Genomic DNA, 144179 nt, shown 5'->3' on the forward strand with positions numbered 1-144179 from the left:
GATCAGCACTTGTGTTGTTAGTTGTGGTTTCTCTCCACCTGATTTATGAGATTTTAGAAATTCCTGCTCTACCAGGGAAACACCAAAAAATGCAAAACCACATACAAATACAATGATGAAATACTATAATAACTTCTCCATGATTCTCCATGACTACCCGGGCTTCGTTGCTGTTCTTTTTTTATTACGTCACCTTATCGGGCTCACTTCCAGTAATTCATGGAAATGAACGATTCTCGCCAGCCTTTCCAGAAATTTGTTTAATATTTGCAAAACCTTTGGATGACAAGATATCTATTCTCTCACTCGCTATCCTTCACTTTCTGTCTCTCTGTGTCTGTCTGTCTTTCTCTCGCTACACCTTATAATGTCTTCTAATTGAGCTAAATCTCATTATTCCTTGCCGGGCTAATGGCACTGTCACTATATGCTAGACTGCACATCTTAAAACAGATCAAGCAGGACTTTATGTCTGAGATTAACACCGTCTAGATGATGAGATCTGTTTGATTTCACATGCTCTCTCTCTCTCTCTCTCTCTCGCTCTCTGTCTCTCTCTCTCTCTCTCACCACAACATATTTTCTAATTGGGATAAATCTTATTATTCCTGGACATCTTTATACAGATCAACCAAGACTTTGTAAGTGGAGTTAACATCATCGACGTATAAGAGTAGATGGATTGGTTTATCCCTGCTCTCTCTTTCTCTCTGTCTTCCACAGAGACATCTCGCTTTTCTTCTCAATGGCTTCTTTCCCTTCCACATTCCATTGAGAGTACGCCTCTTAACACGCGCTAGGCATGCTCTTAATACACGACTGTTTTACTCGGTAAACCGAGACACCCCTTGATGCACAATTTGCATGGATCCGCGGCAAGATTTGGTTAGCCGTTGACAGCGCTGCGGAGAGAGACTTTTTTTTTTCTTTTTTAAAGTTGCTAGCACAGATTTTGCCAGTGGAAGAATTGGTGGAGCGAGTGAGCTTGGTGCCAAAGAGTTTAAGATATTTCTTCTATGGAAAAAAAAATGTTTTGTGTGTGTGTGTATATGTATAAAAAGAAGGATTTATGAATGAAATAAACCACACATATACACGCTCGTGTATATATATATATATATATATATATATATATATATATATATATATATATATATATATATATATATATATATATATATATATATATATATATATATATATATATATATATAGACACGCTCATATATATATATATATATATATAGACACACAGACACACACTTATATATATAATTTCTGCTTGGTGGGGGTAGAATAATGGAAGCCATGCTTCTCCACTAAAGAGAAAAACTAAAGAACGAAACCCTGGCCCTTTGTACCTCCCTGTGTCTGTAGTTTGTACACATGCTGTGTGTGTGTATGTGTGTGTGTGTGTGTGCGTAAAGGAATGGGGGCGGGGGGGATCACGGAGGCCCCGCAAAGAGACATGAGAGGCTCTGCAGGCTTGGCCTGGGGCACGACTGTCAACAATATATGCCTCCATCACTCAGACAAAAGCAGAACTGCAGGAAGACTCAAGGAAAGAACACACTGAGTCTGTATTTATCACCACGTGTTCCACTCGGTTATGGAAAACACAACTGGCGTAGCTGGGAAATTTGGATTCGGGGGGGTGAAAATAACCGGAGCAACGTCTGTCTGTCTGTCTGTCTGTCTGTCTGAGGCTTTCTTCAGGTCCGGCTGGTGTCTAATTTATCCGGGGGTCTTCCGGAAATGAATGATTTGGCCTGAGGAGAAGAGTAGAATATTTGTAGTGTATACAAATAGAACGACTATATATGTTAATCATTATATTAAAACATTACCTTTAGTGTCTTCGTCACTCTCTGGAATGAATATTGAAAGAAAATACCCACTTTTTTCAATAATCTCACACTCACACACACATATCTTCCCTCCCTCTCTCTCTAACCCTTATAACCCCCCCTTCTCATCATCATCATCATCATCATCATCCTCATGTTAGATTCTCCTTCATGTTTTTTCTCGTTCCAGACTCCGGCTCCATGTTTTCTCCGCCGCTCCTTCGCCCTGACTCATTGTGGTCACATTTGCAAAGATGCACGGCGCTCGCCAGCCGCGTTACACACTCGATGACCTCACTGAATCTTCTAATGCAGCCGAGCCTGTGGAACTGATTACTGTGGACTGGAGTTGCTCATTTATACCCAATACGTAACCTCGGGAGAATTTAAATGTCTCTTTTTATGGGTCTGGTCTGGCAAGACACATTTTTATCGGTGGCACTGTTCCAAATCGGCTTGTTGCAGGCAAATGGTGTTTTTTAAGGCACCCCTTTAAAATGTGCAGAGAAAGACAAGACCGTGTACAGACGGATGGAACAAACCGAATTGAATTCGTTACGTTAGCATCCGTACTATATTCTATCTCCTCGACCCAAAATTAAATGCATATTTAGGAAGCTCACAAGTTAAGTGACAGGTTCGAACAGACGTAACGCGTCTGAGGTGCAGGTCAGTGCAATTGACCCCAACCCCCTTAAGCCCATGATGTTGGTGCAGGAACAATTAAAGCTGTACCACGTTAATAAATCCAGGGGATGACAGCCACCAGCTTAAGGCACGTTTAATCTCTAATTAATGAGGCCCCTCCCCCAGAAACCCTATTAGCTATGCTAATTAACCCGCTGCTAACGAGGAAGCTGCCAAAGCAGACTTCCTGTGGAGTAACGTGGCGTCTGCAGACTGAAGAAGTGTTATTCGTTCACAATAGCGAGTAATGCTTTTGGTTAATATATAGGTTTAGATTTTTTAGTCAAGGTGCAGAATGTTATGTTTGTAGCCCATAGAAATTATAGACAAAAATTTCTGTTCCCTCTTGTGCCTGAAGTAGATGGAACCTTATCAGTGGTTTTGTCACCTAGATAATTCTTACCTACAGACATTCAGACGGTTTGTAGTTATGATGTGTGTAAGGTTGGGGGGGGTTTCCTCTGTTTGTGTGCTGGAAAAATCCCGGAATTTCTCATTAGGCCGTGGAGTGAAGATACGGCGTGCTCGCATTTCATTTGCATGTCGTTAACTTGCTTCGCCGCCGTCAAGACAGCCCAGCAAGCCTCGAAAAAAAAAGCTGTTTTCTCCACTTCTTTTTTCGCAGACATGCCTGTGCCTCTCCTCGAGCTCGAAAAAAAAAAAAAAAACAGCCTGCTTTTCATCCCAGATGTGTGGAAAGGGTCATAAACTCTTCCTGGGCTTTAGCTAGCCCCCCTCCACTCCCCATCTGTAATTGGATGCAACAGCGCTCTAGCTCTAGAAAAAAAAAAAGGAAAAAAAAAGGGTGTCTTTTTCCGTCCTAGGTGCCTGGGACCACATTCAATTAAAAAGAACCAGAGGAAAAAAAAAATGGTGGCTGTGTGGCACAGTCGGAATCTGGAGGTGCTGGTGTCTGAAATACAGCGATGTCTGATTATTAAAATAAACTAAAAAGGAAAAATACCAGATGATGCATACCGTTAGCGATTAGCTAGGCTTATTTGTGTCATGTTTAGGTGCAATCATACCTGGAAAAGGTCTGATTATTCAGCATTCAGATGGAGATCCATCTGGAACGTCGAGGCTTGTTTGCGATGCTAATTTGCAGGTGCTTCTGCAATGGCGAAGGTAAAATTGTGAAGTTTGTTACGCTTTTTCTTACACTAATCGATAGGAATACAACGGGATAAGAGCGGGTCGTTTGGGATGTAGAGAGGGGGAAAAATAGAGTAAAAAAAAGAAAGAAAAGGAGAATAGAGATTAAGGGAAGAGAGAGTGTAGCATGTTTGTGTGTGTGTGTGTGTGTGTGCTTCTTGAGCCAGCACAGCAGGTTATTTCTGTATGCATGGTGCATCTACTCATTCCGTGAGGAACATCTATCATTTTAGCCGGTGATTAATGGCCATCCCGAGCGTGGCTGGTGCAAAAGCGAAAAAAAAACGAGAAAGAGAAATGCCACTGCAACTGCGGCAAGTCGAGCCCTCACACAAACTCACAGCGTAGTCCGATTCCTGAAGAACCGATACAAAGCATTTCTCTGTTATTTACAGCAGCGGGCTTGACTGTGGAAGAAGGTCCTGGTTATCGGGGTAAAAGGTTAACCCAGCATCACCCAGCACCTCAGAGTCGACTGTATATCTGGAAACGTCACGCCACCATCGTAGAGTATTATATATTTTTAAAAAATTGGATAACCTTGATGGTGTCCTGACCCCTTTCCCCCCTCCCTGAGTATCCCCAGCTCTGCATTAATGAAATAATTACCGCTCTTTCTGAATGAGTGAGCCAGCTATGGCTAGCGGTGGTATAAATCAAGCGAAAGGGCATCTCCTGATATGCAAATGAAAATAAAAAAAAAACAGGCGAATGGAGAGAGCGAAGGATTAAAATAAAGGGTTGTGACGCACAGATACCGGTGTGGTAGTGAGGAGAAATGCAAATGCGTTGGTCACATTTTTCCTTCTCTCTGCTTTGATACTTGGGCATTATGGTTGCTTCAGAAGACAAGGTTGGGAAAGCCAATCAACTGCAATGAAGTGAAGATTAGGAGTGAAAAATATATACAAATGAATTACAGCCCTGACATGCTTTTCTGCGCACCGTGGATGCAAAGAGTGGTTGATTCACCCTGTCACCTAGAACCTGTCTATCATTTCTCCTCATCTTATGACGAACGAGGTGTTTTTTGTTTTCTGCACCACTCTGAGTCAAGTCGGAACTTGAAGAATCATGACCCGAGCAGGTGTTTCTATTAAAGAGCTCAGTCCTTAAAATAGCCTCCCACCATTGCAAATTCATGAGAAATTCCCAAATCCTTATGCTTAACGCCTTGGGGAATGGAGTTATAGCTCGTAGTCGTAGCTTTGCTTCCGATTTCCTTCCTGCTAAATTCGTTGGGAGATCAGGTTGACTGACTCCAGTATCTCTCTCGCAGTCCTCTCTGCATTTCCATTCTCTTCTCCTTCCCCACACACACACACACACACACACACACACACAGCTCTACGCTCTATTCAACCCCCACCCCCCACTGCTCCAACACCCACAACACGCAGCCCAGAGCAAAGAGGATTTCTTCCTGGCACTAATAATGAGATTTTTTTTTTCCTCGAAGCCTGCCTCCACCGATATAATTCAACAGGGGAACCAGAAATACACGTACATTATACATGTACGGTCCTGCGTTAAAGAGGAGCGACTTCAATATGTCTTTCCTAACATCCATGTTTTCGTTTATTTGTTTATTTATTTATTTATTTTTAATGTGGATTTTGTTTCTGAACGGAAGAAAGGAAGAGAGGAGAGATATGGATGGTGTGATAAGAAGGCAGGGAGATAAAGTTTGGGGGTCTAGAGCTAGATCTACTTCAGTGCCTCTGAGCTTGACGTGATAAAAAGAAAGAAAGAAAGAAAGACAGAGAGAGAGAAAGACAGAGAGAGAGGTATTCTCCATGTGAATTTGCCATGGTTGAAAAGAGTGAATTTTTGAGGTTTGGTGCATGTTTGTACCATGATGCAATTCACCACAACTTGTATGCAGTGCGCCGTCTTTTTTGTGTGTGTGTGTGTGTTTGTTTTTGCTCTCTCTGCCCCCCTAACACACAGCTGCACGTTGCATCCAGGACTCCATGGTGTGAAACAACACTAAATGCTATTAACACCAAATCATCATCATCATCATCATCATCAAGCATGGTATATGATTGGAGTGAGCATCCAGTACGATTGGGAGGGAGAAAAATATGCAACAACCTATCGTGCCTGGGGGCTGATTTAGATTTCCTTCAAATATAAACCACTCAACAAGTCATATATATATATATATATATATATATATATATATATATATATATATATATATATTTTAGAGGTGCAGTGGAGAAGATTTCTTGGTTGTGCAGCAGTGGTTGGAAAGGAAAAAAGCAAGTATTTACTATTCTCGGAGTGTCTCCTCAAGTCTTTCTCCATCCCTCACTATCTTCCTCATCCTCTCTTCCTCCATCTCTCTCTCTCTCTCATCAGGAGATAGCTCCGGATTATAAGCGTCGATGTAGGCTTCTTTTCTGTAGGAAAAAACAAACAAACAAACAAACAATATATATATATATATATATATATATATATATATATATATATATAAAGATATATATATATATATATATATATATATATATATATATATATATATATATATATATATATATATATAATGCATGAAATATATAAAAAAACATATTAATAATTTCTCCTTCTTACCTTGGTACTTCTACCTTGTAGACCTGATATACACTGGAATTTTTATTTATATTTTTTTTAATTGCAGAATCGTATTGAAGTGCAAAAGTGGACATCTGGGTTTTTTTTTTGCATGTTTTATTAAATATTATACAGTATCACTCTATGTAAAGACCGACTGTAAATGTCTTGGGCTGTATTTTTGTCAAGGAATCACTATTATAGCTAGCACATGCTAGGGTCATACATGGAATAAGTAAGGAATAAAACACTTAAGAAAAATAATGGATGACCGCATGGTGTCATGTGACCCGACTGAAACAGGAGGTCAGTAGCAGCTTTAAACGGTTGTCTGATCACTAACAAATGTCTGAACTGTTACACTAACACTGGAGACTCCTTCCCTAAACAATAAAAGTCTCCTGACAGATAAGCGCCACCGTACCGATGTTCATACATTTTCTTTGTTACATAGCAGCACAAGCATTCAAGCGTGGTTACCATAGAAACGACAACGTATTTTCCCAGTGTGGAACAGCTGTTAAAGCTGCTGTTATGGACCATTAGTGTGGTATTATATGATAATATGAAATATCTAACATGTAGAATGATGATACTTTCAGCATTTTATCAGTATTCTATCAGTCAGTGACGTTTGAGTAAATCACTAACAGACGACCATGGGGTTTTGTTATGTGAAACGTTAGCACCTTATCTTCTGTTCGAATATCTTGGTCAAATTTTTCTGTAAAATGAACAGAAGCATATGAAGAGGGACCAACTGACCAACTGAGTTCATCTGTCCTTACTGAAGAGGAGGGTGCTTTCATACCTTGGTGCAGTTTTGTATGTAAAAAAAAAATAAATAAATAAAATGAAGGAATTGTGCAGGCGTGTTTCAATAAGTTTATATTTGTCATGCCAGGGAACCGTAAAGAACAGTGGAAATGGGTCTAAAATTGGTAATAGCTCCATCAGGAGGTATAATGTCAGAAAAATCACTTTATTAACCTTGTAGTGTTGGCATATTATCAGCGAGTACACTGTTAAACACACTGACACGAGCGAAAACACTGCAGCTTTGGTAATAATTCACTTGAGTAAAGGTAAATGTACCTGGTGAAAACCTACATGGGCAATTTACATCTTTTAACAGTGATTTGAACCTTCTAGCTAATTTCTTACAAATCCATGTTTCCACAAGTTGAGCTTTGAAGCATTAAAAGTGAAGACACCTGATCATTTAGGCCAAAGATTCCCTTTTAGTCTACACTGTCTCAGACTGACTACCTCATCATTCGGCGATAAGCTTTATTTTGATTGGCTCTTGGAATGAATGTGTATCATGTGTCCGTGTCCTACACAGGACCTTCAATAACCCAAAAAGAAATGTAAAGAACATCTGATACATCATATACAATGATTTCAGATTTAAAGGACCGTCCACCTCGTTTTCAGGATTAAAGACTCACGATGTTCCTTCAGACCGATTCCGATAATATCTCACGAGACGTAAGGCGAGGCAGTTCCTGAGGCAGTTCCTGTAGCCGTGACTCAGAGTGAGCTTGGCCGGAAGGGAGGCCAGGAGAGACCGCAGGATGTTTTGGATAAACAGGAGCGAACCCAGCATGTGTGGTCAAGCTAATGAGCTACAGCAAGCAAAATGAACTTGTTCCATAGCGCCCCACAGGCATCCTTCTCTCACCAGTAGCTCAAACTGGTACTGTGCTGTACACCTGAACACAATGTACAAATCTACTATTGTTTTTTTTCTCCTTTAGCTTTGTCTTAATGAAGTTCATAGAAATGTTTTTAAATTACAAGGTGTAAATAGCTCAGCCTGACTAAGGATGAATCATAGAGTTCTTGAGTTCATTCTTAAATGTAGTGCCATGTGCAAGTCTCGATTTAGTAGGCATTGTACATCAGCTATTTTAAAGATCGAATTCTTTAATAATATATTTTTTTAGTTGTTTGTCAGACTCCGTTCGTAGACAACCACCTGATTTAACTCATCAGCTAATTACATGGACTTTCACCGTGAGCTAAATTTGGTGTGTGAGAAGAGGAAAAACACTAACGTGTCTAGGGCTGTGGTCCAACCACAACGTCCTACAGAGTGCACCGCCTGTACTTTTTCAAGATGTCTATAGTCTCAGGTGGTTATGTACCGCAAAACGACTCCCCTCCTATGAGCATGGGTGTCACTGCGGTGTTGTAGGGGGTTGGGTACAACACAGGGATGGCAAAGATTTTACGTAAATGAATACAGATTGCAGCATCTTTTCCAAAAGCCTCTATGTTTTAATGATAACTATTTTTGATTGTTCTCAAAAATAGTTCTCTAACGAATAGCGTCTCTAACGATCATTACTACGTTATCGTTTCCATAGCAACAGGCTTCATGGAAATGGTGGATGCTCAAAATGTTGACGTTTTGTGTAAGACGAACGTTAACGACATGAGTCTCCAGTGTCAGAGCATCCTCGGTCTTTGTCTTATTAGCTTCAAGAGACAAAAATATGGACTAGCTGCTATAGCTTGACTATAACTCACAGACATTAAAATTGACATTGTAAACTTTCCTTTGCTTTGGGCCAACCTCTATTACCTGGTCGTTGATTATTTTCCTGTAAGAAAACTCCCAAGTGGTTTATTTCTTACTGATCAGATCAACAGCACCTAGCAGAACTTTTATGCTAATTCCACTCCGATGCAAATAGTTCCAGTTTTTAAAAATGTCTGACTTTTATTTCCGAAATTTCTATGTAAAGGTATTTAGATCGGATTATGTTGGAAATACTACAGATTTGCCTCCAAGCCGGTAGCTTTAACTCACGTCGTCCTTGTGTGTACTGGCTGGTGTTTATTATTGAACTATTGACTATGCAAATAATCTACCCTCATTGTAATTCCGTGCATATGCTAACTTACAAGACGTGTATTCTGGTTGACTGAAATCTGATCCCACCAAACCTCCAAGAGAAGGATGACCTAAACCATTTCAGTCTTCAAACTCCTCCAAATCCTCACACACACAATCCGGTTCAGCAGCTAATGGTACCATCCTTCATGACGCTGGATCAGGTGGGAGCACTAGACCCATGTCAGGTCTGTATAAACTACAGCGCCGGACGTCTGATTTACGCCCAGCTCCTGAATCGGGTAGCGTCACCTAAAATGGTCCTCGTGTGGATTGGATTGTGTTGAACCATTGATACACAACAGCCTTTCACACCTATTACTCTGTCTGGAGTGAAAGTTCATACTTTGTTTGTTTGGTTTTTTTTTGCGTCGTTTGTTGTTTATTTCGGTCCCTTTGCTTCAAGAGCGTTTTCAAATGTAGACTTTTTACACTGCACATAAGTAAAAAGAAAAACAATAAAGCAAAAAAAAAAAAAGGCATGAGGAGTCAAATATGGCGACTGAACAAGGTAAACGAATCTTCGCCACACAGAACGCCGAGTCTCTGTGGGAAATGTGGCTAGGACAAACTTCTGTCCTAGCTCTGTGTCGTTTTTTTTGTTTGGAGAAACGTTCTTTCATTTCACTATGAACTGCGTCCGCTATATGTGGTTGAAATGACAATAAAAGCTTCTTGAATCTTGAAATAAATCGGTAGGAAATTACACAAGTATCTAGGCGTCCTTTTGCTCGGTCAGTGCCTACAAATGAATTTCCGAGTCGAATCACGGTAAGGGTAACTGAGACCACCTCGCTCTTCGGGTCCATTTGATGATTGCTGTTTGCCAAGAAAGAGAGAGAGAGAGAGAGAGAGAGAGAGAAGAAGGAAAAAAAACGAATCAGGATTTGATTTAAACCGACTAAATAACGCACACCCTTTAAAATCAATCAAACTGTCCTCTTTCGACCAACAAAGAGTTGAAAAAGTTGTGGCGTGTGTCAGGTAATTTCTGGTGTGTGTTCCCCTTTAAGAAGCCCCCCCCTTTCCCCACAGCAGGGGGAGGGCGAGTAAACTCCCGCAACAGCGATTGAAAAAAAAAAAAAAAAAAAAAAAAGCTCTCGCGGCGGACTGTTTCAAGTCCCCCCCCCCTGGTAGAAACTGTGCCTGATTTGTGGCCGATGTTGGAGATGTAAAAAAAAAAAAAAAAAAAAAAAAAAAAAAAAAAAACAGGAGGAGGAAGAAAACCACACACTACCCCGGGTAGCTATGGAGATGGAGCCTTTTCCTGGCCGCTTTCTTTGACAGGCGTCGAGTAGGGGCTTAAAAATCTTTCAAAAACGGAGTCCAACATGTACGCCAAAGGGAAAGGAGCCGTGGTGCCGTCCGATAGCCAAGCGCGAGAGAAGTAAGTTCGAAATTTGTGCGTTGTCACGGAAACCGAAACCCGCCGATAAACGTTAAAACGTCGCGAGCCTAACTTACCTGCACGCGCGCCGTGTCGCGGAACCACCGAACTAGTTCGCAAACTTGTTCACAAACTTCAGTGTTTTTACGTTCACTTTCTCCTCGACTTAACGCATTCCGCTTTGCTTTCTTTTCCTTCCCAAAACGGGTTTTTATTTTGTTTGTTTGTGTGTGTTGTTGTTGTTGTTGTTGTTGTTTACAGCCGCGAACTTCTCGCGCCGCGTCTCGCGCGCCCTTTTTTTTTAAGTCGACTTGAAAACATTTTTTTTTTATTGCATGAAAATAAAACAACAACAACCTGCACAAACCTGTTTGCTAGATCGCTGCATCCGCGCAAGCTTGTCTCCATGCATTGCATTGCATTGCGTTGCGTTGCATTGCACGGGGAAACGGAGCCTTGGTGCAACGTTTAATAATAACGTTTAAAAGGGCGCGTGCGTGCCGAAATAGCTGCACCTTGTCGTGTATATATTATATCATGTATATATTCGTGTTGCAACGTCAAATAGACATGCATTTTTCTTGCATGCATGCTTTTTCTTCTTTTTCCCCCTTTCATTTTGCTCTGTTATTCATTTATTTATTTATTTTCATTTTGCACGTGCCGAAGTTTGCAAAGTTCCTTTTTTGTTAACACTGGATCCGTGATGCGGTTGTAGAAGTTTGTGCACAAGTGCCTAAGTGCATAGAAACTAACAGTGAGGAGTTTTTTTTTTTTTTTTTTCCAGAGTGCACTTCACGGCTCTTTTCTGCAATGCCCTCGCGCACATCTTGGCTAACACGCACGAGCTCTACCTATAGGTTTATTTCTGATGGGGTTTGTGTGTGTCGGTGATCAGTGTTGTAGTGGTACAAGTTTATGTGCGGAGATCATCGCTGCTGCCTTGATGTAAAGCATGCCATAGGGGTCAAATCACAAGGGTGTGTGTGTGTGGTGGTTGTTTTTGTGTTACACACACACACACACACACACTAAAATGTCGAGATGTTCAAGTTGTGTGTGTGTTTGTTTCTGTTTGGCGTGACCACTTTTCAAGAAGTTCCTCGTTTTCCCCAGAAGAGCACAGCTCCTTGACACGGCGTTCGCTTTGCCCTGGTGTGTGTGTGTGTGTGTGTGAGTCTCAACTTAGCATGTTTACCCAATCTCTTGCTTTAACTGATAGAGTTACCACTGCCTCCACTCCCTAACTTGAACTGGTCAGTGACCGGGTGTGTTTTTATTTTTATTTTTTTTTATAAATCCCACCAGAACTGTCCCAGGAGGTGCCAATATTTACGGCGAATGCTTCTGAAAGGCGAAACCGTACAGGTTGCTCTCTTCAAATTAAAAATAATAATTATTATATTTTAAAAATTCACGAGTCGGGACCTTTTTACATAAATGCCACTTCCTTCAAGTCTGGTTTGAGTTGTAGCCCCACCCACAAAATGCCATAAAAGGCAAAGCTCACCAAGTATAAAATGGCGAGTAAACGGCGCAACTCCGCTGCTTTAACTCGTTCTGAAAAGGTGTATAGTTAGCGTTGTTGCTTTGCTGTGGTTTACATAAACGTTTTGGGTTTTATATCGTTCATACGGAATACTAGTTTTGATGGTACAGCGGCTGAAGGTTAACGTTGGGGAGTTGTATTGCTGTAGGAACCAAATAGAGCTACAACTATAGAGTTCTTGCCTTTGACCGAGGTGGAAAACTGGGAATACACACCATGGTGCATCAGATATTTGGAATGTTTCTTTAAGAAGTGGCTTTGGAGGTGGATTCCCATAGCATGGTGGATGAAGCTGATGATTAGGCGTTGGAGTTGTTGTGTATTAAAGAAATGTCAGTTCTCAAGGGTTTGTTTCATGTAAACCAGGCACGTCGACACGTGACATTAGGTCTGTAAAGAGTAGAGATCACATGACTTTGCAGGTCAGGGTTGATCTCGCATCTGTAATGCTTCAAGGACGCAGTCAGAAACGTATCCCTGTGGTAGAGGAAGCTGAAACTTTATCTAATGATCTTGAACTCTTTGCCGCATCCCAGTTTGGCAAACATCGTGGAAAGTGGTTCTTTACTTTGCAAGTTAGCCCGCTAACCGCGGTCAAGCACAATCGCCCGGTCAGTCGTGCGGCCGTGTCGTTTTAGCGGCGGATCGGTTTTAACCGTTATTTGCATCCAACAACAGCAACGCTATAATCTCCTGCTGTAACTAACGTTTGGCCGCTGAGAGGAAATCCGAATTCAGTCAAATGTCTGGAGCAGATACGAAGAGTCTTAGCTTTTACCGCCATGAGGTGAAGATTTTGTGGGTTATTTGGGAGCCAAGATGCCCTGTGAAAACGGATTTGAAGTGCTTGAGAAGTCTGTGTTTAAAGTCACTCAGATATCAGCTGATTAATTGGATCGGGTGCAGGAAATGACGTAAGGAGAGGACCCAGGGCGTGAGAACCGCTGATCAGGGATGCTCTTTTATCCAGGCGTCCTTGCTGAATTATTGACGGGACGGTTGGAAACACGATTTTCCTAACCGTCCCTTTGAAGGGCGCTTACATGCAGCCTGGCTTCATCCATGTTTTAAGACGGCCTTTTGTTCGCAGGCCTCGGGCGACGTGTCAGGTGTGCTCAGAGAGTGTAGGTTTTTTCTTTTTTTATAAAATAGTTGACGTTGAAGAACCAGCATGGGGTCCTGGTTGATTAGCATGGTTACGCCACAGGCGCTCTTTGTTTCTGTTATAATCTGAAAATCATAATCTGCTTCATACGTATTGCTGTGTATTATAAGTGTCACGCCGGTGATGGGAGGAGAACTGTGACTGCTGCACCTGGCATTACGTTGCAAGCCAAGCATCCTGACCTGTGTTTAATCTTCCTCTTGTGTACAAGACTCCCTACAGAGAAACAAGGTGTCCCGGTAAAAAAGCCGTTCTCCAACAGGGGGCTAATAGGGAATCTAGCGTCCTGTCACTCCTTCCTGTACCATCTTGTAGCACTTTCTCTCGCCTTAATAGGGAGTCTAATGTCCCGTCACTCCCTCCTGTACCATCTTTCTTCCGATGAACCCTTGAGCTCCAAGCCTGTTAGATCTGCAAGTCCCAATCAGCGCTCCTCTACATTCAGCATGGCATGGCTCTCTGGGGCAAAGGCACTAAGGCGGCGTGGGGGGGGTGGTTGTGTGGAGGGAGGGAGGGAGGGAAGGGAGGGATGGAGGTAGGGAAGAAGGAAGTTGTGATGGATTTGTCCCCCCTAGCATTCCCTCGAGCAAGCCTCTATTCAGGTTTTTCGAGAAGCAAGAAAGCCAAGTTTTTTTTTTTTTGTCAGCAAGAAATCCTCGTCATCGTCGTCTCGCTTCTTCTTCACCTCGGAGAATACACGAGCTCGTTCACATTTGCATACTTTACCATCGGGATGCGGCCATTTGAATCGGAGGCGGAGCTGAGCGTAGAGGGAGTGTTGTGGTGTTTTGTTTTTTTTTTCTCTTGGAATATATTTGAATAGGGTTTTTTTTTTGAATATGTGAATTTGAATAGAGGAGGAATTCTGCAATTCTTGTTAAGGAGAAATTTCAAGATGATTTTCTTTTTATGGTCTAAATGTTGTCCTGTTTAGCTGCTTGGTTTTTTAAAAAATCGGTTTTAAAATGAAAGAATGTTGGCAAACCAGTGGCCAGGTCTTCAGTCCAGCACCTATGGATGGTTATTCTGGATTTTGTTCTTTTTTTAAAAAAAAAAAAAAAAAAAAAAAAACCCTTTCCTTTCTTCTATCTCACAGCTTAACTACCACCCCCCTAAATCCTTCCCACGTCCTCACAAATGGACATCCCACCAATTTTGACCACTCCCCTTTCTCTCAAGAATTAGTCCATAGGCCTGGAAATCAGGCTTGAACCCGAAGTTGGTGAAGAAAATAAAAATTTTTTATTCTTTTTAATTTCTGACAATCTTGGAAGGTGCACCAAGATGTCTTTACATCGCAAGTCTCAGACTCTGTAGATGTCCCTTCTTCTGCCCAGTCACGTCTTTCGCCCTAATCCAGCACGAAATTATCAAATCAGCCCGATTTTGTGGCAGTAGAAATCATGCAGATACAGGTCAAGAGCTTCAATTAATATTCATCAGATTAGGGAGAAACGTGAGCTCAGTGACCTTGACCACAGCGTGGCGTAGTTGTTGGTGTCTGTAGGTTTTTCGGTGGAACGGTGCATACGGCAGATCTATGGGTGTTGCCAGATTGACAGGAATGCTATAACATAAATATCTACTGTGTTGAGTGGAGAGGCATCTCAGAATGCTTCATGTTCAACCCTGGAGAGTTAGAAGACCACGTTCATGTCAGTCAAGAACGTGCATCTGAGGCTACAGCGGGCATGGATTCACCAAAACCAGACAAGGCAATGCTTTTTCCAGGTGTTGTTGGTTTCATTGTTGCTTTTGGATGCATCTGTATACCGTATACCCATGTAGTCAGACTTCACACAATGAATGGTCTTTAAAATGCAGCTTCCCCCCACCAAGAGAAGTTATAAGATAGGGGTTTTTGTTTGAAACCCTCATCCTTGGGTTTTATGGCTGTCGTTGAGTTTCCCCCTTTTCCCCACATCTCTCAGCAGGAGGCGTTTGCCATTCTGCTCGCGCCTTCGCAAAAAGCTTGTGTGTATGCACAAGTCTCCTTCCTGTCCTGTCTCTAAGCTTATCACTTGATGAAGCTGATCCGAGTTATTTACGACCTGTAGTGGTGGCTAGGATAATTACCCAAAAAAAAAATCACTGTATTTTAAAGCAGTAACGCCGATTGCTTGGGGTCATAAACCATTTTTTTCATCCTTATGACCTTGGGCCGTCTGACACGCTTGCCCGCAAGCCCTCGGCGAAGACCTATTCAGACTTTTCTAAACGAAGTTTAGAAAGAGCGACGACCTCCCATGGAGTTCCTTTCTCGGCCGACGGCGAACAAGCAGATGAAAACCTACGCAAACATAAAGGCAAAAAAACAAACAAAAACAACACGCCAATTTGGCCCAGAGAGCCAGAGATGTTTTCTTTGTGGCTATAACGGAAGTGGAGAGGACGGAGGAAAGCTCTAGCCGCGGAACTCGGGTAGCCGGTTAATTGCTAGTATGAATGGACAAACGGAATCAATAGATGTCAGGAAGAAGAAGAAAACTCGGTGAAGGTTTGAATAGGAGCTGTTAGCGATTTGCGTCTTGTATTTGCGTGATAGCTGATCTTATTTTGTAACCGTATCTCAGAACTGCGATTTAGTTAGTGTGATTCTTGCTCAGCCAGTAACCCGGGATCAACAAGGGTCCGGGTTGTTTTGTAGTTGCCTGGCGGACAACTAGACCCGTGAAAGACGGGCGCTGATTTGCAAAACAAACCTTTACGTTTCCTATGGTGATAAGTCACCTCAGCACCTTGTCCGGAATCTGACCTCACACATGTCTTTTCTCTAGACTGATTATATATATAACACAAACAGATGACCAATCAAATGCGCCACTGCCTGACATATTCGTGCTTAGCGAATGACGAGAAGAGAAAATAAAAAACACTAGCCAGACTTCAGTAATAATGTCCGAATCGAGGAGTGAACACAACCTCTCGTAGCTTTGTTTACACATTTTAGCTCACTGAACTGTTAGTAACTATTCCAGGCAACCAAAAGCCCTGACTCTTGCTAGCGTCATCTATCAGGTCAGCTAGCTAATAAGTTCAAACTCAAGATTACCGTGAGCTTTTTTTTTTGAGTGACGACTTCTCTTTCAACCAGAAATTTTGAATAATTCATTTCAAGCTCTTTTCCTTCTTCTCTAATTATACCTAATGAACCTTCGTAGCTATAGAACGTAAAAGCATCGTTGATCGTTTTAATGCTTGCTGATACAACGATTATATGTGTGTGTATATACATAGACACTAATCTCTCTCTCTCTCTCTCTCTCTCTCTCTCTCTCTCAGGTTGGCTTTATACGTCTACGAATACTTGCTACATGTTGGTGCTCAGAAATCTGCACAGACCTTCTTGTCTGAGGTGAGTGTGTGTGTGAGTGTGTGTGTGTGTGTCAGTGAGCAAAAAGCATCGCAATGGCAGTTGAACCCTTGGGTCAAGAACACTTATGCAGTCCATCATGCTCCCGGATCGCTTGTTTTAAACGCTAAACAAACCCCTGTAGATAGAGCAGCGTGCGAAAATGCTAATTAATTAGGGGTGAAATTAATTAACTTGACTTTGCCCCAATTGGTGCTTCTTGCCTGTGGTGGGGCAAACGTTTGACAGGATGTCATAATGGCCTACATCCTAATATTTGGTTTAGGAACGATACGGGTTTATCTTTTTCCGTAGCTGGAATCTGATTGGTCAGTAGGTGTGGCTTCACACATGCCTATAGCAGCGATTTAGAGACATGTGCTCCATTGCTACATTTACTGAAGGAGTCTCCAGTGCAGAGGTCGTACAAGCGGTTAAGGCTCTGTGTTGTTTTTCAGGGTTCAAGCCTCAGCACCACCAAGCTGCACTGTTGGGCAATTAAGCAAGGCACTTAACCCTCTGTGCTGCAAGGGTGCTGTATCATAGCTGCCCCTGAGCTCTGACCCCAACTTCCTTAGCTGGGATACATAAAGAATGACTTCCTCTGTGCTGTAATGTATGTGTGGCAATAATAAAGGCTTTTTAAATATTAATTAGACTGAACACATTTCATAAGCAATAACGAGGACTAAATTGGGTAAAAGCTCGTCACAAAGTGTCTTTGATTAATTTCCTGTAAAAGCAGGGATTATTGTGGTTTATTTCATGAGGATGGAATATTTCTTGTTTTTTCTATACGATTAAAAGTCAGACTCTAGGGTTCAGGTCCCAAGGAAAAAAAAGTTATAAAGGGCAGAAACCTGAGCGCCGACATACAGACGTCTCGAGAAATCACACAGCTCTGTGTTTTTTTTTGTTGCTTGAGCTGAGAAAGCGGTGGAAGCACGCCAATCTTAGAGACTCCCTCAAAGTTGTAGAGAAATATTTACGGGCTTAATGGCCGGGGGACGTATTGGAAGCCGCCAGCGTTGTGTACAGATAGAGATCAGATGCTCGGTGGTCCATTAGGAGAGAGAATGAAACGATTCGTTGTTGTCTGCGCCGGTGCCAGAAATACGACTTTAAATATGGCGCAACAGGAAGCATGTTTGGAACACCTAACATTTATCTTTCTCTGTCTGTGTGTGTGTGTTTCAGATCCGGTGGGAGAAGAACATTACTCTAGGAGAGCCCCCAGGATTCCTGCATTCATGGTGGTGGTACGTCACGTTTCCTGTTTTGTTTTGTTTTTTTTCCTTCTTCTTCTTCCTTGTCTAATATCGATCACCGTCTGTATTGTTCATCAATCCCCAAGAGAATCATATTTCTCCCAGTTTGCGCTACCTGAACAAACGGGACAGAGATGGCCTACGTGTTCGGCAGCTCCGGCGTGACCCTCAGCCTTGCGCTCGCAGACTCCGCCCACCGCCAGAAAACAAAAGCCCCAGATGGTGTAGTGAAGGCAGGACACGCCCTCGCTCTTACCCCCACCACCAACCTTTGTCTCTGGCTGTGTCCTTTTGTCCCCCCAACACACAGCCCCGAGAGAGCGGATTAACTCTTTGCATACCACTCTCCTTTGTGCGCAGTGTCCAAATCCCCACCTCCCTGCTGTCATTTTTTTTTTCCTTCTTTCCCTCTCTCCTCTCGGTGGGGGTCAGGCCGGTCGACGGGCCACAGGGTCAACAGCCTGGAGGTTTCCTGAGTTCACCAAGAGCCAAGCAGGGATGCAGGTTTTGATTAAAAAACAACCCTCCACCACCTCCACCACTCCTCAGATCTCTTCTCCTAATCGCTCGTCCATCCACCCGTCTATTGACGCCTCCCTCTGATCAGCTCATTTAACCTTTATTTCTCTTTAGCTTAATTAAAGGATCGAGCCTATCGATCGCCTCCTGATAGACTTCAAATGAAGCTTCGTGAAAAGATTCTTTAAACGCTTTCGGAAGATTATATTACAGTGATATCGGGGTTAATTGTAGGACAGTATAGTGGGCTTTTTAAAAGGAAAAATACAATAATCAATAAAAATATTAGAAAATGTTTTAAAAATTGCTCTTAAATTTTCTGAACTATTTATTTATTTATTTAAATATATTATTTTTTATTATTACAGATGTAATTCCTATCATACATATCAGATATTTTAGAAATGACTATGCATCCTGGTTTTTAAACAATTTTTTTGTCACGTTATTTACTCCTTCGTATGATCAGATACTGAACTTTAAACGTCACGATCCATCCATTTTCATCCAAAACGTCCACTTTCACCCCCGGCAAAATGTAGAATCTCTCCGGAACTTACGGTATCAGTAACCAGGTGTTAATTTTATTTAACTCTCAGCCCTGTGGGAAATTCCACGTTAAGGATGTATACATGAGCGTTTAATTATACGAAGGACACAGAAGTGAATAAATCATACATGAGACAATGAAAAAAGTTTCAGGTTTGTGAGGACAAATTTAGTAATCCTTTATTTTTTTCATGGAGTAATGAACTTCCTTCAGCGGAAAACAATCTTTAATTTAACCTAGAAGCTAGTTTCTGTCACAGCTGTGAGGGTTATTTATTTAAAGTGGACGATTCTGGACCCTCAGCAACAGGTTTGTACAACAGATTTGTTGTGATGTCTGTATCTCGAGATCTCAGTTTTGAGTTGTGACCCTTGTCTAGAGTTCTCCTGCAGTCGTTATTCATGACTCTCTCCCACATACGCATGCGAAAGGTGACCGTAAACTCCATAGAAAAGAGAAACATATGGGATATTGGGTCTACTTTTGTTCCAGCTTCAAGCCCCCATGTCGTTTCCTGACTGTAGGAGATGGCCTTAATACCCTTAGGTGTAGCACAAGTCCTGAAAGAATAGTAATTGACATGAAAATGCAGCTCCTTCCAATTAGCATCCGAACTTAGCTCCGTTTGAGTTTTTGTTCGGTCCTTGAAGAAGCACCATGACGTCATTCAGGATGACGGCAGGGAGCGGTTTTCAGCTTTACCCTTCGTGAAGACGGGATTTGCCTCGAATTAAGTGCGATGGGTTAAAAATTTATCCGTTGGCTAGAGTCACAGTTTTTGTTGATCCGATCAGTTAGAATTTGTACCCGTGTTCCTGAACCTCCTCGCGTCATCCTTGCGAGATTTGTGACTCCGTTTTCTTATTCGTTGAAGCTTTACATGAGCACTCTATTAATAATACTCCTTAATAAAACTACTTTTAGATTCGGAAATGTACTATCCAGAATCAAGAAAACGCGAAAACGGCGGTGTGTCCATACAATCTGTTATGGTTTTGTTTCATTTTTATACGTTTCACCACCTTTCGGAGCGAGCTTTCTGTGAGCCAGTCTTCATAGACATCGGCTATGGAATCTTTCTCTCCTTTTTTCGTCTGTTTTTGGTTTCTGCTACCCATTAATGGCCCCCACCCCCATGCACAAAGAGTCCGGTTCTCCCGCTCTTATTTTCCTGCTGTTTTTTTTTTTTCGGAATGTTCCTTGTCCCAGTAAACATTTAACGTAGAGGGAAAAAGAACCCAGTGTCGATCGAATCCTGAGACACGGTCCTGCTAAAACCTAAAAAACCAAGGATTTCATGATCAGAAGTATCTAAACAATCTCGTCAACTGGTACGTCATGAATCCTGACTCTTTTCTCTCTCTCTCTCTCTCTCTTTCCCTTTCTTCACCCCCCCCCCTCCACCACTACCACCACCACCTCACCCCCTGTAGCTTTATTGGTTATCCATTAAATCGATGTCTAAAGACCAGGAGTGATCTAATTTGGATGTGTTAAACAGGTACTTAGTTACAGTGCAGTAATTAAAATGCCATTTGGAAGGAACCCTTGTGCTCCCCCTCGGCGGCCCTGGAGGACCTGAGTGGACTTAATTGAGGAAATCCCTGGCTTAATTGATCCGTAACCTGCTGCTCGTGCCAAGTGGACAGAGAGTTTCAAGAGAATCTGAGAGTCGTGCATCGTTTAGCGCTCCTTAGCTTAAAAACGGAAAGGTCCGTAGATTAAAAACAATTCCTGGACTGTGTTCAGAGAGAACATGGATTTAGCTTCGGAGAAACGATGGCTCGCGCACAGAAAACCCTTCTGAGACAGGGATCTAGAGCTTACCTGGAAGCCCCGCCCACTTTTCTTCATCACTCATCCCTTTTTTTTTTTTTTTTTTTTTTTTACTAGAAACATCTCTAGCTTTTTGTTTTGCTAAACAAACATTGTTCAGAGTTCCTTACAGTACTGTAACTCTTGTTTTTGATGTCATTGCAGCGTGTTCTGGGATCTGTACTGCGCCGCACCGGACAGACGTGAGACCTGCGAGCATTCCAGCGAGGCCAAGGCCTTCCATGACTACGTAAGTGCCAACGTTGCTTCTGCTTCAGTGGGCGGAGCTAGACCTCCGTCATGCGGGTAGTGAACGTGACGGACAGCTGACGTGTCCTTCTGGAAAGACTGTGATTTGTGGTTTAAAAAAGAAACAAAGCATGGCTGTCATGGAGATGGTCACACCAGACCGCCCTCACACACTGGGACCACTGATCACACTAACCCACAGTACTTTATTTATTTTTAGATTTGTTGCTTAAACTGTAGCGACACTTACATGACGGACCGGGTCCGATTGGTCAGAAACGGTTCTTCCGTGATTGCGACTTTTTTTTTTTTTTTTTCCTTTTTCCGTTCTCTAATCATCAGGGCCAGACAGTGGTAATGAGCTGACCGTTTATTTGGTGAATGCTGGTCAAATATGATTAATATAGGCTGTACTTTCATCACCAGAGGTTTTTTTTTTTTCCAAAAGCAGTACTCTAATCACAACAGAGAGGATGTGTGTATGTGTGTGTATGTGGTGTGTTGTGTTTTTTTTTCCCTCCTTCTCTTTAGTGAAAGTCTCTGAGGATTTTTCCTTTATCTCTTTAAAGCGTCTGTTTTCCCGTGTGTATTTGGAGAGCCACCGCCGCTCGGCGTGCACGTCTCAGCAAGGTCCACTAGCGTGTCCTTGAGTCGGGTGATTTATGATGTGTTTAGCTCACTGCCATTTTTTTTTCCTTTTTGCCGGCCAGTTGCTCTGCACAGGTGTGTGAGTGTGTGTGTGTGTGTGTGGGGTTCATCCTGGCCGTCACCATCTCCCACTCTGTCCTCCCAGCCTTCTGGGGAGATAATGGACTACAGTACTCTAATCTCCTAATCCCGGGAGCGGTTGAGGGGCTAAGCCTAAGGGATTTGGTGGGATTGGAGGCCTGGCCGAACGCCAGAGGTGCCTGGTTTCTCGGCGTCCTCGCCATAATGAGCATTGATCGGACAGTGCACCGTCCAGCACCATTTATCACAGCTGTCCTGGAGTAGCTGCTCGATCTATGAGGGGTCGCCTCTTCTCATCTCGCCGCTCTAGCCGAGCCCTCGGTTTTTTGGCTCGGCGTTCCCAAGACGCCTGCGCTCATAAATCCTTACGGGGCCTCTTAGAAGAACAAAAGATTCAGTAGCGAGTGTTTTGGTGGGGCGTTTTGTTCAGATTAAAGCTGCACGCCTTTCAAAAAAAAGGTGGGGGGGCGTTTTGGCTGGTTATGGGCTGGCGTAGCTCCACCACATGAGCGCGTGCTTTCATACCTTTTCCTTCCAGTTCCAGAGGTCTGTTGGTGGAGTCGCGTGGCCGTGTCTCCATCTGGCTCTCTTGTTTTCCTCTCCTCCATGTTCTGTACACATGCTTTCCATGACTTTCTCTACTTCCTTATAGTCGTGATGACGAGGTAACCCTGCAGTAACATTTTGGCTGTAATCGGTGTTATTATATTATAAGTGATGTGTAAGTCGTTGCTGTAGGAAAGGTGGCGTATTCCATACATCAGCATGCTAACATATACCTGGGGTTTTCATTTTCCGACCAATCGGAATGGAGATCACACCCATGGTGCTTTGCCCAGGTTTTAATTCCCTCTGCGGGCCGCTGCTTGCCTTTATACCACTGTAAATATTTTGGTTATGGTGTGGAATAGAAACGGTGCAGCAATGTTTATTCAGTCGTTGGAGTAATCAGCCAGCGTGACGTCAATAACACCATCGCCCAAACTGATGGCCACGATAAGGCGGGCCCCGTGTACGGACCAGGAGCTCGACTCTGCTGCTCTGGCTTTCTCACACATCCAACACCACACTCTCTCTCTCTCTCTCTCTCTCTCTCTCAGGAAGATTGATTGGGTAATCTCGCTCTTTCTCCATGATGCATGCTCACTCGCTCGCGTGCTCTGGGGAAACAGAGAAGTGCGGCCAGCATGATAATATCCTGGGAGAAGGAGGAGACGGGGAGATAGAGATGGTGGCCATCATCAATCAAGTTCCACTAATTCTACCGAATAAAAATAATAATAATAACAATAGCAATAATTATAAAAACTAGCATGTAGGTTTGCTGTATTTTTTACGAATGACCAGGAAAGGTTTGCGTATCGATGGAAGTTGCCGGCAGGGTTAAAATGCTGTTTGCTTCCTCTGAGGCGCTCTGAGCATGCTCACTGCAGGCGTACGGTTAATATTTGATCCTGTGTGTGTGTGTGTGTGTGCTGATACACTAAAGAGAAAGCAAGAACATTTCTATCCTTTCCATAGCTCCGGTATCTGGTTCGTACAGCAGGTTTCATTTGTTTTTAGACCTGCAGGGTTTTCAACGTGTACGCTGCTAGTCTAGAACCTGGACCTGAAGCAACTTTGAATGGAGGTCCGGTTATCACTGACGCTATAGCAGCTGTAAACACTAAAAGAGTCCTAATGATCTCTTTCCCCGTTTTCAGTTATCTTGACCTCACTACATCCCGATAGATTGAGTGTGCCTGGTATCTGTCCATCCCTGACCGTAGCTTAGTGAAGAGTGTTGGCTGTTATGATGCTGATTCTGTCTGTGGGAGGGGGAAGAAAGGGGGCGTGGTCAGAAACCTATAACGTGTTGTGTACACTTAGAAATAAAGGTGGAGGTGGAACATGCAAGGCTGCTGCATGTAATTTAAATGGATTTGCCTCGTGCCTCTGTGACTGGATGTCCAGTTCCTGCCTCTTCCTAAATTCTCTTTGTCCAGTCAAAGGCATTTCTCGTAGGTTGATTAGCATCATGATCGTGATTGTGATCGACTCCTGCCTTGTGCTCCGGGTCCCCGGGACAGCCTTCAGGTTCCCAGTGACCATGCTGAACTAAACCGGATTCTACCGGACACTTTAGTAGTCAGATATTACACAGGGAAGCAAAATGACAAAGGTTGAACAAGCAGGGGACAAGATCGTTCCACCTCTTGTCTGTCTTCTGTCTGTGGTGATTGCTTTGCTCTGTCTTTCCAAAAAACTCTCTCTCTCTCTCTCTCTCTCTCTCTCTCTCTCTATCACGCCCCCCTCTCATTCCCTCACTCCCCCTCTTTCTCTCTCCCTCACTCTCTCTCTCTCTCTCTCTCTCTCTCTCCCTCTTTCTTTCTCTCTCTCTCTCTCTCTCTTTCTTTCTCTCCTTCACTCCTCTCTCTCTTTCCTTCTCTCTCCCTCACTCTCTCTCGCTCTCTCTCCCTCTCTTTCTTTCTCTCACTCCTCTCTCTCTTTCCTTTTCCTTCTCTCTCTCTCTCTCTCTCTCTCTCTCTCTCTCTCTCTGTGTCTCTCTCCCTTCTCTTTCTCGCTCTCTCCCTCTCTCGCTCTTCATCTCCCTCACTCCTCTCTCTCTTTCCCTCTCTCTCCATCTCTCTCTCTCTCTCGCTCGCTCGTTGTGTTTTGGCAGGCAGCGTTGGCACTAGACCCTTGGCTCTGCCTGTGTCTGGTGCTGTTCTAGCATCTTGGCCAATACCAACTGACGGGGGTGGGGGGTTGATGAGGAGGAGGAGGAGGAGGAGGACGAGGAGGAGGAGGAGAGGGTGCAAGTACATCAGTCTCAAGTACCAGCTGCCCATCCAAAGTCCCCCCAAAAAAAGAGGCTCCCTTTGATAGATTGTGTGTTTGTGTTTGTGTGAGAGTGCACACGCTCTTGTTTGCTCGCTTGCGTGTCTACACACAAACACACGCACTCTCGCATATGCGTGTGTTTGGCCACACGGCCCGTGCCAGGCTGCTCGGCGGAGATGAGAGGCAAACACTCTACATCTGTTCGCGCCCTACTCAGACACACTCCACACACTCGTCACGTTCCCGCCCTGAACACCGACGTGCCCCTTGCTATGTAGACGCCGCCCGCCGCAAGCAGGTACGTCACGTTCTACCTGGACTCGTTTTCCCGAAAACGCCAAGGCGATCCTGCTGAACATCATGGAATTAAACCGTCCTCTGAGACTTAAAACGCGAGCTTAGCGCAAGTGCGCGGTTGGATTGTTGGTGTGGATTACGTTTTCATCACTTTTATTTCTGCTGACGTGTGAAGCGTCCTTATCTCACCAAAACCAAATGGTTTTATAGTCAAATATATGTTTTTAATATCGTTCAGAAAAGTAATTACGTCCTTAACGGCTTGTAAATGCGCAATAAAGCTCCAAAGTAGAATAATAACCGGAAAGCAAACCGTCGCGGCTGAAAATGATAACGATTATTTTTCTGCGTTTATTAGGGAGCTAATAATCAGCGTCGATCTGTTTGTGCGTGCTGAGATGCTTTTCTGCTCACCACAGTTATAAAGAGTGATTAGTTTGGGAGAAGGAGAAGCTAAAGGTATTGTAAAATATACATCTATATAGATATACAATATACATTGTCGATATACATACGGACAAACGCACACTCTCTCTCTCTCTCTCTCTCTCTCTCTCTCTCACACACACACACAGACACACTTATACTCAGTGATTACTATTTTTATACCTGTGACTCCTCACAGCTTCCCTACTGACCACGCTGCCACCTGGTGTGTGTGTGTGAGTGTGAGAGAGTGTGTATATGTGTGTGTGTGTGTGAGAGAGCAACAGAAAAGGAACACCTGGGCCTGTTTCAGTTGAAGCCACAAACTCCACCCTTTTGTCAGATCTTTGTAGTGAAGGAAAATAGGAGCTGAAGAAAAAGTCACCATGTGAAAGAGTCGGAGGTTCTAAATGAAGCACAAGGAGTGCAACAGACTTTCTCCAATCATATTATGTGTCTAGATTTTTTTTCTGCATGGGAGCATCATCAGAAGTCGATTTCTTTCCTGTGCTCCATATTCAGTCTAGCTCTGACTCAATTGCTTCTAGTGGTAAATATCCCGGTTTTCTGGACGCCGTTTGTTGAACGGATAGCGTGAGGTGTATGTTGATGATATTGGCCTTGACTCACTGCACACTTAACTCGACTCCACACCTGGATCGGAGAGGAGATTCCCAACACGGCTTGTCCACTCATAATAGATAAAGTCCGTCTGCTAGCACAGCGTCACTCGCCACGCTGCATGAGTCACTGAATACAGAGATAAAAAAGCTCTTCTCCTCAGACCGCCAGCAGACACCATGTCGTATTTTGTCGAAGCCCAGCCCCTTCTCGGTGCGAGCAGACGCTAAATCACAGACTGCAAATCCCACTGTCCTCCATTATAACTATGCACTTAGAAAGGGAGTTGTTTCCATCGATTCGTGATTCAGAAAAGGGAGTCGTTTCCATCGATTCGTGATTCAGAAAAGGGAGTCGTTTCCATCGATTCGTGATTCAGAAAAGGGAGTTGTTTCTGTCGATTTGTGATTCAGAAAAGGGAGTCTTTTCCATAGATTCATGATTCATAAAAAGTGAGTCATTTACATCGATTCATGATGCAAAAAAAGTGAGTCATTTACATCAATTTATGATTCGTAAAAATTTGTCGTTTCCATCAATTCATGATTTATAAAATCAAGTCGTTTCCATTGATTCGTAATTCTTAAAAGGAAGTTGTTTCCATTGATTCATGATTCTTAAAAGGGAGTCGTTTCTGTCGATTTGTGATTCAGAAAAAAGAGTTGTTTCTATAGATTCATGAATCATAAAAACGAGTCGTTTCCAACGATTCGTGATTCTTAAAAGGGAGTCGCTTCCATCGATTTGTGATTCATAAAGCAGAACAAATTCTGTAAAGAGTGGAGGGGGGACAAAAAAGCAAAGAATGTTTGTTTATATTTCAGATTATGGATTTGTTCACCTAGTTGGTGTGTTTTTTTTTTGTTTTTTTTTAAATTAAAATGGTTGTTTTTTGATTTTTATATTCATTTTTAATAATAATAAATTTTCTTGTTCTTTTTCTTCTTATGTCGCGTCCTTGCTTTACTGTGTAGATGTCCTTGTCCCTTACGTTTGAATGTCCTCTCGAAGTGTGTTTCTTGAATTTTTTCTTTTCTTAACCATAGACATACACACACATATATATATATACACACACACACACCTCAGGATCTGTCTGAGTGACTGCATTAAAGTCTCAGATATACCGGCTGGGTCGAAGAAGGATAGAGAAAGGGCAGTGTGTGTGTGTGTGTGTGTGTGTGTGTGTGTGTCAGTGCTGTCTGTTTGAACACAAGAGTTCTGTTTCATTAAACACGTTTTGGCCGTTTTTGCGTGGCGTATTGTTAACACAGACACCTCACCATATTGTGCAACCCCCATGTTTCGTTCTGGAGGAGGCTCAGCGGGTAGGATAAAAAAAAAAAAAAAAAAAAAAAATGTTTGGCAGAATTTTACTCCCCTGAGAGCAAACGAACAAGGAGAGCTGTCTTTAAAGAGAAACTCCACCCTGTAACACGGTAAATATGTTTACGCAGAAACGATCGCCATCCCGACGCTAATTGACTGCGCTGAGCCGCGTTTTCGTGAAGGCACGACGGCCAGGTTTCGCCTCTGGAAAACAAAAGGGCGAGAGCTTCTTTTCTGCCTCTAAACTGTGGTCTAAATTTTGGACTCCCAGAATGCAATGCTTTTTAGAGACTGTGCTAGCTGAAGGCTAAAGCGCTGCTGCATCGCTCCGTCTATGTAGAAGTCAGTAACTTGATGCTAACATTGCTAACCGCTCATGAAAGCACCCGAACGCGCTAACCGGTTCCTACGAACGCTCGTTCATTAGCAACATTAGCGTGTTCGAGGCTTGTCCTTTTTGTTTTCCGAGGTCTTTCACAGGTCTGCTCCGCCAGACGTCTTTGTGCGTTCTTTCTAGTCTTTAAAGAGGGAGAAAAAAAAAAAAGAGTCCGGGCTTGTGATCGATAATCTTTTAAGTAGCATTGATCAAAGCCATTTGCTTTTCTTAGATGACTATCGAGCTTGTAACGCTGATCAGTGGCGCTGAATGCGAGCCACCCAGCCATGCTATTGACCGCACGCGCAAAACATTTGTCTTCATTGTGCGTTTTAATTATGCATGGCCACGTGACCATGGTCAGCACACACACACATATACATACACCACAAGGTTTTAGCATTTTGTAGAGACAGCAGGGGGAAAAAAGACGTTATCTAGACGTTCCCATGATGGAAAAACTTCATTTCCTGTTTATAAGTCCCGCCACTTTTCATCACACCGGTCTTGTCTCAAGTGTCTCATGACAATTTTAAGTAAGCAAATAAATTAGTTGGATTTGAATCTATTCTGAGTCGTATTTATCGGTTTGATTCTTCTTTTCTTTTTTTTCTTTTTTTTTATTTTGAACACATGGTATCTTTGCCACACTACAGCTCTTAGTGTCCTGCGTGTTAGCTTAGCATTTTGCACAGTTAACAGCAACACATTAGCACTCAGTGAAACTGTTTTCAAGTTCAGTTCACTTCCTTTAGATGAGTCGATTCGGCGTTGAATCGCAATTGACACACACTGGAGTCTTCTAGTATAGACTTGGGAAGAGCCGGTGTTGCGTTAATGCAGTGATAATGGTGACTCCAGACAAGACTGTGTGTGTGTGTGTGTGTGTGTGTACCTGCACATTGCTCCATGGTGCCACAGGGTCAGTAGTGACCAGGAGCCATTTGCTCTTTAATGATGAGGTAAGTAGCGAGTCACATCATATAAACCCCAAGTACATTTGACCTAAGGGTACATTACTGACCAGGTGTGCGCACACACACACACACACACCTTATATAATCTCTATAACGTTGATGTTCAGCTCCAGTACTACGCAAAACAACACAGATTAGTGAGTTTAGTAAATTAACGAGAAACCAGGTGTTCTCGTAGAAAAGCGCGTAAACGTCGTATTCAGGACCGGACACTGCGTTAGACTGTTGTGTGAGCCAGGTGTGTTTGATTAGAGACTCGGCGCTGAATGAATGCCTCTCCCAGTGGTCGTTTTGGACGTCACATGGAAAAGCCTTGTCTGTCCGTCCGTCCGTCCGAGTGGAACTGTTGGCTCGGTCAGTGTGATTAGCTTATTTAAGGCTGAATGGACGAGTTTGTCCGGCTCCTCCCCTCCTCCTGCCACCTTTTTCACACACACTGGTTTCTAGAGGCGTGTGTGTGTGTGTGTTCCACCTGCCCTCCTGTTTCAATCTGGCTTTTTTTATTTTTTATCCCCCCTCTGTTTCAATCCGGCTTCTGTCTGGAGCACGAGCTTTGTCAACTCATCACCTGCATCAGTTGTGCGGGTCAGTGACCCTGACACAAGTGTAGCACACTCGCACTCGTTTTCTCTCCCCATACACACACACACACACACACACACACACACACAGAGCCGAGGACAAGAGGGTGAAAACCAAGCGGATTACAAAGCCAGTTTAATCTGGCCCAGACACAGAGGGAATTCTCTCTCTCTCTCTCTCTCTCTTGCTCCCTCCTTCCTGCGATGGTGCTGGGGAAGGTGACTGCAGAGCAGAGGTCCCGATTGGTCCGTACTCAACACACGCGCGCACACACTTGCATACGCTGCAGACACGCCTCCGAAGTCTTAAGATATATACCATTTTCTCCTAAATAACACCTCACGCTCTCCCCTTAAGGGCCGTTCTTTTCAGAATTGCAGTTTAAGTAATGAAAGTCTAAATGATGGTCTACAGTCAGCAGACAAAAGACATCTGTTATTGTTCCCCAGGCCAAACCTTCTCCTGTTCGCCTACCTTTCGCGAGGCACGCGAGAGCACGGTCGTGACGTCTCACGTTTCTCATTTTGACACATTGTTCCCTTAAGCGGGAGAAAAAGGAAAGCCCCTTTTTGACTGGTGCTGGATCTCGGCTCTGGCTAGCGACCGTTTGTTAAGACATGGGTGGAAGGAAGGACGGTACTGGATATAAGGCACACATACACACATTCACGAGGTGTCTGAACAAACTGTTCAATATGTTTGTCATTGGAGATGTTTGATACTATCCAGATCAGAGAGTTAGGGAAGAGGGAAAGAGAACGTATACTTGTGTTATTTTTTCTGTGTGTGTGGTTGATGTTTTGCTGTCTCATATCCTAGCCATCATTTGCTGCAGCCTCTCTCTCTCTCTCTCTCTCGTCTTGATCCGGGATGCCTGGGGGACAGAGTGCAGACAGGACCCGTCTCCATGGCAACAGCTTCTGCAGGCTGCTGACACCCATCCCTTATTGGCAAGGGAGGGGGAAGGAGTGAGAGAGAGAGGGAGAGAGAGAGGCCACACTATTCCTCCTCCCGGGACTCAGTGGCCTGTGCGTTTGCGTGCAGAATTAGCATACAGCGAGAAGGGGGGGAGGGCTTGGGTTTTGTAATACGCGTGTGTGTGAAGGAAAGGAGAGAGAGGTGAGGGACTAGGACTTCCCCAGGGTCCTAAACAATCTCCTTGTTCTAGGTCAGCGACTTGCCTGAAGTACTGCACCGTCATTGTCTTGTTGTCCCCGTCCCCCCCCTTCTTAACCATGATCTATAAGGTTGTGTTGAAGTAAGTGTGTGTGTGTGGTGAACGGAATTGAGCGGGGAATTTATTTTTTGGTGTTTAACCTGACAGCTTAGCTCTGTCTGATTTGTTGTTTGTCGAGGTGTGTTGTAACCATGTTACATAACAAGTGAACTGAATGCGCATGGCAGCATTCTGGGAGTGTGTGTGTGTGTAAACATCAGGAGTTCATGCAAACATGTCTACTACCCTAGACGGGCCCCACACCCCAAATCAATTCCAGAAGCTGGGCTGTAAGAGCAAAAAAAAAAAAAAAAGTGGGGGCAGGGCCGAAATGGTTTTTGGGAGTTGGAAAGTCTTGTAGGGGGAGAGGAAAAAGAGCCAAGCAAGCAGGGGGGTGAACACACCCGGTTAATACCCGCATCCATGAATCCTCTTTCTGCTGGAGAAAGAGAGAGGGAGAGACAAGAGGGGGTGGGGTGAAATTCCATGACATTGGGAGTGTGGCAAAAGGGGCCCAAGCACAGATATTTCACGGTGCCTCGTTTATTTATTCATGGAGACGCCGGTGCTGGAACGCATGCCGCCGCAGTCATCCACGCCGTACCTCGGCTGCTCCCGAGTAGCGAATTGCAGCCGACGGCAGTGAATTATAGTTCGACGCTCGTTATTTCCATGTCTGCCAACTGAATATTGGGTAATGTGATTCCTAATGAGATTCCCTACATGCTTCAGCATTTGTCAAATCACCAGAAGTTTCTGCCTCATCAGAAAAGACCTCGTCGAGGAGCACAGCTTCCAACAGAAGCATTTAGCTAATTGATTCAGATTTGAACACGGATTAGATGGAATGACAGAAAAGAGGAAAATCTTCGTCACACAGACCTAGCATTGTTTTTGCACGCCTTGCCTACGCGGCTTAGCGCTTAGCTGTGGGACTTGAAGGGGGCTCGTCACCTGGTGGCGAACGGATTAAGGAAGGTTGCGATCGTCATACAGCGTAGGTCTCGCGTGTACTGGCTGTTGATTTAAAGTAGAACCCGCGAAAGCAGCTTGGTTTGCTTGCAGTATACATGTCACACGCAGATCACCAGCTTGATAAACAGGAAGTAACGTCGCACAACATTTCGTTTGTTATATTTCATGCCCATGTTTCACTCCTGCCTTTTGTCTTTCGGATCTGAGCGGCTTCACAAAAAATTTGCCGCTACAAGAGGTCAAGTGCTGGCATATCGGTTTTTCCTTGAGCGTAAATGTCAGTGCATATCAAACCTATTCTCTCTCTCTCTTTCTCTCATGTATTTGCATACACACACACACCATTATCTGTAGTTTTGGAATCTTCTATATTTATCAAAGTCTGTGTAAATGGGCAAGTGTTGGGCAAGTTGTTCCAAGACTCCACTGTGCAAGACATTAAATATGTTTCTGTATCCATATTTGTCATGCGCGTAACAATTCTGGCATGATGTGACCATTGGTGATGCATTAGGAGGAGACTGAGCAGTGAGGTAAGAGAGCTGGACAGACGGAAGGACTAAAGTGCCGCTGCAGCGTCGACGATTAAATTTGAGACCACGAGTCGACGCAGGTTTCTTGCCTTTCTCACCTGCGTACACTCTCCTTCTGTCTTTCTGTTTGTTGCTTGCTCTCTCAACAGAAACCTAGAAAATTCCCTACCAAAGGTTTTGAATATGAATGGGGATCCTTTGAGGCATTGTATAGCTCGTTAGTAAAACAAAGAGGCAGGCAGTTGGAAAGGATTGACAAAAAGGTTTCCCCCCCTCAACCCCCACCCCGAAAGCTTGTATACAATTTGTTTATATTTGCACTCGTATAACCTTTGAGTCGGATTTACCCGAAATGCTATTCACTTTTAATTAGCCTCATGGAAGGTCTTATCCTGGCAGGAGATTTGATTAGCTAAATCTGTCGGCCAAAGTAGAGATATAGGGACTTAACCACATCGGACCGGCGCTTTTTGGCACAGAGAATCTTCAGTCCCCAGATCGGTCCTAGCATCCGCTAGCTGACTCACCTGAACGTACAGCTTATTACTGTGATTAAATCAGGCTTTTTCCTACACCGTATTAGGTTAGACACTTCCTGTTCGAAACAAGCCAGGTGAACGTTTAGTCCTTGCTTTGGGCCGAGAATCGTTATTGTATCTTTGCTCGTTGGTCCTGGTTTCGGTTCTGGTTTCAGCTATCGTAGAGGGAACTCTGCGAGGTTCTTGACAGATCCTGAGTGGTTTCATTACTTGTTTACTGCCTCGAATGTATCCTTGTTGGTTATTTGTTTAACGATTATTTATTTGCCTCTTAGTTGTTCATAGAACCCTGTTTGGGATGGTTCCTCTTCCATTCTAAGCCCCAAATTTGGTGGATGTCCTGCTGGGTACCTCTGGACTTAACAGATCTGGTGTGTAGTTGGATGAGGAAGTAAGATGGCTGTATTGCCCTGGCGACTCAACCATAAGGTTTTGTCCAATAATTATATTCAGGTCCAAACCTTCTATTAATTGTTGGTTTGATGGTATGATTTTTAAGAATTCAAGGCTGGTCACTGTCAGGTTTTCTCTTCATGCATATTCCACATTTCTCGCACTACTCTAGTGCCAAACCTGTCCCAGAAGAGGCTTCCAGGATTGAGGCCTTGAACATGGACAGGAATCGGACACTGTGGCTACACACCAAATCTGTCCGTGTCCTCCTCGGCCTCATCCCCATCTGTCTCCCCTTTCTCTTTAGCATACCCCCCTTCCCCTCCTGGTGCCTAATTAATGGCATTAATTATCTCCAATTAGCAGCGTGGTCTTGGCAGCCGTTCACGTCCCGCGTTCCTTTTGTTTCACGGAGCTCCGTGACACGCTACGCTCCCTGTGGGGCTGTCGCTGGCCTAATGAAAGGCAACCAGGCCGGGCTTTCGCCCTTTTCCTTCTCTCTCTCTTTTTTGCTCTCTCTTAGTATGAGTGAGTAAAGAACTCTGTGTGTGTGAGCCACTGCCACGTCTCAGGCCCGCTTCAGGTGACAGCAAGCGGACACCGGCTGCTCAGCGAGCACGGCCTGCCAGGCTTGTGTGTACAGACATCAGAACAGTGGCCTGTTTGGGTTGGAACGGCTTCAGGGCACTGACTAAGCAGATCTAACTAACTCTCTGGGTAATGCACACTCCCTGCTTTCACCCTAGGCCACTTATCAGATTAACACACAACGTGTTGTACTAGAGCAACACCAATGTACCGAGTTCGGTCTGGAGCCACTCCACAGACAAGCCGCTCCTTAAGAAAAGGTGTCGTATAACCAAAATTCAGAGGCGGTTGATGAATGCTAATACTGACCTTTGATGGCCGGAGATAAGGAGACTGAAAAGAATGAGGCTCGCTTGCATTCTCAAGGTGAAAAATGAGTCCTGAACGCTCCGGCTGTAAAAGAACGTGAACGCAGCATGCAATGTTTCAGAAGTCTTAGCATTGTATATATGGATCCATCCTGAATATAAACGCTAACCATGACCTCACATAGCATTAAAAAAAAATCAAAACAAGTGCAAATAAGTGTAGTGGGTTTTCTGAAGTGTAATTCTTGCACTTGCCTGGAGGTCGAAGGGGGTGAACTCGTCAGCCCCCCTTCAAAAAAAAAAAAAAACTAAACAAACAAACTTTACAAAACAACTTGCATGCTGGTTTTTTTTTTACATGCACAGAACACACAAAGTTCTTCTCAACCTTGTTTCTTGAACCTGCCATTTTTTGGAGCAGATCTCATGGAGCAGACTGGTTTGAGAATAGTCCAGTTTCCTCAGCTATGTAGTCTCCATGATCCAGACGTTGATGGAAGCCAATCGTAGCCAAACGCTGTGGCTCGACCATGGTTAAACGCTCCTCGGCTGCTGACCGAACAGACAGACGGGCCAGATTATGCATGCAGGTCTTTGCGGCTAATCTTTATAGACTCGAGAACCTGAGTGAAAGTGAGACAGGGAATAGGGATGAGGTAGAAATTTTGAAAGAAAAAAAAAATCAATCACCCGGTCGAGGCTGGCAGAATTTCCAATTTAGACGTCAGTGAGATGGGTTTCAGAAAGACCCAGGCTTGATTGAGTTCTAGTTTCCCAGAAGGTGTATATGGATGTATCTGGGGTGTTTATTACAGTGTAGATCTTGGAGGGGGACAATTTGGGCTTATGGGTGAAATCCTAAGAATGCAATAATATCCGGTCAATAGCCAACAGAACTCGGACAGTTAGTACCAACAAGGCTAAGGAATGTTTTACACCAAACTCCACCACCATGCTAGCTAAATATCAAGCCGTTAACCTTCATATAAGTAAAGAAGCGAAGGTTTGTGAGGTGATGTTTCCAGTAATCCCATTCAGGAGCACAATGGGAGGAAACCAGTTGGCAGAAGCAGAATTTAATAAACAGGTAGCAAGGATATAAAAAACGTAAGCGGTGGCAGAAAATGAAAACCAAGCAGACGTTCTATGTATCCGGTGACTCTGGTGTTTTGGTGTAGATTGCGGTTTTACAGTATGTTCAAAATTGTTGGTATTAGCTGCTGATTTGTGTCAAGAACCCCCTAAATGCTTAATTAATAAATAAGTAAATAAATAAATCAATTTATTTATTCTGTTTAAAAAGTTTACATTCTGGGATTTTTTAAAATAAATAAATAAAATGTATTTAAAATTAATTTTTATTTTTTATTATTATTTTTTTTTTTAAAAATTTTGAACATTTTCTGTCTGAATTTTTTTTAAATAAATAATGTATTTAAAATTTAATTAAAATTTTTTGGACAGATGATCCCCCCCCCCCCAAAAAAAAATAGAAACACTGTCACTTTAAACCTCTTTCTCATGGCATTGCTTGTGGTTGGATTCAACAGTAGTGCTATTGTTTGTCTTTACGATCCAGCCGTGTGTGTGTCTGTGTGTGTGTGTGTGTGTGTATAATAGAGAGAAGCTGCACACGTCGTCCTTTTCCCCTCTGCGTACATGCTAACCTTTGAGCCAGCTCGGTGCTGGAACTTCCTTTTCTGTCCCCGTTCTTTCAGGTTCTGCAGGTTCATCTTGATGATTTTTTTCCAAAAAGAAAGAACAGATAAATGTTAGTGTAGCTATTGCTAGGGATGAAGGATCGATCTGATGACAGAGCTGTCCTAAATCCTGTATTATGAAGTAAACAATCGATCCATCGCTATTCGACGTCGTTAGAAATTAAAGCTCCCTTCCTGCACCATTGTAATTTTGTACAATCTTTTTTGACCTCGATCGACGCGTACGCAAGCTGCCGTTGCCCTCTAATGGCCGCTTCTGTTATTTATTTGTTTATTTAGATTTGTTTGGAAGATCAGATCTATCCGTTCATTACGACTATGTAGCTCTTTTTTTTTTTTCTCCTTCCTTTCCCCCCTCCCCCTCATAAGAGCGTGTATATACGTAGAAGAGCGCGCTAATATTTGTTTACGTTAACACGAGTGAGCGGTGAATGTGTTGCCCGCGTGTTGTTTGCGTTTTGGCAGAGCGCGTGTTTATAATTGCACGCGCGGCGTGTATTAAACGTTATTGAGCAGGCTTTATAGGGGAGCCGGAGTGAATAGAGGTGCTGTTTAATGGCTTGATGAGATGATGGCAGTAATCAGTGTGGTATACGACGAGCTCTGAAAAGCCACGGCCCTCTCTCTCTCTCTCTCTCTCTCTCTCTCTCTCTCTCTCTCTTTCTCTTTCTGTCTCTGAACACACACATACACACACACACACACACAAGCACACACAGCGGATGATTGACGGCCTGAGGGTTTTAATGGCACTAGAGAGGGAGAGCTGAGGTCGGGGTTGTCATGGCAACAAGGCGACTGAGCCCCCCCCCTTTCTTTTTTTCCCTCTCTCTCTCTCTCTCTCTCTCTCTCTATCCATGTTTCTGCATCTGAGCAGAGTCTTGCTTCCAGGAGCAGGGTTATGTGTGCCCAAACACACACACACACACACACACACACACACATCTATATATTTTGTGTGGGACACAATGAACATGTAGCTCCTCTCCTCTACTTTTCAGTCTCCTCTTCTTTCTTCCTCTTCTTCTTCTTTTTCTTCTTCTCGTCTCTTTTCTACAATCTTTCCTCCTCTCTTCTCCTTTGTTCTCCTCGTCTTTTGTCCTTTCACCCCTTTCCTCGTCTTCTTTCTCTTATTTCCTTTCTTCTTCTCTCCTTATTTGTCCTCCTTCATTTTTTGACTAATTTATAGATAAACTGTTCTGCACATGTGTGCGTGTGTGTGTGTGTAATTGATGCCATTAATTAGTCAGTGGGCTCACATTCAGATCTGTTCATAACACCGATAACTTTTGGACTATATTATTATTAGTTTTCAGGAGCATCTCGCTTCTCAGTGTTGTGGATTTGTTCAGATTATTCTGAAAAGGCAGCAAGCGTGTCTCGGGGGTGGGGGGGGGCGACCATGAAAAATAACACTTGGCCATTTTAGGTGGCAATTAGAAACCAGTCTGGTTTCATGTGCCGCTACACACAGCCTGAACATCACCGTGTGTGTGGTTTTAGCAGGTTCTGTCTCCTGTGACTGGGGTTGCTCTTAATCACAGTCATCCAAAAACATTGCTCAGGATGGCAGCGGTGTTTCAAAACAAAAGGCTTGAAGTATGGATATACTAGAAGCTGAGAGAGAGAGAGAAAGCGTGAGTGAGTGAGTGAGTGAGTGAGTGAGTGAGTGAGTGAGTGAGTGAGTGAGTGAGTGAGTGAGTGAGTGAGTGAGTGAGTGAGTGAGTGAGAGAGTGAATGAGTGTGAGAGAGAGGGAGGGAGGGAGTGAGTGAGTGAGTGTGTGTGTGAGAAAGAGTGAATGAGTGTGAGAGGGAGGGAGGGAGTGAGTGAGTGTGTGTGAGAGAGAGAGAAAGAGAGGGGTGGCACGCGGAGCCCTTGATGTTTGGTGTAACTGTGGTCACCCATGTCACATCGCTCTGTGACTTTGAGCACCTGTGTGTGTGTGAGTGTGTGAACATGTTATAAACCAGAAGGATGCTGGTTGCTCCAGTCACAACCGAACGATCCACAGAACGAGGAAGTGGATCATAGAACAGAATGAGGGGTGGACAGTAACGGATAGGAATTCAGCCTCTCTGGTGTTTTGATTTCAATCCGTGTGTGTGTTAGTGTGTGAGAGAGTGTGTGTTTTGACCCGTCTTGTTTTCTGTCTTTCAGAGCGCAGCAGCGGCACCCAGCCCTGTAATGGGGAACATGCCCCCTAATGATGGCATGCCTGGTGGACCCATGCCCCCTGGCTTCTTTCAGGTAAGAAGAGCTGCAGCTATCTTTGTTTCTCCTTCTTTCTCGCTCTCTCTCTCTCTCTCTCTCTCTCTCTCTCTCTCTCTCTCTCTCTGACTGTCTTTCTGTTTTACACATCTGTCCTGTTCATGGCCTCCTGCCGCAGGTCTGCGTTCATTCATGCCTCCCACACATCTTCATGCTTCTCTCTCTCTCTCTCTCTCTCTCTCTCTCTCTCTCTCTCTCTCTCTGTCTGTCTGTCTATAACTATCTGTGCCTCTCTGTGGCTGGGTCTGGCTGCTGTCGCTGTGTGTGCTGCTCTGATAGGGATGCTCTCAGTGAACACAAGGCCACCTGCTAATCCTGCATCCCGGAAAATACGCTCAGTGTGCATGCATCCCCCTTTATTTATTTATTTATTTATTTATTTATTTAGGTTGGGATTCGGGGGGCACCTTTTTTTTCCTGGTCAGTACGTGGATAGTAGATAAGGTAAAAATGGACACATGGTTTCTCTGGAACCTTTGCTTCGCCATTAGTGTATGGAGATTAAACTCCTGAGTGTGTGTGTATGTGTGTGTGTGTGAGAGAGAGAGTCCTAATGGATGGTCTTCATTAAGTTCCCTCGAACAAGCAGCTTATGTTCTTTTCTACTACTTTGTGCTCTCTCTCTCTCTCTCTCTCTCTCTCTCTCTGTCTATCTCTCTGTCTAGCACGCATGATGTTTTGTGTCTTCACGGCTCTGCATTGTGCACCATCGCTGTTGTCACTTTTTTTCAGAGCGCGCGCTCGCTCTGCAATATGCCACACTGCCGTCCATTTGGTGAGACTTTAAACACACGGTGTTTGGAAGAGCGATGTCAGGGGGCCAAGCACCGGGAAGTTCCTTTGCATTTTAGTCATGTTCTGATCGTTTTAACTGTCGCTTCTTAGCTTTACTAGTGTTACACAATGACATGGAGACTAGCTTAGATGCTAGTCTTGTTGCTTGTGACTGATGGACACTGTGTCCATACAGACGTCGTTATTTACCTGCTGTGACAGGAACGTTTCTGGAGACTGCTGGATATGTCCTAGCTACATAGTTTGTGTGTGTGTGGGGGGGGGGAGTGTATGTGGGAAGGACAGAAGGGGTGTGTGTGTGTGTGTGTGTGTTAACATAAAGCACCACATGATGATGATGATGTAACTTCATTCCAAACCACTCCACCTGATGCAGTACTCTCTGTCTGAGGTCTCAGAAGCTGACCTATCAAGAGATGCCGGATCTGAATAATGTCTTTTACGTGAGATAGGATTGTAGCTGCAAACTAGCTTTTGTTACAAAACGTGCCTTTTCAGCTAGCTGATCTCACCTTATTACTCGAGCTATCACTGTTTATCGTTAATCATGTTGCCAGGCAACCAAGCATTGATGATCTGTCCAGGGTTTTGGTTCAAATCTACTGGTTCTGGGATGACAGCAGTTTTCGGAGCATCGCTGTGCTTTAATTTTCTTCTCCTGTTCGAACATCTAATTCTTCTCATCTTCTGTTCCAGCAGCACTTTTTTGCTGTCTCTGTCTCACACACACACACACTCAGAAACGAACACCAGGCATGCCCATACACATACTCGACCAATCCCGCGGCTTGTGCGCGGCAGCTACGCTTTTGCTTTTGTGCGTTTGTGTATGTTTTTCTGTCTTGGTGAGGACCAACATGTCCCCACAAGGATAGGAATGTCTGAGAGGGCTGATGTTGTCGGGACATTTGGTTCCTTTTGGTGAGGATTGGGCTTAAGTGTGGCGTAAGGTTGAATAAATGTAGTAATGGTAATAGAAATAATAATAATAATCAGTCATTTTCAATGGAAGAGCCTTATAAGGATAGCATGATGAATGTGTGTGAGTGGGAGCCTGTGTGTGTGTGTGAGAGAGAGAGAGAGAGAGAGAGCTTGTCACTCTGACTGCTTCCTCTGCCCAGTGACGGACAGACTTGGCATTTGGCTTTGTTTGTGATAAGGTAGAGGTGAGATGCGAGAGAGAGAGAGGAAATAGCAGAGGCCACACACACACCACACACACACACACACACACACACACACACACACACTTCCAACGCAACCAGCGGAATGTCAGGATTTGTACTTGGAGATTTGATTATGCTCATGAGTACAAAGCCAACACCGAGTACACAGTACAGAGAGAAAAAAGGGATGGAGGAAGGAACGGGTGAAGGATGATGGAGAGATGAGTAAGATTTTGATCAGAGAGAGAGTGAGAGAGTGGTGGTCTAGCAGAAAGAGAGAGAGAGAGAGAGATGGCAGTGTGTGTTTCTGTGATGAGGTGTAATGAACGGCCATGACCTCGTTGCTGCTGAGAGTTTAGAGGCCTTGAGTATCGGCACACTCCTCCAGGCCTTCCTCCGAGTACCACAGGGTGCCCACACACACACACACACACACTCTGGTGTAGTATCTGTGCTGTTTCTGGGACAGTCAGTAGAGCAGCTCTAGCATCAGACCCCTCAGGACCGCCTCTCTCTCTCTCTCTCTCTCTCTCTCTCTCTCTCTCAGTGAGGTCGTAGACAGGTCAGGGCTAAATCTGTACGCAGCTCCCCAAACATACCTTCTTAGCACACACACTCTTCTCCAAAATCAAACTGTAACACAACACACACACACACACACTCTTAGTGTTTATCCTTTAACACGTCTGCTACCGGTCCTCTATATTCACCTCTGTGCCTGGTCCTGATAAAACGCATTATACAGGTAAATGTTTACTGATGAATCGTCAGTAGCTTGATCAGAATAACAGACAGGTTCGTGTGTGCACCTTAAGAAGATCTTTAAAAATAGATAAAGAATTGCGTAAGCCTTTTGTGTCCACTCACTTTCACTTTCGGAAATGGCGAGTGCGCACGAGTCACGACGTGATCTCTTTAAGTGGTTAGACGAGGAAACACGGCTCGTGTTACATTTTTGAATCGGTTGGAAATAATGGCGAGGTAACGCTTCGAAGGCAGACGCAAAGCTGGAGTTGTTGAAATTTAACGGTTAATGTTTTATAGTTTAAAAAAAAAAACACTTTGTTTTTTCCTTTTTTTTTCTTCTTTTAAATATCAAACATCGACTGATACTCCAGGTTTCAGTTCTGGTAAACAAAGAAAATAACATAAGTACTTAGAACAAATTAAACAAAACGCAATTTAAAAAAAAAAAAAAAAATGTATGCAGTTTTAAAAAAAGAAAATGTGAAAAAAATTGACAATAATCACTTACATGCCTAATATAAATAAATAATATTATTTAAAAAATATTACTTTGACAACAATCACTTTTATTCCTAATATAAATAAATTAATTAATAATAAAAATAAATAAAATAACAAAAATAATTACTTTGACGATAATCACTTATATTACTAATATAAATAAATAAATTACTCATAAATAAATAAAATAATTTTTAAAAAATTACATTGACAGTGATGACTTGTATTCCTAACATAAATAAACTAAATAATTCTAAAAAAGTTTCTTTGACAATGATGACTTATATTCCTAATATAAATGTGAACGCATTCTAAATGTAAATAAATAAAATAATATAGAAAAATTTCTTTGACAATAATCACTTATATTTCTAATATAAATAAATACAATTTAAAAAAAAAATTACTTCGGAAATATTTGCTTACATTGCTAATATACACTACCAGTCAAAAGTTTGGAGACACCTTTTAATTCAATGTTTTTTTGTTTAGGGATTTATTTTCTACATTCTTGAACAAGACTGGAGATTTCAAAACTATGAAATAACACACATGGACTTAAGTAATCCATATGTAACGACAACAAAAAACAGTCAGTTGTTATTTTAAGACACGAAGGTCAGGTGTTCTGGAATAGTTCTTGCAAGAACAGTATTGTCAAGTGCATTTGCAAAACCCATCAAGCACCATGATGAAACTGGCTCACATGAAGACCATCCCAGTAAAGCAAGACCAAAACTGACCTCTGCTGCAGAGGAGAAGTTCATTTAGAGTTACCAGCCTCAGAAATCACCAATTAACAGCACCTCAGATTAGAGCCGTTATGAAGGCTTTACAGAGCATCAGTAGCAGACATATCTCAATATCAACTGTTCAAAGGACATTATTGTGGATTTCGGCCGCCTTCAGCATTGTTTTACAATGTAGAAAGAAATAAACATCAGGAAAGACCATGGAATTAGAAGGTGTGTCCAAACTTTTGACTGGTAGTGTAAATAAATACAACAAACCAATATAATTTAGTCTCCTTATATGTAAATGTTTCCATTTTCCCCCCAAAAATAAATGAAATACAAATTAAAGCATGTGATCTCTGCATTCCACCATTTTGAGATTCTGCCTACCAGATCATCATAAAACCTTATTTAATTTTTTTTTTCGTCTTATTCACAACTGTAATATTGATAAGATTAATAAGATGGGTTTGAGGCGTTATATATCAGATTTACCAAAAGATAATTCATGTGTTTCCTTCTAAATCTAAAGCGAAGTGCTAATCAACTTTCCTGCGCTCACAAATTTCTTGTCTTCGTTCTCTTCGTTGTTCAGTCGCCGGACTCGGAGGATGTTTTTTTTTGTTTGTTTTTTTCTGAGATGTAAAGCTTGTTAGCAAAACAAGCAGCATGGTTAAAATCGCTGGACATGGTACCTGGACTCGTTGTTGTGGTAACGCTAGCTCTAAAGCTTGCATAAAGAAAATTGCAAGAAATACGTCAACGTTGGATTGAGGCGATGTATCCATCAGCCCGTTTTTTTTTGTTTTTTTTTATTCGCAGCTTCGACTGTAATGAACGCTGAAGATTTACACGATTTTTGATGAAAATATTCTATAAATAGCGAGCTCTCGTGTCTTCTCCCTACGTTTCGGATGATCTCGTTAAACGAAGGCGTTTGATTTGCCGCTACGTTGCGTCATCCCGTGCATCTCTTTCCCTTAATCGTTTCTGTGGCTCGTTTTCTTTTTGCCTACTACCTGAAGGATGGCTGCACCAAAAAAAAAAAAAAAAAAAAAAAAAAAACCTCAGACATATCAGGGCTTTGTTTTCTTTCTTGACAACAGTGCCCCCAAGTGACACAGCCTAGCCATTACAGACTGTACTCCTGAGTGTATGGTGTCTATGCAGATTACGTTGGTTTACGAATTAAGCGTGAGCATGAGGACATAGAGTCGCTGACCATCCCCTCAGGTCTGTAGAAGAGGACGGTGTGAGAAGAGCGTACCGGAGCGGATTGGGAGGCCAGGCTGTTGGTGGTAGAGTTCCTGCCGGCTGTGGGGATTCCTGGAAGGCCATATGCTTCTCATTGAGATATATGGGAGGGTAGAAGGGGTAGGGGTGTGTAGGGGGTTTGGAGGGGGTGGGGGGAGCTTTGTAATGCTAGAGCTGAAACAGGATGTTCGGTGTTGAGTTCACAGGTTTCTTAAAGTTGCAGCTGTCAGTTTAAAAGAACAAACTTTTTTTTTACATTGTTCGTTGTACATCCTTACTAACTGCCTGTTTAGGGTCAATTTTTTTATGTGTGAAAAAGAACCCTTGCTGTTCACTTTTCCTGCCTGATTTTAGTTTAAATCCGAAGCGTCTTAGTTGACTAGGATCGTTCGTCAAAGTTGAAGACTTCATTACAACAGGTTCTACCTCGTTGTGTGTGTGTGTGTGTTTGCGTGTGTGTGTGTCGGCGGAGCAGCAGCAGGCCTCGGCAGCACGCCCCCGTTTCATGTCTCACCTGCCTCTTCTCTCTTAAAGGGCCCTCCCGGGTCGCAGCCGTCTCCCCACGCACAGCCTCCCCCACACAACCCCAGCAACCCCATGATGGGACCCCACGGCCAGGTAAGACACAACCACATGCGCACACACACACACACACACATTCTCTTTCTCACACACACACACAACTGTCCCTTTGAAGGAACACAAAATTAATTCAGTAATTGGAAATCCCACACCGGCCCTAAAATTCCCATCCATCTGAGCGTCTAATGATGGAATTGAGGAAGTTGCACCATTTTGTCTCCTTTTCGCCTCTTCGTCCCTCCGTCTTCGCGCTCCCTCCTCTCTTCGGTGGCCCACACCCAGCTTCTCCATGCCCAGAGTCAGCGCCCCTAGAGCGGGATGAATTATTCACGGTCCTCCCCGCTGCTGGAAAGGCTTCTTCGCTCCCACCCACCATCAATAGCACATTAATATTGCACAGCCTGATGCTGTAGAATGCCCACACACACACACACACACACACACACACACACACGCTCGGTCTCTAAAGGAATAGTCAGACGAGAAGTCAGATCTTTTTTTAGAATTGCGCTGGAGCTGGAGAGAAATGTCTGCCAGTTAGCATGATGTCACTCCAATGCCAAAATCTCATTTCCATAAAACTAGTTTACGTTGGAGAATTTCAGGATGTAGCAGAAGGGAACGGGGAGGGTTAAAAAAAAAAAAAAAAAAAAAATCAGAATTCAACATAGCAGCTTTATAATAAGAACGTTTTAGCAAATCATTTGTATAGATTAAAATGCCTGGAGTTGCCCGGCTTGATATTTTGCAGATGTATTGCCGTCCGGAGCGGGTTTTTTTCTTCTCTCTCTCTCCTCCTAATTGTCTTTTAGTATCATCGCTTGTGCTATGATTTTGCTGTGTCGGCATCATGCTAATTGGTGGGCGTTAGCTTTCACGGCTTGTCAAAACTTGTCTCGGATAATTGGCTGCACACGAGTGGAAAATATTGATTTGTTTTGTTTTGGTTGAACACTTTTCCTTTAAGAAGCGTAAGCTGCTTGTGCTTGTACACACACATGAGGACGGAGGAACATCTGTAGAAATCTCAGAATAGGCGCATACACACACGCACACACACACACACACACACACACACACACACGGTTATACATCCTCACTTTCCCCAGCCCAGGTCTTTTCACTGGTGTGCACACACACACACACACACACACACACACCAGCCTTTCTCTACACAGCCGGAGCTCTTAGAGCTCTCGAAATTCCGGACCACAGGAGCAGCTCCTGTTCCGTCGCTCGTCCAAACGGTCTCGTATATCGGAACGAGCCTGTTTGTGGTCTTGGGGTGTGTGAGTGTGTGTGCGCGTGAGTGTGTGGGGTCTGGTAATCCGTCCGTATATAAAATCTCTATACGGTGGTCAATATCCTGAAAAGTGTGCGTGTGTGTGTGGGTATGGACCGTGAGCAGCAGTCAGAATGCTGGATGTCTTATTTATATATGTTGCATTTGGTGCCATCCCCATTGTCACTCGGTGCATCTGCCTGCCTGCATTCCACCTGCTCCAGCTGGCCTCGCTGCTGCCATTCATTCAGCCGCACCTTTTTATTTTGCACTCTGTCACTGTGGACAGCCACGCGGTGCTAACGGCAAAGTGGGGGGAAACAAAAAAAGTAAAAAAAAAAATAAAGGTCTCTCTCTTTTGCTCTCCCATCCTTGTCTCTAGCCTTTCATGTCTCCGCGGTACCCGGGTGGACCTCGGCCGTCCCTCCGCATGCCAAACCAGGTAACCAGTTCTGTTTAAACCATATTTTACATGATGGTAGTGGACATGTGACCAGCAGTACATCTCTGCTTCTGATAAAATAAGCACAACCTGACATACCTTACATCAAACACCTTGATGAGACAGAAATGCTGGTATTCTAATATCTATAAGACTTAATGAACTGATATTGAGTCCGATCAAACGCTTTTTTTCTTTGGTCACGTCAGTTAAACCTCATCAGAGGCCTGGAAGGTTTTTTTTTTGTGTGTTTGACGTTTGACAGCTGTAATATAGAGGAATAATGACCAGAAGTATTAAACAGCCAGTCGAAAGCTTTACAGGATGTCAGTCTTGCTGAATGTCAGCTCAATATTTCAACCTGTCGTGGGTTAAAATTCCACCTGTGAATAATTGACAGGTAATCGGACAGCGCGGACGTTTTGGCGTTTACTAAACACTGAAATGAGAGCTGTGTGTGCATGTTGGTGTCAGATAGGCTTAAATCTGCAAAGCTCTGTAAAAGGTTGTGTGTTGTAGACTGTTAATGGAGACGTACTGAACGTTACTGGACAGCGGAATTGGTATTGTATCTGATTTGTCCCAAGAGATCGCTGATCTGTGAATCGTAATCTATAAGCCATACGCAGCTTTTTAGTTCTATGCTTTCACTTTACGATTTTAAATATGCGCATACATGTTAAACCTTAATGATTTCCTCACTTCGGAAAGGAGAAATAATAGATTCTGAGCTTAGTTTACAAATACGCTATAATGCCAAAAGTTTTGGGACACAACTCAAATCATTGAGTTCAGGGGGTTGGGCTCGGCCCCTTAGTTCCAGTGAAAGGAACTCTTAATGCTTCAGCTTCATACTAAGACATTTTGGACAATTTCATGCTCTTTGTGGGAAGAGTTCCAACGTGACTGCACACCAGTGCACAAAGAAAGCTCCATAAAGACATGGATGAGCGAGTTTGGTGTGGAGGAACTTTCCTCAACCCCATAGAACACCTTTGGGATGAATTAGAGCGGAGACTGCGAGCCAGACCTTCTCGTCCAACATCAGTGGCTGACCTCTTAAATGTGCTTCTAGAGGAATGGTCAAAAATTCCCATAAACACACTCCTAAACCTTGTGGAAAGCCTTCCCAGAAGAGTCGAAGCTGTTATAGCTGCAAAGTGCGGGAAACCCCATATTACATTCATGTGCATGTAAAGGCAGACGATACCAAAACTAATGGCAATATAGTGTACCTCGCCAGTTGATGCAACAGATGTCATAAAACGCACAAAACATTTAACAAACAGACAGTTTTTTTAAAACCTTGTATTGCAAGCCAGACCTCAAACACCGCTGATAGAGTTTGTCAATAAATGTTGCCAAGAAAGACCTACTTTCACAGAAAAGGCAATCTAACTGACGTGGCAGACTGCCAGAGAAAGCCGTTTTCTCCAGGTTAGCTTGTCTGCCTGAAGCAAAACTCTTGCAGGCCTTTGGTGTTCTGAAGCTTGTGGCCAGAAAAACGTACGACAAACACGAGTCCCTCTGTGGCCCGTAGGCTGAGACTACACGGATCGTAGCTTGAGTACGAAGGCGAAATTTGAGGCCTAACTAAAATATTTTACTTATTTACCGCTACACAATATTGTCACACTTGTTAAATGCTAAGTGGTGTTAGTTCAGCAGGCTTTTCATTATCCATCACTACCTGTGAGGAAAATTCAAATTGTAAGTATTACCACAGGTGATCTCAGTTTTCTTGTGAGTTTAAGCGAACAAGTCGAAGCAGATTTCATGTGGATTTCACTTGGTTTTCATTGTTCCTTATTTCCACCCCCTCCCCCTTCCTGCACACAGCCTCCTGTCGGGGTTCCTGGGTCACAGCCACTCTTGCCAAACAATCTGGACCCTACCAGACCACAAGGTATTAGTCTAGACAAGATGCACACATGGCCAGTGTTTTTAAGGATTTTAAGTGAGATTTTAAGGATACTTAAACATGTTCTTTTCTTCCAGGACACCCCAGCATGGGCGGCCCCATGAGAATGAATCCGCCTAGAGGGATGGGTAGCATGGGTCCACAGGTGTGTACTAAGTAACCTGCTCTCTCATTAGTTCCTTGGGCACTCCAAAATGGTGTACAGTATGAAAGCTAGTAACTGATTGATTGCTGCCAGTTTACGTATCTTAATCACGGATAAACTTTCACCTCTGTGTAGAACTACGGTGGAATGAGGCCACCTCCGAACTCTCTGGGTGGGCCAGGCATGCCTGGAATGAACATGTGAGTAGCAACCGCAAACCTCTATCATCGTCATCAGCGTCTTTGCTTTGGGCAAAACACATGTCAGACAAGCTAGTTTATGGTGTCGGTCGACTTAGCCTTTCCTCCTCCCACTCATCTGTTTATTTGTTCTCTCAGGGGTCCAGGAGGACGGGGTCCTTGGCCGAATCCCAATACTAACTCGGTAAGTCTGACCATCCTGCACAATGCATTTTGTATTTCTTTTTCTTTTTTTTTTTTTAATAAATCATCAGAGATGATTCACTTTGTCTACCGAACCGAAGTGACGAACATAATCAAGTCTAGTAAAACCCGACTGTAAAGTGATTCACTTCAAATGAACCAAAATGATTCACTTCATCAAGTGTAGTAAACCAAAGTTCAAAGTGATTCTTCATCTCGTATAGTAAAACAGACTTTAAAGTGATTCACCTCATCAAGTCAACTAAAGCGGTCCACTTCATGATATCTAATAAAAGAGTTCAAAGTGATTCATGAAGTCTATCAAAAAAAAAAAAGTGATTCACTTCAAGTGAACCAAATTGATTTTCATCATTCGTACCAGTGATTCACTTTATTAAAGTGCAGCAAAGTGATTCACTTTATTAAAGTGCAGCAAAGTGATTCACTTTATCAGGTCTAAGTTTAAAAGTGATTCACTTCCAAGTGCAACAAAGTGATTCACTTCATCAGGTCTAAGTTTTAATAGATTCACTTCAAGTGCAACAAAGTGATTCACTATCAGGTCTAAGTTTAAAGTGATTCACTTCAAGTGCAACAAAGTGATTCACTCTATCAGGTCTAAGTTTAAAGTGATTCACTTGATCAAGAGCAACAAAGTGATTCACTTGATCAAGAGCAACAAAGTGATTCACTTGATCAAGAGCAACAAAGTGATTCACTTGATCAAGTGAACAAGAAGCTGAACAAGAAGATTCATCTCATCAAGCGAATTTAAATAGTACATGTAGTCAAATCCGGAGTTGATTCATTTAATCAGGTGAACTAAGGTGGTCATATCATCAAGTGACCTTATTTTTTGAATAGAAACAAAATGATTCACTTCATCAAGGGAGCCTGAGTGATTCACATCATGAAGTGAAACCAAAGTGAATCACGTCACGTGAACCGAAGTGCTTCATGTCATAAAGTGAAGTAAAGCAATTCACTACATGAGTCACTCACTTAAGTGATTCACACTGTAATAATGAACAGCTTAAAGAGATTCATCAAGACTGGTTCTAGTTTTAGTCGATTCAGCTAAATCTGTGCTTTTTACTGTCTGTCTCCACTCACAGATAGCGTACTCCTCCTCATCTCCGGGCAACTATGTGGTAAGTAATGGACACACACACCAGTATGTGGGCATGTAGTGCCAACTCTGTCCCTTTTCCACTCGAACACAAGTTAATGCTTTCCTCTGGAAACAAAAAGTATGTCTAAGCACATATTTAACTCTCTAAACATATTGATTTTTTTTTTCTTGAGCAATTACTATATTCTTCTGTTTTGCTCCGGGCGTCGTATTTGGACAAGCAGAATATGTGGGCATTAATCATACTGCCATAATATCTCCCCTGTGTCTACTGCAACTTTGTTTAAAATTTCTCCTCCGGCCTTTCTGGAGCTGAGAATAGCGTTGTACGCCGTTCCTAAAAATGAAACCGTGCGTGTGCTTATCTTCCTCAGGGTCCTCCAGGGGGAGGTGGTCCTCCAGGAACTCCCATCATGCCAAGTCCAGGAGGTGCGTATATATAAAAAAAAAAAAAATCAACAGTTCTACATACATTCACACACATGAAGCTACTCTTGATAAACCTGATCATCTCCCAGTTGCACCGAATCATACTGGGAGCTTCCCACTCACCCTCGGTCTCGGTCTCAGCAGTCAATGTCAGTGCAAGGTTGCTGCATTGCCTTTGTGGCTGAGCACAGAGAAGGGGAAAACACACACACACACACACGGTACAACATTTCCTCCCATCCCCCATTCAGAGTGATGTAATCCTAACCCACTGCCTGAGACCGGACATTATGGCCATCTTCACCGGCTTGTGAATGTTTAAAGAAGCACAGCATGGCATCAAGCCGAGCTTCTGCAGAGCTTTGTATTGATCAGTTGTTATTATATAAGCCAAGCTATATTGGGTGGGATTGACCTGTGAGATGAGTTTGTACATGTTTTATGTGTGTGTTTGTTTGTTTTTGTGTCTTTTTTTTTTTTTTTTCCCCGCTTTCTTAAACTGACCTTTTGTCTTCCACAGATTCAACAAACTCGAGCGAAAACATATACACAATGATGAACCCTATCGGCCCTGGAGGCAACAGACCCAACGTGAGTGCTCTTGCTAAAATAAACAAAGAACGCTCCGGGACATTTTCGTAATGGAGCCTCGAGTTATACGGCGATTAGGATTTTCACCTCGCACCCATACACATCCTCGCCTCTCCTTATACGTTCCCTTAACAAGTTACTTCAAATTAATTAACACGCTTTTAGCTCAGAGGCTTTGATCAGCTGAGCTCGATTATTCCCTTTAATTGAATTGAATTTCCCTCACACTCTTAATGAAGCTGTCCACTCCTCCCGCGTCACACACGTTTCCAAAGAGTGGACATGTTTCCGGCGGTATCCCTCTAGCAGGTGGCGGGGGCTTAAAACGTTTATTACGTTTGTGTGTTCGCAGTTCCCTATGGGCCCGGGTCCTGACGGTCCGATGGGAGGGATGGGCTCCATGGAGCCTCATCATATGAACGGATCATTAGGTGAGTGAGCGAGCGTGCCGTCATCCGGCTCATCCCACACTGGGTCGTTGTATTAAAGCGCCCCCTGTTGGTTGTGCTGTCTTTTTTTTTTTTTTTTTTTTTTTTAACTCGTGTTTTGGTTTTATTTCTAGGGTCTGGTGACATGGATGGGTTGCCAAAGGTGAGTAACTATTTTTCTTTTTTCTTTTTTTAACATGAATAAAAGACACGAGTACTTCAGCAGCAATGTGCCAGTAAAGAAGGAAGAAATCATAAAAACTTTAAATTGCTAAAAGGAAAGGATGATGAAAGATGAAAGAAATAGTTGAAAAAACATAAATATAAATATATATATATATATATATATATATATATATATATATATATATATATTTGAGTTTGCAACTTCTGGGAGCTAAAGAAGAAGGAAAGGAAGAAATAGGATGAAAGGAAAAAAAAAAACTTTAAGTAAGCCATTGCTTAGAGGAAAGACAAAAGGGAGAGATCAGTGAAGGAAGAACTGATAAGTATTATTTTATTTTCCTAACAAGAGTGCATTCTGTAGGAGGAAAGATGGACAAAAGAAAGACGAAAGAACGAAAGAAATTCTTTTCTAAAGTATTAAATATGAGTATATTAGTAAGTCCAGTATAAACTGCACCTGAGTGATGCACCGTAACCCTGACCAGTATGACATGCTTGCTGAAGAACGGACCATTTTTAAAACATCGTCTTACCTTTTTTATGCCTCGTAGAACTCGCCCAGCAACATGGCAGGTATGAACAACCCGCCGGGCACACCGCGAGACGACGGCGAGATGGGCGGCAACTTCCTCAATCCGTTCCAAAGTGAAAGTGTAAGTAGCCTCCTCCTTTTAAAAATGGCTGGACAAGCAGTTCCTGAGACACATTTATTCTTTTATATTATTTTAACTGCGTCCCAGTTTACGTACTACACACTGTGCACTTACACTAATCAGCCATAACATTATGACCACCTGCCTTAATATTGTGTTGGTCCCCCTTTTGCTGCCCAAAACAGCCCTGACCCATCATGCACTGTGTATTCTGACACCTTTCTATCAGAACCAGCATTAACTTCTTCAGTAATCTGAGCAACAGTAGCTCGTCTGTTGGATCGGATCACACGGGTCAGCCTTCTCTCCCCACGTGCAGCCTTAGCCATGACCCTGTCGCCGGTTCACCACTGTTCCTTCCTTGGACCACTTTTGATAAATACTGACCACTGCAGACCGGCCCACAAGAGCTGCAGTTTTGGAGATGCTCTGATCCAGTGGTCTAGCCATCACAATTTGGTCCTTCGTCAAAACTCGCTCAAATCCTTACGCTTGTCCATTTTTCCTGCTTCTAACATCAACTTTGAGGACAAAATGTTGACTTGCTGCCTAATATATCCCACCCACTAACAGGTGCCATGATGAGGAGATCATCAGTCTTATTCACTTCACCGCCTCTCAGTGGTCATAATGTTATGGCTGATAGGTGTACACTACACACTATGTTCTCTAGCGTCTAGTGTACAAATGTTAGAAGGGTCTTATCTCATGGAGTTTATGTAGAGTTACCTCAGACTTGTAATGCGACACTGCTGCAGTGATAAAAAACTAAATGGCACAGCGCGGGTCAATTAAAGACATTTTGCAAGACATCTTGTCTATCTGAGTCTCATGGGCCATCTTAAAAAAAAAAAAAGTTTTGTTAGCCCCGCCCCTTTTCTGCTACATAAGCAAAGTGTTCAAAATTACACACTTGACTAAGTGCAGTGGCATAATATAGTGCATGTGTAGCGATTTGGGACACAACTTTTATTGAAGTTAATACCCTGAGCATCTTGTATCATCTTCTAACATATCATCTTCGATTCTTCTCGTTCCAGTATTCACCCAACATGACGATGAGCGTGTGATTTTTTTTTTTTTTTTTTTTTTTTTTTTTTTTTTTTTTTTTCCTCCTTCCCCCCATCTTTTTTTTTTTTTAAATTCTTAATTATTATTATTGTTATTATTATTTTATTTCTTTTTCTATTTGTTTTGTACCCCTGCATTCCTTTCGGAACACCGCACCACCCGCACCTCACGGAACTTTCGGGCCGGTCTGCGCCGGCCTCACGGGCAGGGATGCCGGGGCGAAGCGCAGGGACACTCACGCCAAAACGGCTGACCGGAAGCAGCCCCCGAGCCACAGGAAGAGCCTGCTTTGACTGTCTCTGCTCTGCCTTCCTCTCTGGCTCAGGACACTGAAAGAAGGGGCTTTGAGAATACACACACACACATACACACATGAAAGGACAGACTGATGGGCAGGACAGGACTGTGTGTCCCTTGACTCGGCTCTTTTTAACCCACTCCATCTCTTCTTCTTCTTTCTCATTCCTTATTACTGCGCTAGATTTCGCTCTGGGACGTGTGATCCCTTTATTTTATTATTATTATTATTATTATTATTATTATTATTTTTATTTTTCTTTGGATTCCCCCTCCATTTTAAACGTGTACATTTTTAAACACTCATGAAGATGTGACGGGCTATGAACGTTTCCATTATCTCTGTGTATGTATTGTATTATTAATAATTATTGTTCTTTTTTTTTTGTATTAATATTGTAATGATAATTGATAAGGGTATTTTTTTTTTCTGTCTCAGAAGGGCACATTGTATCTCAATAACCATGAAATCGTCAGAGTAAGCACATATTCACGATACCCAGTGGAAACTCTTATGATTTATTATTATTATTATTAATTTTTTTTTTTTCTGTGAATTAGTCGATGTGTTTTTATTTGAATGTTTTTGGGGGAAATGTCGAGCGTTTTTGTTTTCATTTTTTTAACCAACAACAACAAAAAAAAATTCTGATGGCTTTTGCGTGATGACTTTCGCGTGATGACTTTCTTTTGAAATTCCCCTTTTTCATAATGTAGCGATTTGACCGAAAGCTCCACCACCGGGCGTAGAGCGTTTCTAATAGTAAACTTTCACTCCATGACTTTTCTCTCTCTCTCTCTCTCTCTCTCTCTCTCTCTGCTGTCGCTGTGTTATTCCACCTCTCTGTCCACACAGTACAGTTTTCCAAAGCCCGCGTCGCTCTGTGGCTAACTTTCACTAATCCACAAAGAAGAATTCTCTATAGTCAAAAACCCCTTTTTATTTTTATTTTTTCAATTCTTTTTAAATTGTGTGGTACTTTTTGGCTTTGTTCACGTTTTTTTATTTATTCTCCCCCTCCTCCTCCTCCCTCCCTCCTCCATGTGTGTATGTCTTGCACCATGCAGCTTGCTTCAGGACATTGTAAACATGTAAATAATGCCAGTCTAAAGATACCTCCTGCTGAATCGACCCCTGTCCCGCCTCTGCATGTTCCTCGGGAAGGTGAAGGGGGGAAAACGGACGTCCGTTTGAGACGCGCCCACGTGTGCTTTCTCATTTATTTTTTAGTTTTCTGACGGGAAGATGGCGTGACGTTCTTCTCGGCTGACGTCCGCATTGAATCATGAGCGAACGCTGCTTTTTAAATTTTTTTCTTGGAAACGAATCAAGACTACCTAGTTCCCGTTAATCCTGACGGAGCTTCGCATCACGTGATCATCAGCATCTAGAGACGGCGTCTCCGCGGAGTCCTCCGAAACACGCAGAACTCCCGTAGTAGCAGAGTTACGGAGCAGGATTCCTCGATGTTTGTTTGTTTTGAGTTTTTATTTTAATTATTTGCTTTGTTCCTCAAGGGTTTCCGAGTGCTAACCTGCCTCCCGTCATCCGCCTTGTACGTGACGTCACTTGTTTCGTTTTCCCCTTCCCTCGGTCATTCTTGTAAATACTGTAAAATGCATTTTGATATCATTGACATGTTTTTTGATATTCCAGTCCTGAACACAGCACTGGAGAAAAGAAGGAGAGGAAAAAAAAAAAAAAGGTCAAAAGGAAACAGCTGAAGCTCTGTTCCCACTGGAGGGAAAGGAGAGGAAAAAAAAAAAAAAACTTCAGTGAGAAAGGAAAGAAAGTCGTCCTATTGCACTGATTAATCCACTTGATTAGGTGAATGATGAGAGGGGAAATCTGTAGCAGTCCAACACACTCCTGTTTCAGCCTTGACCTGAGTGCTCAGGATTCCCTTTATTTTTTTATTTTTTTTGTCCCACAGACAAGACAGACAGACGAGCAGGGCGGCCACGCTTGTGCACTTTTCCAGGAAAAAAACAAAACGGCTCAAATCAAAACCTTCAAGGGACCAGAGATACAACCAGGCTTTGTGATGAAGGATTTTTAACTATTTAAAATAAAAATAATAAAAAAAAGGAAAAAAAAAAAAAAAGTGTTTTAAACAAAAAGTCTGAGATTTTTTTTTTTTTTCTAGGGTCAAAATCCCAAATTGAACACTACTCGGAGTGTGAGGTACATTTTCTACCCTAGTGCACTTTCCTAAGGGAGTAGGGAGCAGTTTGGGATGGAGCTGGTGTCTTCGCCCTGTTTGCCGTGCAACGTCTGTCCCATCGGCCATATCCGTACTACTGTCGTGACGCTGTATATTAATGTAACATTAAGGAGAAACGGAAAGGGAGCTTTGTCGGTCCTCGGGTTTCTTTTTTTTTTTTTTTTTTTTTAAAGAAACGGAACAAGCAGTATTGAGTGAAGCAGCGCTGGTTGTTTCCCCCCCCCCTTTTTTCTTTCTTTCTTTTTTTTTTTTTTTTTTTTCCTCCTTCGATTTTGCTTTCGAATTTCACGTTAGACTAGACTGGCTCCTTGTCTTCTAGGGACTATTTTCTGTGTCTCGTGTAGTTAATGTTTCTTTCTATTGTAAAAATTTCTTTAGACTGAAAAAGGAAAAAAAAAATCGTTTACCTAAAAAAAAAAATGGAAAAAAAAATGCATCAATAATAAATGTAATTCTTTTCTTTTTTTTCCATGGAGTCGTCACTTATTTTTGCTCGTGTCCCTTCGTTGTAGATACAAATTTAAGACTAATAAAAAAATAACGTAATCCCTTTTACCAAGGCCTCCTCCTTGCTTTTTTTTTTTCTTTTCTTTTTTTTGCCTACTTTTTTGTTCATTAAACAAGTTGCATTCTTGCCTTTTTCTTGGTGTTCTGAACTTAAATCATTCTAACGCAAGCATTCTCAACCAAGCAACCCTTCCAAATCATGTCATTGTATCTGATGCTTATTGTGCTTAAAAGAAACATGGGAATCTCACACACATGTAGGTTTCTTTTTTTTTTTTTTTTTTTTTTTAATTTTGTTTTTAATTTTTTTTTTACATTTTTGCAATTGAAGTTAAATATTTTTTTAAAGATTTTTAAAAGGAACATGTGAATCAGTTATTCCACACACATGTAAATGTTTTTTTTTTGTTTGTTTTTCTTTTTTACATTTTTGCAATTGGAATTAAAATTTTTTTAAAGATTTTTAAAAGAATCATTCTTTCCTCACACGTAAAAAAAAAATAAAAATAAAAAAATCTACATTTTTGCAATTGGATTTTTTTTTTTAAAGAAACGCGAATCGGTTATTCCACTCACAAAATGTAGATTTTTTATTTATTTATTTATTTATTTATTTATTTATTTTTTCTTCCATATTTGCATTTGGAATTAAAAAGAAATTGTAGAATTCTACATTCTTTTTAGAATTTTTTAAATAAACGTGAATCAGTTATTACACACTTTTTTTATTTTATTTTTGCAATAGTGCAAAAAGTGTTATTTATATACACATATATAACGTGAATTATTTTCATACGTTTGAATTTTAGTCCGCAAATATTTGTTCTATGTATAATTTTTTTTGAATAGAGTTGATTTGAAGTGGATATTGACCTCATTATGTCTCTGAGGTTCGTTTGAATTATGATCGTAGTATAAACGATTAGCTTTGTAAAACAGAACAAAAAAAACACAAAACACTATGCACTTAGACTATGCACTATGTACTCCACCCTCTACTCTGTGAATGTTAGAAGGGTCCTTATGGTCTCAAATGGAATAGTTGATGTTTCCCAGTCGTAGGTAACGTGACACTTTAGCAAAACCAGGTAAATTTAAAAAAATAAATAAATAAATCGCACAATGTTGGCTAATTGAAATCCTTCTCTAAGACATTAGTCCACCAGAGTGGTGTTGGCCATTTCAGCATCAGCAGCTAGACACGCCCATCTTCTGGTACTACCCCCTCCCTCCTCAGTTAAAGTTAAAGTGTATTATTCTGGTTCTTGGAGTGCATTACTTTGTCTTCTTGTTGGTATTTTCATTGTGAACACACTAACCACGCTTTATACTACACAATGCCGTAGAATAGTGTACATGTGATTTGGGACTCATTTATAGAATCTAATTTACTCACCACAGAAGAACAGAGATGGTCTGGCAAAATTTACAGTGTGAAAGGAATATAGAAAGATGACCGTGTTGACATGAGAGTTTACTTACTGGAAATGCTGTTGTGTTTTTTATTTTTATTTAAATATGTGAGACCACTTCTTTTTTCCAGACCCGCCTGGTCCATATCCCTGGTTGGAGTCTCGTGGCTTGGCGGTGCTCACTGCTGCTGTGGATAGATCTGCATGGACAGCCTGTGACCCAGGGGGACTGCTGTGGACAGAACCACTTGGAGACTATCACGGCGTCTCTAAACTGCCATTGCATCACAGCAAGGAATAAGTGTCTGTAATGAACTCAAAAACTACAATGACCTAATAGTTCGTCAAGAGCCCTTGGTTGCTGTTGTAGGAAGGACATTATTTACTGTCCAGTGTCACCCACATGAGGATGAGGTTCCCTTCTGAGTCTGGTTCCTCTCAAGGTTTCTTCCTCATATCATCTCCTTTCCACCATTGCCCCAGCCTATGTATATATGTATATTATATATATATATATATATATATATATATATATATATATGTCTTCTATGTTTCTATTCTTCTGTAAAGCTGCTTTGAGACTATGTCCATTGTTAAAAGTGCTATACAAAATAATTGAATTGCAAGAAGGAATCCAGGTGAGTCTTAAAAAACGTGAACTAGAACCATGGTTAGCTTTGTAACCTTAAGATATCCACCATGATGGATTTGCCAGTCTTAAACACACAGCAGAAAATTATTTTCTGTAAACTTGAATGAAACTTGACTAAACACTGTAATGATTTGTATGGTGGCTCACCACAGGCTCTGGTTCGATCCTTAGCGTAGTCGGTGTGCATGTCCTGCATGGTTTCTTCTGGGTTCTCCACTGGGTTTCATCCCACTGTCCAAAAACACACACAGGTAGATAAATCACACTATACACTATATTGCCAAATGTTTTGGGGCTCGCAGTCTCCGCTCTAATTCATCCCAAAGGTGTCCTATCAGGCTGAGGTCAGGACTCCGTGAAGTTCCTCCACACCAAACTCCCTCATCCATGTCTTTATGGACCTTGCTTTGTGCACTGGTGTCCAGTCATGTTGGAACAGGAAGGGGTCATCCCCAAACTGTTCCCACAAAACGTGAAATTGTCCAAAAATGTCTCGGTATGAAGCTGAAGCATTAACAGTTCCTTTAACTGGAACTAAAGGGGCCGAGCCCAACCCCTGAAAAACAATTCAATGATTTGGAGGGGTGTCCCAAAACTTTTGGCAATATAGTGGATATGAAATTAACCTTTGGTCTGAATTTCCATGTATAGTTTTTTTTTTTTTTTTAAATCCTTAAACATAGTTAATACATAAATAAGACCTAATTCACAGTTCTAGCTTATTTTTGTTGCTTTAAAAGGAGTATTTTCAACTTAAAAACCGAATGCTAGAGAAGTTTCCAGAAGAAACCGCTTTAGGAATTCGTCCCCTTGATAAATATTTATCTATTTAAATAGATATTTAATTAAATAGATATTTAAATAATCAATTAAAAAGTAAATCATTTAATACAATGTGAAAAATGTGTGTATGTGTATATATACTTTATATTATTTTTATGATGTTATATTACATCGTAAATCTTTAGCATGACGGACTAGCTCACAACCGTCCTCGCGCCGCTGTTAGCCACAAGATGGCGGCATAACCTCAAATGGCGCCTTATTCCGAGCCGTTTCATTTCCGGCTCAAAGGCTAGAGCTTGCTTTTCTCTTGCCTTGTCGGAACGTGGGTTTTAACTCGAGAGGAAAGATCGCGTTTAAAGACCCAGGTGAGACGATATTATAATCTTAATTATCTAAAGTTTTTATGTTCACGTGCACCATTTGGCTCGTGTTCAGCTGCGAACTCGTCGGACAGCCGTGTTTGTTTATGTAGTATTTGTTGTCTAACTACTAACAGTGTGCTGTTGTGGTAAATAAATCAGCTGGATCCTATTTCGATGTTCTACATGAACAGAAAACGATATTGTGATGTGTAGTGTACTCTAAACTGGTTTAAATAAATGAAACCGGGCTGTTGTGTCATCAGACCTACCAGAGATCTGGATTAGACCTGGTACAGGTGTGAACAGGGACAATGATTCGGATCTTATCGCTGAAAAAATAAAATGCTTCTGAAAGTGCTCAGGGAAAAAGACGTATAAACGTAACTGTGTTCCTCAAAACGTCCCTCGTTTTAGTGGAACTCAAATAAAAACTGTTGCTTTTGTGTCCTCTGGGCAGCCGTGATGTCTTCGTACACTTGTATCAGCTGCCGCGTGCAGTTCTCCGACGCCGACGTGCAGCGTGCGCACTACAAGACCGACTGGCACCGCTACAACCTGAAGCGCAAGGTCGCCAACATGCCCCCGGTCACCGCCGAGAACTTCCAGGAGCGCGTCCTGGCCCAGCGAGCGGCCGCCGAACAGCAGCTGGCGGATGCTCACAGCCTCACCACCTGCAGCAGCTGCAACAAGAAGTTCTCCAGCGACAACGCCTACAACAACCACCTGCAGTCGCACAAGCACCAGCAAGCCGAGAGGAAAGCCGCCGCCGTGGCGCAGGAAGCGGTGCAGCGCATGAACGAGAAGAACCTGGAGAAAGGAACCGAGCTGGACAAGGATGCTCAGAATGAGGCGATTCAGAAAGCCGTGAGGGAGGGGCTGAGGCATAAACAGAGGCACACCCACTCAGAAGTCACGCCCACAGACAGGCAGAGTCGGAAGAGACCGGATAAAGCGCCGAGGCTGGAGTGGTTCGAGCGGCAAGCCAAGAAGATCGCGACTCCGGAAAGAGACGTCGACGACGACGATGATGATGAAGTAGAGGACGATGCAGTGGATGAGGGTGGGAGATTGTTGTTTTTAATTATTATTATTATTATTTTCATTCAGATGGTGAATATTTATGTTTGAGAAATACTCATTAATGACTTTTCCAGAAGAATGGGAAGACGTTGATGATGAGGATGATGATGATGATGAGATGGAAGCTGACGAAGAGGAGCAGATGGAGGAGGACAGCGCAGCCACGCCTGCTCCGGCTCCAGGCTCCATCCCTGTAACTGACTGTCTGTTCTGTTCGCACCATTCACACTCTCTGAGCAAAAATGTGGCCCACATGACCAAAGAGCACAGCTTCTTCATCCCCGACATCGAGTACCTGGTCGATCTGAGAGGACTGCTCGCGTACCTGGGTGAGTCAGGTGTCGATTAACGTTCTGTAACAGCACCACAGGTGGAAGGAGTCTCCGGTGTCGGTGCTTTGTAACACTCAGCTTTAGGCATAACTTCACTCCCTTACAGGTGAGAAGGTGGGGTTCGGGAAAGTGTGTTTATGGTGTAACGAGAAAGGCAAGTCGTTTTACTCGACCGAAGCGGTGCAGGCGCACATGACCGACAAGAGCCACTGCAAACTCTACACCGACGGAGACGTGGCACTCGAGTTCGCCGATTTCTACGACTTCAGGTACGTTCGGTTCACTCGAGGCAAAAATCCGAATTTACTTACTTAGCACTAACTTGCTGCTCAATTCTGATTGGTTGGCAGCTTGTACAACGATTCTGGTTTCTATAGTAACCTTAAGTCTAATAAACATAATAAAAAAACGTTTATTTGATGTTCGATGGAATGAGTTTCCAGTGTCAGATCTTTGTAAATGTAATGTGATTGTTTTTTAATTATCTTTAATAAGAGTGTTTGTGTGCGTGTTGATAATTAGGAGTAGCTACCCAGACGCTCGGGATGGCTTTGATGCAGAGATGAAGGACGGCGAGCTTCCCGATGAGAAGACGGTGGAGTTTGACGACGATACTCTTGAGCTCACGCTGCCGTCCGGTATGTATGACGTTGCTCTGTGAGAAACGAAGTACTGTTTATCTTAATGGTGTCTGATGCTTGTATTTTGTGGCACTGCAGGGGCGAAGATTGGTCACCGCTCGCTGATGCGTTACTACAAGCAGCGTTTTGGGACTCAGAGGGACCTGGTACCTGTAAATAACCAGCGTGCTGTGGGACGAGTGCTGAGGCAGTACCGTGCTCTGGGCTGGGCTGGAGATTCTGGTTAGGAGCTTATTATTATTATTATTATTATTAGGATGTGGTAGCTTAGTGGTTAAGGTGCTGGACTACTGATCAGAAGGTCTATCAAGCTGCCACTGCTGGATCCCTGAGCAAAGCCCTTAACCCTCAATTGCTCAGTAAATTCAAATCAATTGGGGTCCAAGCACCTCTTTTTCCTGTTTGTCTCTCAGTTGTAGACTTCAAGACGTAAAGCTTCCTCAGTAAACCTCCTACACAAGCAGACGGGCGGAGCCGATCGACCGCCGCTCTAGTGCGGCTTTTCGGTTTTTGTCCCATAAAGATCGAGACGTTCTTTATAACGTTCTGTGCTCATTTCTTAAGCTCCACCCACTTCAATTTGCATAATATGGAAAGATTTCTTTTGACCATTCGTACAGACTCCAGTCTTCACTTGATTAACTGTATTCTCTGAGGTTTACTGTTCTGTACTTGTTGTTGTTGTTGTTGTCATCATGTGCTGATGTGGCTTGCAGGTCTATAGTAAGTGTTGTACGTGTGTTTTTCAGGTAAAGGCTCATTGGTCCATCAGCAGAAGGACATGCAGTACGTCCAGAGGATGAAATCGAAGTGGATGTTGAGGACGGGAATGAGCAACAACGTCACCAAGCAGGCTCACTTCAGGGCCCAGGTCATGTTCTAAACCTGGCTGAAATGATTCTGTTATGAATTTCAGGACCCTAAGAGGAGACACCATGCTCTCGCTGACCCGGAGTGTGGTTCTGTTTAAGGACCTTTCTTAATAAATGATTACCATTGGAGGTCATTGATGATGTGGATACACCCTGATGGACAGGATGCCCTTAAGTGCTAAAAAAAAAAAAAAAAAAAATTATTATTTTTGTTTAACTCACCATTTAGGGCTAGCTGAATCCTAGAACATGTGAGAATCTGATCATTTATCAGCTAGCTCATTATTGTACTATACAACTCATTAATATTACCGACCGTGGAGAGAATTGTAAATCATCTCAGTACAACCAGGTTATAAAAAAAATAAACTATTTTTTTCCCTGTCCATGAGCTTCAAAAACATTTGTGAGAATATTATACAAGCAACTCTCAAAAGTATTGGCACCCCGAGTATATATATCTGGATTATCTGTACCGTGGCTGAATGTTTCAAATTCAAATTTTATTCGTAACTAGTGGAATTTATTTTTATTTATTTATTTATTTTTAAATTATTGGCACTTAGAAAGGACATTAAAACGAAGAGCATTAAAAAAAATGGCCTTGATATAAAGAAAATTAGTTCGTGGCGTCAACAATTTGCGCAATACAAAAAACTCAATAGTTAATAATAATGATTATTGAATACACAGTAAGTTTTAAATATTCAGTGATAGAATTTAAATTGTTTAAAGAGCAAATTTCAATCAACATTTACTGGTTTATTTTATGTTTTTTGTTATTTCTGCTTATAATAAAGAACTTTTTTTAATTGATTTTCATTCCTGCCGTTTCCTCCGGTCCAGCAGGTGGCGCTGCTCATTGGCGCGGCTCATGTACAACAACACAACTCTAGGTTCACGAAGAAAAAGAAAACACAAGAAGTGTGTGTTTTTAAATGGTTGTACAGATTCATCACCTATTTTAAAATGAATGGGTAATTACAGCTAAATCCTGCAGTAAGTGACTCTTTTAATTACACAACATTAGCGTTACTCTCTGCTGTGTGCTTCCTGACTCTCTTACAGCTTATAACGTTAATATTAACTGCTTATAACCGCTGTTCTTGTAATAACCTGCAGGATATATAATCAGCAGCGTGCTTTTCATTTCACTTTTCTACTTTCCCCGTTTAAAGCAGCACATTATTTTTTTTCTTCATTATATAAACGAAGAAGGGAAAGACGCTTATTAATCAAGTGTCACTACTCGATCCGTACCGGATTTGTACTGCGCATGTGCGGAAATGCGCCTACTTGTTGTGCAGTTTATTTATACGGCAGATATTTATAATACTGTTGTTATAACAACACTAATGATGGGATGTTATAATGTGTTGTATAATCGTCTTTCCGTTACGGATCGAGCAGTGACGCCTTGCGACGTTGGTCATTCCGCCATATTGGAGGGGGCACGTTCTGTCGTACACAACTCAACGTCTAAGGAATGGTACGGCTCGGTCCGCCATATTGGAAGGGGCGCGAGCTGCGGCGTTTCTATTCTTATGGCTTGTCCTATTTTATTAAACTGTCCCACAATTCCGCAAAAGTGTGGCGCGCTATTTTTTTGTCTTATTCGTTACTGCGACTTCATCGAAACATGCTCGAAAACCCTTGTGGAGTGTCAAAGTCGCGTAGCGATACAGTCACCATATTGGAGCGGGAGAGATTTCATTTTAAACCAGTGCACGTCGGCGGAGATGCGTCTCTGTGACCGCCATATTGGATGAGGCGAAGAAGGCGCGTGTCCAATGCTGTTTTCCAGATGATCATTTTTCTAGTCAATGAACAAAACCTGGAATAACATTATACGTACGAATTTATTATCAAATGCGTTATTAGCACATGTCTTTTTCCTCCTCCTTTAGCTATGGTGGTGTTTCAGAGATTTCAGCGGCTTCAGACGTTGTACTTTGCTTCCCTGCGGCTAAAACCACACACCTGCAATGTGACTGTCCATAAAACCATCACAGGTCAGTCATTAATGTTCACAAACATATACAATACTGGATTAAATATAACGGCTTTATACCAAGTGCATCTGGTTACAGCGTCATCCTCATCCTTATCTGTGGCTCTAAAAACAACCAATTTATGAATAGAAAAATAAAATAAAATCACAGAAATATTACTGATATTAGCTTAGGGGTAAGAATGTGGCAGAATAGCTTTAATTATCCTTCATTAAAGGATGTAATAAACAATATTTAAAATCTTTGATTGTATTTTAATCAAACAGCAGGGCGGGGACATCTGCGAGGTGCACACGAAGCCGCCCCGACTCGCCGCCCCTTCTCCCGGGTCACGCCTGACGACATCAACTTCTTCACCCGACTTCTCCCTGGAAGAACCGTCACAGACCCGGACGTGTTGGAGTCCTGCAACATGGACTGGCTCAAGTCGACAAAAGGTGAACGGAAAGCTCTTTAGGTTCAGGTGGGACCATGGTAACTGTGGTTTTAATTAAGGATAAAGAGAATTAGGCAAAAAAATGTCACCTTTGTTAAGCTTAGAAATGCACACCTTTTTTTTTTTTTTTCACGTGCAGGTAGTAGTGAGGTTCTGTTACGGCCCAAGACGACAGAGGAGGTTTCTCAGATCCTCAGGTAATAACTTCTTATAGTGTTCCCTCTGATCTGTGATATTAAACGTATTATTGTGTGCCAGTTTATTAGGTTCACTTTGAAGCCGAATATTCCACCCAAATGAGGACGAGGTTCCATTTTGAATCTAGTTCCTCTCAAGGTTTCTTCCTCTTACCATCTAAAGAAGTTTTTCCTTCCCACAGTCACCCCAGGCTACTCATGGGTATTAGGGATTAATAGAAATAATTATATTTCTTTGAGACAAATGTCCATTGTTAAAAGTGCCATAAAAATAGAATTGAATTGAATATTGTAAATTTACCCCGTCTACTCGAACCACACTTACCATAAATAGACATTCCGCCCATTTACAGGTACTGCAATGAGAGGAACCTTGCTGTGAGTCCTCAGGGTGGAAACACGGGGCTGGTGGGAGGCAGCGTTCCCGTGTTCGACGAGATCATCCTGTCCACCGCACTCATGAACCAAGTCCTCACCTTCGACAGCATCTCGGGTACGAGCTTTTCGTTCTTGTATCAAAAACAGACCTGTGGCCAAAACCCTTGTGTGTGTACTTTAAAAGAAATCTTTTAACAGGGATTCTGACGTGTCAGGCGGGCTGCGTGTTGGAGAACCTGTCTCAGTACGTGGAACAGCATGACTTCATCATGCCTCTAGATCTGGGAGCAAAGGGAAGCTGTCACATCGGGGGCAACGTGTCCACCAACGCGGGCGGACTTCGACTACTGCGCTACGGCTCCCTTAGAGGGACGGTTCTGGGCCTGGAAGTGGTAAGAGAGCGAGACTAGACTGCACATCATACAAATAAACGTGACGACATCAAAAAACTCTGTATCCTGTATCCAGGTGCTGGCAGACGGCAGGGTCGTGGACTGTCTGGCGAAACTCCGCAAGGACAACACGGGCTACGATGTGAAGCAGCTCTTCATCGGGTCGGAGGGAACGCTTGGTGTGATCACCGCAGTGTCGATCCTCTGTCCACGGAAACCCAAATCCGTAAACGTGGCCTTCTTAGGTGCTCCAAATGGCGTTTCTAAAGCGACAAATACTACTATGCTGCTATAACGTATTATCTAAAATCTGGGTTGTTTTTCCACCTATAGGTTGCTCCAGCTTTCAGAAGCTTCTGGAGACGTTTCAGATTTGCCGGGGGATGCTGGGTGAGATCCTCTCGGCTTTCGAGTTCCTAGACACCGCCTGCATGAGCCTGGTGGAGAACCATCTCAGGCTCTCCAACCCCATCGCTGGTACACGAGAAACCACACTCCTGATTGGCCAATAGAAGCCTTTTATACCATATAAGTTTTTTTTAAATAATAGGAACGTTTACATCTGAGTAACTTCTGATGAAGGGGGCGGAGCCTAGTGAGGCAGAACTAAAACTCTGTGTACTTACTCATGGTGTACTTACTTATGATACTCCTTACTGGTCTGACTAGCATCTCCATCCTTTCACCCTCCAGAGAGTCCTTTTTACATCGTGATCGAGACGGCAGGATCCAGCCCTTCACACGATGAGGAAAAACTGCACAAATTCCTAGAAAGGGTCATGGCGTCTTCGCTGGTCCAAGACGGTACCGTAGCAACAGAGGAGACTAAAATAAAGGTAGCTGACTTGCGGGATTAGTAGCTGAGTAGTTAATTTCACCAATTCAGAGCACATAACGGTGTAATGTGTGTCTGCAGGCTCTCTGGTCTGTTCGAGAGAGGATCACCGAGGCTTTAAGGCACGACGGATACACCTACAAATACGACATCTCTCTTCCCCTGGAGAAGATCTACGATCTGGTCACTGACATGAGAGCACATCTGGGAAGCCAAGCCAAAAACGTAGTGGGCTATGGACACGTAGGTACGATGGCGCCTATTCAAAACGTTATTTATCAGCTTCAAAGCGAAAAATCTCTAATCTCTGATCGCTTCAGGTGACGGCAATCTTCATTTGAACATCACGTCTCCCGCGGGAGACGCGGCGCTTCTGGAGGCCATCGAGCCGTACGTGTACGAATGGACGCGCAAGTGGCAGGGAAGCATCAGTGCCGAACACGGTCTCGGGCTCAAGAAGAGAAACTACATCTACTACAGCAAATCTCAGGAAGCCGTGCGCCTCATGGCGGACTTTAAGACCATGCTGGACCCTAAAGGGATACTCAACCCATATAAGACACTTCCTGATAACGTTCGCTGAATCATAGATGCTGCTGTCGTAGCTTTACAGTATCGAGTCCAACACTTTCACAAAATCACAGTATAAATAACACTAATAAGACTTAAACATAGCATTGAAAAAGAACAGTGATGTCAGGATAATTGAAGATGAGCTCAAGTGCAAAATGAAGGATATAAGAAAAGTTGTTTTTGAAGGGTGTTGAAACAAACAAACAAACCCAGAAAGCACTTAATCGGCTTTAAACCCAGCGAGATTTTATTGTAATGTCTGTAAATACACTGGATTGTGTGTTTTCTTATCCATGAATCCATTTGGGCAATAAAGAGAATTATTTTGGTTGTAGTGAAGGATTTTTTTTTTTTTTTTGCCGGTAAAATGTGCATATTGAATTCACATATCCTTTTATTAAAAAAAAAAAAAAAAAAAAGAACGAAAGGAAAAAGAAAAAAGGAATTATTATTTGCATTTGCATTGTTTGGGGGCGAACAGGAAAAATATATCCTGTAATCACTTTCCTTCTGAAAATTTCGGGGAAGAAAAATGGCAATTTTTTGTTTTGTTTTCCCTCTAGCCCTCAGTAGTGTGTGTGTGTAGTGAAGTGCACTATTTTTTTTTTCAAGCGAAGTGTACTATTTAGTGTTTGTAGTAAATTGGGGTCATTTGGGACACATGGATTGATGGGGTGATTTCTGATTATATACCAACCCCCCCCCCCACAAGCAGTGCTGCGTCAATGGACGAATCGAGACGTCCTTGGTGGGGGGGGGGGTGGGCAGCAAGAACCAAAGCCGTGTCACGTCCTACTTTTAGTATTCCTATCTTTACATTCGGTTACAGTCACAGTTTACGATGTGTAGTGGTAGTCCTACGCCCTGATTCTCGCCACGATACGATCTACGTCTTTCTGGCTGTTATAAAGCTAATCCGATAAACTCGATACTGCCGCATAAAGCTCCGGCGGGGGAGAAACATAAAGCGCCTAAAAACGACAGGTCAAGTGAAAAGGCTTAGATCATGCGCAGTGCTGTAGTGTGATAAAAAACGAATCATGGTATAAAACCTTAGTGCTTCACTTTAGAGCTTTAGGAGGCGTTATTCCTTAAAAGAAAAAAAAAAATAATAAATGCTTACGCGGCACTGTACAGGTGAGGAGCGTGTACGGGGTTTCCAACACAGCCTGCTTTTACTATTCGCAAATTCAAGCTGAACCTGGGACGCTGGAGCAGAGCCGAGAGGATGCGATTATGCTGAACGGAAGGAGAGAAAAAAAACTTTTACGCACCATAGCAGATTGCAGCATTGGGAGACGCAGTATTTGGAGGGAAGAAAAGGCTGCCTAATAGTGCAGGAACGACTGAGCAGTGTGCGATTGTCGATTGAGAGAAAGAGAAGACAAAGGCAGATGTAGAGAGAGAGAGAGAGAGAGAGAGAGAGAGAAAGAGGCTGCTGCTAGATGCGCAATGGCTTTTATCATGCAGGCACGCGGAAGAAAAGAAGCTGCTCCGAGAGGACGTGCGTCTGCCCTCGAAGGTCATGACTGACGAATCACGGCTTCACATCTCTCCAAAAATAAAAACAAACAGTTACTCAAGTAAGGAGAATTTATCCAGCGTTGCGTTTCACACTCATCTGTGGAAAAAAACAAAAAAAAAAAAACAAAAAACAAACACCACATATCTCAGATCTAGGATCAGCTCCCAGATAACCATGCGGCTGAGATGAGAGCGAACTCGGTCCTGGAAAACATCTCATATTTCCTTTTTGAATCGCTGACGGGAAATACAAACGGCTTCCTGGAAAGCTGGAGCCCGTGTGTCGAAGCGCTGGGGGTCCATCAATCAAATGGAAAACGTTTCGGTGCTTGAGGGAGCTGATCCCAGATCGGGTTCGGAGTTTTAAAACGAAACAAAACAAAAAAAACCAATCCAAATTGCTCCGAAGTCTGGGCTCAGCAGTCCGGTTTTCCCTTCTCTAACGAGCTGAGGATTTTATCCAGAGTCTTTTTAATGCGCAGCGCCGTCAGTCGGGCCGAAGGGTTTTGGTACCAGCACTCCTTCATCAGCTTCACCAGGGCTGAAAGGGTCTGGAGGGGGAAAAGTTAAGTTTTGATTCAACAAAAAAAAGTAAGCCTTGCTGCATTACAAATAAATAAATAAATCAATCCATCCATCCATCCATCCATCCCCGGGGCGGAGTCGGACCGCCTCCTGGTCAGTGGAGTGTGTTTCAGGTTGGATAAGTGAATTTAATGTATTGTGTGGGTTAGCGGTTAGGACTTATTAGAGGAGTTGGATTAAATCCAGCTGTCTCTGCAGCAAAGACTATCATAACAAAAGGTATCAGGAGAATAGAAAGATATGATGAATGCAAGTGTGCAGCAGAGCTGGGTCGTGTTTCTGTTGTGTGTGTGTGTGTGTGTGTCTAGTCATCTGCTTGCATGACTCATCTGCCAGTGAAGCCAGTACATACCGGATCAGAAAACCAGCGATTGGGGATGAAGGGTCTTTGCTGCTCCACACACACCACTTTGCGCATGTCCTCAAAGCTGGGGTCGTTAGGTACCAAGTCATAGAACGGCGGCTTGTATTCCTCCACGATCCCTGCAGCCAATCAACGACAAGCATGATGTCGTCTATTATCCAATATTATTCAGAAAGTTCTAGTGTTTTATCCCTAATGCATACAACACTATACAACATGATGATTTAAAAAAAAACAAAAAACAAACACCACACTGTAACCCACTCCCACCCCTTGGACTTTTGTTTTGACTTCCACCCAATTATAAAAGCTTCAAAACAGTATTAGTATACAATTAGAACTAATAACTAGATTTTTATAGTTTGTTGTGACAAACTTTGATGTTGGCTTGATGAAGCAAATAGCTGTAATTTCTGAAGTTTTTTGGAGGTGAGTGGACAGATAAGGTGCCAATACTTTTGGAGGCGGGTGGACAGATAAGGTGCCAATACTTTTGGAGGCGAGTGGACAGATAAGGTGCCAATACTTTTGGAGGCGGGTGGACAGATAAGGTGCCAATACTTTTGGAGGCGGGTGGACAGATAAGGTGCCAATACTTTTGGAGGCGGGTGGACGGATAGGGTGCCAATACTTTTGGAGGCGGGTGGACAGAGAGGATTCCAATACTTTTGGAGGCGGGTGGACAGATAGGGTGCCAATACTTTTGGAGGCGGGTGGACGGAGAGGATTCCAATACTTTTGGAGGCAAGTGGGCATAGGGTGCCAATACTTTTGCAGGCGAGTGTGTGGATAGGATTCCAATATTTTTGAAGGTGAATGGACAGAATCCAGTTCTCCTCATTGTGTTTTGACACGTCAAATGTGCATGTTGTGGTAATTTAGTGATTCCACTTATACTGGGGGTAATGTGCACATGATGTCACGTGACATCACCAGAATACACGTCACACAGTTTTCCTCATTGTGCTGAGCGTTTTGATCGGTCACATGGCCATGTTTTTTTTTTACCACTTATTTTGACGTGACGTAATCAGAATACACGTAACGCAGTTCTCCCGTGTTTCCACTTAATATTGAATGAATAGATATACAGATAGCTAGAAAGATAGAGGTAAAGGCCAACACTTATAGAGGTGAGTGGACAGCGAGCATTTGGATGCGTCACGTCTATATTGCAGTACTTTTGTGACTCCAGTTAATATTGAATGAATAGATATATAGATAGATGCCACTACTTTTAGAAATAACTGGACAGCTAATTTATAATAACAAGCTTATGACGCAAAACAGCAACCTTTTTCTTTTTTCTTTTTTACAGTAAATGACAGTTTTAGAAAGAATGTATAGTATTTTGTTATGGTGCTGACCGTTACTGTAGGTGCGTCGGGCAATCTCCCACAGCACCAAGCCAAACGCCCAGATGTCCACTCTTTTATAAGCATCGAAGCAGTCCATCTGAATCGTCTCATCCAGCACCTCGGGGGCCATGTAGCGCTTGGTGCCCACTTTGGGGTTGTTCCCTACGTCTAGCTGATTGTCTGCTTGTGTGTGAGTGACCGCCAGACCTGAAAAGAAAAAGGCAGCGGAAAAGAAATTGAACGTTCCGATTAAAAGATGAAGACGTCAAATTAGTCTTGCATCTTAATAATAATAATAATAATAATAATAATAATAATAATAATAATAATTATTATTATTATAATACCAAGGTCTGCGATGCAGCAGCGCATGTCCTTCTTCACTAGGATATTTTTGCTCTTGAGGTCGCGGTGGGCGATGGCCGGCTTGCCCTCTGTGCCCAGGATCTCGGCGTGCAGGTGCACCAGGCCGCTGGCCACCGAGGTGGCCATGTTCAGGGCGTCAGGCGCGGACACGGCGGCGCGCTGCAGGTAATCGTAGAGTGAGCCGTGCTCGTGATAGTGTGTGATCAACCACAGCTGAGTGCTGGAGTTGCGGGACGTCATATCTGACGCCATGAACCCTGAGGAGACACAGTCCACACCTCAAACTCACAACTCAACACATTTTACATAAAAATTAATTATTATTATTATTATTATTATTATTATCATACACTTTTCAACACTGCTAAAGATACATAGGAGAAAAAAAAGAGGAGTACGGCTCACCTAATATATTTTCGTGTCGTAACAGAACCGTGTTGTAGATTTCCGTTTCTCGGAACCACGACTTCTCGTCCCGGGAGGAGAAAATTTTCACGGCTACGTTCTCTCCCTGCCACTGTCCTCTCCACACCTCTCCGTATCGTCCTTTTCCTGGTGGAGGAACATATCTGTATGTTATCTACATATGATCTCATCATGGCACCTGTTAGTGGGTGGGATTTATTAGGCAGCAAGTGAACATTTTGTCCTCAAAGTTGATGTTAGAAGCAGGAAAAATGGACAAGTGTAAGGATTTGAGCGAGTTTGACGAAGGGACAAATTGTGATGGCTAGACCACTGGATCAGAGCCTCTCCAAAACTGCAGCTCTTGTGGGCTGTTCCCGGTCTGCAGTGGTCAGTATTCATCAAAAGTGGTCCAACTGGTTTGATTTAAATGCTACAACATCTGGAAAAAAACAAGCTGTTTTTGTGTTTGTGTTGTCTTACCAACGCACTCCACCAGACTGATCTGGCGTGCGACCGTCCTCTGCACCAGGAACGGCAGACCTGAGCCACTGCCCGACGTGCAGGAATGATCCAGCAGGTCCTGTGTGACAGTTAAAGCAACAACAGATAATGAATACGAATGCAATAAAAGACACTCATGAAATAGACATGGTTATGCACAGAACCCCTCTGGCTGCCTCTGCCAAGAGGTAACCACTTAACAAGGAGTGTTAAATAGGATTAAACATTGTTATTACAGCGCAGTGGGAGAGCGTACCGCCAGGGTGCTGTCGCCCACGTTGGAGGCGATGAGGCCGTCAATGGCGCCCTGCTCCGTGTCGAACTCGTGCAGTCGCTCCAGGCGGCGTGGGTGCAGACGCCGGCACACGGACACGGCCAGCATGGCGAGCAGCGCCAACACGGCGAAAGGGACCAGGACCAACAGTACCAGAGTCTCCACACTGTAACGCATGGGTTCTCCTTCTGGATCTAGAACAGAAAAAACTTGCCTTTATATTTACCAGGCCATGACACCAGAATTATTGCTCTCTGCCAAGAGAATCAGTGAAAATGATTTAAAAAATGGCTCCACTTACAATTATAAATAATTAGCAACCATTCAAATCTTGTACTGAAATTGCTAGAGAAAAAAAAAAAGTATTGACACCCTGTCTAATTTTGTGTGACTGGATGCTCCGCCTCCCATGTTGTGTGTATGTTTTTTTTTTTAATGTAAATGAATAAATAATACTAACAATGTATTAACATACTGCTCTATTAATTTGTTCCCCAACTTTACATGTGATATACACTATATTGCCAAAAGTTTTGGGACACTCCTCCAAATCATTGAGTTCAGGTGTTGTTTTTCAGGGGTTGGGCTTGGCCCCTTAGTTCCATTGAAAAGAACTCTTAATGCTTCATACCAAGACATTTTGGACAATTTCATGCTTTGGGGATGACCCCTTCCTGTTCCAACATGACTGCACACCAGTGACCAAAGCAAGGTCCATAAAGACATGGATGAGGGAGTTTGGTGTGGAGGAACTTCACAGAGTCCTGACCTCAACCATATAGAACACCTTTGGGATGAATTAGAGCGAAGACTGTGAGCCAGACCTTCTCGTCCAACATCAGTGCGCTTCAAGAAGAATGGTCAAAAATTCCCATAAACACACTCCTAAACCTTGTGGAAAGCCTTCCCAGAAGAGTTGAAGCTGTTATAGCTGCAAAGGGCGGGACAACTCCATATTACACTCATGTGCATGTAAAGGCAGACGTCCCAGTTTTGGCCTGTCTTGCAGTGTCTGCTCTAATTCATCCCAAAGGTGTTCTATGGGGTTGAGGTCAGGTCAGTCAAGTTCCTCCACACCAAACTCACTCATCCATGTTTGCTTTGTGCACTGGTGTGCAGTCATGTTGGAACAGGAAGGGGTCATCCCCTTTGTTGTCCAAAATGTCTTGATATTCCTTTCACTGGAACTACGGGGTCAAGCCCAACCCCTGAATTCAATGATTTAGAGGGGTGTCCCAAAACTTTTGGTAATATATTGTAGTTTCTTACACACCACTGTTTCCTAAGCACATGACATATATCCTCCTTACTCCTGAGCAGCAGCTGAATCATCGAGTCCACTGAGGTGTTGGCGTTGCACATGGGGCGAGAGCAGCATTCTATCACGTGACTGGCTGAGGGAGAAGCCAAGCAGGTCAAGCTCCTGCTGTCGGGGCCAATCAGGCAGCCACGGTGCAACGAGGGCACGCCGTCTCTGACGGTCACGGAGGAGTAGCACTGATCGCCTTTACACTGCTGGGCCATGCAGTCTCTGCCCATGCACACACACTCGATTGAGCCATCTGGACACACACACACAAGATTTTGTTTACTGCTTATAAATATGTTCCAACTACTCAATGTACATTTTATAAGAATATTAATATAAAATATTGCATAAAATAAATGCACTCAAGGAACTTCTATATATATATATATGTTCTGTCTGAAAAAGCACTTCAAAAAGAAACACGGTCTTTACAGCCATGTGGAAATGTTTGTACCTTCAGCTAAGGTCTGCAACGCCTGGAGCAGAGCAAGGAACAGGACTTGGGTGCAGCGATGACCCATCTGGTTCACTGCACTGCAAAAGAGAGAGTTGGACAAGGTCTGGATTAAGAGGAGCGAGAAAAAGGCAATTCCTTAGTGTTGTGTAAAGACTCCGACTGTGTCCGAGCTGGAGACTTCTTCATCTTCTTCTGCAAATCTGAAGACGTGTCTCGCGATAAAACGTTCCAGCAAAGTCATGAGAAAGTGTGTGGGGTTTTTTTTAGGACTTGATTCATTCTCCGCTTAACAACCCCAGTGAATACGGCGACGGCTTAAAAGATCAACAAAATGGCAACAAATAAAACCAATAGAGGCTGTTAAACTGATTATTATTATAGTAAAAGCACAGGCAAAAAGATTTGCATTTTTAAACTGATGTGTGAACAAGCCAGCGAGGGATTCGGATTCTGAATGAAGTTGGTCGTACACTGAGGCAAATCTGTAGTGTAGCAGATTCAATAACATCAGATTCATTTCCTATTGAATAAAAATGCTATCAAACGTGTGGAAATGTGAAACAGGTGCGAGTTTTACACCTAAATTCTGCCTAACAATAATAACGCTATTACTATTATCTGAAAATCTAATAATAACATTTTTACAAGATTTTTTTTTTAGTCAATTGACAATATTTTTGTCCAAACAACTCAAAAACGTTCATTTTTTGTTCTTGTTGCTGTAAAACTGTATAATGTTAGGGGTTGATCGTTTTACAATAACAGCAAGACTCCTTGGGTGGCATCTCCATGGCGACCAGCAAAAGACTGAAATGAATGAAGGAGAGCAGCAGGTCAAAAGAAAAGAAAGAAAAGAATGGACAGAACCGAAGGGACGAGAAAGAAGTGCCCAAAGAAAGACTGATCTTTAGATTTTTACTCATCGATCATGCCTCAATTTCCATATTCCCCATGTACAACAAGCTCCGCCCACAAAACCGCAACACTATGTAAACATGTCACTTCTCATAGTGATTAAGGACAAAGCGAAGGGGCGTGTCTATAAAATGATCGACAGACAAACACACAAACATTCCGGGCCGGAAGTTTCCGAACTTTTTTTTTTTTAACCCTATGTAACCCGTCTTTTGAGACAGCTGACTGTGATCTTTACCCTCTTTAGATTTTTATTTACTCGTTGAAACCTGTCTCCATTTCCATGTACAATAAGCTCCGCCCACAAAACGGCACCACTATAAACATGCCGCGTCTCCTCATAATGATTAAGGACGATGTGAAGGCGTGGTTAGGGGCGTGTCAATAAAATGATTGACAAACAGACAGACAAACATTCCGGCCCGGAAGTCGGCTTTCCAAACTGTTATTTAAACTTTTTTTTTTTTTTATGGACGATTTCTACACAATGGTCCAATTTATTTGTACTAGCTATACATATAAAATGTTGTCTAGTGCACCGTTAACGTATAGATGAGAGAGGAGATGAAGTAATAATTAAAAAATACTCACTTGTACAAACCCTGACGTGATTCTTAACACTGTCTTTAAATCCTTGCATAGCAAGTCATCTCTCTAGAGCAGACATCTTCCCTGAAAATAGAAAAATAAAAGTTTTCGTCTTTATTTTTGTTCACACCAAACGAGTCATTTAAGCCTGCTTGTGTTTACTTGGCTATGACTAACTAACTAGCTAGCCAGCTGTCTGTCTGTCTATGGTAACGAATGCTGAGGGAAAAACAAATAGATATAACAGAAATATTTCACCTAACAACTGACATACACAGGATAATCACTTAAAGCTTTGGGGTTTTAATAAAAAAAAAAAAAAAAAATATATATGCATTATTCGACTGTTTAGCTTAGGGTTAAAGTTGTGTTAGCTTAGCTGGCTAAAAACAAACCGTGTATATTCTAATAGTTAAGGCTTGCTAGTTGAAGTGGTTACTTAAACAAATATCATAATATGATATAAAACGTAAGCACTGTAACAACAACAACAAACCCTATCGTTGGCGATAAAAACAATCCATTGCTAGCAAAACCAGCCGATGTTTGAATTCCAAATCACTCCCTTGCGCACTATGTAGTGCACTAAACCGTCGCGTGCACGCCGTTATTTAATCTCCTATGTAGTTCACTTATACAACACGTAGGCAGACATTTGGGATCGAGCCAACGTTGCGCCCTATGTAGCTTAGCTGCACGTTTCCCAGGCGGTCTAACTAAAGAAGAAACGTGCGAGATTCACGTCACGTCAGCGGGCGAAATAAATAATAGATTCGTAGTTAAATAGCGAATTATGTTTTTTTCTTTTGAAAAAGTCTTACTTGGCTGTTGGCAAACACAGCAGATGGAGTGCCACCCACCCGGTGTGAAGCAGAGTGCAGGCTCCCCTACTGGTCACTCGAGGAACGACAAGTTCCCCGTTAGAGACGTGCAGCGTTTTGAACGATTCGACTCTTCTAGATGATTCTCTTCGGAGAATCGACTCATTCATAGTGTATGTGTTTTATTATGTTTTTTTGGACAGAGTCGGTTCACTGAGGCGAATATTTTACGTGAGCATTAAGAGTCGACTCGCAAGCGGTGTAAATTTCTAGGGAGTTATTATGTTGTTTGTTATATCTTCCTAAAAACAGCAGGACCCAACGTGTTTTATTCTACTTACACCACAGCCAATAATCACAATTTGTTAAGGAATTTATTATTCTTTTGTTTAGATTTTATTTTGTTTTAATATTCATCGCGTAATTCCAGCTGGATTTCTTAACGTTATTGAGATATAATGCTTTGATCGTTTGATGAAATGAACATGCAGCTAGTTTAGCCACATTAACATCACAAGTTATTAATAATAAATGCTAGACCTAACCTGTAGTGAAAAATTAAAGCGGTCACATCGCCTGCTGCTTTATGGTTCAGATATAAGTGGTTTTCGCCAACATAGTCAGTTGCAGTATATTCTAGCTAACTGAAAAGAACAAGGTGACCAGCATAATGGCAAAAAAACTGTACACATACTAAAAAAAAAAAAAAGGCTGTCAGGATTTCCAGAGTATTCAGAAATATGTGTTGTACTGTTGAAGGTATAATAATATATACCTTCCCCCCGTTTCCCAGTGGTCAGACCCCCAAAAAAAGCAATCTCCTTCGACTCGTGTCCCTTTTAATAACCCATTGATTATAGGGTAGGCAACACGGGAATTAGGAAGTAGATCTGGTATCAAGTGGCCTACATGCCTCTTCAAGCTGCCTTACTGCTGGGACAAAAGATTCTGCTGTGCCTCTGCTTTCTATCAGTGATCTCAATCAAACCTGGCTCGCTCTAGAGCCAGACTTTTAATCCCCAGAAGGCTTTAGTGACCATCCACAAAAAGCCATTGTGCCTAGCTTAATTATAACCCCTGATATGACCTGACCGGGGGAGGTGAAGTGTGCAAAAATGCTGCATGCCATCAGCTCTCAGAGGATTGAAAGAGAAACACTAGACCACTAAGTGGAAAATGACCACCCAATGTTAGCTAATGGAACAGCTCGCCTCTTGTCCAGCTTTCTGGGTGCTGGGAGAGAGTGGCAATGTGAGCCTTTAGAGCCTCTTTCTCTCTCTCTCTCTCTCTCAAAAAAAAAAAAATGATATGTTACTTCCCACAATACTTCTGCAAGCATTTGAGAGACTCTTCTGCTCAAAGGAAAGATGGAGCAAACAGCAGGACGCTTGCTTTTGGCTTTTCTCCTGGTTGCAGTGGTCAGTGGGGCCACCATCCAAAGCAGTGAGTATTCATTAAATCAGTGCAAACAACTGAGCAGTCTCTGATTGTATGATAAAAACATGGCACCAGAATATCTGTACTGGTAACTGGTAGTACTACATCGTTAACTATATAATTATTTAATCTCTTCCATAACATCTGTTATGTCATTTGGAACCTATAGGTATGTACAAGGTACTAAGACTTTATTGGATAAATATGAAGTAAAAGGAAGTTCGTAACTCAAATAGGCACACTTTACAACCGTGATAAGCAGAAAAGCATCTCAGAACAGACAAAACACTGAACCTGGTGGTAGATCAGGGTCCACGCTTGTCAGCCCGAGACATGAATCTGGGGCTACAGTGGGCACAGGCTTAGCAAAACTGCTACGGAAAAAAGACCAGGCAATGTTTTCTGATTAGCAATCAGAGGTTAGCGTGGTGTCTCATAAGAGCCACAGTTAGGCATGACATTATCTTTAAGGTGAATATTGAATAAATTTTTAACATTACAATATTTTTACTTACGTACTTTCTTATAGAAGCGGTTTGGTTATACTTACTACATTTATGTTACTTTAAAGCATTATTACTTGGAATTTTTTTTTTACATATTCTATACTAAAAAAAAGTATTCATCACTACCTATTAAATTCTAAGTAATCACTGCAATGTGGCTCCAAAACCTTTTACATTTCTTACACATATTACTAATATATACCAGAAATATTCCAGAATATCATATTTTTACTGTGTAAATTGCTGCAAAATGAACTGACTGTCATTTTCTTTTGCATGAATTAATGTAAAATTCTCTTTAAACACAGAAGCAGGTTGGCCGTACTTACTTCCATATAAAATATTTCACTTACGTATTCAACATAAAAAGTTTTCACCAAAAAATATTTACTTAGTTCTGTATCATTTTATATAACTTTCAGTAGTTATTGCACTGAGGTTCCAAACCCTGTTGATCAAAACCTCCCAGTTTTCAGAGAAATGATATCTAGAATGTAAATTACCAAATCCGATTTACACAGGAAGTATTATAGCTAAAGTGCCTAATGACTTAATATTGAAAGGTAAGGTGACTATAGTTACCTGTAAATTAATAAAGTTAACAGTATAATTGCTGTGCTGAATATAATCATCACATACTTTATTAAAGAAGCAAATTAGTAGTACTTCTATGTTGAAGAATATTCGAATGTTTTTTATATTACTCATTATTTTACTTAGATATTCTATAAGTACTAAAAGTTCTATATTATTGCCTATTAAATTCTCAGGATTTACTACATTGCATCTTCGAGTCCTGTTGTAAGATTTCATATAATGTATATTTACTAAATGCTTTAAAATCCAACATGGAAAAGTAGAAAATGACTACAATATTTTATAATATTTGAAATATAAGTTGAAAGAGCTGCAAATAAAAGAAACTATCATTATTTTCCATTGAGTTAATGTTAAGTACTTATATAACACTACAATTTACCCTTTAAATAATGTACATATAATGTACTTTTAATGTTTGGTTTAATAGAATTTACTACTTTTGAGGATAATAAGTTGAAATACACCTGCTATTTTCTATGTTGTTTATAGTATATTGCTGTAATATGAGTGTTTACTAAGTACTACATTAATAAATGTTAATTACAGTATTAAAGATAACTAAATCTAATACGCAATACACACCATGCACCAGAAAATACTTAAACAGAAAATACTATATTTTACAGTATGTTAAGCATAAAGGTTTTTTAAAAATTGCATGATGACTATAAATATTTTCTTTCCGGTAAATTTTGAATATTTATATAACATTATAATGACACCTTTTACCTTTACTTATGTATTTTCATATGGAAAGTAGTTAGCGGTTGTACATTTTGTGTTGTTTTTTTCCTCATATTTGTTCGTTTATCTATTTATTTTGTACATATTCCATTTGGAAATTATACCCCGACTCTTGTATACTAAATATTTAATTATTACATATTAACTTTGCAGTAATTACTGCACACCATCTTCAAGTACGCTTGTCCAAGACTGACAGTTTTGTATGTTTACTAAGTGCTTTAAAATCTAAAAACATAAAATTTCTGCTAGATTTTACAATTTGGTAAGTACAAAGTGCTGCAAAAAAATAAAGGGACACAAGTACAATTATTATTTTCTTTATTTCTTATTAGGATAATGAGTTGAACTATATCTGACATTTTCATGTTGCTTACTTCATCATTTCCTTGATTTCGCAGAACAATTTTTGAGTATCATTTACTAAGTACTACATGAAACCACCTTTTAAATTAAGTAAGTAGTGTATTGTGTGTTACAGAAATTGCAATGTACAACACGTACCAGAACTGACTTGCCTAGTTAATACTGTATTTTATAGTATGTTAAGTATAAAGCGCTACTTTACTGAGTAAGGCAAGGCAAACTTATTGTAATATCTCAAATTTCATAAAAGATGCTTTAGAAAAGAAAATTGAACAACTTTTTTAAGAAGAAAAGTGAAAAGAAAGAAAATAGAAATCTGAAATACATAGAGTAAAAAGTAATAAATCTATGAATGAATTGAAAAGCCGCGTTTTTAATCTCGATGTTTTGTATTCATTTAGTACAACTAATTGTAACTTACAAGTTTCATTTAATTTACTATGTGTTTTAAATTTCAACAAGTTTGTACCAGAAACTTTTTAAGTTATAAAAAAAAAAATTAAGCACCAAGAATAAAGACTTATATTTGTATTTGAATATGGCAAGTTTTTACATTTTTCCAACTTAGGCTTGTGAGTAGATTTCTTATCACGGTGATATAAAGATCCCCGGCTTCCTTGTGTACAGTCACGTGGTGCGCAGTTTCTGAGACAGAGGAGCAGAAGTGTCTGGATCTGGCCGGGAACATCACGTTACGGAACGTCCGTGGGAAACTGCAGTGCGTGCGAGGTCAGAGTGCGACCGACTGCATGCAGAGGATTAAGGTGAGAAAAGCTATTTTGTCGTTACAGCATGAGACTTACTGTTGATTTTCTGCACAGTATTTTACATCCCACAGAAAGCTACTTGTTAAAGATCGTGATACTTTTTTAGCTGATTTAAGACCATGCTGTTTTTTTTTTATCCATTTATTGTTGCTTTCAATATTGTGAAATGTCTACAAAATAAGTAATCAGTTGAATGAACGAAATTGAGAACCTATTTTTTTCTAGCTTTGTCACTAAAGTGAAACAAAATAATGAAAAGCTTCTGTTTTCTCTCCCTTTTTGTTTCTCTTTAAACAGAACGGCACGGCCGACGCTGCCTCCATGTATCCTGATGAGATCTACACGGCCGGTATTTGTTACGGGTTAGACGTCGCAGTAGGAGAATCGCACAACGGAATTGGTTAGCACTATCTCATATTTCCTACAACATACGGACATATAGAATATAGTCGGGTATAGAGTGGTTGGGTTCTTAAGATTATTGTTTACGATCAAATAATAAAATAAAATAGTGCTCAGGTATTAATAACTCAAAATGCAAAAGTTTGCACCCCCTAGGTGCTTTCTTCAAATAAAGGCTGGAGATTCAGAGGGTCAAAATATTCTATTTGGCTGATTTTACCTTATCTTATGGATTGCTATCTTGTGTATTTATTCATTTATTTATTTATTTTTTTATCTGTATCTATCTATCTATCTATCTATCTATCTATCTATCTATCTATCTATCTATCTATCTATCTATCTATCTATCTATCTATCTATATATATGTATTAATGGTATTACAAATGCGTAGATAACTGTGAAATAAAACACATCAAAACAAAACAAAAAAAGACGTGGGGAGTGTAAACTTTTGCACTCAACTGTATAACAATAATAATAATAATAATAATCATCATCATCATCATCATTATCATCATCATTTAAAAGACGTTGAAAATTGTAGTACTATTTATTATTTAATATCAGACTTAATATTAAGGTTATAAATAAAAATAATAAAAATCCCTCTACAAGAGTAAATGTATCTGAACATTATGTTCTTTATATCATGCATTTTATTAAAATATCACACAAGAAATACTTATAATTCTCTTAAATAAAGTCTACTAGATTTTCATCCCTGTTTCGAACCCTAATGTAAGTAGATATAAAGTCATTTTGATTTGAATCCCAGTTTAACATCAACAAACATCTGTCTGATTTTCTTTGTTGTCCCTCAGATGGCATTAATTACTACGTGGTGGCGTTGGCGCGCAGATCCTCGGGCGATCTGTCTCTTCTGGAGATGCACGAGCGAAGTTCCTGCCACCCGGGAATCCGCACCACCGTGGGCTGGACGGTGCCCATCGGCTTTCTGGTCAATACGTCGCAGATCAGCGTGGACGAGCAGTGCAACTTCCCTCATGGTGAATAGCAGAGCATTAAACACTGCAGATCAATTAAAATATAAACAAACAAAACTACACATATCACTGTTCATTTAGTTGTTGATTGCTAATATTCTTTTAAAAAGTTTAAAAACGTATATATATTTCAGCAAACAAGCTTTCATGTAATTACATATACATAAATTTGCATCATTAATATAAAATTGGTATAAATATTTATTGTTTAATCAAGAAAATGCCACACACTATTTTGGAACAGTTCTTTAAAAATATAATTTTGTGTACAAAAAAATCTAAACTAAATTCTAATTAAATATAGGATTTTTTTTTGGAACTTTTTTGGACTTTTTGCTTCGGCAAATGATTTAGAGGAAAATTAGTTATTAATAAATGTGATTTGCATGTGTTTCTTCTACATTTATCAAGGTTTTTAAGGTTTATAAAAGAAATCCTGCCGTTGTAAAGTAGGGAAGTGTTCAATGGTGGTAAATTTCAGATCGGCAAAAAAAAATAATAATAATAAATGAAATAAATATTCCTCTGTTGGGTTTCAATTTTTTTATTGCAACAGGAAATAAGGAAAATACATATGGTATGGATGCTAGTTGTCAAAATATTAAAAAAAATGGTTTAACAACAACAAAACACAACTTAAAGACTTTTTTGTATTTTTCCATGAAAAGTATGTAATGTACATTTCCTTATACAACATCAATTCGGTATGATCCCCAAAGTGAGCTACTGTTTCTTTCCCTTGTAGTCCCAAATCCCAGTTTCAAATGACCAGACATATGACGGTGTAGAAATTTGAATATCACCACTGTAGAACTTCTACATTTAACAAAATTTGAAAGAAAACAAAAGATTCCTGTTTGGTAAATGAGGTTAGGATTAGGATTAGGTGTAGGTGTAGCATTACTGAGATTCATTAACACACAAAGTCAAATTAAATACACTACAAAGATAGAGTTACAACTGTGTGTAAGTGTGAGAGTGTGTGCTAAAGCGACTTTAACAATCCTTCTCCCATAGCGGTGGGAGATTTCTTCGGCTATAGTTGTGTCCCAGGGGCAAAAGACCCAGAGCATGATCCCAAAGGCAACAATCCCAGAAACCTTTGTGAGGCCTGCATAGGTGATGAGAACGACCGGCACATTTGCGCCAACAACCCTCGGGAGCGGCACTACGGGGAGGCAGGAGCTCTCAGGTACAGTTTCTGTTTGTCTGCGAAAGGCAAGGACCAGCCTATGTCCTGACTATGTAGACAAGTCTTACTCAAATTAGTGATGAGGTGAGCAGTATTGTTAAAACCATTTTCCAAGTTGTAATGCTAAGTGGCCTGGCCTGGATCTATCAACTTTGCTTTGCTTAGTGTTCTGTATCATGCAGGTGTGTGGCAGAGAACCTTGGAGATGTGGCCTTTGTGAAACACACCACTGTCTTTGACAACCTCAATGGTATGCTGATTTGTTTAACTCTTCTTTTGATCCAAATGATAAAAACAAAACAATGTTCCTAGTGAGAGTGGTGGGTGGCTTGTTGGTTAGAACATTTGCCTCGTACCACCAGGTTTGGGGGTTTAATTCCCGTGTCCGTAGAGTTTGCATGCTTTCCACTTGTTTTTGGGGTTTCCTTCAGGTACTCCAATTTCCAGATTCTGAGTGACTGGATTCTCTAAATTATAAACAGTGTACGAGGGTGTGTGATGGGTTGGTACCTTGTCCACGATGTCCCTTGCCTTGTCCCCTGGGTACCCTGGGATAGACTCCAGGTTCCCTTTGAGCCTGTGTAGGATAAGTGCTACAGAAAATGGGTGGATGGAGGGATGGAGGGATGGATGGATAATCTTTAGGACAATCAGGGGTGACTGTGTTCAGGTAACATGGTTGAATGAATCTTGTGGGAATAATATGGACACAAAATGGCGTCCCATTCAGGGAATCACCTTTGTCTGTAGGGATTTCTTTTAGTATCCCTGTTCTTCTTTTTTACCATGCTAGCTGTTATTAATCTATACCTAGCAATCTAATGCAAATAAAATACAAGGGTGCATTTATGATGACATATTTTCGAGATTTTTTTCTTCTCAAGATGTATCCTGGATGCAAGACAGGACTATACCAGGAATATGACTTCCTGTCAAACAAAAACGGCAAAAATGTCTCTTCAATCTGATATAAACCAGCAGGGGGCAGTATTTCATAACATTGTAGTTCTAAGGGGAAAAAAAGTGTCCAGGTGTCTCGCTAATGAGCCTTGCTAAACCATGCCTGGCTATTTCAAGCGTCATCCATGCTGTGAATTCTGATCTGACTCATGCTTTGGAGCAGATCTGTGATCTTGGCTGCATGGCAATTCAGTATTTACAAGGTAGATTTGTCATGCAAATCTTAATCAACATCTTTCAGGCTGTAGAATGAACCTCTTCTTTGGAAATACAAGGAAATTAAAAATTTTGAAACCACACCACTGTTGAATTCTTCAAGCGGATTGGTTGAAGGTGTTGCAGCAATCTTACAATCGCTGATATCGTGAAGTTTCTCCAGTTTATATAATGGTGATGGAAGGAGTCTACCATGTCATAGTGCGTTGTGGTCAAACCCAGGTTGCTTTACAGGATACACAACAAACAGGGTACACGCAAATTCATTGCTATTTGATGATCCGAGGTTTGTCTCCATGTGTAAGGTAAAAACCAGGAATCGTGGGCTCTGGACATAGAGATGGAGGACCTGAAGCTACTCTGCCCAGATGGAGGTGAAGCTCCTCCCTCGGAGCACGCGCGATGCCACCTGGCCGTGGTGCCCGCCAACGCTGTGGTGGTGCGCCTGGAGGATAAATGCCGCGTTTACAAGTTCCTGGAACGTGTTCAGGTCAGCACTTTTGTGCCAGCTGGCACGTTCTTTTAGTCAGTGAGAGGAAAAGTACTGGTGTTCTTTCATGGAAAAAAAATTTCAGAGGAACAGAATTAAACACTTCTCAAAAAAAACATAATCCATTACACACCAAGGTGATGAAAGACACAATCATTCCCTGTTTAAAAGTGATAATAGATGGTTTCATCTTTCTAATGACATCAGTTTGACATTGATGGAAGAAATAAAAATGCAACCCAATGATGAAATGGATTCCTATTAGATGTTTATTTCAGTGCTTACCATCTTCTCATTCACGTTAATGCCATCATATTACTTTTTCTATTTTTCTTTACATAAGTTTAAATCAAAAATCACTATTTTCTTTTTAAGTCCATATTTTCTATCCCTGGTTTTTTTTTTATTTCCGTACACATTTCAAGATGTTCTAGACACTAATCTTGGACTGAAGAAATATCTGGCAACCTTGGAAGGCTAGGTATTTTGCTGCGTAACCTGACTCGTGAATATCTCGAACTTCCTTTCTATAAATATTGACCTTATCTTTTAACCTAACCAGCTAATTTGCTTTGCCCAGCATTTTTAGTCAGTCCCTGACTTGTGGCCTTTCTTCCAGAATGCGTTTGCCAATGCCACACAGGGCTTCTCACTCTTCAGCTCGGTGGGATACGGACAGCCTGACGTTATGTTCAGTGACTCGACTCTGAAGCTGATGAGGGTGATGGGAACTTACCAGTCCTGGCTGGGACACAGTTACACCACCATGCTTCAGGCATTCGAGTGTGAAGGTAAACCAAATAACCGAGTAAGACTCATCACGCTAGGGTTCTAAGAATATGGTTCATTACGTTTTGTGACGTCGAAATGTCCATGTTACATGTTTAGAGTTTAAAAACATGCTACCAGGTCTCATGGGTTGTCATATGAGAGTGTAGCACTAGTAGGAGCTTTGTGCTATAGGGTACGAATGATTCAAATAGCCTCGAAATAGCTACTTTAGTAATTTGAAAAGATATTTAAAAAGCTAGCACATTTGAGCCAATAAGATTTCATTCTTGTTATATACACTATCTGTTACCACAGCAATGATCTGAGTTCTGGAAGCTGATTGGTCCGAAGCAGCTCCAGGTTCCAGCTGCATGGTTGATATCAATGTACTCCTTTGAACACGTTATTGTTTCTATAGTAACTATTAAGTCCCAGTGGCTTGTATGAAGGACATACAAAATAATCTAAGCCACATAACCTAAAGACATGATATGTTATTTAATAACTAATCATTGATATGGTAAAGCATGGAGATGCTTGTTCAGCATTAATGGAAGGAGTCTCCAGTGTGAGAAATAAACTTAATTCTTGGAAGTTCCACAACATTAAACATATCTTTAAGTTAATTAACTTTGGGATGAATGTCTGCTTTGCTTTGTATCAGAAAGTCATTGATCATTTTCCTGTAACAGCATGCAAGTGTTTTATTGCTTAATTAATATGCATTTGTGATATACTTCTGTAGTTGATTTCAATTATCAACAAGTACTTTCTCCTTCTCAACTTCTTCACAGGCTTGTGCTGATGGGATTAGGACTCTCTCTCTCTCTCTTTTCTCTCTCTTTTCCACTTTCCCACCCTTTTCCTCCTCCCTCTCTCAGATATTCCTATCCCTACCCACCTTGCCAAGTTCTCATTCCCAAGCCACATGATTTCCTCTCCCCTTTCCTTCATCGGCGACTTGCCGTCCACATCCCACTATATACGCTATCTGATCTGCGATCTCACAGAGGACGAAGGCCGATGAGGTTGCTTCATGCTGTGAAGGGATTCATTCTATTGAGCCTATACTGTGTTAAATCCATGCAATCTGATACATATCCTGGGTTAACGGGAGTTTGCTTAGCGGAGTCGTTACCCTTGCCCTTGAGGTTAAGACAACTGATGAATTTTTTAATGTACAGAAAAAAAAAACAATTTGGGCTCCAATAATCTAGCAAGCCACCTTTAGCCCAGGTTTGAACTTGTATAACTATGTTTGATGGTCTGATAGCAACAGCTACCTGAGCTTAGTGTTTGTTTATCTAGAAAATCTTTTCCAAATCTCAACTTCTGGAAAATGTTCTCTCGGTTCACGCATACTCATCCCATTTTGGAAGGATCTCAACACAGGTGCTCACATAATGCGGTCTTCAGGACTTCAGAACAATATTTCATGTAAATAGTCTTTTGTTTCTTTAATTTCTAGAACAGATTTACATAAACGACTTATTACCAATAAAAAAATTATATGAAAAAGTCAAAAACAGCCCTGTTTACTCTTTTACACATCAGAATATACATTTTTGTTATGTGAGTTTTATGCAGCAATGCCGTGCTGCAATAATGAATCTCTGGCACGGACGAGCATAGCTTATTCATGAGACGCTTTGGCGTGACAACACAAATGTATTATAAATGATAATGACATCTAATATAGGGTCCTAATGGATTGGTTTCAGCACGGCAACACAGCTAATGAACATTAGCGATTTTGATTCCGGGTTAATTAAGCATTTGTTAGGCACATGCAGCCTAATGACCTTGATGTCGACAGCACACATATCTAATTATTATTCGACCATGTACTTTCTTGAGCGGCCGATTTTTCACAGTTTAGCATTAATTATATGCCGTTGTGCGACATTATGGGACGTTGTAATTAACCTTTTGCCCTCGAAGATGTCATAAGTGTATTGCTTTTGAAACAAAATGCCATGGAAAACACTACTGGATTCAGTTACGTGTTGTGAAAGCTGATCACAGGACTGCTTTTTTAAGCAAAATTGGATGTAAACAGATATCCTTAAGTCTTCATTAATCATAAACTCTTCTGACTGAAAGAATGTGTGAATTCATTTCATTTGTAATAAGACAAAGATACAGGACTAAGAGCTAGGGCACAAATTACATTAGAGAACAGACCAGTTGTAGGAAACAAAATCAACTGAAGAGCTTGTTGTTTTCTTAAGACCAAAAAGAGAGACCAGTGAAGGAATGACTAAAAGGACATTGTGGATCTTCTACATTAAGTGTAAAAGTTTTTGCATGGAATTATATGGAATAGGAAATAATGACTCAGTAATGCCAGGATAACTCTACAAACAGGAATGTATAAAACAAAACTAATGCTGCGTTCAACAATTCCCAACCTTCACATAATAATAGCTTTTGTCAGCATGGCTGCTCACACCATTAACAGCAAGTAAAAGATCATTTTATTACTTTATAAGAGCTAAAAAAAAACCTGACCATTCAGTTTCAAGAAAGTATTATGACGCTCGTGATCGCTAATGTTAGCTGGCCAGATTGATGATTTCGTTGAGGTGTCCATATGCTGTTTTCCCACTTTGTAGCTCAAAGTTTTTAAAAGTTTAGACTATTGCAGGAAAAGGCACCCACATTAGGAACCAGGCCAATGACAGGACAAGGGCAAAGACAGAAACAAGAACCAAAAGCTCTGATTTAGTCAATTCTGTATGTTATATAATCTTTCAATGAGACAAATAACTGATTTATTAGGTTACCTTACCCCTGCTAATAGAATGGATGGCTTTTTAGTATAATAAGTATAATAAGACCTACTCTCTCTATATGCCATCAATCTACCTGCATCACTAGATAATTATGATCAAACTGTGGCTTTTGGCATAAAGATATAATTCTCCAGTAGAATCCTCCCTCACACACACCAAACACCACACACACATACAGAAAGAGTCTGCCGTGCTAACTATAAGAGCTACCTCGGTCCACTGAGCCAGCTGGCAACTGCACAAGTAAAGGGATTGAGGTCCCGGCAGAACCTGCTATCCCTTGATATAATCTTTCCTCGTCTGATCCTGCACAGCCTTTTGGACGGCACATAAACCCAGATCCGAGCCCCTTTCAGTCCCAGCGATCATGTTGCACTGACTTATCAGGGTCATGGTAGGTCAAACTAGCACAATACATGTACACAGAGAAAGCTGTAGGCACTCAGGTGTGGCACCAAGCACTCTGGGATTGCGTCCCACTGGAACCATCCAAAGCTCATATGACCCACGTTTTTGGGAAATGTTGTGTTCAGGATTTTCCACTTTTTTCTGGCTATAGTTGGACATTTGAGAATCAGGATTGCCATGCTTCAAGTGAAAGATTGTCTAGGCTACAGTTTCATTCAGTGTCATTCGGTCTGGTAAAAGCCATCACTACTGTTTGTCACCATCAGTCCACAGTTTGTTTGAGTGTCATCCACATATGGCACAGAAAATTACAGCCCTGATTTATTTACAACTTATTATTGTTTTTATTTGGAAGGTGACTTAATAAATAGCATAATTAAGTCCTCACCAATAGAAACTGGCTGTTGCAAAGTTAACACCTCCCCCTTGGTAGTACTTATTTGCTTAATATTATGTACCCAACAAAGACGTTAATAAGCACCCAAACCATTGTACTACATGTCTGGATGTTCAAAATCATGCATTAAGTAGTGAACAAGCTGCAATTTAAGACACTGTAAACCTTTGACTATGTAACTCAGAAGCTTTTGAAGGTCGGGAGCTTCTTCGCTTTTAGCAGTCATACATATAAATGACAATGGGGAATATGTATGACAGTAATAAAGATTTTATCAAATGGAATTAACCACTATCTTAGTACATAATGTTGTCTCTGTCTTTGCAGTACATATAGCACTTGTCTCAAATTCCAGGGCACTTTCAGGTTATCTAGCAAGAGACAGAGCCATTGTTATGATAGCATCGTCTACAGCAGTGTGACAGGAGCTGCTGCCAAGGCTCTGATGGACAGCAGAAGCTAGCTTACACTAGACCTCATGTTTAACAAATACACAGATGAGAACTGACATCACAAGTGATGGTTTATTATAACAGGACATCTAATGTTCCCTTATCTCTATTGTGTGCAAGAATTCCAGCAGTTCTTCAAGTCTGTTTAACAATAAACATGGCCATAAAGAAGCTTTAGAGAAATGCAGTTGTAGGTATAGATACTTAATAAGCAAGCTAGTGGTGTCAACGTTGAGGAAACCCTTCCTAACACAACCTAAGGAAGAAACCTGGAGAAGAACCAGATAATGAAGGGAATCCATCCTCTTCTGGGTGGCACCAGATAGTCGGATTATAAAGCATTAATGTATACAGGTGTAGATGAGTAAAGACATATAGTACTAAGTGTTTTGAAAGGAAAGTCAGGTACCCAGGTGGGATGGTCCACTAATGCAAGGCTGGATTGACATAGATGCCATGATTCAGAGGATATAATTGTTTTTCGTAATAAATTTTGAAATTAACAAAATCCAGAACCAATCAATGCAGTAAACACCTTGCAAATGCTTTGTGGCCTAAAAAAATGAGGGTTACTACCAAAACCAAGACCAATCTGCAATTCCAGATAAAGACATATATAGCAAGCTGGTGCACAGGAGTAGTAACTCAGTGACAATGACAGAGAATGCAAGCACAGGAGAGTGACAAGCTATCCATCTAGACTCCCAGATCTCATTATTCAGTGTCTCACTGATAGCACAGAAACCTAACTCTGAGCAAGAGGCTTAATTCTGATCCCTGCTCATATAACACAGCTGAACCCCCACAATGCCAAGAGAAAGCTCTGTGTGGATGAGACTTGAATCCTAATGATATAATAATCATTATAATAGTCATAGTTATTATTTTACTTGGTCCTTGACTGAGAAAGTCTGGTCTCTATATCGACTTGTCTGAGACTTATTGGTATTTCTACTTGAACTTGTTTTGGTCTTGTGCATTGCACTTGGGTATCTTGATAAATATAGACTCAGTCTTGTCTGAGAACAATAAACCTAAAGTTCATGCCACCTTCTTACCTTCTTGTAAAAAATAGACTAATTATTGGTACAATACACTAGCTGAATTCTGTCTTTGCTTCCATTTGGACTCAATCAAGAATTGGCCTCGATCCCTGGAGATCCCTCGATCTCTGTTCTAGTCCTGGTCTTGAACTTGACAATGGCAGTCTTGACTACAGCTCTATAGATAGGAACTCATTATGCCCTGCCATTGGTAGGCAGAATTTTCAACCTGTGAAGTGTGTACAACTTTGTACATATCAGGAAGTAAGACCAGTGGAAGTGTCTTCTCCATAGCCACTTTAAATATCTGGTAATGCCATATGGCTTGGCAAATGCCCCATCTATAATTCCACTCACTTGTCAATTAAGTTCTCTGAGACATAAGTGGTGGTTTACCCTGATGACATGACATAATGGTGTATATAGGATGCTAATGCTTGTGTATGACACTATTATCTCTGTGTTATGAAATATATTACAGTATAATTAAACTAAGGCCCAAAGTGCAACATCCCAAACCAAATATAAGTGTGCCATCATTCATCTAGTTAAGACTGAGGAGAGCAAATTGGACACTGTGCCGCCTGGAGACGAACAAATATAGGACGCTATCTCAACTCGATGATGTAGATTTGTTTTGACTAAAAGTGACAAACCATGTCATGAATAGTGCTGTGTCATATAAAAATAAGTTAGGATACAAAACTCCTTTCAAACCTATTATCCATTTACAGAGATGCCAATTGGTAGATGACAACATCTTGCAGTCATACCATCCATCAAATGTTGTCCAAGCAAGAGATGAGGTTTTTTTTTGGGGGGGGGGGGCTGATGGCTGTGGTAGGCAGTACACTGTTTTCAGACACCCACAGACACACACACCCACAGACACACACACGCCCACACCGACACTCCATTACTCCAAAAACAAATCATTTTTTGCATTTGTTCCCATTAGAATATTATAGGTTTGAAACTGTCTTCTGAAGCTTCCCTTTAAAATGACACTCTTATGTGACATATGTGATTATTCCCACATGGCCTACCTAAATATTTGTATTTTGCAAACATATTCAGGTCTCACCCTTGCTTCAGTGAATCATCTCACCTGGATACAGCTACAAAAGCAGCTGCCTAATTCAGGGAAGCATCAAACTTAACCTGAATATTAATGTTTCACTACAGTACTACAGTGTGAGACATTGCCAGGCCCTGGCATTTATATTTGAGCTCCTGCTGTCCCATGTGCTGTCCAAAGCTAGAAGTCCTCGAGCAAGCATCTGGCCATGCTCTTAATGAGAAAGGAGATACAGGGCTTTTTCTCATTAAGGAGGAAACTTATGTTCTCTTTGGAGCATTTCAAGTCACAATAACAAGCTTCACACTCATGTGTGTGCTGTGTTCATCATCCCAGATTACTCAGAGGTGTGTGTGAGTGTGCGTGACTGGGGACCGGTCCAAACTGGGTGACTGACAGAATTAAAGGCACCATTTTCTCTGAAAAATGACAAAGACCTGACTGAACATACAGAATACTATGAGACAAATATTCAGACTATGGATGCATGACCTATTAGTAATCAAGCACAAGCCGTACAAGAAGTAAAACAAAACAATCAATGTGTATTAAAATGGGTTTTATGTACTAGACATGTATTCTTTTTAGCATGACAACCATGTGTATATCACAAAGACACCCCTACATCTGAGAGTTGTTATATGAAGATTGTTGATTCCATGCAAATGGATGTTTACTTCAGTGGTCCTCTAAGAACATTAACAGACATAATATCCAGAAACGTTTTCAGATTTTGATTTTTCGTCTTCATCTGAATGAGCACCTTTGAGCCCAAGGCAACGTTCCACTCTTGGAAGAAAAGATGGATGCTCCCTTCTGGTGGGAAAAGAGCCCTTGAGTTCAAGTACCTTAGGTTGTTATACATCGGTGATCGATGGATGAAAGACAGCATAAAATTGGGTCAGGGGCAGCAGTTTTATAGTCACTATACCAGTCAGTAGTGGTGAAGCAGGAGCTTGCCCTGCAAGTACAGGAATGACCTGGGGATAAGGTTGCTAAGCTATATGGTTGCAAGTAAAGGATGTAGAAATGGCACTTCTTACCCAGGGCAGTGGGTTAATTCTCAGTGTTCGGGAGTGGAAAGAGTCTTGGAGTAGAGTCTGTGCTTCTCTGAATCGAGAGAAGCCAGTAAAGGTGGTTTGGACACTCTCCATGAGATGCCCCTATTCAGATAGTTCCTGGTAGAGCTGTATCAAGCACGTTCAACAGGATGGAGACCCCAGGGAAGACAAAGGAGCATCCACTGGAGTGATTATATATCACAGTTGGTTTGGGAATCCCTTAGGAACTGCTGAAAGTCTGGGCTGACTTTGTCCAGCTTGTTGCCTAATTGCTGCAACCCAGGAATCAGATAATTACTATAAAATTTGCCACTTGTTTGAAGATTTTGTTGAAATATTTACCCTCGGATATCACAGAATCATGCCTGCATATAGTATCAAACAGGAGTACTCAAGGTAATGAATGATTTCTCACTAGATGGCACTAGCTTGCCATACTTTCTCTAGAGCTCCCACCAAGCCGGGCAGTCACACTTCATTGGCTGCTAGCTTATCACACACACACACACACACACACACACACACACACACATACACACTGGAAGGTAATACTGAAGAGGCTGAAGTTAGTGGTGCGATCTTATATGTCACATGCATTTACTTATGTATCGCTACATCTAATTAAAAAAACCATAACCCTAACCTTACTGCATTTCTTTTCATTAATTCCAAGAACACCAGAGATGCATGCATGTCTACAGGTACGTATATGTACGATATTACCTGAGGAGACAAAGAAACGTTTACGGGATTGGAGAAGAGAGTTGGACAGGTGGATATATCGCTAGTTTCAGGCTTCCTGTGTGTGTGTGAGTGTGTGTGTTGAAGTGTGAGAGTGCAAACCAGGACATTAAGGCCGACATATGGTGTGTGATTTAATCTGAAATAAGCTTGCAGGGTTTTTTTTTTTTTTGTTTCTGTGTAGGTGATATCTGGCAAACAAAGTGCGAGACTGTGAGGCTTTGTGTCCTTAGAGCTGGGACACAACCAAATACACAGGTCTGGACTAGTCTCTCTCTCTCTCTCTTTTTTCTTTCTCTTACACACACACTGTAACTGTTTTAACAATGACGATATGAACAAGAATACTTATTCAGCATGTGTGCTTGTTTGCATCTTCAATATACAGCATGCTTATGCCAAATTAGTCAATCAGATTTTGAGGCACTAAAATGGCACACTCTGTGGCAATCATCACACACTGTGGAGTAAATAATAAAACAATCAACTTTTCACTGTTATTTTATCTCCCATTCCTTTGTGTGAACGCCTAAATGGTCCTTTATACAATCCCAAATGGTTGTCTCATCATTAATGTAACATTAATTTGGCTTGAAGACATGTTTATGATTAGCAGATATATAATTCCGTTCGGTTTTCTCAGCTTTTATCCCCCTCACCTTATTATAGCACTGCCAAAGTAGACAGCAGTTTTCTTTGCTAATCCTATCAATTAGCAGCAACGACAATGACCTATAATCAAATTATCAAAAAAGCATGTCATTAAAATACTTGCCATAATGATATATTTCATTAGCACTAAAAGTAATGCTAAACAAAGACAAGGATTCCAAACAAACCTTATCATCTTATTATTTCAAAACAAAAAGCTAGCATGAATAAGCACCCCTGAAGCATGCAACTCCAAGCACAAAGGGTGGAGGCAGGCAAACCTCCAACCCTGGAGGTGCAGGGCAAACGTGTTAACGTGATTCATCAGACTGAATTCCTTGACAGGTAGATCAAACTCAGACACCATCAAGCTTTCTATAGCTGTTTTAGCACCTCTCAATCACAGTGTAATTTAACAGCAGTGAAAGTTTCACCAAAGTCTGTTGCTTTATTTGAATGCAAATCAGTATGTAATTATGACAAACATGGTGAGTGATTAGTTCATTATTGCGCAGTATGTTGGCCGAGCAGCGAACTACAGCATTTTGGCATAACCTGGAACTAAAGCAGGTCTAAATACAAATATCTTTTCCCTGTGTAACTATTGACGTATAATTGGCCAACTTTCAGATTTCCTCACCTTGATTACTGTAACACTTTATTTACTAGAGTAAAATATAATTTGGTCTTAACCTCAGTAATCCAGGCCTCGGGCAGTGTGTTGCCATTTAATCTTTCTTCATGGTATTCCAGGAAATTCAGTCAATGCATATTTTAGAGCTAATAAAGCACAAACTGACTTACTGTACTTACTTCATTCATCAATCCCATTTCTGGTTGTTTTCCATTTACTGCACTTTATTTAGTTCATACTATATTGGAATTGATTGGCATTCATCAATAAGAGGAAGCCAACAATGGCATCAGGCTGAAAAGTATCGTAAAAGCATTTATTCCCCTATAAAACCACCATGATACTGACTTAAGGATATGGGAATAAATGCACTTGACTTAGTGTACACAAGTATACACACACTTAGGACAAAATCAGGGGCAGTGGATAAGGGGGAGTGCTCGGCCCCCCTCACAGTGTAATTCATGAGGGAATTTGAAGCAAGCTCTGACATTGTAGGGTAAACAGAGTAAAGACATGGCTGATAAACCTATTTTACATATGGAATATTCGTATGCTACAAGAGTTTGTGTAAATTTACATAAACGCACACTCACTTATCTGAACCTTCATTTACATTCCTGAGCTCAATTTTTTAAATTACACAAAAGATTGTGTGAAAGTCAGACTTTTCATAGTACTGATTTGATAGGAAGCATTCAAAACAAATTTTGCTAAATGTAAATCACAATGCTGTGCTTCTGCTCTGTAATTTCTTGCAGCCCATTGCCATTTATCAATCTGTATTACACAGATCTGTATCTGTATTGCACAAATTCTGTGTTAAAAACATGTGTAAAACTGACCAGGACACTACTTTACTGAAAGATTGATAAACAAGACCCGTTGTTTGTTAAGCTGCAAACAGGGAACAGTCAGAAGAAGACGATTCCACCTAATAGCATCCACAACCCTCAAGCTATCTTGGTACTTGCTCAGGCTATCTTACAACCTAACTCCCCTTTTGCTTGCTGGTTTCATTACAGATGACCTTGTAGTCTGCTGGGAGCTACAGCCTGCCAGAGTAAGAAGACAAACAGCCTGGAAGTGTTTCATTTACCACTTTGTTTTCAGTGAAGCTCCAGCACACTCAGGCTTCTCCTCTGAGTATTTCACTTCTCTGAAAGTTATCAAGTTAATTCATCCATCATCGCAGAAGCCTTGATCCTAGATCATGTCTGACCCTGCTCTTGTTTGGCACCCATCTATGGTGCTGATGTCCTGACCTCTTCTTGGCCTTCTTCTCCACTGAGATGTCTGATTTTAGCTTGACCTGGAACCTAATGAAAGATATTTTATCTTCAGGCTTAGAAGGAGTACTTTTTTTTTTTTTTTTTTTGTAAATGCCAATGAAAGACTGAATACCATACTAGCTTTCAGTAACAGATTTCATCAAAGTCCACTCTGTCATATTTATTTGTGTCCATATTTAGAAATACTTGTGCAATATGTTGGATATGGCACCAGTACATAGTCATGAAGGAGTGTATTTTAAAGGTCCAACAGCAAGGTTTGATCAAACTTTTACATTTAAAGGGGTCAAGGCCATCTCAAGACCATCCAATCCTTTTTGAGGCCAAGCCTTTACTCCAACTAGTTGGCTTGCTTTGTGCATTGTGCCAATAACTTAGCTACATTTTGTAGAAAAAGATGCCACGTACATTATTTTTATTAACTCTTGGTCAAAACCAAGACCAGATTTAACAAGACAAGCCCAAGCCAATACAGAAAATGTCTCAGACTTAAGTTCTACTTGGTGATGTCTTGTACTCTGGCTAAACAAGCCAATTTGACAAGGGGCAAACTGTGATGGATAGACGACTGGGTTGAATATACTTTGACATGCACCACCTACCTAAACATTGTTGCAGACCAAGTACATACCTTCATTGCAATGGTATGCTCTAAAAACTTGGATTCCAAATTCCCCAGTTCCCAATCCGACCGAGCATCTGTGGGATGTGCTGGACGAACAAGTCTGATCCATGGAAGCCCCAACTTACAACTTACAGGACTTAAAGTAATCTGCTGCTTATTTTTTGGTACTAGATACCATGGGAGTCCTTCAGAGATTGTAGAGTTCACACCTTCAAGGGGCAGAGCTGTTTCAGTGCCATAAAGTGTAATAAGGTTTAAAAATATAACAATGTTCTGGTAAAAGTAAGGTAAAAAATAAGAAAATTACTGGAATTTAATTGCCGGTGTGATGCTTATAGCTGTACACCTTCAAACCTGTAGATTATTTTCCTATAAATCCATACTTCAGATTGTTTCAATTGCTTACATCACCACCAACATGCACACAATTAAATATTTTTTTGTCTCTTGTCTATTTAGAATTTTGTGGAAATGACCATGCTATTATTGAAAGTAAATCTGGTATTTGTGCTCATGGTTAAATGGTAAATTTTTTCTATGGTTCGGGTAACAAAAACATGGTTTATTTTTCTTTTAACTAGCTCAATGGCATTTGAATGAAAAAAAATATCTGATTGCATAGTCTCTCTTTCATTTAAAAAGCTCCTTTGCTGATTAAGAGGCAGAATGCTTATTCATCTGGTTGCTCTGATTCAGGAGCAGATTGCTGGACCTCAGTTGAACCTCTGTTAAACCACGTATAATTGCTCGGTCGCCTATTGTTCGGCTCATCATTCTCTCTCTCTCTCTTATTTTTTTTTTTGCATTTTCACTGTTTAGGTGCACAAGGACCCGATTTGTGCTGCATTCTCATTACCAGAACCCATTACCACATTGGGAAAGGACACACACACAAACACACTGACACACACTCATCAGTACTCATTACTGCTCAGCCTGACAGCATGCACCACCAAGAGAGACAGTATGAACAAATTTGAATGGTTTTTTTGTTTTACAAAAATTTGTCCCCACAAGCTGATTCTTTAAAGCACACAGATGTGTAAGGATATGAAGAAATGTGTAGAAAAAAACGGTAAATTCCTACTTGAATGTATTTTAATTAAAGTGATATTTTATTAAATTTTTATCAAATAAATAAATAAATAAATAAAAGATCTAAGAGACATGCGTCTCTGGAGTACTGCACTCAAGTTTGGGTATGAGTGTGTGAACCTGAGCCTATTCATGTACACACACACACACACACACACACACTCTTACAACACTTTCACTGAGCTTGGATCGTCTCTTGGGGAGGTCACACTGTTGTGACATGACTGAGGGTGTGTGTTTGAGTGCGTAAAGTGTGAATGGGTTGAAGAAGGAAGCTGACACTTTCTTTGAAGTGAGTGAGACTTCAAGACTGAGTGCATGTGTGTGGGTGTGTTTGTCATTGGACAAAGATTTATCCTGAGTTACAAGAACACATGTTATTTCAGCTTGGAGGTGAACATTATGGTTATTAGCTTGGTATTACCTTACTGTATAGAGCATGTACTGTATAAGCTGTGCCAGTAGAGCTTTAGACATATCAATATTTATCTCTAACACAAGATAACAACACAATGACTAGATGTACAGAGTAGGAGTTTACTCAAAGAAAGATACAGCATGGTAGATTCATTTCCGATAGTGTCCCATGAAGGGGGTAGAAAATTTCATGCAGCTGTTTAGAGCAGGTGCTGAATATTAATGAAACTGAAATCTTCCAGCCTCCAGCCCAGACTAAATGTTCAGAGATGCCTAAGATGAAGAACTGAGGGCCAAATTTCTGTATTTGACCTGGACTTGATCTCCCACAACTATCTGCATTCATGTCTTCCTGCTCCTGGCTTGCAAACAGAACTCATCCATTCCTGCATACAAATCAAGATCTGATCTTCTGTCCTGAGGAAAAAAAATCCCTCAATTTCAAAGAGAAACTGGATCCAATTTTGGCATCAATGTCTCCTTTGATGCTAAGGCTTTTCTGTATAAAAGTAATAGGTATGTACTTGAGGCTGGGGCTGATTTCCTTCTAGCCCAGGCTAGTCATTCATAATATAGTCCCCTATGGTAAAAGGCTGAAATAGGCTGTGGTAAAACAGCCTATTCTACTATTTGCACTTCTGGTAGATGCTAAACAGCATTTTGTTGCTATGTACCTGTACTTTGCAATGACAATAAATCTGAATCTATCTATCTATCTATCTATCTATCTATCTATCTATCTATCTATCTATCTATCTATCTATCTATCTATCTATCTATCTATCTATCTATCTATCTATCTAATCTTGGAAAGTCTCAGGCTTTATGAAGATATTGCAAGCATGAGATATGTAACCATACATTAAACATTATTAACTTTGATTTGCTTCAAGCCTTGTCTGTTCCTATATTTTTGCTTGCTTGGAAATTGGGTGGTGTGATACAAAAGGTTCTCGGTCTTATGTTGGTTTACACAATTACACAAAATACCAGCTTTCATCTAAAACCCAAAGGTCTTGTTTAGGCCTTTGGATGGGGACTGTATGTTTCGGCAACATTTTGCAATCATAGAATAAATTAAATGATGGGACAAATGGCACAACCATATCTTTTATGGCTATAATGAGACTCTGAGACTTGAATGCTTCCATAAAAATAACTCCATCTCAAGTGAACACTTTATTGTTGCCCTATTTAAAATTAGAAGTCCCTAAAATGGAGCTTAGCAATGGCTTAACAGTGAGCAACACTACTCTAGGGCAGAAATTTAGTGTGAATCTTGTCATAGCCATTTTGGAGGCTACTGTGAAAATGTGTCTTTTGGATGAGGTGAACATCTAGCCATTTAGCACAAATTAGTAGAAAATTAAATAAAAAAAAATTAAAACAAGAGTAGCTTAGCACTGCTGAACTAATGACATTCCGATAGCTAGTCCAACGTCTTACCCACTGAGCTAGCACTACTACATCCAGTGGATCCTTGGCCTATGAAGCAGGTGGGTAAAAATGTGTTGTCTGGTGATTTCAGACATCAGCAATGAGTCTGAAGAATTTTTCAGATTTATCTGGTAGATTAGGATCATCATCTATAAATCGGGATACCCATACCTTAAAGTGATGGAACATTCTGGAAAAATAAGCTATAGGTCTTCTGAATAGGACTGAGGACATTTCTTAATAGCTACTATTTGGCTGTTTGCACAGCCAGAGCAGGTTGTTTTTCAAACTGGATAAAAGTGTACAGTGGTATAAATGGGTGAGATGCAAGAGCAGAAATACAACATTTGTGTTATTCAGGCAAGTTCAGTCACTGTAGGCATAATCCATAGTGTACAGCAGAACACAGCAGAAGCAGGCAGGGTCATCAGGGGTATATGCAATAATAAATAGTGGGTCAAGGCACGAAACACAGAACTTAGAAATATAAATTGGAGAAAGTGAAACAAGAAACAATCAACAAGACACTGTTCCGCATCAGGACAAAGGAACAGGGTGAAATAGGCAAACTAATTATGAACTGAACTCAGAAAAGGTGCAAATATTAGATAACAAACAAGTTTCAAGTGTTTGGAACAAGATATTGGAACAGGAGGGTAGAAATAGACAAAGTAATTAAAGGGTATGCTCAGAACAGGTGCACACATTAGGTAACAGACAAAGGCAAAACAAAAAGAGATGACAAAAGTACAAAAATGGAACTCAAAAACAGAAACACCACTCATCGTGCTAGGACACATCACATGCTGAGAGGGTTAGATTTGGTTAGGCATGGTAAATTTTCTTTTAATTGTTTTGGCACTGTCTGTGGTCCATCTTTGTAGCCAGGTTGGGCTAGCCATGATTGTTTTTTGTCTGAGGTACTGATCCATTCATTAACTTGCTGAAAAAAAGTGAAGACTTAATTTTACACTACTGCTGTGTTTGTCCTTCCCTTTGAACCATCACGTATCCTCCCATGTTACTCCCCTTTAATCCCTATACACCTCGAGGGGAACATAAAACCCCCTGACCATAGAAGTAATGATTTCTTAATCAATAAGAAAATAGATACCATAAAATTCAGGTCAACCACATGAATACTTATGGACCATTACTAAACCTAATAAATACTTGACTTAGGATTCTGCCACATCCCCAAATTCTTTAAGATAGCCATTGTTAAACTTTTTTCTACAGGGACATCAATTACTGGTGCTGGCTATGTATTTAAAAAATCAGATTAATAATATACTTGCTTAACTTGGCCTAATCATGAATGCTGAATCTTTCATGTTAAAGTACTTTTCATTATTTGCAGCAATTATCCTAGATTAGTGATTGTAGATTGTTTCACTAACGAGCCTTAATCATCATAAATTCTTTGTTTTGACACTGTAATCTTTCTTTTTAAGATGTCTGATCCTTATACTGATCCTGATTACCTCTAATATATGCAGAATATTTCTTCCTGCATAAAGAAGATAGCTCTTTAGTGAACCATGGCCTACAGTTTTTGTAGGGATGCAGATTTGGATAGATTAGACTTTCAAACTGGCCTAGAGTTCAGTGTAATAATAATAATAATGATTCTGGATTAAGTTGCTCATTTTTATCCTCATAAAATCACTGCAGAGGAGACTCTGATCAATCAGCAGCACACGGCCACTTTCAAACTAATGGATTCTGGTTTGTTTTGATGAATGTGAACAATAAATTCTAGCCATGGTGCAGGTCTGGGGCAGATAAACAGCTTGTCTGGATGTTTGCATACCATTAAAAGGTCATCAAGAGAAGCCAAACAAATTCCAACCTTTACTCCAGTGTCATCAATCTGAGGCCGCCAAGCACCAGGCTTACATCACTTCCAATACATGAATTGCAGCTTTTAGGCAGAGATGATTGTTTTCGCTTGTTTTTACCTGCCAATTTTGGACCTCTGTGGACTTACCTAAAGGTCCTCCTATTCAAAATGATATACACAGCTTCCACAGACCAATCAGTCATGCATCCTTTTACCTTTATGTTTCACATTCCAGTGTGGCCAAGGCATCAGCACATGTCTTTGCTTTGCCTTTCAGAGACTGGCCTACTAAGTTCTTCTCCTTGGGTCTTCACAATATCTGTGGCATTTACATATCTCTGTAGATCCCATGTTTGAAAATCCTTTCCTATTTAGATGATTGTGCAGCATCCTGTGATTAGGGTCTGGCAGACATAACCACATTTCTGTATCCTAGTACAGCAGCTAGAATTCAAGTTAAAGACAACAGACCTTCAGGCCTGTCTCTTGATTGACTCCTCAGAGGATATTTTCTGAAAGGCCTCTTGGCCTTTTTGTAACACAGGACCATTCTGAGATTTTACAACTCTTTTCACCTTCATACAGGTACTAATGTATTTCTGTGGAGTCTTTTCTGAACAGAGTGTTCCTCTGGGTAACCTCGATTCCAAATAGACTAGAATAACACCCAGTATGTTCCCTTAGTGGTTGGCATTCCATTGGGAAGTCACACCATTAAGAGGTGCGTGGTGTGCCAGGTAGAGCTCTCAACAAACCAACGTACTGAAACTGAAGACATGGGAAGCTCTGGTCTTGCAGAAAAGACAGCTGATTTAGACAGACACATAAACATATCAAGTGCCTCATATAACTCATCTAGAGGGCACAAAGTCTGAAATTTTGATATAAGCTTATAAATGATAGAGAGAATGTCAACTTCACACAGAGGCGGTAGCTCAGATCTGGTCAAAATTTGACAAAGTGGGTTCTCAGGAACCAAGGCAATGCCCTCTGAAGGGTTCATGAGGGATCCTTGGCATCAATGCTGTATCCAGCGGTAAGTTGTTGTTATATGCTTTTCTCTGTTCCCTTAAGTCTCAAATCCCTTTAGGCATGCACAAGATATTCATATAGTGCGTGTACACTGGATGTCATGGCTCAGCCTGACAAATTACGCATAATCTTCTATGTTATTGCTATTTCCACCACCAAGCAAGCTGTAGCATAAACAACACCATAAGGGCAAAATGACGTGGAAACCAATTGTCTAGGATGTATTTAAATGCTGTACCTTTAAGATGTACCTTCACTGGAACTATGATGCCCACACCTGTTCCTACATGACAATGACCCTGTGCATAATATGAGATCATTGAAGACATGGCTTGCCATATTTGGTGTAGAAAAACTCTATGGGCTGGAACAAAGCCTGACCTCATTCATACTAAACACCTTATTCCCTGTATCAATTATCAACCTCACTATGGATCAGGTAGCTGAATGGACAAATCCAGTGCAAAGCCTTATAGCTCTTATAACAGCAAAGAGGAGGATCAATCTTGGAATGAGATGTTCAACAAACACACATGGGTTTGATGTAATGTTCACAAATATTTGGTGTTATAGTATAGGTACCCATGCAAAATCTGGTTACCTCCCTTGCAAATTGGTTGAGCTAAAATATTTCATCAGGCCAAATCAAGTACTTTAAGAAATATTGTAGCAGAGCTGAAGTTTTCTGAACATAAACCTGCTGTAGCAGATCCTCTCTTAATAGCCAGTCAGATGGATTTATGTAAATTATTTAACTGAAAGAAGCTCATCAAGCCAGAGATTAGCCATGGGGCTAGAAGCATAAGGTCAGAAAGGAAAGTCTTTACAGATTTTTCATTTCATTTATCCTCTCTGGTCTAATTAGTGACCTGATCTCAGGGCTTAAAAAGGCAAATGGTAACAGATGAGCTCACAAATAAGAGGGAGCATGGTATACAATTCTTGCTAAAGAGTAAACATATGGAATGGTGCAAATCTTTGCAATCTGAGAGACTAACAGTTGGGTAAATATACAGTTCAGAAAATGAACCGGGAAACAATCCTCAAGTGTTAGTATTCTGGGAACACACTACTGGAGAGAGAGAGCTGTTACAACAATGTTGTGAAGTGTTGTTCTTTCCCCCTTTCTTTTTATGTCAACTCCATATGTATTGTTGATTAGCTACATGGATGAGAAACAGCTCAATTAAACATAAGCCCACTATGTGGTTTATTTACTGACTGCATACTGGTCTAGACATATTTTGCTTTGGCTTATATCTCTACCATTCACCTAAGATTAATATTTGAACACAAGCATAACTGTAAAGCAGGGGTGTCCAGTCTTATCAGGAAAGAGCCAATGTGGGTGCAGATTTTAGCAGCAAACAGGTTTGCTGCCCTTTGTAAATAAGCTTGGACACCCCTGCTGTAGATAAGACGAGGTAGCTGAGACAAGGTAGCGTCTTAGGAATATAGACTGCTGCTTTTTAATCATTTATCCATCACTGGCCTACATTTTTAGAATACCTCTGGGTATTCTTGTTTCCTCCCACCACCCCCAGTGTCCATGTGGGCTTCCTCTGGTTATTCAATTTTCCTCCCACCTCCACCAGTGTCCATGTTGGTTTCCTTTGGGTATTCCTGTTTCTTCCCACCTCCCTCAGTGTCCATGTCGTTATACTCTGGGTATTCTAGTTTCCTTCCACCTCCCACAGTGTTCATGTGTTTTTTTTTCCTCTAGGTATTCCGTTTTTCCTCCACCTCCTCCAATGTCCACGTTGGTTTCCTCTGGGTATCCCAAGTTCCTACCGGCACTCCCAGTGTCCATGTTGGTTTCCTCTGGGTATTCTAGTTTCCACCGACCTCCCCCAGTGTCCCTGTGGGTTTCATCTGGGTATTCAATTTTCCTCCCACCTCCCCCAGTGTCCATGTGGTTTCCTCTGGGTATTCCTGTTTCCTCCCACCTCCCCCAGTGTCCATGTGGGTTTCCTCTGGGTTTTCAATTTTCCTCCCACCTCCCCCAGTGTCCATGCTGGTTTCCTCTGGGTATCCTGGGTTCCTCCCAGCTCTCCCAGTGTCCTTGTGGGTCTTCCTCTGAGTATTCTAGTTTCCTCCTACCTCTTCCAGTGTCCATTATGGTTTCCTCAGGGTATTCCAGTTTCAGCCCAGTGCCCATGTGGGTATCCTCTGGGCATTTCCTCCCACATGCCAATATAAGGATTAGTGATGCTAAATGCATGTATTGCTCTGTGATAAACTGCCAATCTAACTTTCTACTCTTTCCAGAATCTACCATGACCCTGACCAGGACATAGCACTTATTGAAAATTAATGAATAAATGGATGAACACACATTCATTGCTTACTTGATTTATAGGTTTTACAGTAATCATAAAATAGATAAAGTTCTAACAATGATGGACAGCGACTTTTAAAATTTGCTTATCTATCAATAACCTGTATGGGAAAAGTCCAATACAATTCACATTCTGCAATTCATTTTGCAACTGAAAATACATGATTAAATTAGCACTAAGAATTTCAATAATTGGATTAAGCCGCTATAAATTAGAGAATATATCCTTGCCAAGGTAGAATGGAGTCATCCTTCAATCTGAAAAGGTCACTAGCTATGACATGGTGAGAGTGCCTTAGTGGAAAAATCCATTAATTTCCAAATTTAAATTGTCATTCTTCTTCCTTATTACAGGAGGTTGAGTCTTGACCTCCTTCAATTTCATAATTCCTTCATTTTCATAACCATCAGCTCATCAGTGGGAGAAAGAGCAAAGAGAAAGAACAGAAAATCGGACACTTAGTTTACAATTAGCGATTTCAAGGACTCCAAAAAGATTTTATATGGGATGGAATTCATTAAAACAAATTACAGCCATGGAAAGGATAGCCTTTTAAAGTTTAAATGACTTTTTCAAGTAAGGAAGAGAACACTTGGTGATGTGATGGAATACTATTCATTTTCACAAAAAATTTTTAAAGTCATAACTGTCAGTGGACGTCTTACAAAGTAAAACCCTGTGATTTGGGCTGTTAGTCTCTCTCACATGCATGGAAATGATTCAATCTCTTTCTCTCTCTGTCTCTGTCTAAACACACAGATACAAATAAATGACTTTACATTTGAGTGGGAGCTCAGCCTGAATAAACATTTATGCCAAAATGGATTCTTCTGAGCCAATAAACAAAGATTTAATCAAAGTATCTTTAGCAAACATGGCAAAATATTGCACGCTAGTTGGACTATAGTTGACTTTTTAAGGGGGTAATTATTTATTATTCTAATCACATCTTGATTGTGATCCCTTTTTCCTTTTGTATAAGCCTGTAAATCACAGCTGAGCAGAATGTTACAGTAACAATATTATTTAAATCTCACTTTTAAATACTTTTACTTTACACTCTTTCTACTTTGCGTCTGATTATCACGGCAAACTTGACAAGCATGCGGTTAGGGTCCTTTTGACGAGGGTGAAAGTCAAATCAACCCCTTATATGAGACTGTTTAAGGTGAATAAATGTGCAGAGCATTAATTAGGGCGGGAATTAATCAGGGGACTTTTCTAGCTGAGAGCAGTGTCAACTCGAGTCCTCGTGGCAATGTCATTAATGAAGCGCAGCATGGCAGTAAGGTCTGCGAGAAACCATTTAGATAAGCTCAGTTTGCTAATTCCGCTAATCACAGGCATGAAGCTTTTAATATGGGAATGTGGTAATGTCAGAAAACTGAAGTAACACAGTATTAATATTGTGAATAATCCTTGACTTACTCTGACTTAGCTGATATATTAGTAGGTGCACATTTCTATGTAATGGACTACTGTTATTATTTTCAGCACCTTCTGAGGCTGCATCTGACTTTTCAGGCCCACCTACCAATATCTTGGCTTGAAGGCTGTATGCCAAGCAGGACTGTTGAGACAGTACCAGCATGTTGAGTGGAACCCCATGAAGACGATATGAATGCCAGAGGCCTTGGCATCTGTAAGACATCTGTGCTAATGCCAAGCGACCGTGGGCAGCGCTTTAGGAACCTTAGCTCTCTAGTCTCCTGAAGTTTGTTTCTGCCAAAGTTCCACAGCCCTTAAACCCCAGCCAGATTTGTTTGTCATTTTTGTAGTTCACTTTCATTTATGCAGAACTTTATTTATCCACATACTTAGCCACTTCCTGTCCGCTATCAAGATTTCGGACACATCTTCTATGGCACCAAAGCCATAAAGAATTAATAATAATAATAATAATAATAAATTCTATCTTTGCAATCAGTACCTTTTGTTGAGAAAAGAGAAAAGGATTTTAATTATCAGTGCCTGCTTTACAGGATCACAGGAAGAGGTGTTCTCTATTCACTCCTCATTTCGCATTCCGTCGGAGACATTAAAAAAGTAATTACAGGAAGGTCGCTAGTGTTTACACTGTAGAAAAGCATGGCCATTTTTAATTAGTACATCCATACATTATTATTGACGTTCATGAAATTACAAATCAGGAAAGCAAACAAGGCCAGAGCATGACTAATATCATCATTCAGGGAAAAGGCAAGAAGGAAAGAGAGATCAACACGGACAGTTCAATTGACTTATGAAGTTTGAATTTCCTCAATTCGATTTAGTCCTCTGTGTTTGTCTTTTGTTATCCAGCGAACTCTTTATTTTCGTTCTCCAAAACGGAAGAAGCAAAAATGTCTGTATGTTGATTGATCTGAATCAAGTGCAAGTATGTACAGCGTAACTCATATAAACATAAAGAAATGCTACGTTATATGGATGCTGTGATCGGTCATTTTGATTTTATGCATATCTTGGGGGTTGAGGAGCTCTTCCTGACTTTCCAAAATAGGAACTCTTTGGTTTTTCTCAAGGAGAAGACCAAGTTACATAAGTTTTAGTTGAATATAGGAAAAAGTAGCAGGTGAAATGTTTATGTTTGGACTACAAGCATATGATCTATGTAGAATTGTAAGAATTGTTGTATGATTTTATTCCTACACAATACTGGAAACAAGACATTTGTATTGCCAAAGCACTTGTGTTTAATTTTGTTGTTGTTGTGGCTCTGGTCTTATCTCTACCCATTCATTTTACTGTTCAATAGCCTCTTTCGTTCAATTGCCTGTTTCGTGTTAGCACTTTATAGTATATTCGTTTGCCTACTTAGACCCTTGTATCTCTCTCTATGTCTTGTTGAGAAGTTTTGTCAACTCTCTGACTTTGATGCTGATTATGGAATTCTCTACGTTAACTCGGTCTTCCATGTGGGTCGACCCTTGCAGTAGACTCTGGCTGGGATTCTTGGCTTTCCTTCATTAATTCTCATACTACCTAAATCTGTCCCTTTTTTATGGCTTTCAATCTTACACCTTAAAGACAAGAAGAAGGTTGTTGAAGGATTAGTTAGTGCAGCATCGCAACCTAGAAAAGAACAATACCCGACTCTTCATTCTAGTTTGGTAAAGACAAAACGGGGTTCTGCTACAGGATACCCATGAGGATCACGGTCATGGGGTGATGACTTTGCTATTTGTACTGAGCCAAGAAATGAGCACATGGGAGTTTCAACTAGTTCAGAGGGAAACCACCCTGGGACATAAGGAAGCAGAACTATAAATCACCCTGCCAATGCTATACATCAGTGTGCTGTCTTTTGTTGCCACTAGCTGTCCATGTGACTGACTTTACTCTTACGAGGGCAGTTTAACTTACATTGAAGGCTCTTGCGGGTTTATATCATACAAGAGAACTTCTTTGCCTTTTAATGATAGTTAATTACAGATATCTATAGCTCTATTTATACAAATATTATTAACGACTGTATAGAAAGTAATTGTATGCAGTTATTTTTGTCTCAACTCTAGATGAGACAAATTACTGTTTGGGTTTTGTTCAGCTATAGGGCTATTTTTAGATGTGTGTGTGTGTGTGTGTGTGTGTACGTGTACAATTATTGTTCGAAGAATGGAGAGCCTCAAACAGAATCACTGCACACCAGAGTCATTTAGCTTGATGGGATTTGTGTCATTTTGTGCTAATGGCCACTTTGGTGTCTTTGTGGTCATGACCGGTGACCACAAGAGTGACAGAAAAGGAAGGAAGGAAAGTAAAACGACTCCAGTGGTCAGGTGACTCTTTAAAAACCCACAAAAGTCAAAGTCCTGTGTAGAGTCATTAACCTTTGTTTTCTGTTCAGGTCTAAATGATGTAATTTAGCCTTTTCAGGGTATCTTAAGCATTGCCTTTCTTTGTGTCTTTTTCCATAAACGTTATTTTTATGGCTAATAATTAAGATCCAATATTGATTTGATCTCATGTGAACCAAACTTAAAAACAAGTTAAGAGATTAGCAGGGTCAATGAGACATCCATTGCTAATTAGTAATACGGATGTGGACTAATTACGAGCTTTTTTTCCCCCCATCATGGAAAGAAGTAAATTTCCCACTTGTATAGTAATTATTATTAATGAGGACTAGGGTACTTCACCATGACGTTTGTGCTATAAAGCTAAATGAGAAAAGACTAATTAATCCACTGGCTGTCAATTCTCACTCCTATTCCTTAAGTACCGTGGAATGGAATGTTTCCTAGCTTTAAAATCCCTTAATTGTCATATCATTAAACTGCCCAATAAAAATCCATTTTTGATTCATGAAGAAAAGTATTAGCTAGGACCAAACAGGACAAAAGAGAGACTATTTAATGTACAAAGTTTTGATTGTAATGTTCAGTTAGTGAAGAGCAGATATATTGGCAAGACATTTTGCGATGAGGAAAAGAAACGCAGAACAGGTGAATACAGTAAGGTAGTCAACACAAGAGTGGACTTATCAGGACATATCAAAGCATAACCAACAGCACACAGAGACTGAGGAACAATAGTGTTTTCTTGAGCTTTTAATAGAGCTAGCATGATTACGCACACACACGTCCAAATGCAGGAGCTAAGAAAGCAAAACAATGCAATTTGTTTCTCTGAAACACCTGAGTGACTGAAGATTTATGTTTCATTGCAGGCACCTAATCCACACCTAATCCACAAATAAATAGCGAACATGACTTCCTGTTGCATTATTGCATTGTGTGTATAAATAAAAATGCTGAATTGTATTCATACTGAGGGAGAACAGTAACCACAGTGCTCTGTACTCACTCTAGGACAATGATAAAGAAATTTCCACCCTAAATGTTTAAGAAGGAAATAATGATATTCGAAGAATAACAAATATACATATAGCATGTTACTTTCCTGTTACTAAGAAACTGTAAACTTTGTCCTGAAGGCTTTCTTGTGGTGGAAAATAGAAACTTTCATCTTTACCTCTAACACTGGAGACTCCTTCTATACCAAAAGATCCATATTATTACGATAGAACAACTTTCCCAGCTGAATGTTAATGTTATATTCCCAAGAATGTTGCTACATTTACTTTTCTGGAATTCGGCAGATGCCCTTGTCCAGAGCAACAATTTTATGTCAATGAGCATAAGGGCCTTGCTCAGGGGCCCAGCAGTGGCAGCTTGGTGGACCTGGGATTCAAATTCACAACCTTCCAATCAGTAGCCCAACACACATATTTACATTTCTCACATTTGGCAGACGTCCTTACCTAAGGCGACTTGCATTTTATCTAATTTTATACAACTGAGCAACTGAGGGTTAGGGCCTAGAGATGGCAACTTGGTAGACCTGGGATTCAAACTCACAACCTTCTAATCAGTAGTCCAATGCCTTAACCACTAAATCCCCCCACCTTGTCCATGTTGTCCCCAGCATTGTTGTCCGAGTTCCCTGGGATAGGCTCCAGGCTTCTTGAGACCCTAGCAGTAGAGAAAACAGAGGGGAGAGATGGCGGTAGTTTAGCATTTCTTTTTCTGTACTTCCATTTTTGTAATAATTCTGATTCCAGTTATCTAGCTGTCGTCTCCAGATTAAACGCCTCATTTCGATTCTCTTAAACTCAGCCCTAGAGGAGACTCTGAAGTGTCGCCGGTGCGTGGCCGCTAGCTGAATATTGAATTTTATTGATTAATGTGAGCAATCAGTTCTAGTAGCGGTACGGGCCATGCAGCTTGTCTACATGCTCCCTTTCCATAATAAGGTCATTAATTGAAATCTAGACAGTGAGTGGAGACAAACAAATTACAGCCTTTATTCTTCTGTCGGAGGTGGTTTGAGGTAACTTCTTTTAATGCTGACACCTACATGAGAGATTCCATGAGGGGGAACTTGTAACATTGGAAAATAACTTTACTGCAATTGTAAATCTAAGAAAACATGCAGGTAAGAGGTTAGTCATAGTCAAAGTTTGATAGTGGTTATGAAAGAGCTAGTAGTATACAAAAAAGGGGTCATTTTTTGTTATAAGGTAAAGAATAAGTGAAAATACTTTCAACAAGTCTTTGAACACTGCTGGGAAAATAAACAGTATAGTACAGGCCTCCAATCCAAAAAAGTAATTAAAGCCGTATTAAATAAATAAGAACGCAAATCCTTGGTGGAAATTTGTCACAGAGGGGCCAAATCCAAAAGTCCAAAATTTCATTAGTGTCCTGTGTTTCTTTTTTTTTTCTCTCTCTCACTTTTTTGCTGAAATAACAACTACAACTCAGAAGGGAAAAGCTGTTTTAATGAAAAAAAAGTTGCTTTTGTGACCCAGGTGCTTTGTACAATTTCCCTTAATACCAATTTAGGGCTAAAAGACAAAAACAAGCTGATTTCCAAGCCTGTGAAAGTTAGACAGCTCAAGGTTGAAGCATTAAGATTGCTTCATACTGGTTTAAAAAAAGAACTTTTTATTACTTTATGCTATATTTGGTGCCAGTCCAAAATGGAACCTACACAGATTCTTGGAGGAGTCGTTGATTAGAGAGAAACAGAGAAGGCAATTACTGGATTCTGAGAAACCCTGCACAGATTTTCTAACCCCCCACCCAGTGGGTAGCATTGTTACCTCACAGCTTCAGGTTCAATCTTGAGCTTGGGTTACTGTCCACATGATTTCCTCAAAGTTGTCCTGATACTAGAGACTTCTCTTCATTGTAAAATTCATCATATCATTGTTTAAAATCTGTTAATATATACTGTCCACCATTGTCCAATGAAAATGAATCTAAACCTTCTGACCAATCAGAATTGAGAACTAAATAGAAGACATCTGTGTCCAAAATAATGCACTAAACCCTATAGTACTATATTTGTAAGGCATCTTGTCCATCAGAATGCCGTTGGCCATATTGGAAATTTTTTTCTCATCCCTCGTCAGCTCCTGGTAGCTCCAACCTTTTTCGCTATGTAAGCAAAGCTGAAAGTGTTGAGTACATGAAATTTCTCACTTGTTTTTTACGAATACCCTCCCTGAAAAATTTTCACCTTCTTCTTCTTCTTTCGGCTTTTCTCTTCAGGGGTCTCCACAGCGAATCATCTCTCTCCACCTATCCCTATCTTCTGCATCCTCAACACTTACACCCACTAGCTTCATATCCTCATTTATTACATCCATATACCTCCTCTTTGGCCTTCCCCTTTGCCTCCTTCCTGGCAGCTCCATGTCCAACATTCTCCTACCAATATACTCACTCTCCCTCCTCTGGACATGCCCAAACCATCTTAATCTGGCCTCCCTAACTCTGTCCCCCAAACATCCAACATGAGCCGTCCCTCTGATGTACTCATTCCTAATCCTGACAAATTTTCACCTTAACAATTGAAATTTTGGCATACAAAGAATGTTTAGCATACGAACGAACCGAACCAAATGCCAGCTAAGTTTGGTGTACGTCTGGGAGCCTTTCAAATCTTGTTTGCATCAGTGGAAAGCCAAGTGAAGCCAACCGAATCCAGTTTACGAATTTTTTTTCAGTGAGTGAAAGCTGTTTTGAAAGAGTCAACTCACGATACCAATGTTGCCTTCAGCATGCGTTCAAAAGCTAGGTGATTTTTGGGCATTTTTTTTTTTTACATTTGACAGATTGGTGGTGTGGGTGGTCTGTTCTATTTTTAGCCCAAGCTTGGTGGCATGACTTCCTGTGAGAACTCTTGACATGGAATGCTTGGCTTGGGGCAGTTCTTTGTAAGCAGCCATACAGTTTGCATACGCTTCGAATTGGTCATATTTTGTGCGGCTTGAACGGATTATCTGCATTTACATTATTTTCTATGGGAATATTTGTTTCGCAATACAAATTTTTCCCTTAAGAACTCACCTCCAGGATGAATTAAATCCGTATGCTGTACTTGAAGAGTTATTTTTCTCCTTGCTCGAACACACTACTTACACTATTTATTCTACACAATAGTGCATATATACGTCATTTGGGACGCACCTTTAGATAGAACAAATTTAACAGCTTTTGTGTCTACCTATAGATGTATGGTTAGGATAACACATGAAGCGACTCATTGAAATGTTGGAAATATCATTGCGCTAACTGCTTTTTATGAGCAATACTATGCGTACTACCTCAGGCCTCTTTTGAACCACGACGCTAGCTAAGCGAGACACACACCCTAGGGGAAAATGAAAAAAAAAAAAAGTCTTCTTTTTAGACTCTGTTAGGTGTTCAGGAATTCAGGAAGAACCAGGCCTTCCCGAGGCCACGCTAATGAAAAGTAATTCGAATAATTTAGCGCGAGTCAGGGTGCTCTGGGCTTCATGGGGATTCTGATTAATGAGTCGTGCCATTAGGAGGGAAAATGCGCCAGGGGATCGCAATTAAAGAACGAAACCCAAGCAAAGACAGAGCACCGTGTGGCCATGATCTACTAAGAGTCTACTAGAAAATCCGACCTACTTGTTATGTACCGTGAATGCTAATATACTGCTACTGTACTGTACGTTTAATAGAACAGTACAGGCTGTGACCCCCGATTTTCCAGATTGATTATGGATGCTTTACCTTGTAGGCAGCATTTCGGAAAGGCTGCACAGAAAGATCTTTCATTTGGATGCTTGTCAGGACGTAATTATGTCTTCATAACACATTCATAGACATTCCATAAATCTTTCATAAGGCAATACCAGAGAATCGATGTAGAAATAAATGACAGGGTGTGCTGTTATAGGAGCATAAACAAAGATGGGGTGGTTACCACCGATAGCAATAACGCCACGTCCTGAAGTGTTTTATTCACACACACGCACTTGAGCAATATGAGTTTACTATATACAGGCTCTATCCATCATAGCTCTCCCAGTAGAGAGAGCTGAGGGACGGCCTGCCGAGGGCAAGTTTACCTCATGGAAGGGCAGTCAAAGGCATCACAATTGTAATTAGTGTGTGTGTGTGTGTTATATTAATGAGAAGATCTACAAATATTAAAGCTTCTTTTTTATTCTATCATAGATGATGACAGTGTCTTCAATTTCATTCATCTTCAGTAATCCTGGTTTGCCCCTTTATGTACCATAACCACAAGACAATATCATATCTTTTAATTCTGTTAAGCAAGCAATCACTCACGAGGTAAAACAACCTCTCTAATGTTATTTGCATTATGTATGATGTGATATAGTAATGTGTTCTATCTCAGTCAAATTCGCTTGTGATTCTGTTTCCCAAATTGATTTTTTTTTTATTTTTATTTTTTATAAAAAAATATGGCCAGGCGTAGATAATTACAGTAGCGAACTGCAGCAAACCTCGAACAAATCAAACAAATTCCCACACTTTCAAAAGGAAATGAGTGTCTGATTGATCGCATTGCTCAGGAAATTGACTCGAAAATAAATCATAGCAGGCAATAATATTTCAGGTTGAAAGTTAAACCGAAGCTTGTACTTTGGGTTGAACTCATCAATCTCTTTGGGATTCTCCCGCTGTGTTCGGTGGGTGTTCATTACTTTTGTTCCGCTTTTACACACCGTGTCGCATTAGATGATGTTGGCGTCAGTGTGTTATTACGGGCTAGTGGAAGTGTTAACCTGGCTCCTTACCTAATGTATGTTATAGGAAAAATATGTAGAAAAATGAAAAATCTAGGACTGGTAAGTTATAATAGTCAACTGTTTACATGTTCATGTATGCGCATATTAACGTGATTAGCACTTGAGAGCAAGGAAGTGCATTAGAGCATCAGTTAATGTTTACATCAAAAATGTCACCTCAGTTACTTTGACCCTGATGCAGGTGTCGATGCCAGATAGGCTGGTTTAAATACTTTAACGGAACTGTGAAGATTTTCACACAAAACGGTAACCAGAGTTTGCACAAAATGTTGCGGAAAACAAAAAATATCCAGTAAGAGGTGGCTTTGTGGCCTTGATGTTAGTGAGAGATATTAGTCAAAGGAGAATGGCCAGATTGGTTCGAGGAAGGCTACAGCAAGTCAAAGAAGCACTGTTTACAACCGCGCTGAGCAGAAAAGCATCCCAGAATGATCAATGTTTCGAACCTTGTGGCGGATAGGTGGATGTGGTGGATTCTCACCATGACAGCATCCATCTCCACCACAACAGACGGTCACCTATAAGAATATGGCAAGCTAAGTTGGGGACTAAAGTGCGAATCCCCATCAGCTTTGCACTTTTCATCTGGCATTTTGGCGAGGATCTTACTTGTTTTTTTTTAAAAATTACCACAGATTTGTACGCATCATGTGATGTCATCCTGACACAAATTCACCCAAAGCTCTGGTAGGAGTTTAAAAGAAGAATTCTGTGCTTGTGATTTCACCAATTCAGGCAGTTTTCCACCAAATTTGGTGCAGCACAAAAAAAATGCACCAACAAACAAAAAATCAAGCATTTTTGGCTGCAACCATCAGAACAACCTTGAAGACTACATCAGTTTTCACGCATCAACCAAGAACAGGAATCTGAAGCTAGTGCTAAAATAAAAATAAATAAATCAATAAACATACACTGTTTTTCTGAGCTGTTCTGTGATGGCCAAATAACTTTAATTATAACACTAAATAAATAAATAAATAAATAACTTTAAGTATAACATAATAATAATAATAATAATACTAATAATACTAATAATAAATAAATAAATAAATAAATAAACAGACAATGTATTTCTAAACTGTTCTGAGATGGCCAAATAACTTTAAGTATAGCAAAAAAACAACAACAACAACAAAAAAAACAGTATCCGGTAGAAAGACAACAAGGAGACTGTTTGTGGTGGAGTATCTCAGAAACAGAGCACTGAACCAAATACTTCGAGGCCATTTGGCTTCTCACCATGACAGCATCCATCTCCACCACAACAGACGGTCACCTATAAGAATATGGCAAGCTAAGATGGGGAAAGGAGTGCAAATCTCCTCAGCTTTGCACTTTTCATCTGACTTTGTGCATTTTGGCTGTAATCTTCCCCAACATATGCTTCAGAGCTGCCTGAGGTGCTGAGATATGCGCAGCCGAAACGGTGGCTGCAGATGATGTGATACAGTGTTGTTTGGGGGGGTTAATAAAACATTCTGGAGCAACTCCAGTGCAATGATTGACGTGTGCAAAAAAAATGAAAAAGAAAAGATTAGTTTGGTTTGTTCAGACAGTCCGCCTGGGTGTACTTGGTGACAATAGAAGGAATAAAAGTCAAGAGGTTGTGCTGTTATAGGAAAATAATCCAAATGAGGGTGGTGTGATGCATCCCAATGGAATTCAAGGTTACAAAGAAGAGTTTTATTTCTTTTACATAAAAAAATTCACCAAAAATTCCAAATTTCAATTTATTAATAAAGAACACAGCATAATTTTTATGTTATATTTAAGTTATATTTAAGCTAGGTGGAAGTTAGCACTTCCTTCTAGCATTTACAACGACACTACAGGTTTTGTTCATTTTTTCCCCATTGTTTTTTGTCCCCCATCCTGCCCTCACTTCTGCCTGGTCATTGGTTTACTACCCTAATGTGTTCACCTTTTTCGTATTCAGCCATAAACTATAGCTATTTCCTCACTGTTGCGAAATCTTGCCGTCATGTTGAGCTTTTCTCAGCGATATGTCTTGTGTATTGCTGTACGTTTTTCAAACTAGCATCTGTGTTTCCATTTCTGACTATGAATGTTCTTTTCCCGTAAACTTACTGTAACAAAGTGCAATTTCTGTTTATTCTTCTTTGTTAAACTATAAAACATTTGTACTAGCCATACAAACTCCTGGGTGAATGCAGTTGCTATGGAAACTATTAAAATGATTAAACCTGTGATATAAATCACAGCTAGAAATAATGCTCTCAATACTGCTGTTACGGACGATTTATCACCACCTTCTGACCAATCAGAATCAAGCATTTAACAGTGCACTGGTATATAGGTGAAATTGTAAGCACTACTAACCACCATTAAACATTTAGGCACAGAGATATGCATAAAATGGGAAGTTTTACTACCTGATCTAAACTACAGAACCTTGGATTTCCTTCTAGAGACATCCAGGAGAAAATCTCTTCTCGCATTCTTCTCTTTCTTCTAGAGAGGAGTGAGTTTCATCATTCCAGCTCTAAATATTCTCTCAGCCAGCTCCATTTGCGTTCTCTGGGCCTTGAGTCAAATATCGTGCTTTATTTAATTAAGCAAATGAGCAAAAGAAAAACAGAAAAAAACAAAACAAAAAAAAGAACATCAGATACCAAAAACAGGAACCTTGAAAAAATACTAATAAAAGAGATACAATAAAGGGTGATGGAAACAGATTTTTTTTTTTTTTTTTACATTTCTGTAGTGTTAAAAAGTGTTTAGATGGAAAAACATTTTATATTTAATTAAGGCATAATGTTGGAAAGAATGTAAACAGTCAAGAGTGAATATTTATGTATGTAACTTTCCAAGTAATTTATAATGATTTTTTTTGAGGTGTGCTTACAATAATATTCTAATGATGAAGTTTCTCTATAAACAAAATGTTTTTTTTTAAATTTCACAAAACAAACTCCCCTTTATTTATTTGTTTGTTTGTTTGTTTTATTTTTATTATTTATTTATTTTTCTGTTCCAGTTTTCTAACTTTACTATTTTCTCTAGTGTTGCTTTTCATTTATTTATTTATTTATTTATTTATTTATTTATTTATTTATTCATTCATTCATTCATTCATTCATTCATTCATTCATTCATTCATTTTTTTTTATTTTTTAATTTATATAAAAGCCTTCTGATTTCAATCTCTCTTCCTGGATATTAGATTGAATTTGCCTGTTTATATTTCTGCCAGTCTCATGGTTTAATTATAATTTAAAATTATTATTTTTTTTTAGTTATGATTATTCCTGGATGTTTAAAAGAATTTCTGATTCAGCCGTTGTTCTATCTATCTATCTATCTATCTATCTATCTATCTATCTATCTATCTATCTATCTATCTATCTATCTATCTATCTATCTATCTATCTATCTATCTGTCTATCTGTTTTGTTTAATTTTTAATACATTTGCAATTGTTCTTATCCCATATTTATAGGCTGTTCTTAGCCTATTTATTTTATAGGAGATGTAGCATTTATACCATAGGCCATAACTACCTAACTAAATACATAAACACACAAACAAACATCTCAGCAGCTCTTTTATAGAGTTGGTAATTAGGATAACATTTAATGAAAACCAACAGGCCACAGAACACCACAGGAGGTCTTTCCTACCAGCGGCCATCAAACTCTTTAAGTCCTTCCCTTTCTGTATGGCGCAGAGCTGACCAAATAAACACTGACAGTATCAAAATTTCACAATGTATGTTAATATAATATCATGTACAATATCTCAACATGTGCAATATGTTCTTAGTTCCCTAGCACCTTTTTGTACTTGAATTCATTTGTATATATAAATTATTTCATTTTTTATTCATTTATATTTCATTTATATTTATTTTACTAGTAATCTGAAGCAGTCTCTGGCAAAAGAATTTCCTTCTGGATTAATAAAGTTTATTATTAAAGTTAAAATCTTATCTTATCTTATCTTATCTTATCTTATCTTATCTTATTATTATTATAATTATTATTATGTGTAATTTTGCTGGTTGTTCCAAATGCCACATCATTTTATATTTTTAAATTAAAATGAATTACTGTATAATATTTATATTCTTTTGAGAGACATAATGTGTATAAAATCAGATTTTTTTTATAAAAAATTTTTTACCCCATTTTTTTTTTACCCCATACAGCAGTTAAACTATTAAAGTTAGCAAGAACTCAAATAATGGTTTAGAAAAACAACTTAAAAAAAAACCAAAAAGCAAAAAGTAAGCGGAACTTTCATTTTGCTACACAGCATCCAATTAAAATTTCACAGCCGAGCCATAATAGGCGTACTGCTGTCCATCCCAAGGGAGTGACATTTAATAATGCCAGCCATCACAACCGTTCACTAAATCTGCTAGGAAATGTCTGCCCTCTCACACACTCTCCCTGGGTGTTTCCCCAGATGGGACTGAGATTATTAAAGTGGCGAAACCAGGCCAAGTCCACCATCATGAAGCCAGTATCAAAAAACGTCACTCACTTGTTCACTGCAAACCAGTGAAAATATCTCCAGTATAGATGAATTCATCATCCTTTCTTTTTCTGTTAATCACTGTCTCGGTGCGTTGTAGATTTGGTACATGAAACATCGCTCTCTAGTGGTCAGATATTTTGTGTAGGTAAGAATTATGCACCGATCAAGCATAGCATTATACTGTAAGCACTGACAGGTGAAGCAAATAAGACTGATGATCTCCTCATCATGGCACCTGTTAGTGGGTGGGATATATTAGGCAGCAGGTGAACATTTTGTCCTCAAAGTTGATGTGTTAGAAGCAGGAAAAATGGACAAGCGTAAGGATTTGAGCAAGTGATACAGGGCCAAATTGTGATGGCTAGACCACTGGATCAGAGCATCTCCAAAACTGAAGCTCTTGTGGGGTGTTCCCGGTCTGCAGTGGTCAGTATCTATCAAAAGTGGTGAACCAGCGACATCACCAGAGCCAAGGTTCATTGATGCATGTGGAGAGTAAAGGCTGGCCCATGTGATCCGATCCAACAGACAAGCATCTGTGTACTATTGACCATTACGTAATCAAAATAATGTTAGGAATTCCTTCTGTTTTTTTCCAATTTGGCAAAATATTGTACCAATAACAATATCACCATTTCCCGAACTCTGCAGGATTATGACTGTACTTAAAGCAGCAGTAGAAATTCTCTAGTTTCACTCCACAGCTTGAGGAAGACATTGACATAATTTTCTTTGCATCTTTCATGCTTCCAGGTTGACTTGTAATCTTTTCCCGTGATTTATGGGGAGGATCACATCCAGCAGCGTAATTTATGATACACGGTTGCGGCACTCTGCAAATGGCCCTATTGTACTCCTACTTCTGCCATATCAATGTTTCATATTTGATTGATTGCTCGTATCTTAATTACTTATTGAAATACGGTAAGCAGATGGAGAGGAAATGCAGATCCGAGGTGATCGGACGGCTTGGGAAGGTTCTAAAGTTTTCCGATGATTCAGGTTCACAGAACGGTTCCACGTCGATGGAGAATATTAGCTGCAAATTCTAATGCACATAATACTCAATAATTAACATCATTTTCTGGGCGAAATATCGCTGGGAATGTCTTAATTTATACACAGATGTTATGTCTACTTGTATATCCTTAAAATTTTCTTACAGTATTTTAGTTTTTGAAAAAATACAAACCTTTGCTAGCTTGCTATTGTAGTCAAGTTTTGCTTGGCTAAACTTTAAACAGTCCAATCACTAGCTCCAGCTAGCTTGATGCCAAATTGCTCAAAAAAAAAAAATCTGTTAAAGATGTTTGTTACTACTCAAAAATTTAAGATCAAAAGAAAGAAAAATAAACAACAGTTTGTAAACAAAAATGTCTGTTTTGAGAACTTCTTAGCTTGCACGCTATATGGCTTTGCATAATATTTCAGTATTCTTGTGTTATTTATTTATTTATAATTTTTTTTTTTTATTGCTTTGCCTTTTATTTAGTGTGTAATTTTTCAATTAATTATTTATTATTACTGAGTGTATTTTTTTTTTAAATAAATATTCATTATTCGTTATTATATTTTCTACATAAAAATGACTGATTTTATCCTTAACCTTACTAAAAAAAGAAACAACTGGACTTTGAAAATGTGAAATCTAATGTAATGAAATATTAATTAGTATAACATTTTAGTCATTAAAAGATGACAAGTAAATACATGATACATATGCTGTAATTTCACAAAAATCTACACAAGTAGCATATTCAGATATATCTCAGATCCATATGAGGAGATCAAAGTTTGAAGAAAATGAATTATTATTAAATATCATGGATTTCTTGAGTAAAATATTGGTAGTATATGATAAACCCAAGCATTCCTTTAAAACACTCACACACAAGAGCTCTAATAAATATCCAAGGGGATGTTTACAATTCTAATAATGTAGCTTGATATATTTCTCTCCGTCTCTCTCTCTCTCTCTCTCTCTCTGTCTCTCTCTCTCTCGCTCGTGGCTGTTCAGCTTTTTTTGTCCCCACCTTCCTCTCCAACCCGACGAGAAAAGTCAGCATTTGCACCCACCGATTGAGCAGCACTTGATTGAACAGTTGGTTTTTTCGCCTGAAAAGTCATTAAAAAACATTAAGTGTCGGGTAATTAATCAGAGATGCCGGCTAAATGAGTAATTGATTTGCCATTAAAAAACGAGGTGGGGGGAGAAAGAATACCTCCTTCCAGTCAACAAAGTGCTGCGCAACTAATTTAGCATTTCTTTAGCATCTGATAACAATATCTGAATATTAATAATTTGGTATATTTGTCTAATACACACACATTCATTAAATCATTTTAAATCACCCCATAATAATCATTTCCAGATTATTTTTCCTATATCATGTTTTATTCCTCATACGTGGAACATAGACCGGATCTGTTTATGGACAGTCAAGCATGACCAATTGAATTAGAGATAAAATGCCCAGTGGTTTTACTGATTACAGGTCCGGATTGTGTAACGTGTCATGGCCGTTTAGGTTTACACACAGAGGAAATAAAGATCAATTGTCTAGTCTAGTGTGTTTTATGGGTTAACCAGATTATAGGGGTGTGTCTGAGAGTACAATTTAGCTTATAGAGCATTTATAGAGCAAGAATTGAAATATTATTCATATTCATATCCTTAACATAAGAAACTCGGAGGAATAAAGACACTGATATGCAGGCAAAGGTCATAAAATGCAGTCGATTGTAATAAAATAAAAAAGGTGAGGATTTGCTTGGAATGGCAAGACTTTGCAATGAAGAAACAAATCTGCACTTCTATAAATATGTTTAAACCTGAAAGCCATTCAGGAAGTGGTCTGATCTTTCATCAAATCTATCTCCTGCTGTTGTCACTAAGCCTTACCGTGTTTTCTATTTCTCCATCTCTGCCTCGTTCTAGATTTGTCCTCGCCTCGGTCTAGATTAGTTCAGCCCTGCATGTAGATTGCTTGACCCTCCTGCCTCCTGATTCTGATTACTGCCTTGGCCTTTTGGTTTGTCTGCCCTGGTTTTCACAGTAAAAACCCTGTATTTGCATCCAAGCCGGTCAGCTCATTTCTGGGACAAACCTGTTGGAGGCAATGTTGGAGTTCTAGCCAAGTGTTAGAGGTAGTGTTAGGTTCTCTGGTAAAAAAAACAAACAAAAAACCCTCACATTTATCATTTTGGTACCTTAGAGAGAAAAGAAATCTTGGAGTCGCCCAGAACTTCATTAATGACTATAACCCATGCACGTGTTATAATTTCACAGACTCTGCTTTATTAAGTTGTAAAGATCTGAGATATTGACTTGACACATTCTTTGAGAAGTGCCTATAAATTTGCTTGTATAGACAATGTGAAAAAGCCTGCCTTGTTTGCTTCTAATCTGGCAACACTAGAGATGTGATCTGAACACAGGTAATTTGTTTAGAATGTCTACTTTATTTGTGAAATTTGATTTTTCAATATTTCTGTAACCTTCAGTCACCAACTGTGAGATTCTGTAATATTGTTAATGCTAAGATGTGACCCATTAAAGAATAAAGGGCTTGGCTGGAAAGGGTTTAACATCAGAAAAGTCTGGATTTCTTGTCTGGGATTGCTATGATTCCAGTTGAAGATCAGCAGGCCTCATTTGAACTCGATTAAATGATGTATAATTGCCCAATAAGTGTCTGCTTTTGTTCTCCTTGCCACCAGCACTGTCTCTCTGAGGAGTCATTACCACTTGGTAATCAATATTTCCTTGCAAGTTATTTTCGCTATTCAGCCTACTTTACTGAATTGAAAACTCCACAAAATTCAAAGCTGCCCTTTTTGTACTTTGTGAATAAATGAAGTCCATATATTTGGGAGGATTTGTTTCACTTGTAGGATGATTTTAATTTTATAATCTGTTGTAGAAGTAGATAAGAAATGTTGTTGGGAAAATAATATAAATCACAGATGCTGTACTTCATTGGACTAGAGAATGGTGTTTTTTTTTACCTCCTAAATGAAAAGATTAACGATGTCAGAAGCTGCAAAATGCCCTCAAAATGCATGTGAAATTTATATTCAGAACAGTAAAGCTGTAGTACATTGGATTCCTAGTTTGTTTGTTTGTTTGTTTGTTTGTTTTTTTTTTAGCAATTTGTGGCTTAAATGCTGTTGTGAAATGGTGGAATTGATCAACTGGATATACGGCAAAATTCTTAAGGCTAAAGAGTAATTCAGTAATTAAGGATAATCTGTTAATAAATAAAGTTGTTATTTGTTATTTATCTGACTCTTCTGTCAGAATAAGTAAACAGTGTAGTGACCATTACTGTTTTAATAAAAAAGGTTGCTGGGTATGGAATAAAGTACAGCTGCCAAGGTTTGCCAAAACATTTTTATATTGTAGTAGGAGCCTTCATTATGTAGCCGTATTACGGATGACGAACAGGGTCAAAAGTAAAACAATGTTGCAAACAATGCAAACTGACACTGACATTTATTGTTTTATGATTGTTAGTTATACCCAATTTTACTATGTAGGCCATTTTGAACTGTGTGTTAAGATGTAGTATTTTCTAAATGCTTTAGAGTATCATTACAAAATTTGGTGGCACTTAAATAATACATAATATCTTTCTACACATGCGCTTGAAACAGATGTGTATGGTGAAGTTTCCTGTGAGGAGGTGCAATGTTTATTTAATATTTTTGTAAGGGGGCTCTCGAGTTTTTGGAGTTTCTTAGTGATATTCTTTCACATACACATACAGCCATCAGGTGAAGTGAATAAGACTGATGATCTCCTCATCATGGCACCTGTTAGTGGGTGGGATATATTATGCAGCAAGTGAACATTTTGTCCTCAAAGTTGATGTGTGAGAAGCAGGAAAAATGGGCAAGTGTAAGGATTTGAGCGAGTCTCCAAAACTGCAGCTCTTGTAGGGTGTTCCTAGTCTGCAGTGGTCAGTGTCTATAAAAAGCATCCTTTAAGTTCTGTAAGTTGTGAGATGGGGCCCATGGAGGCCCCACATTGCAACTTACAGAACTTAAAGGATCTGCTGCTAACATTTTCGCAGCAAAAGTGGGACCAACACAATATTAGGCATAATGCGATGATATAACACTCCGCCCATCTTGCACTCAACCCATCTACTTCACCAACAACATGATGCTACCACCACCATGCTTTACTGTAGTTATTTCAAGCGAGACTGTCTAATCATCTATTAGATCATGTGCTGTATATAGTATTTCCTTCCAGTCTGTTGAAACCTAGCGGGTGGGTTGTGGATATTTAATAATGAATGCATATATGCTGTTTTTTTTTTTAATAATACACATGCAATTAAGGAGATTTGTCAGAGAGTCAGAGAGTCGCTGTAGTTGATATAAGACATCATCAAATGTATCTCCCTGGTAATGACTTACTGAAACATTACTGAGTCAATTATTAAAGTAGTGTACTTTGGGAAAGTGCTCTAGTTAGTTTGTTTTACATGCTGACTGTGTGTGTGTGTTTTATTTGAAAAGCTGTCCATGCCATAAATATTCCATTTTTTTTTTTTTTTTAGAAACAGCTACATAAACCATGAGCAATGTGATCTCTCTTTTTTTTGCGGAAGGCAGAGAGAATGCATGCAGAAATGGATGGCATATGCAGCAGCAGAATAGCTTTGGCTGTAGGTGCACATTCATATGCATTACGTGGCTTTAATATTAATGCCTCGCAATGTTCTACAAATCAGAACGATGCGTCAGTTTGTCTAGTAGTAAAAGTCAATACGAGTAGATTTATAGCTTAATCTGGAAGATATTTCACTGTAGGCCAGTCAGGATGGCTGATTGCTTCAGGAGATTTTTTTAACGTACTTTTTCTGGATTTACTTTTACTTATTCTGGATGATTTATTTCAATAAACGTTTTTGAACGTCTGTTTCTTTAACCAGTTGATGCATTGTAATTTTTGTAGCTTAGTCAGTGATTACTAAAGTCCAACCAAAATGAAGGACCTTAAAACTTGTGGTCACTCTGAGATACTAATAGGACTTTGAGATTGTTCTACTTATGCAAACAAAATCTTGAAGAATCTTTAGGAACCGCTTTGTCCTGATCTGGGCCTCGGTAGATCTGGAGGCAACAAGCAATAGGGCAAAGTGGAAAAATTCACCCCGGATATGATGCCAGTCCTTCAGGGTTATTGCTCAGCTTCTGCTGCCATAGCGACTGCTTGCAGATGCTTAGTCTCATTCTCTAAGCTGTTGGCAGCAGCTGCAGCCACTCATTGTCCATGATGTTCCAATGTCTCTTCAAATCCGAGACGCAGAAACTAAACCTGAAGGGCTTTTCACCTCAGGGACTTGTTCTACTTGTGTTTAAAGGCTTTTTCCCAAATGCAGCGGCTTAAGAGCTGCTCGTTACTGTGTATCCTCTTATGTTTCTTCAGATCCATCCAAAGATACAGCCTTGTGGGTTTTGAATTTGCATTCAAGCCAGAATTTAAAAAAAAAAAAAAAGATATGAGAATCCGTGCTTTTAAACATAATCAGTCTACAAAATGAGTTTGAAGTAATAAGGATATTAGTTTTCTGTGATAAAGTTTTGTTCACATATAACATGTTTCTAGCTATCCCATGAGTCTTGAGGGTGGATTTTAGATGTGTTGTAGAAGCCGTCACACTCTAAAACCTTAATTAAATTTAAAAAATTCAGAATGTTTTTGGATTGTATTGGCACTAAACTGTACTTTATTCATTGCTGATCATTCTTGACCCCAAGTCAAAGATTACTTGGACAGTTATCACCAACATAAATTAAAATCAAGAAGCATCTGCTTGTCGTCGAGGCTCTAAGGAAGCCTGTGAGCTTGAGACTGTGAACAGTTGGTGGAGAAGAACATGCCACACGAGCAGAATGAGCTACAGAAGGCAGTACCAGACGTCGAAATATCTTCCTAATTGACAGCTTTCGGGTGGTGCTGAGAGATGACAAAATTAACTCACCCGGAGCACTCGCAGATGAAAGTGGGAATTGTGATTTTTGTGTGCGGTGGTGCTTTGATGCTCTGTTGCAACCTATTGACAGAAATAGGAATGAAAGACTGTGAAGGCTGTGTGTGAATCATGAAAACATCCAAATCAAAGTCCTCTTGATCTTGATTTAACAGAACTGGAGAACAGAGTTTGTGTGGGTTAACTTATAAAACAGTAAATAGACATTAAGTAAGGAACAATTGCAAAATAGAGAGACATTAACAAAAGAAATAGCCAGGAGGAGGCAGCCTGTAATCCTGGACTGTTTGAGAAGCACACTGAGGTGATATTTGTCCCTTCAGCCTTGCATGAATGGCTTGAGTGAAGTGGACTCAACAACTCCCCTTGACTTTCTACTGGTGGGCTAGAAATAATCTGTTTTATTCTCATTGTCAAGCTACAAGTATGTTCCTGCTGCCTGTGATGCCGGTGCCAGAACTTGACTCATGTCTACTGCTGTGGCTCTTCTCCCTACGCATCCGCCTGAGTCATCCTCTACTTTTGCTAGGAGCTGTCTGCACTTGTGATTCACTTTCAGCTGTAGTGGATGGTCACCACATAGATACCCTAAAGAGTTGCACTTCCCCAAAACAGTTTATGCCCAAGTCTCACCCTTGTTTCAGGAGAAAATCTCATCTGAATATTATCTGTGTACTTAAGACCCATTGCTGTAATCATAAAGACTGTCCTTTGATGCCAGGGCACTGATTCACCATCTGCTCATACTGAACATCCTTTTAACACAAAAACAGTTTGTCTGTACTCCACTACACCTGTATACTGCTGTCGTTCTTTTGGCTTTCAGGCACAGCGGGTAATTTGGTCAGCATATTTTTATTTGATGCCAGATGCCCTTCCTGATGCAACCCTCCCATTTTATCTGGGCTTGAGACCAGCACTGAGAGTTAACTCTTCAGTGGCTGGGTTAATTTCCTGACCATCAATGAGAGTGCAGGATCCTGCCTCTTCAACACCAATCTCTGAGGATCTACATTGAATTGTCTATTTTTAAAAATGTTACACAAACAAAATGGAATTAGACCCAGCATGAACTCAAATTTTTGTAAAAGCTTTTATATAAATTCTTGGGTGTCAAGTATGGCCCTGATGCCCCTGAACTATCTAAGGTGAATGACATTTTGAGTAATAATAATAGGTACTCCAGTGTCTTTGTGGTCTTTGCCAAAGACCACAAGAGTACCATAGATGCAAGACTGTCATCAGTGTAAAATGACTCCAGTGCTTTAATGGCCCTTTTAAATGACTTGTGGTTAGTCCCAGTCAAAACCACACAAACAATCACTAACCATAATCTTCTCTTCATGTAAAAATGAATCAAACAGGGAATTTTAACACTGGTGACCACCTAAACTTGGGAGTCAACACTTTGAGTGGACAGTCAGACCAACTGGCTTGGTCCTAGCTGGTGATGTGACCTGCTAAGCTTGTCCACAATGAACTTCTGCCAACGTTAAGAGGGGCAACTGATACACTAAGATTCACTGGATGAAGGTAAGTTCTGTGGAATAATAAAGGCCCAGAGTAGGAAATGGCAACTAATGCATGTAAGATTCTGTGAAACTTGGCAATCTCTTGATTGAAGTGCTTTACAAGAGCTTGATATATCGTTATCTCTGTTTAACCTGTGAGTCTGCAAACACGAGGGGAATTCAGCCCCTGAATTTCAGCCATATTGCCCCATAAAGCTTGGATATTTGTAGAGATTTGGTGTGGAGCAAGTTGTCAGTTTTGTTGTAGAGATGAATGAACTGCTTGAGAGAGCAACTTTTATCCCTGCAGGAAAGTTTTAACTCGAAAGAAACATGGTTTTCAAATCTGGCTCATATGATTCCAACTGCAGAAAGTGAAAAGATATTCAGCTGTAGATTTCATTCTCTGGCTAAATCTCACCAACTGTTTCACTGCCTCCTTTCCTAAATTGGAGTGGCCGGATTATTGGTAATCAACCTAGAAGAAAGTTTGACTCTCTTAAACAGTGCCATTCTTCTAGTTAACCTTGTAGAAAGCATAGAACCTTTGCCAATACCTAAGTACAAATATGGTGAGATAGCAAATAACATGCTAATAGGGCATTCATTCCAAGCTTATTGTGAAGTGCCACTCTGGGTTTGAAGCTGAGTTCAGTATTACCTACAGTGTAGTAAGGAGAAGCAGTGGTCTGTGAAGGTACCAGGATAAATCCCTCACTGACTGAGGAGATCTGCTGGAGTTATTGTACTTGGGTGGAAAGCAGCATATCTTGGGCAGTGACAACAGATCTCCAAAGCTGTAACTCCATTCTATTCATGGTGTTCAAGGTGTGGAGGCGAAGTCTTCTGTGGAAACTTCGGTAACATATGGCTTATAATATAACTGATGCTGACATGCTGCAATATAAAGAAGAATAGTCAGGAAGCAGCAGGAAGCTCAAGAATAGGATATATGCTGCAGGTCAGGAAATGAGCAGCAGGTTGAACAGGCCAATATTGATTCACAATTAATCTCAGTGGGTGGTGCATTTTGTGGGAAGTGGAGAAATAGGATGTTGCAGTTAATAATCAAAGGTTCTTTTTAAAAGTAAAATGATCTGTTTGGGCTTTTTTTGGGAGAAAAATTATCACTGAAGCCCAAACATGCATAATTATCTCATCATTATATACTTTGATTAAAATGAACTAGAATAAAAGGAAAAGATACCAAGTGTGAAGCAAGGAGCAGGGGCAGGTTACAGTTTTTCCCATTGCATCACCGTTACCATGGCAGTAAAGTCATATGCTTCTGTTCTAGTCTTGACTCCAACTCTGTCCTGTTGGTTTGTTACCTGGTAGTGTTCACCTGTTATGTGTTGGTTCTTGATTAGTTGGTTTGTGCATCGCAAAGCTTTACTCTACATTTAGTACAAGTCTTGTTTTCTTGATTCCAGGTTCAGTTTTTTCCAGTTTTGGACCCTGTATTTAGCCTTTGATTATGGATTATCACTGTGTCCTTTACGCAGAGTTGGAGTTTGTACAATTTCTCCAGCACTAATTTGTAAGAAATTACCAACTTGGTAAGCTTCAGGGAGTGAGAAGGCATAGTGTAGCAACATGTAAAAGTTGTTTCAAATAATATATCTGACACATTTGGTAAGGAAGTTAGTTGTACGATCAATATTCGAGGTAAAAAAATTTTTCTACGTTCAATGTCAGTCCTTCAACACTTCATCCTACTGAGAGAGAATTTGAATATTGATGGTGTGCTTTGCAAATAAAGCTCGAAATGTGGATTTTGACCCTCATTAGATTGAACTTTTACTTTAATTAAAAGTGACAAGGTCTGACTTCCAGCTCTGCACTCATTAATGTAAGGTCTTGTGAACAAAAACCCAGTATGAAAAGGATTACGGCACATACAACACTTGCTACTGCTCTCTCTCTCCCTCTATCTCTCTTTTTTTTTCCATCATTGAGTGATCTGGCTGTCTGCTCTGGATTAAGCGTGGCGTCTTTATCCTCATAAACTCGCTAGAGAAGAGACTGAGCAGTCAGCGGTACACGAGTGCTATCGGATTATTGGGTGGTGATTCATACTGATGAATGTGGCCAATCAGTTCTAGCAGTAGTCTGGATACACAGTTCTTGTCTGTTCCATAATAAGGTCATTAATAGAAATCTGGCCAGTGAATAGAGAGAAAAAAACTCTACTACACCGGTTTCTAAAAGGCTTTTGTTGGATACATTGCAGCTCTTTAGGTAAAGGGCAATAAGGCAGTTTTTTAAGGCAAATGAAGATGCTCTCCAGACAAAGGCTTACAGGACAGTTTGGGAAAATATGCTTTTGTTTATTATTTAATGCGCTCTTTGAATGCACTTTTATAAAATCATGTTATTTTAAAGATTAAGAATATCCATCCAAGCATCAGTGGTTATAACGTTAAATTGAACTATTATTGGATTTTGTGGGGAAAAATGGGTTTAATTAAAACCATGAGGTATTAGGGTTTAGATGATATAATGAAACATGAAATGTATATCTCTCAAGAAACAAGGTTATTAAAGGATGTACTACATGTTTGACATTATGTAGTGCCTTTATAAGTGCATTATAAGACCTTATGAATGTATCCATAGATTTGGAAAATGAATCTGCTTCTATTGACTTTTTTCCCCTAAGAGTTCATAATCCCCAGTTGAACTAAACTGTTACAAACCGAGTTCATCAACCTTAGTTCCTCTTGTTCTTATTTTGTACTGTAAGAGTTTTAAGCATTTGGGGCTCCACCCCCCTTCATTTCTCCCTCCATTAAAAAAAGGTCACAAAAACTAGTCAAGAAAATGTACAGAAGATATATGAACCTGCCGTCCAAACAAACAAGCCTGGGAAATGATGAAAAACCCATAATGACTGTTCATAGGCCTCCAAATATAACTATATAAATAAATTAGAAAGTAAACATGGCATGGTAATGTCACTATGTGCTATTACCAAATGTCAACCATTTCATTAGTGCACTATTTTTTTGAATAATACTGATAGTGAGTGTTGTTAATGAAAAGAAAGTTGCTTTGTGACCTGAGTGGACATTGTGCTTTTGTGCAATTAATGTCAAAATGGAGCATAACAAAGAAGGAGAGCTCATTAGGAGCTCTGCAGGATGGCAAAAGTTTGGAGCCTAAAGATAGTCACCAAATGTCGTTCTTGTTTTCTGCTTTATTCTTTCGAAGGAAAGATGGAAATACAATCTAAAATGGCTAATGGATGGGCTAACGTCTAGATGCTCTCAGAACAGAACAGCAGCAGCTCATGATCATAGAGTTTAGTTTGGAGTTTAATGAGGTAAAAAAAATAATTGATAACACTTGACTTATGCTATGTTCCAGTGGATTTTTGCAGCTGAGACCTGATAACAAAATATTTTTATCCATCATCCAGTCTAGTAGCCTTTGTTCAACTATGTTGCCAGGTCTTATGCACATTTACTTTGCATTTGATTGATTAGATTTTTTTTTTTTTTTGCTATAAAACAAGCTCTTGTGGCTTCAGAGTATTTGTAATCTATTTTACAAACCTGTCATATACCTGATGTTGGACTGCTCTCCCAATGAGCTTCTATTAGCACTTTCTATTAGCAGTTGTAGTGTTTTTAAACATTAGGTCCAGTAATAACTCTGTGAAACTAAATTGGAAAGAATATTTAATAAAATTTTAGTCTCTCAGTTATGGAGTTTGATGGAATTGAGGAACTTTTGTGAGGAAAAATAACATTTGTTTAATGGCTGATGCTGTATACAGTATATATAGTGGGGATCTGTCTCATCTGACACTATGCATGAGCAGTGCAATGGTAGTTTTTCCTGAAATAAAAAACTTTTCAAGTGTTCTATAGCTTTTTGGAAACAATCCAGCAATGCGGTCAATAGCAGACTCTCGAACTCTAGAGTTTGGCGTTTACATTTTTTGCTGTTTCAAGACCTTAAAAAACTCCCTAATGTAATCCAATTTAAGTAACAGGTTCACTAAAAACAGACCAAAGACAGATTGTGCATATTTTAAAGAAATTTTAAAGATCTCACCGCATTTGAACAAACATAGATCACTCCCGAATGATGTTATCACTCTCCTCCACTATCATCAAAACACCAAACGAGGGAATATCTTTCTCTAGCTACGCATCTGTCATTTGCCCTTTAGTGCATTACGCTGTCTTTGATAGAACTGTTGTGACCTTTAATGTTGAGTGACGGCTAAAGTTCTTTACCTACACCAACTCTATTATTGCTTTCTGTCCCGATTCAGTCAATACTCACAAGTCTATATTTACCTGGGTGTAAGTAATGGAAAGTCGAGCCTCTGTTTACATCCTGCCACATTAACTGCTCAACCTTCTGGTGACAGTGTTCTGATTGATTCACCCAGGAAAGAAAGACACTAGAAAGCATTTGCTATCAATCCTGTTCATGCCTTTCCATGGAGGTTGCATGAAGGTTATATCGAATAGCACAGAGGACATTGGCGCTGATTGAGACACTGAATGAGGTAAATGATAAACTTGAGATAGTTTATATACTAGTGGGACTGGAATGTCTGTGTTCTAGTTAATTACCAGCCCCATTTTTTGCAGTTCAAAATGTGGCTTGATGTGGCGCCAGTATGCCCCTGCAATATGTCTGAGGTTCTAAAATTGATTTTCCAGTGCTGTCGATAATTATTTAAACTGTGCATTGAACCACTTATGGTTTTAAAAGTTGCCGTGAAAAGGAGAAAAGTGAACCACCATATGGTGTCTTCAGCAAGCTCGGAACCAAAAAGGAAATGCAAGTTCATTGATAAGGAGATCAATTTATTAATAAATAAACTCCGAAACATGACAACTTTAAAGTGAGAAAAAAACAGATGTTTATAGCTGCTATAATGTAAGTAATAATTTAACTTGCTTTATGGATGCTTGAAACATTAAATCTAACTAGAAATGGATAAAAAACATGTCTGTGGTACAAAAGCAATAAAGCACCAGGCATCAGGCCATTTCATACTACCCAGTTGATGATAGCCACATATATCATACCATTTACAACTGTTAATGTACTTAGGTAGCAAATGGCCCTATGGTTATATCTTTCTAAGGATTAGCAAAACCACTTTCTATCAAAAGGTACAAAAGGTTATGATTAGCGCTGTAATAGAGCTTCTTGTTTCTCAGGATTCCTATAGATTTGGCACGAGGCCAGGCTGAAGGCAGGGTATTAGAAATTACTGTAGCAGAGAAATGCTCTTTTGGCTTTTTCTGTCTTTTCCCATGGCTTTCAAACCTTAGAGCAAAGTTTGCCTTTGCTAATCAGCCCTTGGGTCTAATGAGATTAAGTCACCCTTTTGCAGCAGTCAGGAGTCAAGAATTAATATGTCTTCTTCTGTTCCCGTGTGATTCATTGATATGCTGCTCCACGGCACAGTTGCCCAAGCCGTTAATGACATAATGAATAATGGATGGCACAGCTCAGTATTACATTTGGCTTGATTGCAACCAGATGCAGTTTTAGCATGTGGCGGGTTGATTTGATGATATATGGCAGTAACATCTTTGTTCTGCAAATGAAAGCATTTCAAAGAAGCACACGATCACGCTTTGATAACCTATACTTTAGAGATCCTTTTTGCTGTTTTGTTTTCATAATCCTGCAAGAGTTGGAGACTAAAGTAGGACTGGTGAAAAGGAGGAAAGTGGCATCGACTGCTCAGATTTACAGCAGGATGGCTCTGGATAATGTGGCCTTTGCCTCTCTTGAGTGGTCCTTGTGAAAGAAATCGAGCATGTCCATCCATCATGGTCAAGAAACACCTCTTCCTTACACTAATCCTGCTAGTATTGCTTGATGGATTGGAGACATTAAGGCTCAAGGTTTTTCAAATGCAATATTCCAAATGTGGTAACACCTTCATAATGAGACCATTAGGTGATCAAAGAGAAAATCCAGAGATGAAGGTTGCAATGGTTTGGCAATGCGTCCCAGATGACTCCTATACCATTAAGACCTGCTACCTTCTCTGGAAGAAAAGAAGTGGAAGACATTTACATTTCTGGCATTTGGCAGACTTTCTAAACCAGAGCAATTTATATCATTTTATACAACTGAGCAATTGAGGGTTAAGGGCCTTGCTCAGGGGCCCAGCAGTGACAGCTTGGTAGACCTGGGATTCAAACTCACAACCTTTCAATCAGCAGTCCAATGCCTTTACAGCTAAGGTACCATATCTCAAAGAAGACATGAACTAAGAAAATAGAAAATAGCCTTAGATTGTTCAGATACTCATCCTCAAAGAAGCCAGCAATGTCATGTAATTATTGGCAAAAATGTCAATTTGCCTGAAATCCAGAGGCACCCATGTGGCTTGGAGACAAACAGCCTTATAGCCTTCCAAATGTGACCAAACAAAACCTTTAGACTAAGATCTTAACCTGTAACTGAAGAGAAAATAGAGAGATGAATATTGTGATGGTTCTGTTAAGTGTGCAGGATGAACACCAGCCAGCAACCATGGAGGCATCTCCGGAGGACCATAATGGAAGTTTAAGACCAAAGAGCACAGAAGTAGACCAAACAAGCAGAAAATGGGCAGCCTCGAGGCCACTCTCATTCAGAAGCTAGCTAGAGAACAGCAGCCTGGAAACAATTAAAAGTAGAACTTCTGGTATAATCTTAAACATGTTTTGTTGCTCTTCCCAAAACCTTCACTTCAGATCCAAGTTGACACAATTTAAAGGTGTACCATGTTACTGAAATTTTAAATGATCCACCAGTCAAACAGGGTAATACAAGAATTTCTCACACTGGATACACTAGACCTTGGACCTGACCTGTATAACCAAATGTTTTCAAGCTTTTCATGTTGAAAGATATCAAAATCAACACAACAAATCTCACTGGATTTATTTTAAATGTCTAAATATTGCAAACTATGCAATGCCAAAAGATGCTGACCCAAGATCTGGTTGTTCAAATGCACCAATTGAACCCCCATTAAACTAAACAATGCTTTCAAGGCTTGCATACTCTATATGCTGTTAAGAACAGATTCCTCAAACTGCTGTAAAACATGCATAAGCCACACACTGTGTCAATCCAATCAACTCATATTCAATACTGCAGGATAGTTTGACATTAAACTCCCAGTGGAAATTCTAAGACTTTGCTTAATAATAGGCTACAATTCATGCCAAAAAGTAAATGTCAAGTTAAATGAGAAAGATCAAGAGGCATCATTTGTAAAAATCACAGTGCTAAAGAAGAAACAGAGGTTGCTTCCATGAAACAGGTTGTGGAAACAGTTTGGGGAAAAAACACATATAGGTCCAATGGTCAGGTGTCAGGGCTATCTATCTATCTATCTATCTATCTATCTATCTATCTATCTATCTATCTATCTATCTATCTATCTATCTATCTATCTATCTATCTATCTATCTTTCTGTCTGTCTGTCTGTCTGTCTGTCTGTCTGTCTGTCTGAACCATGAGTGTCCTCTTCCAAAAAGTAATATATCGAAATTATATTCTTAAACCAGCAGGTCATTACTACAATATTTGGGCATACGGTACCAACATAATATTTGGGGCACATCATGTGAAATAAAATAGTTTGTATTCAACAGGGGTTTGTAGAAACATTTATCAAGGATATATACATTATTGTGAGTGTTCTCAGGACATTTTCAATTTACAAAGATTAAAGTGTCTGGGAATAAGTACAGGAGTCACAGCTGTACAATTTGGGCAGCTGCTTTTACTACATTCCCCTGAGGAGGTACATATTCAGCAAAAATCGCAATGTTCCCAAATTCTCTCAAATGAGAAGTACACCTTGATATTGATATTGAAAGGATAGGAAAAAAAGGCTTAAAAAATTGGTCTCTGGATTCATTTTTGTCCTTTACCAAAAGTGTTTGGAAAGAATTTCCAAGCTTTTGCAATAGAGCAATTTCTAAACTGATGACCCAACCAAATCATGCTCTTGTTGTTGCATCATAACAATTTGGTTCGTTTCAATTTCAATGGGTGGCAGATCCCAGAGGTAAAAGTCTATCCTTAAAAGGTTTCTTTTTGATGTCTAAGGGCAATATCATATTGATTGTTACTTGTGTTTCATTATTCCTAGCATAAACACTTTACTGCTGTACAGTGACCTTGGGATGTTGGTCTTTCAAATATATGGTATATATGAACATATATATGCTAGAAAGATCTACAGCTGAATGAATGAGAGATAAATATGATTTGAAGATCTTATAATATATAGACTACAACTGTCTCACTAAAGCATGCCAATTAATGTCTACACCCTGGCCATAAACCTTCAACCAAGATTCCACATCAAGCCATATGTTTTATATACCCTTCTCCAAAGCAGCTTATCATCTGACATAAACATAATAACAAGATCAACAAAAATGCTGATGTTCTTCAAGGGCAGCCTGATAGTGTATTTACACTGAAGCTGCATTGTAATGATACTTTGTCTTGTTAACATAGCAGAGGACACTAAAGTCTTGTAATGTTCCCTCGAGTGCAATTTAATAGCTCTAATCAGACCATACTTTTCCCCCATGGCTTTTAATGACCTTGAAACACTCATCCATTCTGCTCTTAGCGGGTAAATGCTTCCTGTATATTAGTCATGACACGCCTCTCGGTTTGAATATAGAAGAGTGACTACACCGAACTTTATTTGCCTGCTAGAGCTGTGTTTTGGATTGGAAATTCTTCTAAATAAAATTTGAAGGAAAACAATAATGTGGAGTAATTCCCTCATTAAATTGCAAATACATTTGATCATAAAGACTAAAAGAGTGTGACAGGGAAGGGAAATCTGAGCAGAAATCCCTAGTAGTAGCAATTAGAAATAAAATTTTTGATACTAGACAAGGATCAGACAGGTTGTCTATTCTGACTATCCTTGTTCACCATCTTCATTGAACTACCAACCAGTATCTCTCATAGAACAACTTCCAAGATCTTAGCCAGCTTGGCTTTAAAATGGCAGATTCCACAGAGACTGCACTTTCGGCAGTCAGTGAGAAGCTGCTAGACTAGCCAATCTCTCATCAGTCCTCATCCTCCTCGACCTTTCAGCGGTGTCTAACACGGTCAACCACAAGACTCTCTTGTCCAAGCTTATGAGTCTTCATGGAATTCATGGCCACCGCATGGCAAGGGTTTGCTTCCTGCCAGAAAGATCTCAGAAGCTCCACTGGTGTCCCACAAGGCGCAATACTTCTCTTCAGTTTTAAACTCTCTGTGAAGACAAGGAGACATTATGCTTATTAAGATCTTTTTTGAAATAACAAAGTGTGGTCAAAATACTCAACAACGGTACAACTTAAAGGAAATCATTGGAACCATTCAACTCAGTTACCAACTATCTCTATTTGCACTGGCAATATTAAGTACCCTTAGGAAGGATTATTCTTCGAAGCTATTGAGCCTATTTATTTCAAATGACTTTGCAGCACCAAAAACACACAAAAAAACAGTTTAAAAAGTCAATATTACTAAAATTTAATTATCTCTTCCACCTGTTTAAGTTTGTTAACTCAATTATAAGTGGAGTTTACCAGAAACAACAAGATGAAACTAAGAATTAGATTAGAAGACGCTACAGAAAAGCACAGCAAAGCTCAAGCACCTAATTTCCAAAACAAATTACCTGGAAAGCCAGTTACTATAAATCGTTATTGTACCAACAACATCCTGTTAGAAATGAAACAATCAGAATGTAAAAGATATAATTAACTGACTTGATATTCTTGGCTATAAAACAACACACTTGCTTCCTCAACTCTCAAAATTTGGTGGAAAAGCTTTGAAATGAAAGTCAGGTATGATATATTTGTGATATATATATATATATATATATATATATATATATACTGCAAGTCCTGATCAACTATCAACTATAACCATCATCAAAGTTACTCATATATATTTATATAACTTGAAGGCTGTTAAGCTAAGAATTAGTGCATGCATTAATTCTACATTAATAAGGCATTAGTTAAGCATTTATATAAAGCATGTTTAATTATGGACCAATCAATTATAATAAAGCATGTATGCTTTTTAATCTTTTTCAGCTATAATACATGATTTAACATGTAGATAATTTTCATTTAAAGCACAGGACAGACATAATTAAACGTTGTTTTGTTTTGGCTCTGCATTACTCTGCAATTAAAATCGAGATTATGCCGAGCATGACAATACATAATTGGGAACAATGCCATGCCCAAGGTTACCTGAGCGAAGGACGGAGCAATCTTTATTTTCTGTGTGGCTGGTACTCTGCTAGCTACTTTTTCTGGGTCAGTGGTGGTAGTGAGTGTCATTTCTGTTTTTGTTTCCTGGGACACACAAAAGGACACAAGCAGAGTCAATCAGAAAGTCTAGGAGTCAATCTAGACACCCAGGAGAAGGTAATGGAGAGACATGGCTGAGAGTGGATCATGATCCAGTTCCCAGCCATCATGATAAAGTACTTAAAAATAACAAAATTTCACCAAAAATTTCATTGGACTTGCCCTGATTTTCGTTTGTTAGATTTCAGGCTAATTAAGAAACCACCTACTCACTCATCTAGTTAGTATTAGATTGCTAATAACAGGGTAGAAGGTGTTGATTTATTTTCTATTACAGCAGCTCTGGTTTGTCTTGTTTATACAGACACAAGGGACTTCTATGACGTTCTATATCAAAGAAAATTGTACAAAAAATGTTTGTAATTGTTGATATGGAAGGGCATGTTTACTTAACATTTTTGGAAGGAGTCTCCAGTGTCAGAGATTTGAATTTTGTGACAAGAAAAGTAGTAAAAGTTATGCTGACGTTCATTTTTTCTTTTAATTCTTAAGAGCTTTAAAATAAGCGCAGAGGAATTACTGCTTATAGCTGTTCTAATGTAAACGATATCAGGAACCTACCTTTCCAACATTACCTATAACTATAAATGGATACAAAAAATGAGCAGTGTGTCTTTAATTAATGAAAACCTTCCTATAACATGATGGTCTAAATCAGTTACATTTGTGCAATCCTAGAAGAGCACACAGTGAAGTGTTTTAGTCCTTGCTGATCAGCTGCACCATGTTGGTGAGATGGAAAAATAATGAAAGCCATGCTGGGGGAGCGAGTGTGTGGGTGGTTTCTATTTCTATTTTAACCACTTTCACATTTATGGCTCATCAGTTTTCTAACCTGACTAGCTCTGGGCAGTGACATCTAATGCATACTTGTGTGTTTAAGTGTTTTAATGTGAGTTTTAAAGCTGTGTTAAGTTCACGGTACTAAAGTTGGGAAATAAATATCCGCATCATATCTGTGGTTTGTGCCACAGTGTGCGTTCTGTATAAAGAATCATTATGCTAGTATTCCCTTGACATTGAGCTTATCGCATCTAAACATGGTCCTACAAGCGTATTTATTTCAGAAGACATTCACAAAACCATGATACCTGTGTATATCAAATTCATTCGCGTTGTATTCTTCCGATATCGTTAGCCCGCTCTGCTTTATCTCCAATCGGTCCTTATAAACATAGGAAACCTGGAGCCAGCGTGGGTGGAAAGGATGTCTGACTCTCTACCTTTCTCATCTCCCTCCTCACAATCACTGTAACACGATTCTCGTCAGCAATTTTTTTCCCCGTTGAAAAAATAAAATAAATAAATAAATAATAAAAAGATTTCCAGTGCTTAGTCAAATTCAGGGGTAGCATCCAAATTGATCCAGAAATGGCCTGGCTGTGATAAAACCGGAGAGGAAACCTTATCACGACCATTAAGAACGCCACTCGCTGAGTTGAGTTACAGCCGGAAAGCCCTGGGAATCAATGGTGCTGTTGGTGAGATGGAGCTTAATTACTGGATAATCCCAGTAACAATATCTGGATTGAGTTTCATGTCTGAAAGCTCTGGCAAAAAAAAAAAAAAAACACACACACACACACACACATATCATAACGTCTGCCAAATTGCATTTAGAAAAAAAAAATCACATTAAGTTACACAAGGCCACTTTTGTTTGCTTCTGTTTGACTGGCACTAGTAGGAATAATGTGTGGTATTCATCAGTCTGGTGCACAATTTGAAAACAAAACAAAACCAAAAAAAAAAAGGCTTAAAAATATTCAGTGATGGCATGGTGTGCTTGGCATTCATCTCGGTAGACATCAGAAGTACAAGAGAGAGAAAAAAACAAGCCAACAAATACTTATAGCTGCTTTAATGTATGACTAACTAGATTCATGGACATTGCACCATTGAAATTGCACAATTGCAACACTTTAAAATGTCCTCTATCCTCCATCCATCCATTCATCCAATTTCTCAACCTCATATCCTACACAGGGTCATGGGAAATTTGGAGCCTGAGGAAACTGAGGCACAAGGACACCATGGGAATAAGGACACACTGAGGTACAAGGACACCCTGGATGGGGCACAAGGACACCCTAAGGCACAAAGACACACTGGTGGTGCAAGGACCCTCTGAAGAGGGCACAAGGACACACTGGATAGGGAACAAGGACACCCATGATGTGGCACAGGGACACCCTGAATGGGGCACAAGGACACCATGGGGAACAAGGACAGCCTGGACGGGGCACAAGGACATCCTAAGGAACAAAGACACCCTGAGGCAAAAGGACACCCTGGGGAACAAAGACACCCTGGATGGGGCAAAATGTCACTCGGGATAGGGCACAAGGACACCTTGGGGAACAAGGACATCCTGGACAGGGCAAAAGGACACCCTGGGGAACAAGGACATCATGGACGGGGCACAAGGACACCCTGTACAGGGAACAGGTTCACTCCAAGGAAAAACAACACCCTTGATGTGGCATAAGGACACCCTGGACGAGGAACAAGGCCACCCTTGGGAACAAGGACACCCTAGATTGGGCACCTGTCCATTGAAGGGCAAAATTTCACACATACTCAATCACACACACACAGCAGTTAATTTACTGATGCCAATCAGATGACAACTTGTCTTTGGACTAGAGGAAGCATCCAGAGTATCTGTAGGTGCAACCCCTGAAGCACAAGGAGAACAAGCAAACTCTGGGAAGCAAACCTCCAACCCTATAGGTGCGGGGCAAACATGCTAATCTCTAAACCATCCTTCGAAATGTTCTGTTATTGGAGAATAATCTAAGAGGTAAAAACATTAACTCTGCTTTATCTTGGGTCTCTTCACACCAGCCTGTCACTGTTTTTTTTCTCTGTAGCACCATGCCCCATTCTGTTATATCTATTATTTGTGCGTGTACGCATGACAGCTATATTTTTGGTATTTTCCTTACCAGGGGCACTCTAAAGTTGGATGAAATTAGAGCCTTTTATCTTCCAAAAGTGTGTCCAATTTCCATCTAATCCTCAGCATTTACAGCAATTCAAACAAGTGGGAATTGGATTTAATGAAATAAGACCGCTAAGCTAATCCCTTGAAGTAACTACTCACCAATAAAAAAAATAGCCTGTGTTGTTCTGTAGAACAATTTTCCTGGTCAAAGGAGCAGTCAAGCCATCTGATCCTGTGTTAAACCGTGGCATTGCTAATGAGCAAATCTAACCGTGTTACATGAGCGGATGCAATAAGCTAAGCTCTTGTGGGAGACCGGCGTCGGTTGAGGGAGCCGATAAAACATGTGTAGTGAGAACTGCAGTGAAGACTAAACAACCATGTGCAGTATAAGATGTGCAGTGAAGACTAAAACAACCATGACATTGACTGATCATTGATTGAGAGAGCTTCCCTTTGACCAGTCCTTCGTTTTTTCCCGGTTTCTTAAGCCGTGTGTAATACAATCAGAAGGTGTGATCAAAGAGGATTATGATGAACAAAGATGTCGTGTGATGTTACCACACCAAGATCGATGTTTTCCAATAGCAGCAGAAATTATTGTTGAATGCTGATACCTGTTATGGTATAACAGCTTTAACCCTCAAGAATCAGTCAATCCCTCACCAGCCTCTCATTGTGCTAACACTGAACTCTCCTTCCAAACGTCACATCAACAGCTCCTTTATGTGGAAGGCCCTTTGTTAATCTGTTAGTCTAGTAAGGACAAGGTAGTGCTAGATCTACTGTCAGTTTTGCTGTTGAATCAATAGAAAATAAAACCTGGTCATTCAGACCTAAGAACTCGACAATCTTCAACAGCATAATTACAAATCCGTTCCAAACTTCTCTGCATCAATGGTAAGCCAAGCAAAGCCAACCCGAAGCGAGTTTACGGATTTTACAATTTTTTTTTCAGTCAGTGAATGCTGTTTTGAAAGAGTCAACTCACGATACCAACACCGCCTTCAACATACGTTCAAAAGCTAGGTGATTTTTTGCATGTTTTATTTGCTGGCAAATAGGAGGAATTAAGGTTTAGTGAGGTTTAATATCCGTTTAGTTCATATTTTTCTTCATTTACATGTCTTTGCTAAATGTTTTAATTGTTTTTATGTGCAAAAATATGTTTCTAGTGTTGGAAGTTGGTAATATTGGTAATATTTTTGAGTGGCTGGAACGGATGATCTGCATTTACATTATTTCATATCGCAATACAAATTTTCGCCTTAAGAACTCGCCTCCAGAACAAATTCAATTCTTATGCCGAGGTTCCACTTTACTACAAAAAGCATGATACAGAACAAAACAAAACACAGAAACAGAAAAATATATGGAGACAAACTAATGAAGACATAGCACAAAACAGGTGATCACAGACAGGTAGCTAAACAATAAGAGGTCAGGGGAAAACATGAAAAACATGTAAAAAAAACATTTTTTACAACAAAAAGTCTGGTTATTTTTCTGGTTATTGAGTAAAAGAAGCCAATCTGAGCAGCTATAACTTACCCACATAGCAGTCCAGGACACCTTTATACAGGTCACAGATACTTTTCATACTTTAACCTGTTACGTCTGGGTCAATATTCACAAGATTTTCACAATCACTGCACAAATAATATGCTTTGAAATCACGGTGATGACCAACTTGTCAACCCCGATAATTAAAACAGTGCAGAACAGGCTTTACTTCAATTAAGAGGCTCAGGCACTGAGTCACAGTCATTAAAAACTCCTTTTAATCTCCATCTTTCACAATTAAACATCCCTCGGTGGGTGAGATGAATCAATTTAAAGTAATTAGAAAATGTGAATTCTGTTTGATTTCGTTTAAGACTGTCCATTTCGTTTAAGCCTTTCTCTCTTTCTGTGTCTCTCTCGCTCTCCCTTTCACATGCCGTCTTGCTGAGCGATGTTTTTAATCGTGCGCCGCCCTTTTCCGCTTTCCAATTACAGATCTTGATGCTGTCATTAATAATGTACGGATATTATAATTAAAAAGCGCCTGCTATTGTACAGTGTAAACACAATTGATCTTCCAGAAATTAGGCTTTAAACTTCACAGATGGAATACAAAATCAGTGCAGGATGCCTCCTACTATAGATTGATAAAATAAGATTTTATGCGAATAAAAAAAGCTTTTGGTAAAAGCTGTTTCTTGTGTTGAAATCTTTGCCATTGTATGGTTTGAATAAAATAGAAGGCTAAAGGCTAACATGTTTAAGTCGTAAACAATCAAAAAGAACTCATTTTGGATATTATGGAGATAATTCATTCAATGTCGTGTTTTGGGACACCCCTCCAAATCATTGAATTCAGGTGATGTTTTTCAGGGGCTTAGTTCCAGTGACAGGAACTCTTAATGCTTTAGCGTACCAAGGCATTTTGGACAATTTCATGTTTGGGGATGACCCCTTTCTGTTCCAACATGACTGCACACCAGTGCACAAAGCAAGGTCCATAAAAACATGGATGAGCGAATTTGGTGTGGAGGAACTTGACTGGCCTGGACAGAGTTCTGACCTCAACCTGATAGAACAAATTTGGGATGAATTAAAGTGGAGACTGTGAGCCAGGCCCAAAACTGGGACGTCTGCCTTTACATACACATGAATGTAATATGGAGTTGTCCCGCCCTTTGCAGCTATAACAGCTTCAACTCTTCTGAGAAGGCTTTCCACACGGTTTAGGACTGTGCTTATGGGAATTTTTGACCATTCCTCTGGAAGCACATTTGTGAGGTCAGACACTGATGTTGGACAAGAAGACCTGGCTCGCAGTCTCTGCTCGAATTCATCCCAAAGATGTTCTATCGGGAAAATGATTGAAAAACTATCTGAAATTGTCCAAAATGTCTTGGTATGAAGCTGAAGCATTAAGAGTTCCTTTCACTGGAACTAAGGGGCCGGGTCCAACCCCTGAAAAACAACACCTGAATTCAATGATTTGGAGGGGTGTCCCAAAACTTTTGGCAATAATGTGTATGTCTGAGGAGAGATGTAACAGGACGTGTTTGAAAGATTTGAATATTTCAGATTTTTACTCAAACACTGCTGTGCTGTTATTGTTTTGACCTTTATCAGGATGGCATTGGGAGGCATTAACATTCACATTAGAAATTCTATGCTGTCCTTTTGCAATCTTATCACCTAGACGGATGTGAATACAGAGTCTGTATGGGATCTTGATATAATCCATCCATCCATCCATCCATCCATCTATATTCTGTCCTGCTTATCCAATACAGGGTCACTAGAAACCAGGAGCCTATCCAGGGGAGGCAGGGGACACTCTAGAAAGGTTTCTGACCCACTGCAGTTTTCATATAATGTTTTACAAAAAAAAAATGTTTCAAACACATAAGCACTCTTTACAACCATGTTGAGCATCTCAAAAACAACAACTTCATGGGGGATGGGTGAAGTCCTGAAGTCCTGCTGTACCTCATACTAGAAATAACTACAGTAAAAGACAAAAAAAAAAAAAAAACACAAACTAAATAAATAAATAAATTTGTTACAGTTTTTAAGCAGAAATGTGCTGCTTCATAATTTTAGGTCATGAAACTCCCAGATAATTCACTCCTAAATGCAGACCTGAAACCTAGTTATGGAAATGAGGTTTATTTATTTTCCTTTATGCAGGAAGGACTCATTTCTCTGACGTTTCCACTTGTCATTTTCAGTTCACCTTATTGCTTAAGCCCACTAGAGAGCTGTTCGTA

General features: G+C 40.3%; 5 protein-coding genes across 10 annotated transcripts; 4 read left to right on the forward strand and 1 right to left on the reverse strand.

Moving 5' to 3' along the window:
- The first annotated feature begins 10384 nt into the window (after nt 1-10384).
- On the forward strand, nt 10385-54879 carry zgc:110158 (uncharacterized protein LOC553590 homolog). 3 transcript variants are annotated; one of them, XR_009204999.1, is made up of 19 exons: nt 10386-10579; nt 16576-16648; nt 17843-17904; nt 20963-21047; nt 37638-37727; nt 43480-43563; nt 45192-45251; nt 47091-47157; nt 47250-47317; nt 47453-47517; nt 47656-47701; nt 48816-48851; nt 49207-49261; nt 49782-49852; nt 50205-50283; nt 50415-50443; nt 51018-51119; nt 52160-54315; nt 54422-54879. XR_009204999.1 is itself a non-coding variant. In XM_058395146.1 (18 exons), exons 1-18 carry the CDS (start codon nt 10524-10526, stop codon nt 52187-52189), a joined length of 1158 nt encoding a protein of 385 aa, XP_058251129.1. In that variant the 5' UTR covers nt 10386-10523; the 3' UTR covers nt 52190-54879. The 3 variants fall into 3 exon arrangements, 2 of the variants coding, with proteins under 2 accessions (XP_058251130.1, XP_058251129.1); XM_058395146.1 differs by having other exon boundaries at nt 52160-54879; XM_058395147.1 differs by lacking the exon at nt 43480-43563 and having other exon boundaries at nt 10385-10579; nt 52160-54879.
- Nucleotides 54880-58304: 3425 nt separating this feature from the next.
- znf622 (zinc finger protein 622) lies at nt 58305-62172 on the forward strand. Of its 2 annotated transcripts, none has more exons than XM_058394775.1 (7): nt 58305-58434; nt 58889-59491; nt 59586-59840; nt 59950-60112; nt 60366-60481; nt 60563-60706; nt 61234-62172. In XM_058394775.1, exons 2-7 carry the CDS (start codon nt 58894-58896, stop codon nt 61365-61367), a joined length of 1410 nt encoding a protein of 469 aa, XP_058250758.1. In that variant the 5' UTR covers nt 58305-58434; nt 58889-58893; the 3' UTR covers nt 61368-62172. The 2 variants fall into 2 exon arrangements, with proteins under 2 accessions (XP_058250758.1, XP_058250759.1); XM_058394776.1 differs by having other exon boundaries at nt 59589-59840.
- A 42-nt stretch (nt 62173-62214) lies between these two features.
- Nucleotides 62215-66601, forward strand: d2hgdh (D-2-hydroxyglutarate dehydrogenase). Of its 2 annotated transcripts, none has more exons than XM_058394772.1 (11): nt 62215-62355; nt 63264-63368; nt 63638-63805; nt 63944-64001; nt 64355-64494; nt 64578-64771; nt 64848-65016; nt 65105-65248; nt 65465-65607; nt 65688-65853; nt 65927-66601. In XM_058394772.1, exons 2-11 carry the CDS (start codon nt 63266-63268, stop codon nt 66187-66189), a joined length of 1548 nt encoding a protein of 515 aa, XP_058250755.1. In that variant the 5' UTR covers nt 62215-62355; nt 63264-63265; the 3' UTR covers nt 66190-66601. The 2 variants fall into 2 exon arrangements, with proteins under 2 accessions (XP_058250755.1, XP_058250754.1); XM_058394771.1 differs by having other exon boundaries at nt 62217-62355; nt 63635-63805.
- acvr1l (activin A receptor, type 1 like) lies at nt 66581-75732 on the reverse strand. Of its 2 annotated transcripts, none has more exons than XM_058394773.1 (11): nt 75650-75732; nt 74832-74912; nt 73323-73402; nt 72870-73121; nt 71542-71753; nt 71265-71364; nt 70782-70928; nt 70358-70633; nt 70020-70217; nt 68641-68771; nt 66581-68254 (listed from the first exon to the last, which is right to left on the reverse strand). In XM_058394773.1, the coding sequence occupies exons 3-11, from the start codon at nt 73387-73389 to the stop codon at nt 68120-68122; spliced, it is 1518 nt and encodes a 505-aa protein (XP_058250756.1). In that variant the 5' UTR covers nt 73390-73402; nt 74832-74912; nt 75650-75732; the 3' UTR covers nt 66581-68119. The 2 variants fall into 2 exon arrangements, with proteins under 2 accessions (XP_058250756.1, XP_058250757.1); XM_058394774.1 differs by lacking the exon at nt 75650-75732 and adding an exon at nt 75325-75449.
- A 446-nt stretch (nt 75733-76178) lies between these two features.
- On the forward strand, nt 76179-87069 carry otomp (otolith matrix protein). Its single transcript, XM_058395397.1, has 9 exons — nt 76179-77092; nt 79930-80066; nt 80367-80469; nt 81297-81482; nt 82497-82671; nt 82854-82921; nt 84153-84337; nt 84957-85128; nt 85903-87069. Exons 1-9 carry the CDS (start codon nt 77017-77019, stop codon nt 85911-85913), a joined length of 1113 nt encoding a protein of 370 aa, XP_058251380.1. The 5' UTR covers nt 76179-77016; the 3' UTR covers nt 85914-87069.
- Nucleotides 87070-144179: the final 57110 nt, after the last annotated feature.

The sequence above is a fragment of the Hemibagrus wyckioides genome, linkage group LG07, assembly GCF_019097595.1.
Source record: "Hemibagrus wyckioides isolate EC202008001 linkage group LG07, SWU_Hwy_1.0, whole genome shotgun sequence".
In the NCBI taxonomy this organism is placed as follows: domain Eukaryota; kingdom Metazoa; phylum Chordata; class Actinopteri; order Siluriformes; family Bagridae; genus Hemibagrus; species Hemibagrus wyckioides.

Coding starts and splice junctions, on each gene's coding strand:
- zgc:110158 (XM_058395146.1), top strand. CDS start 10,524: ATGTACGCCAAAGGGAAAGGAGCCGTGGTGCCGTCCGATAGCCAAGCG. Junction 43,564..45,191: donor TGATGGGACCCCACGGCCAG/GTAAGACACAAC, acceptor CCTTGTCTCTAG/CCTTTCATGTCTCCGCGGTA. Junction 50,284..50,414: donor TCATATGAACGGATCATTAG/GTGAGTGAGCGA, acceptor TTTTATTTCTAG/GGTCTGGTGACATGGATGGG.
- znf622 (XM_058394775.1), top strand. CDS start 58,894: ATGTCTTCGTACACTTGTATCAGCTGCCGCGTGCAGTTCTCCGACGCC. Junction 60,482..60,562: donor TGAGCTCACGCTGCCGTCCG/GTATGTATGACG, acceptor GTGGCACTGCAG/GGGCGAAGATTGGTCACCGC. Junction 60,707..61,233: donor GGGCTGGGCTGGAGATTCTG/GTTAGGAGCTTA, acceptor TGTGTTTTTCAG/GTAAAGGCTCATTGGTCCAT.
- d2hgdh (XM_058394771.1), top strand. CDS start 63,266: ATGGTGGTGTTTCAGAGATTTCAGCGGCTTCAGACGTTGTACTTTGCT. Junction 64,772..64,847: donor CGGTTCTGGGCCTGGAAGTG/GTAAGAGAGCGA, acceptor TCCTGTATCCAG/GTGCTGGCAGACGGCAGGGT. Junction 65,854..65,926: donor AGTGGGCTATGGACACGTAG/GTACGATGGCGC, acceptor TGATCGCTTCAG/GTGACGGCAATCTTCATTTG.
- acvr1l (XM_058394773.1), bottom strand. CDS start 73,389: ATGGGTCATCGCTGCACCCAAGTCCTGTTCCTTGCTCTGCTCCAGGCG. Junction 70,634..70,781: donor ACGACACGAAAATATATTAG/GTGAGCCGTACT, acceptor GTGTCTCCTCAG/GGTTCATGGCGTCAGATATG. Junction 68,255..68,640: donor ATCGCTGGTTTTCTGATCCG/GTATGTACTGGC, acceptor TTCCCCCTCCAG/ACCCTTTCAGCCCTGGTGAA.
- otomp (XM_058395397.1), top strand. CDS start 77,017: ATGGAGCAAACAGCAGGACGCTTGCTTTTGGCTTTTCTCCTGGTTGCA. Junction 80,067..80,366: donor ACTGCATGCAGAGGATTAAG/GTGAGAAAAGCT, acceptor CTCTTTAAACAG/AACGGCACGGCCGACGCTGC. Junction 81,483..82,496: donor GCAGTGCAACTTCCCTCATG/GTGAATAGCAGA, acceptor CTTCTCCCATAG/CGGTGGGAGATTTCTTCGGC.